Source organism: Oncorhynchus clarkii, chromosome 7 (genome assembly GCF_045791955.1).
Source record: "Oncorhynchus clarkii lewisi isolate Uvic-CL-2024 chromosome 7, UVic_Ocla_1.0, whole genome shotgun sequence".
Lineage (NCBI taxonomy): Eukaryota > Metazoa > Chordata > Actinopteri > Salmoniformes > Salmonidae > Oncorhynchus > Oncorhynchus clarkii.
Window position 1 is genome coordinate 75,084,157 of NC_092153.1, and position 144,179 is coordinate 75,228,335.

Here is a 144,179-nt window from a genome sequence, read left to right on the forward strand (position 1 = left end):
CATTGGGGCAAAAAAGTATTTAGTCAGCCACCAATTGTGCAAGTTTTCCCACTTAAAAAGATGAGAGAGGTCTGTAATTTTCATCATAGGTGCACTTCAACTATGACAGACAAAATCCAGAAAATCACATTGTAGGATTTTTAATGAATTTATTTGCAAATTATGGTGGAAAATAAGTATTTGGTCACCTACAAACAAGCAAGATTTCTGGCTCTCACAGACCTGTAACTTCTTCTTTAAGAGGCTCCTCTGTCCTCCACTCGTTACCTGTATTAATGGCACCTGTTTGAACTTGTTATCAGTATAAAAGACACCTGTCCACAACCTCAAACAGTCACACTCCAAACTCCACTATGGCCAAGACCAAAGAGCTGTCAAAGGACACCAGAAACAAAATTGTAGACCTGCACCAGACTGAATCTGCAATAGGTAAGCAGCTTGGTTTGAAGAAATCAACTGTGGGAGCAATTATTAGGAAATGGAAGACATACAAGACCACTGATAATCTCCCTCGATCTGGGGCTCCACGCAAGATCTCACCCCGTGGGGTCAAAACGATCACAAGAACAGTGAGCAAAAATCCCAGAACCACACGGGGGGACCTAGTGAATGACCTGCAGAGAGCTGGGACCAAAGTAACAAAGCCTACCATCAGCAAGGGCATTGAAGATGAAACGTGGCTGGGTCTTTCAGTTTCGCTCCATTGCCCCTCCTTCTCCCAACAGTAGGGTCTGTGCCCCCCCTTCACCAACAGTAGGGTCTGTGCCCCCCCTTCACCAACAGTAGGGTCTGTGCCCCCCCCTTCACCAACAGTAGGGTCTGTTCCCCCCCTTCACCAACAGTAGGGTCTGTTCCCCCCCCTTCACCAACAGTAGGGTCTGTGCCCCCCCTTTACCAACAGTAGGGTCTGTGCCCCCCCTTCACCAACAGTAGGGTCTGTGCCCCCCCTTCACCAACAGCAGGGTCTGTGCCCCCCCTTCACCAACAGTAGGGTCTGTGCCGCTCCTTCACCAACAGTAGGGTCTGTGCCTTCCCTTCACCAACAGTAGGGTCTGTGCCCCCCCTTCACCAACAGTAGGGTCTGTGCCCCCCCTTCTTCCAGAGCCTTGTGGCACAGGCTCTGAGTAAAGCCTGTGCCACAAAGACGGACTTTCAAAAATGACAATTGGCTCAGAACAGGGCAGCACGGCTGGCCCTTAAATATACACGTATCACTAACATTAATAATATGCATGTCCGTCTCACATGTCTCAAAGTAGAGGAGAGATGAACTTCATCACTAATTGTTTTTTTGTAAGTATTGACATACTGAATGCACAGACTGAGCTGTCTATTTAAACTACTAGCACACAGCTCGGACACCCATGCATACCCCACAACACATGCCAACAGATGTCTCTTCATGTGAAGGGGGCACAAGTGAAGGGGCATATTAAAATGGATCGGTACAATAGACTGGCCCGCCCTGTTCTTCATTCACAATTGGTGATTACAGAATTATGCATTTGCTTCCCCTCGCTCATCAACTCATCCTCATTCTCCTCTTTTCTCCCAATCATCATTTACCTAATTTATTTAATCTGTTGGCATATGTGTGAAATTAATTTTGGTAGAGTTTAGGTTCAGTTTCGAGGCAATTATAAGGGTTATTACCACCTGGGTACTGCACTTTCAACTGTTGGAAGGAGGAGGGGCACAGACCCCACTGTTGGGAGAAGGAGGGGCACAGACCTTACTGTTGGGAGAAGGAGGGGCACAGACCCTACTGTTGGGAGAAGGAGGGGCACAGACCCCACTGTTGGGAAGAGGAGGGGCACAGACCCTACTGTTGGGAGAAGGAGGGGCACAGACCCTACTGTTGGAAGAAGGAGGGGCACAGACCCTACTGTTGGGAGAAGGAGGGGCACAGACCCTACTGTTGGGAGAAGGAGGGGCACAGACCCTACTGTTGGGAGAAGGAGGGGCACAGACCCTACTGTTGGGAGAAGGAGGGGCAATGGAGCGAAACTGTTCAAAAACATGACATGCCCTCCTTAAACTGGTTCCAACTACAGTTCTGTTTGTGATATTAAGATTCTAACAACAACAGTTTGTTATATAGACTTATTTAGGAAAAGTCAAGGACAGAGGGGGGCATGACTTAAAAAATGGCAGAGTATAAAAATAAATAAATAATGTGCAGTCAAAATGACTTCTTTAGCGGTTCTAGTGTTAACTGAATAGCTATCAAAACTTCTGTTAGGCACATCTGTTTGGAATGTACTCCAACAAACACATGGCATGCTTTATTCCTTCAATTTTAGTTTTATAATTGTCCCTACTGTACTTCAAAGGGGAAGGGGAAATCTGTGTTTTATTTATTCCTTCTCTTCACACCCTTTCTGTCTCTTCTTGTTTTCCGATTCCTCCTTCTCTTCACACCCTTTCTGTCTCTTCTTGTTTTCCGATTCCTCCTTCTCTTCACACCCTTTCTGTCTCTTCTTGTTTTCCGATTCCTCCTTCTCTTCTCACCGTCTCCCTCTCTTCTTGTTTTCCGATTCCTCCTTCTCTTCACACCCTTTCTGTCTCTTCTTGTTTTCCGATTCCTCCTTCTCTTCTCACCGTCTCCCTCTCTTCTTGTTTTCCGATTCCTCCTTCTCTTCACACCCTTTCTGTCTCTTCTTGTTTTCCGATTCCTCCTTCTCTTCTCACCGTCTCCCTCTCTTCTTGTTTTCCGATTCCTCCTTCTCTTCACACCCTTTCTGTCTCTTCTTGTTTTCCGATTCCTCCTTCTCTTCTCACCGTCTCCCTCTCTTCTTGTTTTCCGATTCCTCCTTCTCTTCACACCCTTTCTGTCTCTTCTTGTTTTCCGATTCCTCCTTCTCTTCTCACCGTCTCCCTCTCTTCTTGTTTTCCGATTCCTCCTTCTCTTCACACCCTTTCTGTCTCTTCTTGTTTTCCGATTCCTCCTTCTCTTCTCACCGTCTCCCTCTCTTCTTGTTTTCCGATTCCTCCTTCTCTTCACACCCTTTCTGTCTCTTCTTGTTTTCCGATTCCTCCTTCTCTTCTCACCATCCCCCTCTCTTCTTTTTTTCAGTGGCAGCATGATAGCCAGGGACAAGCCACTCTACCTCACTTGAAACTGGAGGTCGCCGTCGACAAGAAAAGACACCAGGGAGTCAGCCCTCAACCTCCTAACATTCCCTACCAACACCAACCCCCCAACACCCCAACCCCCCACCTCCCCAACCCCCCAACCCACTCCTACCACCACCAACCCCCCCACCCACTCCTACCACCACCAACCCCCCAACCCACTCCTACCACCACCTCCCCAACACCCCACCTCCCCAACCCACTCCTACCACCACCAACCCCCGCACCCACTCCTACCACCAACCCCCCAACCCACTCCTACCACCAACCCCCCCAACCCCCCAACCCACTCCTAACACCAACCCCCCAACCCACTCCTACCACCAACCCCCCCAACCCCCCAACCCACTCCTACCACCAAACCCCCAACCCACTCCTACCACCACCTCCTCAACCCCCCAACCCACTCCTACCACCAACCCCCCAATCCACTCCTACCACCAACCCCCCAACCATCCAACCCACTCCTACCACCAACCCCCCAACCCACTCCTACCACCACCAACCACCACCCTTTTTTTGTCAATGTAATCTTTTCGGTTTTTAGAAAGATTTGTGCAAAGTTCCGATGACTACTAGCGATTTTTTTTTCTCAGCGTATTTCTTCTTCTGCCTGATTCTAGAGCTCTCATATTTGTCTCAGAGTAAAGAGAAATTGAAGAACCATGAATATAGTCCCCCTCAGGGACTAAACTGAGCTTAAATTTGAATAAAATTAGCAAAAAGCATTCTTCTTCTTTTCCTTCTTCTTCTTCTTCTTCTTCTCATTTAATCATTTAAAACATGTATTATGTTTTATTTTCTTGTTGTTGTTTTTATTTCTTTCTCGCTTGCTACATTTTCTTTGACTTTTCTGTTTCAGCACACAGGCCTTGATGTTACTGTTGCTTTGCTTTAGGGTCTGTGACTTATAACAATACAAAGTGAATGGGTGGGAAAGGATAATTACATAAATTCAACCTTTTTTTAATGAAAGACCTGTGGAGGTTTACCAAGCTGTCACAGTGTGATTGTAAATATCACTTTGATCAAATTGGGAATTCGAAGTCCAGATAGCTTTTCTTCCTCTCCTTTAGTATTACCTGTAAGTCATTGGTTTGTATTTCAAAGTGTATCTTGTGTGTGTGGTTGCGTGCCTGCATGTGTGTGGGAGTGTATGCGTGTGCTACTGTGCGTATGTGTGCGCGTGTGCATTTGGGTGTGTCTGTGTGCATGTGAGTGTGTGAGCGTTTGTGTATGTGTGTTTTGTGAATTTTAACAGGCTGTGCAGGTGGATTTCAAAGGAGTACTTCACACACTCCATCTTGCATTAAATCTGTGCTCACTGGTATGATTTTTCCAATAAAGTTACATCAAAAACACAATACAGAGTCTGTGTCCTGCAGATCATTAAATGGAAGAGAGAGAGAGAGAGAGAGAGAGAGAGAGAGAGAGAGAGAGAGAGAGAGGTGGGAGAAAGAGAGAGAGAGAGAGAGAGGTGGGAGAAAGAGAGAGAGAGAGAGAGAGAGAGGGAGAGAGAGAGAGAGAGAGAGAGAGAGGGGTGGGAGAAAGAGAGAGAGAGAGAGAGAGAGAGAGAGAGAGGTGGGAGAGAGAGAGGGAGAGAGAGAGAGAGAGAGAGGGAGAGAGAGAGAGAGAGAGAGAGGTGAGAGAGAGAGAGAGAGGGAGAGAGAGAAATGGGAATGAGGAAAAGCGAGACAGACACATACTGAACACTCATGTTGCCTCAAAAATCCTTGTCTACATTCTTTGTTGATTCGATTTTTTAAATTCACCTGGTCATGTAAATTGTCAATATTCACCCACTCAACATGAAGAGGGATCTAAAAAACAAACTATATGTTTTATAGTAACATAGTTGTGGGTTTCAAGGTTTCCACTATCTTCTTGGGTGTTTCTGTTGTGTCTCTCTCATCTTTAAGTTCTGTGATAAAGATTTGATGAGAAAGATGTTCTTATTTTCACTGTAGAATAATTAAAAAAATTTGTTGTAATGGAAATATAATAACATTCAAGTTAATATATAAGCCTGACAATTGTAGTTATTTAATTTGTAAAGCCGTTATTTTTATTTTGTAATTGTTATCAACATATTTTTTTAAGTTGCCCATCAGCTATTTGACAGGTTTGCTATTTATGAAAGAACAAGAATAAATGTTTTGCTTCTTACAATGGACGTGCATTTTTATTAAAATGGTATTGTTTAGCTTTTAGGTTTGATGATGATGAGGATTGCTTTGGTTTCTTCCTCTTTTTTTCTGCTGGTTCTTTCTTTCCTTGCCAGTGACATCATTTTGTGTCACAATACGTATTTTATTTTAAATCTCCATAATAAAAAAAAAGTGAAAAGTGAAATAGGCTGCTACCGACTCTTTTTCTCCGACACAGAACATGTTATTTTCTTCCCTTCCGTCAAGTATCCAAATCTAAAACATCAGCCACTTAACACTTGGAAAATATCCTAAAACATAATATCACTCACTTCCTTTTATTCCAACCCAGAACATGTTTCCTATACTTCAATGTAGTCTCATGGCTGGAATCAAATCAAATACTATGGCTTTACTAATTAGCTGTTATCACTAAAGCTAACACCATCCCAATCTGAACTCTTGTCCTCAATGTATCTCCACAACCATGAACAGATGCAGGAGTGAATTTGCTTTGCTGCTGTGTGAAAGTGGTGGGGTGGTGGGCGGCAGAGATAAAGAGAACAGAGAAATACATGGCTTAAGGAACACAAACTCGGGCATCCATCCTAAATACAGATTTTACCCACAATTGCACACAAGTCTTCCAGATAGACCCATACGGAAAAAATATACATTTCGATATACACTGCTCAAAAAAATAAAGGGAACACTTAAACAACACAATGTAACTCCAAGTCAATCACACTTCTGTGAAATCAAACAACACTGATTGACAATACATTTCACATGCTGTTGTGCAAATGGAATAGACAACAGGTGGAAATTATAGGCAATTAGCAAAACACCCCCAATAAAGGAGTGGTTCTGCAGGTGGTGACTACAGACCACTTCTCAGTTCCTATGCTTCCTGGCTGATGTTTTGGTCACTTTTGAATGCTGGCGGTCCTTTCATTCTAGTGGTAGCATGAGACGGAGTCTACAACCCACACAAGTGGCTCAGGTAGTGCAGCTCATCCAGGATGGCACATCAATGCGAGCTGTGGCAAGAAGGTTTGCTGTGTCTGTCAGCGTAGTGTCCAGAGCATGGAGGCGCTACCAGGAGACAGGCCAGTACATCAGGAGACGTGGAGGAGGCCGTAGGAGGGCAACAACCCAGCAGCAGGACCGCTACCTCCGCCTTTGTGCAAGGAGGAGCAGGAGGAGCACTGCCAGAGCCCTGCAAAATGACCTCCAGCAGGCCACAAATGCGCATGTGTCTGCTCAAACGGTCAGAAACAGACTCCATGAGGGTGGTATGAGGGCCCGACGTCCACAGGTGGGGGTTGTGCTTACAGCCCAACACCGTGCTGGACGTTTGGCATTTGCCAGAGAACACCAAGATTGGCAAATTCGCCACTAGCGCCCTGTGCTCTTCACAGATGAAAGCAGGTTCACACTGAGCACATGTAACCGACGTGACAGAGTCTGGAGACGCCGTGGAGAACGTTCTGCTGCCTGCAACATCCTCCAGCATGACCGGTTTGGCGGTGGGTCAGTCATGGTATGGGGTGGCATTTCTTTGGGGAGCCGCACAGCCCTCCATGTGCTCGCCAGAGGTAGCCTGACTGCCATTAGGTACCGAGATGAGATCCTCAGACCACTTGTGAGACCATATGCTGGTGCGGTTGGCCTTGGGTTCCTCCTAATGCAAGACAATGCTAGACCTCATGTGGCTGGAGTGTGTCAGTGTGTTCACATAAAATGTATTTCAAATACATGTACATACACTTGCAACTTTGCTCAAATGCATGTAATGCCTGACTGAAATGCATGTAATGCCTGACTGAAATGCATGCAATGCCTGACTGAAATGCATGTAATGCCTGACTGAAATGCATGTAATGCCTGACAGAAATGCATGTAATGCCTGACAGAACTGCATGTAATGCCTGACAGAAATGCATGTAATGCCTGACTGAAATGCATGTAATGCCTGACTGAAATGCATGTAATGCCTGACTGAAATGCATGTAATGCCTGACAGAAATGCATGTAATGCCTGACAGAAATGCATGTAATGCCTGACTGAAATGCATGTAATGCCTGACTGAAATGCATGTAATGCCTAACAGAAATGCATGTAATGCCTGACAGAAATGCATGTAATGCCTGACTGAAATGCATGTAATGCCATGAATGAAATGCATATAATGCCTGACAGAAATGCATGTAATGCCTGACAGAAATGCATGTAATGCCTGACTGAAATGCATGTAATGCCTGACTGAAATGCATGTAATGCCTGACTGAAATGCATGTAATGCCTGACAGAAATGCATGTAATGCCTGACAGAAATGCATGTAATGCCTGACTGAAATGCATGTAATGCCTGACAGAAATGCATGTAATGCCTGACAGAAATGCATGTAATGCCTGACAGAAATGCATGTAATGCCTGACAGAAATGCATGTAATGCCTGACAGAAATGCATGTAATGCCTGACAGAAATGCATGGCTATGACGTCTAGTCTACAGGGTGGACAAAGTGGTTCTTAATTCCACATAGTTTTGCACTTCAGAAGATCCTTAGATCTTCTAGGCTGAGAGAGGCTGGTCTGAGGGCTGTAGGCCTGTTGTAAGGCAGGTCCTCACCAGACATCACCGGCAACAACGTCGCCTATGGGCACAAACCCATCGTCGCTGGACCAGACAGGACTGGCAAAAAGTGCAGTTTTGTCTCACCAGGGGTGATGGTCGGATTCGCGTTTATCGTCAAAGGAATGAGCGTTACATCGAGGCCTGTACTCTGAAGCTGGATCAATTTGGAGTTGGAGGGTCCGTCATGGTCCAATATGTCCCATAAACATCACAAATGGTCCTTTTGTTCGATTAATTCCGTCGATATATATATATATATCTCCAAAATGTCAATTTATTTGGCGCGTTTGATCCAGAAAAACACAGGTTCCAACTTGCGCAAAGTGACTACAAAATATCTCAAACGTTACCTGTAAGCATTGTCCAAACATTTCAAACTACTTTTGTAATACAACTTTAGGTATTTTTTAACGTAAATAATCAATAAAATTGAAGACGAGATATATTGTATTCAATACCGGAGGAAAACAAAGTGGAGCGTGCTATCAGGTCACGCGCCTCTAACAGAGAGTACACTAGACTCGAGCCTCATTCTGAACAGTGTTACTTCTTTGTTTATCAAAGGAAAAACCTCAACCAATTTCTAAAGACTGTTGATATCCAGTGGAAGCGATAGGAACTGCAGGAAAGTCGATTAAAAAATCCCAATGAAAAGTAATTGAAAAGGGAGTGACCGCAAAAATAAAATCTGAACGGTTTGTCCTCTGAGTTTCGCCTGCCAAATAAGTTTTGTTATACCCACAGACATGATTCAAACAGTTTTAGAAACTTCAGAGTGTTTTCGATCCAGATAAGCTAATAATATGCATATCTTAGCTTCTGGGTCTGAGTAGCAGGCCGTTTACTTTTGACACGCTTTACATCCGGACGTGAAAATACTGCCCCCTGTCCCAAAGAAGTTAATGCAGCTGGTGGTCACACCAGATACTGACCGTTACTTTTGATTTTGACCCCAACCCTGTTTGTTCAGGGACACATTATTCAATTTCTGTTAGTCACATGTCTGTGGAACTTGATCAGTTTATGTCTCAGTTGTTGAATCTTGTTATGTTCATACAAATATTTACAGATGTTAAGTTTGCTGAAAATTAACACAGTTGACAGTGAGAGGAAGTTTCTTTTTTTGCTGAGTTTATTTTAAAGAGCACATGTTCAACATCATAAAAAAACATGTTTTCCCATCTCAAAAGATTGGATTAATTACTATAGTTAGTGCCTCTCTTCAGCTTAGTTAATAATGAAAAAAATGTAGTTCATTTTGAAATGTTACCTTTATTTGACTAGGCAAGTCAATGAAGAACAAATTGTTCTTGTCATTTTGTTAGTCATTTTTGTAGAAATGTAAATGTATTTAAATGCATTTTTTGTGCTTTTGGTATGTGTCAAGTACAATAAAATAGATTTTGATAAAGTATATTGTGGCTGCATCCGCCCATTAGAGGGTTTGGAGGAGTGGTTTGTTGGAGGCGTGGCCTTGAGTTAGCTCTCTTTGGGCCACCCATTGGAGAAAGTGTAATGCCAGATGTGAACGAATCAAGAATCATGCAATAATCATGCCCAAACCGGCATCTGCGAAATACTGTAGATGCTGAGTACTTTCTCCTTTGAGGCAAGTGTGGGAGAGATAATTACATGTTACGCTCCTGAAAACCCTGAGCAGGTGACGGATAGTGAAATGTAATCTGAAGAAGAAGAACCTGCACCATTAAGTGAGGGGAAGGCTTCCGAGCCTCACCAATCATCAGGAAAATGCCAGAAGCGACTCTGGCCCAGTGGGAGAATGACTTTTGACCGATTCGTTTGTGGTATCAGGCTGGGTGAAGTTCATTGTTATTTTTGTGATATACTGTACATTTGACCTACATTTGAATATACTCTTTAAATACATTCCGTAATATATGTACTGTATAATGTACTGTATTTTAAATGCAAAATATATATTTTGGCCAGTTTTAAAAATTGAAAAAGTATCCTAAAAAATGCATCCCAAAATATGTTTTTAATGTATTTTTCTCTCATATGTAGAGAAAAGAGGGAAATGTCACTTTCACTCCATTTGATGTTTAATTAATTTGAGGCTGGAATCTCCATCTCTCCCTGCCACTCTCTCCCCGCCTCTCTCTCCCCACCTCTCTCTCCCTGCCTCTCTCTCCCGCCTCTCTCTCCCTGCCTCTCTCTCCCTCTCTCTCTCTCCCTGCTTCTCTCTCTCCCTACCTCTCTCGTCCTGCCTCTCTCTCCCTGCCACTCTCTCCCTGCCTCTCTCTCCCCACCTCTCTCTCCCCACCTCTCTCTCCCTGCCTCTCTCTCCCTGCCTCTCTCTCTCTCCCTCTCTCTCTCCCTGCCTCTCTCTCTCTCTCTCTCTCTCTCTCTCTCTCCCTGCCTCTCTCGTCCTGCCTCTCTCTCCCTGTCTCTCTCTCCCTGCCTCTCTCTCTCTCCCTGCCTCTCTCTCTCTCCCTCTCTCTCTCCCTGCCTCTCTCTCCCTCTCTCTCTCCCTGCCTCTCTCTCTCTCCCTCTCTCTCTCCCTGCCTCTCTCTCCCTCTCTCTCTCCCTGCCTCTCTCTCCCTCTCTCTCTCCCTGCCTCTCTCTCTCTCTCTCTCTCTCTCTCTCTCCCTGAATCTCTCTCCCTCTCTCTCTCTCTCCCTGCCTCTCTCTCCCTGCCTCTCTCTCCCTCTCTCTCTCCCTGCCTCTCTCTCTCTCTCTCTCTCTCCCTCTCTCTCTCTCTCTCTCTCTCTCTCGCTCTCTCTCCCTGCCTCTCTCTCCCTCTCTCTCTCTCCCTGCCTCTCTCTCTCTCTCTCTCTCTCTCTCTCTCTCTCTCTCTCTCTCTCTCTCGCGCTCTCTCTCCCTGCCTCTCTCTCCCCGCCTCTCTCTCCCCACCTCTCTCTCCCTGCCTCTCTCTCCCTGCCTCTCTCTCTCTCCCTCTCTCTCTCCCTGCCTCTCTCTCTCTCTCTCTCTCTCTCTCTCTCCCTGCCTCTCTCGTCCTGCCTCTCTCTCCCTGTCTCTCTCTCCCTGCCTCTCTCTCTCTCCCTGCCTCTCTCTCTCTCCCTCTCTCTCTCCCTGCCTCTCTCTCTCTCCCTCTCTCTCTCCCTGCCTCTCTCTCGCTCTCTCTCTCCCTGCCTCTCTCTCCCTCTCTCTCTCCCTGCTCTCTCTCTCTCTCTCTCTCTCTCTCTCCCTGAATCTCTCTCCCTCTCTCTCTCTCTCCCTGCCTCTCTCTCCCTGCCTCTCTCTCCCTCTCTCGCTCCCTGCCTCTCTCTCTCTCTCTCTCTCTCTCTCTCTCTCTCTCTCTCTCTCTCTCTCTCTCTCTCTCGCTCTCTCTCTCTGCCTCTCTCTCCCTCTCTCTCTCTCCCTGCCTCTCTCTCTCTCTCTCTCTCTCTCTCTCTCTCTCTCTCTCTCTTCCTCTCTCTCGCTCTCTCTCTCTCCCTTTCTCTCTCTCTCTCTCCCTGGCTCTCTGTTCCTGTCTCTCTCTCTCCCTCTCTCTCTCTCTCTCTCTCTCTCTCTCTCTCCCTCTCTCTCTCCCTGCCCCTCTCTCTCCCTCTCTCTCTCTCTCTCTCTCTCTCTCTCTCTCTCTCTCTCCCTCTCTCTCTCCCTGCCTCTCTCTCCCTCTCTCTCTCCCTGCCTCTATCTCTCTCTCTCTCTCTCGCTCGCTCTCTCTCTCTTCCTCTCTCTCGCTCTCTTTCTCTCCCTCTCTCTCTCTCTCTCTCCCTGCCTCTCTGTTCCTGTCTCTCTCTCTCTCTCTCTCTCGCTCTCCCTCCCTGCCTCTCCCTCCCTCTCTCTCTCCCTCTCTCTCCCTGCCTCTCTCTCTTTCTCTCTCCCTCTAGATCATTATTGAACAATTGGAAAATGTGAACTGCCACTTCATGATATGACACACATTATATGAAAATCACATGAAAATCAAATGCCAGATTATGGAGTTTTCTTTTGGTGCAGACAGCCACGTTGGACTCTTTCTTTGTGTCTGTGTGAGTGTGAGTCCCACACAAATGTGTGGGAAGGTGGGGGGTGATTGCTCCTCTGTGTTGAATGTTGAAATAGACATTATTGTCCCTTTCTTTGCAGTCACAATGCCCTTCTTTTATGTGACAGTTTTTCAACCTTGATGCTCACTATTCTCCATGGACATTCTGACAGTCATTGTTTAAACCAAACAGCAAATACTGAGCTTCTAGCCTTAATTTGATCATTTTGTCAGGTCCCGTTATCCAATCCTCCTTCACAAAGTCAATCTAGCGAGGGAAAAGTCTAATTAAACCTTCCGCTTCTAGTAAAATAAGTCATTGTAAAGAGTCAAAACACTTGTATTCATACAATTAAAAGAGCTACAGTTTTCATGGACCTGGACCTGGGCCAAGTACACATGGACCTGGGCCTGTATTCACAAACGTACGGTTTCCCGGGGAACCTTCATCTGTGTCTGGGAAACCAGCCCAAAGAGTATCAATAGGAGTGCTCATCTAGGATCACTTTTGCCTTTTAAATCATATTGAATAAGAGGGATATCTGATCCTAGATCAGTACTCCTACTTTGAGCCGCTTTATGAATATTGTTAAACAGCCATCACTAGCACATTAGAGGCTGCTGCCCTATACACATAGACTTGAAATCACTGGCCACTTTAATTATATGAAACACTAGTCACTTTAATAATGTTTACATATTTTGCATTACTCATCTCATATGTATATACTGTATTCTGTCCTATTCTACTGTATCTTAGTCTATGCCGCTCTGACATTGCTCGTCCAAATATTTATATATTCTTAATTCCTTTACTTTAGATTGTGTGTATTGTTAGATATTACTGCATCGTTGGAGCTAGAAACACAAGCATTTCGCTACACCCACATTAACATCTGCTAAACATGTGTATGTGACAAATAAAATTGTATTAGATTTTTTTGATTTGATGCATAGATACAATAGGTGAGTTAGTTTCTCTGTTTGTGTGTTGAGATTGGTAGTGTTGAGCTGTATGGTGTCCATATTAGGACATACATGCATTGTTAAAGCAGGCACAGAGGTGTGACATTTGAGGTGGACACAGTGTGCTGGCCTTTCTGGCCTTGGTTTTGAGATGTCAACATGGAGACAAGAACGGAAACTGTTTGATCTGAACGGAAACTTTTCCCACCACTATGGAGGCCTTTCTCATTGTGATGCAACGGTTTCTCACAAACATGTTTTTAATAATTTTTTTACCTCCTCTGTTGTGGTTGCGTAATGTACCAACTCTGGTATACAAATCAACATTTTTAGCTCAACCGACCACATGAGATGGTGCCTAGCTAGTGAGCCACAGTAGAGAGTTAGAGAGTAGATGGTCAGTGTTAGGTGTGGCCTTCAAAGTCACAAGGTCACCTGACTGAAAAAGTTGCAACTTTGGTTCTGTGGCAGAGCAAGAACAGGAAATGTAGGCAGTTTTGACAAGAACAGGGTTTCACTTTGTGTTCACTTCTGTTATGGGGTTTGGAGATTCAACAGTAGAAAATGTTTCCAAAAAGAGCTACTTGCATTTCTACAGAGTAATCCAGCGAGAGAGAATCATGTAAATGTTCTATGTCAGGATGGAGTTGTCATGAAGCTAATATTTGATGTTATTTTGTATATTATTTTTTATATTTTATTTTAATTTTAATATTTTGGTAGGAATGCAACTATTACAGTAAAAGGACCAGGCTGCGAAAAATATGTGTAGTTATCATAGAGCAGATGTTATATGTATAGTTATCATAGAGCAGATGTTATATATATAGTTATCATAGAGCAGATGTTATATATGTAGTTATCATAGAGCAGATGTTATATATGTAGTTATCATAGAGCAGATGTTATATGTATAGTTATCATAGAGCAGATGTTATATGTGTAGTTATCATAGAGCAGATGTTATATGTATAGTATCATAGAGCAGATGTTATATGTATAGTTATCATAGAGCAGATGTTATATATGAAGTTATCATAGAGCAGATGTTATATGTATAGTTATCATAGAGCAGATGTTATATGTGTAGTTATCATAGAGCAGATGTTATATGTATAGTTATCATAGAGCAGATGTTATATGTATAGTTATCATAGAGCAGATGTTATATGTATAGTTATCATAGAGCAGATGTTATATGTATAGTTTTCATAGAGCAGATGTTATATGTATAGTTATCATAGAGCAGATGTTATATATATAGTTATCATAGAGCAGATGTTATATGTATAGTTATCATAGAGCAGATGTTATATGTGTAGTTATCATAGAGCAGATGTTATATGTGTAGTTATCATAGAGCAGATGTTATATGTGTAGTTATCATAGAGCAGATGTTATATATATATATATATAGTTATCATAGAGCAGATGTTATATATGTATAGTTATCATAGAGCAGATGTTATATATATAGTTATCATAGAGCAGATGTTATATGTATAGTTATCATAGAGCAGATGTTATATATATATATATGTAGTTATCATAGAGCAGATGTTATATGTATAGTAATCATAGAGCAGATGTTATATGTGTAGTTATCATAGAGCAGATGTTATATGTGTAGTTATCATAGAGCAGATGTTATATATATAGTTATCATAGAGCAGATGTTATATGTATATAGTTATCATAGAGCAGATGTTATATGTATAGTTATCATAGAGCAGATGTTATATATATATATATATATATATATATATATATATATAGTTATCATAGAGCAGATGTTATATATATAAAGTTATCATAGAGCAGATGTTATATGTATATAGTTATCATAGAGCAGATGTTATATATATATATATATAGTTATCATAGAGCAGATGTTATATATATATATAGTTATCATAGAGCAGATGTTATATGTATAGTTATCATAGAGCAGATGTTATATGTATAGTTATCATAGAGCAGATGTTATATATATATATATAGTTATCATAGAGCAGATGTTATATATATATAGTTATCATAGAGCAGATCTTATATGTATATAGTTATCATAGAGCAGATGTTATATATATATATAGTTATCATAGAGCAGATGTTATATGTATATAGTTATCATAGAGCAGATGTTGTATATACAGTGCCTTGCGAAAGTATTCGGCCCCCTTGAACTTTGCGACCTTTTGCCACATTTCAGGCTTCAAACATAAAGATATAAAACTGTATTTTTTTGTGAAGAATCAACAACAAGTGGGACACAATCATGAAGTGGAACGACATTTATTGGATATTTCAAACTTTTTTAACAAATCAAAAACTGAAAAATTGGGTGTGCAAAATGATTCAGCCCCTTTACTTTCAGTGCAGCAAACTCTCTCCAGAAGTTCAGTGAGGATCTCTGAATGATCCAATGTTGACCTAAATGACTAATGATGATAAATACAATCCACCCGTGTGTAATCAAGTCTCCGTATAAATGCACCTGCACTGTGATAGTCTCAGAGGTCCGTTAAAAGCGCAGAGAGCATCATGAAGAACAAGGAACACACCAGGCAGGTCCGAGATACTGTTGTGAAGAAGTTTAAAGCCGGATTTGGATACAAAAAGATTTCCCAAGCTTTAAACATCCCAAGGAGCACTGTGCAAGCGATAATATTGAAATGGAAGGAGTATCAGACCACTGCAAATCTACCAAGACCTGGCCGTCCCTCTAAACTTTCAGCTCATACAAGGAGAAGACTGATCAGAGATGCAGCCAAGAGGCCCATGATCACTCTGGATGAACTGCAGAGATCTACAGCTGAGGTGGGAGACTCTGTCCATAGGACAACAATCAGTCGTATATTGCACAAATCTGGCCGTTATGGAAGAGTGGCAAGAAGAAAGCCATTTCTTAAAGATATCCATAAAAAGTGTCGTTTAAAGTTTGCCACAAGCCACCTGGGAGACACACCAAACATGTGGAAGAAGGTGCTCTGGTCAGATGAAACCAAAATTGAACTTTTTGGCAACAATGCAAAACGTTATGTTTGGCGTAAAAGCAACACAGCTCATCACCGTGAACACACCATCCCCACTGTCAAACATGGTGGTGGCAGCATCATGGTTTGGGCCTGCTTTTCTTCAGCAGGGACAGGGAAGATGGTTAAAATTGATGGGAAGATGGATGGAGCCAAATACAGGACCATTCTGGAAGAAAACCTGATGGAGTCTGCAAAAGACCTGAGACTGGGACAGAGATTTGTCTTCCAACAAGACAATGATCCAAAACATAAAGCAAAATCTACAATGGAATGGTTCAAAAATAAACATATCCAGGTGTTAGAATGGCCAAGTCAAAGTCCAGACCTGAATCCAATCGAGAATCTGTGGAAAGAACTGAAAACTGCTGTTCACAAATGCTCTCCATCCAACCTCACTGAGCTCGAGCTGTTTTGCAAGGAGGAATGGGAAAACATTTCAGTCTCTCGATGTGCAAAACTGATAGAGACATACCCCAAGCGACTTACAGCTGTAATCGCAGCAAAAGGTGGCGCTACAAAGTATTAACTTAATAAGGGGGCTGAATAATTTTGCACGCCCAATTTTTCAGTTTTTGATTTGTTAAAAAAGTTTGAAATATCCAATAAATGTCGTTCCACTTCATGATTGTGTCCCACTTGTTGTTGATTCTTCACAAAAAAAATACAGTTTTATATCTTTATGTTTGAAGCCTGAAATGTGGCAAAAGGTCGCAAAGTTCAAGGGGGCCGAATACTTTCGCAAGGCACTGTAGTTATCATAGAGCAGATGTTATATGTATAGTTATCATAGAGCAGATGTGTATTATAACATGCACAATATCAGACATGCCACTTTGATGTGTATTAATTTTTTTCCATCATAACAATAATGGCAAATATCTAATCCGTTTTACCATACAGCTTACTTTTCCAACCAGCTGTCAAGTTCACTGTAAATAAGTGAATATGTACAGTATTGTGACAGAATTCTCTAAGAAGGTGCTATTTTTAAAATGCAAAATCTCCCTAAAAGAGATTCTGAAACTTCAAGTGAGACTTAACTTCTCTCTATGACTGGTCACTCACCAGAGCAGTGTGCTTGAATATTACTGTTGCGTTTGAATGACCGTATCACCTCCCCTTCAGAATCTCTTTAAGATATGCAGTAGATAATGTTACCTCCTACAATGTACATTCGGAGAGAAAGAATTGCCACTTGCTCTCAACCCCCTGTGTTTTACACTTTTACATCTGAGGTGAAAGAGCGCTGTTTGTCAGACCATGAGACATCCCGAAAATCAGTCTTTTCACAAAATTGTATGTATTGTCCGAACGGTTTGGCCTAAAAACGATTATGACCTCTCTATTGAAAGATGTGGCTCTCACAAACACGTTGGTGTTCAGCGGATCTGCCAACTTCTGTCTGTATTGATCGAACAGTTTGAGCTACACTTCCCTCTGTGGAAAGGTGAGACTCTCACGAACACATACAATACCAATCAAAGGTTTGGACACACCTACTCATTCAAGGGTTTTTCACATGGCACCTTCTCAACATGAATTGTTTGGAGGAGACTGTATGAATCAGGCCTTCACAGTCAAATTGATGCAAAGAAACAACTACTAAAGGACACCAATAAGAAGAAGAAACTTGCTTGGGCCAAGAAACACGTGCAATGGACATTAGACCGGTGGAAATCTGTCCGTTGGTCTGATGAGTCCACATTTGAGATTTTTGGTTGCAACCGCTGTGTATTTGTGAGACACAGAGAAGCATGGAGGAGGAGGTGTGATGGTGCTTGCTGGTGACACTGTCAGGGATTTATTTTGAAGGTACGGGCACATTTAACCAGCATGGCTACCACAGCATTCTGCAGCGATACGTCATCCCAACTGGTTTGGGCTTAGTGGGACTATCATTTGTTTTTCAACAGGACAATGACCCAACACACCTCCAGGCTGTGTAAGGGCTATTTGACCAAGAAGGAGAGTGATGGAGTGCTGCATCCGATGGCCTGGCCTCCACAATCACCCGACCTCAACCCAATTGAGATGGTTTAGGATGAGTTGGACCGCAGAGGGAAGGAAAAGCAGCCAACAAGTGCTCAGCCTATGTGGGAACTCCTTCAAGACTGTTGGAAAAGCATTCCTCATAAAGCTGGTTGAGAGAATGCCAAGAGTGTGCAAAGCTGTCATCAAGGCAAAGGGTGGCTACTTTGAAGAATCTAAAATATGAAATATATTTTGATTTGTTTAACACTTTCTTGGTTACCACTTGATTCCATATGTGTTATTTCATAGTTTTGATGTCTTCACTTTTATTTTACAATGTAGAAAATAGTAAAAAATAAAGAAAAATCATTGAATGAGTAGGTGTGTCCAAACTTTTGACTGGTACTGTACATGTCGGTTGTTATGCTCTAGGATGCCCACAGGCCTCACAAGCCTCGTCTGAAGGTTCCCCCTGTACCAGTTGAAAAAATGTATGGAAGTACGCAGTATATGGAAACTGTTTAGTGCCAAAAATAAGGGGTTAAATACATTTTAAAATATATATATATATTTATATATATATAAAATGTTTCCTGATCTTTCTTATATCTTTCAGATATAGGACAGACACTTCAGAACAAACTTCCTTTTGATTACTTTTTGGGGGACGATCTGTTAATCCATGTGTTTGTATGGGCTAATAGCAATAATAATGTTTTTAGATTTCTATACTTGAAGGGGTTTTAAAATTCAAAATCAAATCACAAAATTATAATTGGTATGACCTTCTTAAAACAATTCCATTATAGCTTATTAGAACCCCCCTCCCCCGGCTTAGACAGGTCTTAGACTTTTATGGGTTAAGTGTCTTTTAGCCTCTTGCCTGGTTTATTGCTTTTTCTCCATTCTTGTTTTCCTGACAGCTGAATGCCTTTCTCAGCTTTGCAAATGTACTATACCTATGGCCTTAACAAAATAATACATGAACACACCGTACTGCATATTGAATTCATTCAGGATCAATTACTGTATGAATGAACTACATACAGTCTGTTTCTCATATACGCTATCACTCTTAAAGTTCTTTAGACTCTTCACATTGAGTGGGGATACCAGCCATTTATGTTTTACATAAAAAAATAGCCGCTATTTTTCAACTTCAGGAAATCAACAGCATTGTTCATCAATGATTGTTTATAACACATGGCCAGAGGAAGCTTCTGTATGTTATTCAGCTCGCTGTCAACTTAGTTAGGTTCATGCATTATCTCATATAATGTGTATGTGGAAGTAGTATGGGATGTCAGAAGAAACCTAAAATAAATCTAATCAAAAAAGAGCAATAAGTGATGTGATCAACCTTATTTTGTTAGATTGAAATACTTTTGTAAAGTGTCAATATTTTTGACTGATCTCTATGGGAGAATTTTCGATCTTCGCATAAAAACAGTGTGAAAAGCTGAATTGGCACTTTCATTCTATTTGGAAACGGTTATGGTGGTTGAGAACATTGAACTGTTGATGGCCGGAAAAGGCTTGACTGACAAGAAGTCCTCGTTCGTTTATTAACTCTGTTTCATTTAGCTGCGGGCTGCACAAGCACACATCCAAGCAGAGAAACCACGTGCTTCCTTACTCTGAGGAGAAAAAGAAGACTTTCAGTGTCAGTTGTTGCTAACTCTCCCCTTGAGGATGACTCAAATGGAGAACCGCAGACATAAGTGTTTTCTTGTCACATTGTGTACTGTGAAAGTAAGATTGTTATTTCTCTGAGATCATTTTTTATGTTCACCACAGATATGGCCATAGATAAACACAAATTACAACAAGTCAAGATGGAACAGATGTTTAGTAGTCATTTCAAACACTTAATAAGCATTAAGTTTCACTATTTGAGCAATATCACCCACACATATATTTTAGACTCCGTAGCAGATTGTTTTAAATGTTAAGGATCGATATGTGTTTGATCCATTTACAGTGCCTTCAAAAAGTATTCACACCCTTTGACTTTTTCCACATTTTGTTGTGTTACAGCCTGAATTTTAAATGGATAAAATATAAATTTTGTGTCACTGGTCTACACACAATACCCCATAATGTCAAAGTGGAATTATGTGTTAAGATACTTTTACAAATTAATTAATAATAACAGGCTGAAAAGTCTCCAGTCAATAAGTATTCAACCCCTTTGTTATGACAAGCCTAAATACGTTCAGGAGTAAAGACAAATGTACATAATATGTTTTATGGACTCACTCTGTGTGCAATGATAGTGTTTAACATGATTTTTGAATGACTCCCTCATCTCTGTACCCCACACATACAATTATCTATAAGGTCCCTCAATCGAGCAGTGAATTTCAAACAAAGATTCAACCACAAAGACCAGGGAGGTTTTCCAATGCCTCGCAAAGAAGGGCATCTATTGGTAGATGGGTAAAAATGTTGAAAAGCAGACATTGAATATCCATTTGAGCATTGTGAAGTAATTAATTAACACTTTGGGTAGTGTATCAATACACCCAGTGACTACAAAGATACAGGCTTCCTTCCTAACTTAGTTGCCGGAGAGGAAGGAAACCACTTAGGTATTTCACCATGAGCCAATGGTGACTTTAAAACAGTTACAGAGTTTAATGGCTGTGATAGGAGAAAACTGAGGATGGCTCAACAACATTGTAGTTACTCCACAATACTAACCCTAAATGACAGAGTGAAAAGAAGGAAGCTTGTAAAGAATAAAAATATTCCAAAACGTGCATCTTGTTTGCAATAAGGCAAACAAAGCGAATACAAAGCGTTATGTTTGGGGCAAATCCATCAACACATCACACTCCATATTTTTAGGCATGCTGGTGGCTGTATGATGTTATGAGTATGCTTGTCATTGACAAGGACTATATCGTTTTTTAAATAAAAATAAATGGAATAGAGCTAAGTTAAAGCAAAATCCTACCAAGACAACATGGAAGGTTTCTGAATGGCCTAGTTACAGTTTTGACTTAAATTGGCTTGAAAATCTATGGTTGAGACTTGAAAATAGCTGTCTAGTAATAATCAACAACCAACATGTTTTCACTTTGTCATTATGTGGTATTGTGATTAGATGGGTGAGAATGTATTTTTTTAATACATTTTGAATTCAGGCTATAACACCAATTTTGTATTTATTAAGTCACGGGGTATTGCATTAATACTTCCTGAAGGCACTGTATGTTTGTGAACAGGACTTTGGTTCAAAGTTGTGTTTATTTGGAGTTAAAAACATGACGTGTTATGCCATTTTTTTAAATAATTTGCCCAATTAATCAAATCACTGCACTCACTTATAACACTCAAAAGTTTCTTAATTCACTATTATATCAAAGCAAGCCAGAGGTTGTGTGTTTTAAAAGATAATGTGGTGAAAGAAGGTGGGATTGAGAATCAACCCAAGAAGAGGAAGACAATGTCATTACTGCCAATCAAAGTAAAGCAGAGGTAATACCATGTTTGAAAAGCTACACGTTAATTATACCAGAAGTAATACCATGCTTACAGAGGGTACATGATCTTACCATATCTTCCCATATCTTGGAAATTGCTAGTGATGACAGCCGTTTTTGAGAGGGTTGAAGAGTGAAAATGCCTCTTCTTACAGTTTGCTCAAACTGGCAGTGTACTTTTTACCTTCTACCTTAGTGTGCACTCTCTTTTCTGACATTTGTGGGTATGTTTCCTGTGAACCTTCATGCAAATTCCAAGCACCAAAACATCATAGCAGCACCACAAAGCTGCATACTAAAACATACCACTTCATTATAATCTCATCTACTGTCATTTTATGATTGACGAAGATCTAAAAGATTCCACGTCTATGTTTACCGATGAGATAGGCCTGTAGTTAGTCACTCAGTCTTATAGAGTATCAGGCTGGAATATCACAAAGATGGAAAGTCTCAGTGAACGGTTGATGATGGTGCTGGATGAACTCCAGAGCTAGACACTTTACAGCCCAGGTCTGTACTGCTGAGAATGGACTTGGAGTCTAAAGTGAGGGGCTGTTGCCAGGCTCTTGGGCCAAGTCTGGTGCACTGTACTGTATCTGCAAATAGAGGATGAACAGTTTACGCTGCAGGAGGACTTCACTCAGACAGCTATATCCACATCAGTGGAGGCTGGTGGGAGGAGCTATAGGAGGACGGGCTCATCGTAATGGCTGGAATGAAATGATTGGACCGGAGTCAAACGTGGTTTCCATATGTTTGATTTCCTTCCAACCATTACAATGAGCCTGTCCTCCTTTAGCTCCTCCCACCAGCCTCCTCTGATCCACATAGAGGGCCAATAATCGTCTCTACTCAAAGCTTATACTTTGGCTATATGGGGTTTCCCCTTAGTCACTTAAAAGCTTTTAGGGGAGCTACATTTTAGATTTTCATAGCAGGAATACAATTTTCTAATCACAAAATGGGTGTCCTACCAATAGTATGTAGGCCGATTTAGTCCAATAGAAGCCTTGACATGGTGAACTGAGAGCTCTCATTGTAGAAATTAGAATTGGTGATATGATAATCCCGACCGTCTGGGGGTTTTGAAACTTCAATAATGTTCAAGGATCTTGCGCCTGAATGGGAATGCCAAAACAGGGGCGTAGGGATTTGTAAATATAACTTAATCAGCTAATATTGATGGGGGATAAGGCTTGCTTGACTGACTAAACACATGCACACAAGTGAGAGGAGATGTCGTAACATTGAGGCACCAACTGTTGATCTTAACCCCTCCACATGATAATGTAGACACAGTATATGTTCTACTGGTGGGCTCTCTGTTGAGATTTGCAGTTCTATTGGTTCCTAGTGCCAAACCAACCCATTCACTAATAAGTCCCTTCAACCTTACGGTTGTAACCTGGCTGACCCACGTGACACACTTGTCTGGAGAGGAGGCTGTTTGTCAAATGCAATATTCGCTCAGAAATTATGCGACGGGTTTGATTGGCTCTCTCAAATGTATTTTTTTCCTTGTTTTTTCCCCGGTGTAATAGAAGGGGGCGGTGCTCGGGGGCTGTATGTGGCTGTGGGTGAGGAGAGCCAACCAGTAAAAGCACATCCCCCTTCATTATCGACACAGTGTGCCGACAACATCAAAGAGCCATTCCACTCTGGAGCCAGGAGGACTTTGAGAGTTAGGGGTGTACAGTGTTTCCTCTGACACATTGGTGTGGCTGGCTTCCAAGTTAAGCGGGAATTGTGTCAAGAAGCAGTGTGGCTTGGTTGGGTCGTGTTTCAGAGGATGCATGCCTCTCGACCTTCACCTCTCCTGAGTCCGTACAGGAGTTGCAGCGATGAGACAAGACTGTAACTACCAATAGGGGAGAAAAAGAGGTAATATATATAAATATATATATATATATATATATATATGATAATCTATTGAGCTCACAAGCAACGAATTAATCTATTATGGTGGGAGATAATACGGTTTTAAGTACCTCAATGGATCGTAAAGGAAATCACACTACAGACTATCACCCTCAAGCATTTAAGGAGATCATAAATATCATGGATACGTTGGAACTAGTGGATATTTGGAGGCTGAAAATGTTAAGAGGAGCGACACAGGGGAACCCGAGAGCTGACTCAAGAGCAGACTCAAATGAGGAAACAGGGATGTATGAACCAAAGATATGAAGTGCAGATCCGGGGAAGCTTGGATTAGTTGCAGAAAAAACATATGTGGAGACTGAGGTTGGAGTTAGCTGAGTAGAACAGGGTAAACAGGTCCTGAGGGGAATCCACGGTAGTGAGTAAAATCCAGAGCAAGGTAGTTGGGTGGTGAGATGTGGAACAGGAGACAGGAGCCAGAGATAGAGTGGTAACTGCAATGAGAGGATAAATGGTGTCAGGCAGGTAAACAGGCATAGCAGAGTAACAGGATTTTGCATAATCATGAATGGTTAGAATCATGAACTGACTGAGCAGAGATTACGATCTGGCAGAGTGGAAGTGGCAGGGTTGAGTATTTGTAGAGGTCTTGATTATGGAACGAGTTGCACCTGGTAGGGATCTGCTCTGACTCCACCACACCTGTCTCCAACCACACAATCACACAGAGAGGTAGAGAGAGAGTGTACAGGGAGAGTAACTCTAGGTCAAGAAGACACTGGATGAACACCAGAGGGTGTAGCAGGAGCAAATGTGAAAGAAAAACCTTGACCTAGTAATATGTACATGGAGGAGGCTTAATCAAGCTAGCCGTCTTGATTACTTCCTGGTCTCATTCCTGCTGGCATCAAAAGTTTTAAAAACTATTAATAGGAGATTGAATGCAATTGGAACAACCATCTAATTGACCTCAATATTACTCTTACAGAATTTGCATGTGGACGGGGATATTGGAAATTTTATCAAAGCCTATTGGATGGCAATTTATTTTTAACTAAGACAAAATAAATAATAATACATTTTTTCTGCACACATAGGTACAGCAGATCCCCTAAATGTATTTTTAGGGGCCATTCAATACAATACTCATCATTAAAACAAAAGCGGTTTAGGTAAAAAGAGATTAGACTAATAAAGGAAATAGAGGAAGTAACAGTGTAGGTAGATGGTAAGGAAACTACTATAGAGGCACAACATAGATTAGAGGAAAAACAAAAAGAATTGGAGGTACTTAATCAAGTGTAATGTATTACAAAAATAAAGCGAATTGGATGGAAAATCTCGAAAAATTCACAAAACCTTTCTTGAATCTTCAACATGGAAATGCTACCAAAAATAATTTACAGAAACTCATTACAAATGATGGAGTCATCCATGATTCACCAAATTATATTTTGAAAGAGGAAGCTAAATATTTTAAGCATATGTATTATTTTCTCATCCATTTCAACTGAATGATGTTATGGAATTTTCCAAGTTGTTTAAAGGCACAGTCAACTTAGTGTATGTAAACTTCTGACCCACTGGAATTGTGATAAGTGAAATAATCTGTTTGTAAACAATTGTTTGAAAAATTACTTGTGTCATGCACAAAGTAGATGTCCTAACCGACTTGCCAAAACTATAGTTTGTTAACATGAAACTTGTGGAGTGGTTGAAAAACGAGTTTTAATGACTCCAACCTAAGTGTATGTAAACTTCCAACTTCAACTGTAATTCTTTGTATCACAATTCCAGTGGGTCAGAAGTTAACATACACTAAATTGACTGTGCCTTTAAACAGCTTGGAAATTTCCAGAAAATGATGTTAACTTCTGACTTCAACTCTATGTGACAATTGCTTTAAACAATTTAAGATTATGAAAAATCAAAGATACCAGGCCTGGTATTTTGAAAAGACGTTTGATAAAGTACGACTAGAATTTCTTTGTAAATGCCTGGATTACTTTAGTTTCGGTGAATCTCTTATACAATGGGTTAAAGTTATGTACAGCACCCCCAGATATAAAAATAGTAAATAATGGTTACTTCTCTGAAAGTACCAAGTTTTTAAGTGGAGTAAAACAAGGCTGTCCGTTGTCTCCATATTTATTTATTATGGCCATTGAGATGCTTGCTATTAAAATTAGATCAAACAAGAACATTTAAGGGTTAAAAATCCAGGGGAGTAAAACAAAAGTGTCAATGTATGCCGATGACTCAAGTTTTTTATTAAGTCCGTAATCTGGATCCCTGCACAGTCTCATTGAAAATCTTGATAACTTTTCTAGCCTCTCTAAAACTTAATTATGACAAGCATACCATATTACGTATTGGATTGTTAAAAGACACAGTGTTTACACTACCTTGTAGTTTACCAATAAAATGGGCGAATGCTGAAGTAGACATACATGGTATTCACATCTCAAAAAATATAAATTAACTTACCACAATCAATTTCAATAGAAATATTGGAAACTAGATGCGATTCTGCAATCATGGAGAATAAATACATGTCTATTTTTGGAAAAATCACATTGATTAACTCTTTGGTCCTATCACAGTTTACTTACTTACTAATGGCACTGCCTACTCCAGACGACTTGTTTTTTAAATCCTATGAGCAAAAATATTTCACTTTATTTGGAATGCTACGCCAGGCAAAATTAAACATGCCTATTTATATAATGATTATGAGTTTGGGGGACTAAAATTATTAAATATTAAAGCTTTAAACCCTCACTAAAAGCTTCACTCATACATAAGTTATACTAAAACCCAAATAGTTCTCCAGTAGATTATTAAGAAAGGCTCATCCTTTGTTGAAAAGTTTCCTTTTTGCCTTTAGACAGATTACAACTTCTCATTTCCGACTAATTGAAAATGTTATTTTATTTAAAGTATTGCCCTTTCTTAAACAAGCCATGCAAAGCTGGTTACAATTTCCGTTTTATCCTCCAGAAAATATAGAAAAAAAATGATGGTTGAACTCAAATATACTGATTGATAAAAAAAAAACATTCCTTATGAATAAAAAAAAGGCTACTATATGTATTAATTATATTATGAATAGAAATGGAGGAGTTATGTCACATGTGCAGCTATTGAAAATAAACGGGAATGTCTGCTCAATCCAAATTTACAACCAACTGATTGCAGCGTTACCACAAAAATGGAGGAGGCAAGTGGAAAAGGAAGAAGGTAGAGAACTTGTTTGCCTGTCATATAATAAAGATACAAATTAGCTGAACGTAATTGTCATACATAGAAAAATATACCAGTTTCATTTGAGGACAAAAATGTTGACAGCAGCCCCATACAGGTTGCAAAATAAATGGGAAGGGATTTTCGATGTACCGATTCCATGGCACATGGTTTATGAACTGGTACAAAAAAAACAACAACAAAAAAAACAACAACTCAATTTAAATTATTATACAAAATGAATGCCACCAACAGAGTGCTGTATGGGGCATACAGCTCAGTAGATTTTGCTGCGAATACCGAATCACTAGATCATGTATTCTAGTATTGCCCCTATGTAGCTTGTTTCTGATCACAGGTTCAGGAATGGTTAAAAAATCAAAACATTAACTTAAAATGAGCTTAACAAATAGCAGTGTTGAGCGATTTGGAAAGTCATAGTCAGTCAATAAATAATATAATAATAGTTGTAGGAAAGGTTTTCATCTTTAGCTCACAATCTGTTGATTCTATAGTATAAGAAAGGTTCATGTATGTAAAACATCACAGCACAATTGAAAAATATATGGCACATGGAAACCAAATGAGGGTGTTCTATGGTGATAGGTGGGATGGGCTGAGATTGGCTGAGGGGTGGGATTAAAGAGCTGAGGTCTATGGTGATAGGTGGGATGGGCTGAGAGTGGCTGAGGGGTGGGATTAAAGAGCTGAGGTCTATGGTGATAGGTGGGATGGGCTGAGAGTGGCTGAGTGGCGGGATTAAAGAGCTGAGGTCTATGGTGATAGGTGGGATGGGCTGAGATTGGCTAAGGGGTGGAATTAAAGAGCTTATGTTTGGTAATGTATTAGTGTTATGTGACTGCTTTATATAAAAGTACCATGTATGTAAAATGTATATGTAAAATGTATGTAGCAGAAAAGCTGTAAAAAAACAAAAAATATATTTGTCATCCGAAGAGGGGTGGTGGTGGATGGGTTAATACAATATATATATATATAATAAATAAAAACTCAACTCCCACACAACCAACTCAATTTGCCTCTATGGGAGCCACAGATAATAGAAAACTGGAAAGGCAGAACGTTTTATATTGGATTATCAAATTAATCTAAACGGCTCAAATGATGTGCAGCGGCGTGCAATCCAGGAATCTTCCTAATTGAATTACTGTTTCTTTTTCTCTTTTTTGTTTTTGTCATTTCTGTGTTTGTGTTTATCAGTCACCATCTGTTTGCTTGGACTGTTAATACACCAGATTCTGATCGGGCCTTCGTTTTTTCATGCATTTTTTTCTCCTTCTCATCCACCAGCATTTCTCACCTTCTCTCTCTCCCTCAATTGTCATGGAAATCATTAGAGGCGCCAACAAGAAAATAAATAACAAGCGGTTGTTCGTAGACCTGAGCCAAAACCCCCAGATCTGTAGCCTAATTATGAAGGAACAATTAAAGACTATGAATATGATATTTATTGGGACATTACAAATTACCATATGCTCATGAATTCCAACAAAATAATGATGTTTTAAAATCGTGAATGTCTAAATTATGTTGGTGTTATCAAATACCCCTGATTTTTATATGCCCTCAGACCACCCCCCCCTTCCCCTTTTTTACACTCCATGGTTGACGGTCATATTCTCCTTTTTTAGAGCCTGAGTAACAAGAATTTCCAATCTCGGCATTACTCACAATTCAGATCATAACCCACTCTCCTCCAGTAGTACGGGTCTACTTTAAAATTCATAACTACATTCTGAAGAATAAAAGGACTTTGATGAAATATTTCCAAGAAGCTTACTTGAGCAAAAATGCAATTCGATCTGGCATAATTAATAACCCTAACCTGGCTCTTTAGTACATACTGTAATAATAACAATAATAAAATTGAAGAAAAAAAACTCCCAGCCATGCCTTAGCATGAAATGACTACCCATAATTCCTACCTCTGGGAAAGGGGGGGGTGAGTGAAAGAAGTCTTGTTAAAGTTAGCCGAGTTAGCTCACTCTCTGTGATTCGCTCTGTCCTCCTTTCTCATTTGCCAGGAGCCAGTTTGAATGAGATCAAACAAACATGGTTGATTAAGCTCTGCTGAGTTGTGCTGCACGGACAAGGGGGGCTGTTTTAGTCACTCTTCACTATGTAAATGTTTGACGTTGTTATTGAAAGTGACATTGATTTGATAGTGAGTCCTTTATGTCGGGATAATGTAATGCATTGTGTGGTACTAGAATCCTGTTTTTGAATATTTACCGAACTGCCATCTTCTATTGGTTCTCAAAAGTCCTGTTTGGATTTGACAACACCTCTGAGGAACAACAGCACAATAAAAGAGTGTGAGGGAAAAAAGATAACATGCTTTCCAGTAGGAAACTGGCAGTATTATTCTCACACCCTCGGTCTCTCCTTTCTCCTATTGTGTTAGCTACTCTCTCTCTCATGTACACTACCGTTCAAAAGTTTGGGGTCACTTAGAAATGTCCTTGTTATTTGAAAGAAAAGCACATTTTTGTCCATTAAAATAGCATCAAATTGATCAGAAAGACAGTGTAGACATAGTTAATGTTGTAAATTACTATTGTAGCTGGAAACAGCTTATTTTTAATGGAATATCTACATAGGCCCATTATCAGCAACCGTCACTCCTGTGTTCCAATGTATTAGCTAATCCAAGTTTATCATTTTAAAAGGCTAATTGATCATTAGAAAACCCTTTTGCAATTATGTTAGTACAGCTGAAAATTATTGTCCTAATTAAAGAAGCAATAAAACTGGCTTTTTTAGCCTTCTTTAGTTGAGTATCTGGAGCATCAGCATTTGTGGGTTCAATGACAGGCTCAAAAGGCTGAAACTCATCAGTCTATTCTTCTTTTGAGAAATGAAGGCTATTCCATGTGAGAAATTGCCAAGAAACTGAAGATCTTGTACTCCTCGTAGAACAGCGCAAACTGGCTCTAACCAGAATAGAAAGAGTAGTGGGAGGCCCCAGTGCACAACTGAGCAAGAGGACAAGTACATTGCAGTGTCTAGTTTGAGAAACAGACGCCTCACAAGTCCTCAACTGGAAGCTTCATTAAATAGTACCCGCAGAACACCAGTCTCAATGTCAACAGTGAAGAGGCGACTCTGGGATGCTGGCCTTCTAGGCAGAGTTGCAAAGAAAAAGCCATATCTCAGACTGGCCAATAAAAATAAAAGATTAAGATGGGCAAAATAACACAGACCCTGGACAGAGGAACTCTGCCTAGAAGGCCAACATCCCGGAATCGCCTCTTTACTGTTGATGTTGAGACTGGTGTTTTATGGGTAATTTCCCGCATGGAATAGCCTTCATTTCTCAGAACAAGAATAGACTGATGAGATTCAGAAGAAAGGCCTTTTGTCTGGACATTTTGAGCCTGTAATCGAACACACAAATGCTGATGCTCCAGATACTCAACTAGTCTAAAGAAGGCCCGTTTTATTGCTTCTTTAATCAGAACAAAAGTTTTCAGCTGTGCTAACATAATTGCAAAAGGGTTTTCTAATGATCAATTATCCATGAAAACAAGTCCTATATCGACATAATCTAAAAGGCCACTCAGCAAGGAAGAAGCCACTGCTCCAAAACCGCCATAAAAAAGCCAGACTACGGTTTGCAACTGCACATGGGGACAAAGATTGTACTTTTTGGAGAAATGTCCTCTGGTCTGACGAAACAAAAACATAACTGTTTGGCCATAATGACCATTGAGGAAAAAGGGGGAGGCTTGCAAGCTGAATAATACCATCCCAACTGTGAAGCATGGGGGTGACAGCATCATGTTGTGGGAGTGCTTTGCAGCAGGAGGGACTGGTGCACTTCACAAAATAGATTACATCATGAGGGAGGAAAATGATGTGGATATATTGAAGCAACATCTCAGGACATCTGTCAGGAAGTTAAAGCTTGGTCGCAAATGGGTCTTCCAAATGGACAATGACCCCAAGCATATTTCCAAAGTTGTGGAAAATGTCTTAAGGACAACAAAGTCAAGGTATTGGAGTGGCCAACACAAAGCCCTGACCTCATCCTATAGAAAATGTATGGGCAGAATTGAAAAAGCGTGTGCGAGCAAGGAGTCCTGCAAACCTGACTCAGTTACAACAGCTATGTCAGGAGGAATTGGTCAAAATTCATCCAACTTATTGTGGGAGCTTGTGGAAGGCTACACGAAACGTTTGACCCAAGTTAAACAATTCAAAGGCAATGCTACCAAATACTAATTGAGTGTATGTAAACTTCTGAGCCACTGGGAATGTGGTGAAAGAAATAAAAGCTGAAATAAATAATTCTCGCTACTATTATTCTGACATATCACATTCTTAAAATAAAGTGGTGATCCTGACTGACCTAAGACATGGATTTTTTACCACGATTAAATGTCAGGAATTGTGAAAAACTGAGTTTAAAGGTGTTTGGCTAAGGTGTATGTAAACTACCAACTTCAACTGTATATATACAGTGCCTTGCGAAAGCATTCGGCCCCCTTGAACTTTGAGACCTTTTGCCACATTTCAGGCTTCAAACATAAAGATATAAAACTGTATTTTTTTGTGAAGAATCAACAACAAGTGGGACACAATCATGAAGTGGAACGACATTTATTGGATATTTAAAACTTTTTTAACAAATCAAAAACTGAAAAATTGGGCGCGCAAAATGATTCAGCCCCCTTAAGTTAATACTTTGTAGCGTCACCTTTTGATGCGATTACAGCTGTAAGTCGCTTGGGGTATGTCTCTATCAGTTTTGCACATCGAGAGACTGAAACGTTTTCCCATTCCTCCTTGCAAAACAGCTCAAGCTCAGTGAGGTTGGATGGAGAGCATTTGTGAACAGCAGTTTTCAGTTCTTTCCACAGATTCTCGATTGGATTCAGGTCTGGACTTTGACTTGGAAATTCTAACACCTGGATATGTTTATTTTTGAACCATTCCATTGTAGATTTTGCTTTATGTTTTGGATCATTGTCTTGTTGGAAGACAAATCTCCGTCCCAGTCTCAGGTCTTTTGCAGACTCCATCAGGTTTTCTTCCAGAATGGTCCTGTATTTGGCTCCATCCATCTTCCCATCAATTTTAACCATCTTCCCTGTCCCTGCTGAAGAAAAGCAGGCCCAAACCATGATGCTGCCACAACCATGTTTGACAGTGGAGATGGTGTGTTCAGGGTGATGAGCTGTGTTGCTTTTACGCCAAACATAACGTTTTGCATTGTTGCCAAAAAGTTCAATTTTGGTTTCATCTGACCAGAGCACCTTCTTCCACATGTTTGGTGTGTCTCCCAGGTGGCTTGTGGCAAACTTTAAACGACACTTTTTATGGATATCTTTAAGAAATGGCTTTCTTCTTGCCACTCTTCCATAAAGGCCAGATTTGTCCTATGGACAGAGTCTCCCACCTCAGCTGTAGATCTCTGCAGTTCATCCAGAGTGATCATGGGCCTCTTGGCTGCATCTCTGATCAGTCTTCTCCTTGTATGAGCTGAAAGTTTAGAGGGACGGCCAGGTCTTGGTAGATTTGCAGTGGTCTGATACTCCTTCCATTTCAATATTATCGCTTGCACAGTGCTCCTTGGGATGTTTAAAGCTTGGGAAATCTTTTTGTATCCAAATCCGGCTTTAAACTTCTTCACAACAGTATCTCGGACCTGCCTGGTGTGTTCCTTGTTCTTCATGATGCTCTCTGCGCTTTTAACGGACCTCTGAGACTATCACAGTGCAGGTGCATTTATACGGAGACTTGATTACACACAGGTGGATTGTATTTATCATCATTAGTCATTTAGGTCAACATTGGATCATTCAGAGATCCGCACTGAACTTCTGGAGAGAGTTTGCTGCACTGAAAGTAAAGGGGCTGAATAATTTTGCACGCCCAATTTTTCAGTTTTTGATTTGTTAAAAAAGTTTGAAATATCCAATAAATGTCGTTCCACTTCATGATTGTGTCCCACTTGTTGTTTTTTTTCCTTTTGTGTGTGTATGTGCGTGTGTGTCCGTGTCTGAGAGAGAGAGAGAGAGAGAGAGAGAGAGAGAGAGAGAGAGAGAGAGAGCTGGAGGGAGAGAGAGAGACTCTATAATAAAGAATAAAGAGCAAAAACATATACATGATCAAATACAGATCTTAGAATCAACTATTAAAGACTGCCAGAACCCACTGGATTCTCCAATTACATTGAATGAGTTACAGGACAAAATAAAAACCCTCCAACCCAAAAAGGCCTGTGGTGTTGATGGTATCCTCAATGAAATTATCAAATATACAGACAACAAATTCCAATTGGCTATACTAAAACTCTTTAACATCATCCTCTGGCATCTTCCCCAATATTTGGAACCAAGGACTGATCACCCCAATCCACAAAAGTGGAGACAAATTTAACCCCAATAACTACCGTGGAATATGCGCCAACAGTAACCTTGGGAAAATCCTCTGCATTATCATTAACAGCAGACTCGTACATTTCCTCAATGAAAACAATGTACTGAGCAAATGTCAAATTTGCTTTTTACCAAATTACCGTACAACAGACCATGTATTCACCCTGCACACCCTAATTGACAACCAAACAAACCAAAACAAAGGCAAAGTCTTCTCATGCTTTGTTGATTTCAAAAAAGCCTTCGACTCAATTTGGCATGAGGGTCTGCTATACAAACTGATGGAAATTGGTGTTGGGGGTAAAACATACGACATTATAAAATCAATGTACACAAACAACAAGTGTGTGGTTAAAATTGGCAAAAAACACACACATTTCTTCACACAGGGTCGTGGGGTGAGACAGGGATGCAGCTTAAGCCCCACCCTCTTCAACATATATATTAACGAATTGGCGCAGGCACTAGAAAAGTCTGCAGCACCCGGCCTCACCCTACTAGAATCCGAAGTCAAATGTCTGCTGTTTGCTGATGATCTGCTGCTTCTGTCACCAACCAAGGAGGGCCTACAGCAGCATCTAGATCTTAGGCACAGATTCTGTCAGACCTGGGCCCTGACAGTAAATCTCAGTAAGACCAAAATAATGGTGTTCCAAAAAATTTGTTCCTTTGTCCCTTTTCTTGTGGCAACAGGTCACAAGTCTTGCTGCTGTGATGGCACACTGTGGTATTTCACCCAGTAGACATGGGAGTTTATCTAAATTGGATTTGTTTTTCAAATTCATTATGAGTCTGTGTAATCTGAGGGAAATATGTATCTCTAATATGGTCATACATTGGGCAGGAGGTTAGGAAGTCCAGCTCAGTTTCCACCTCGTTTTGTGGGCAGTGAGCACATAGCCTGTCTTCTCTTGAGAGCCATGTCTGCCTACGGCGGCCTTTCTCAATAGCAAGGCTATGCTCACTGAGTCTGTACATAGTCAAAGCTTTCCTTAAGTTTGGGTCAGTCACAGTGGTCAGGTATTCTGCCGCTGTGTACTCTCTGTTTAAGGCCAAATAGCATTCTAGTTTGCTCTGTTTTTTTTGTTAATTCTTTCCAATGTGTCAAGTAATTATCTTTTTGTTTTCTCATGATTTGATTGGGTCTAATTGTGCTGCTGTCCTGGGGCTATGTGAGGTGTGTTTGTGAACAGAGCCCCAGGACCAGCTTGCTTAGGGGACTCTTCTCCAGGTTCATCTCTCTGTAGGTGATGGCTTTGTTATGGAAGGTTTGGGAATCACTTCCTTTAAGGTGGTTTTTTCATTTAACTGCTCTTTTCTGGATTTCTGATCATTAGCAGGTATCGTCCTAATTCTGTTCAGCATGCATTATTTGGTGTTTTACATTGTACACAGAGGATATTTTTGCACATGGCTTCTTGTGGCCAATTTGCAGTCTACGCAGCTGAATCTAGTTGATACACAGAGACCCATAGTGGTACATTTCATAAACCAAAAGGGGGCATTACTAGCATTGAAGTTCTCTCTCCCTCTCTTTCTATCTCTCATCAAACGCTAATACCCTCTTTGTGAGGCAACATGAATAGAGACAGAGACACCTAGTGGTTCTGATCAGCAGAGACACAGAGACACCTAGTGGTTCTGACCAGTAGAGACACAGAGACCCCTAGTGGTTCTGATCAGTAGAGACACAAAGATGCCCAGTGCAGGGCTCCCCAACTGGTCCGAATTTGACCCGAAGCCCCCCCAAGTTTTTATGAGCAAAAAAAAAAAAAAACATGTATATTTATACATTTCTTCATTGTTGCACATAAACAGCTGTCAAAACACCAGTAAATCAGCTGCAAGCTATTTTTATTGAAGAAATCTGTTCCCAACTATTTCTACACATAGTAGAGAGACACGTGATCGTATACAAATATAAGCAAGGTTTGAGATTATTATGTTTTAGTCAAACAATGTATCTGTTTTGGCTTCTTGCTGGCAATTTGCAGTCTACGCAGCTGAATCTAGTTGATGATTCCTGCCTTAGTGGTTCTGATCAGTAGAGACGCAGCGACCCACAGTGGTACATTTCATAAACCAAAAGGGGGCCTTATTAGCATTGAAGTTTTCTCACTTTATATAGTGTCGTACGTGATCATACTGTATCTATCCAATCATGAACAAATGTGTCCATAGAGGTCATTGTATATCTAATGCACCTGTTGCAGCTGGTCAGCACTACAGTCGTAAAGATTACCAAAATAGATTCCACTGTCGGTATCACTAGTCCCTTGGTAAACATTGCCAATATTCCATCTACTTTCCATTTTCCACTTGAATCCCAAAATGATTAACCTCAGAGCACATTCACCATTGAACCAATGTTACTGAATCATGACACCTTCAGGAGGTCAACAAAGTGGCTAAACGTAAACAAAGAGAGAGCGTGAGAAAACTGTCACTGACTCTGCCTCCTGGGCTTCAGACTGACCCAGTTATGTCTAAGGTCAGCAAGACTCTCTTAGAACGACATACAATAAAATGATCAAAAATATGTGGACACCTACTCGATGAACATCTCTTTCCAAAATCATGGGCATTAATATAGAGTTGGTACCCCTTTGCTGCTACAGTATAAAAGGCGAGTCAAGATCTTCCACCCCTCTCTCAAAAAAACATTTCTGTATGGACCACTCTTTAGACAGGCTATTATAGACCGATAGAGAGGTTAGTATAGACAGGATGAGAGGTTAGTATAGACAGGTAGAGAGGTTAGAATAGACAGGATGAGAGGTTAGTATAGACAGGTAGAAAGGTTAGTATAGGCAGGTAGAGAGGTTAGTATAGACAGGATGAGAGGTTAGTATTGACAGGTAGAGAGGTTAGTATAGATAAATAGAGAGGTTAGTATGGACAGGCAGAGAGGTTATTGTAGACAGTTAGAGAGGCTAGTGTTGACAGGTAGAGATGTCAATATAGAAAAGCAGAAAGGTTAGTATTTAGTATTGACAGGTAGAGAGACTAGTATAGACAGGTAGAGGGGTTAGTATAGGCAGGTAGTTAGGTTAGTATAGACAGGTAGAGAGGTTAGTATAGACAGGTAGAGAGGTTAGTATAGGCAGGTAGAGAGGTTAGTATAGACAGGATGAGAGGTTAGTATTGACAGGTAGAGAGTTAGTATAGGCAGGTAGAGAGGTCAGTATAGAAAGGTAGAGAAGTTTGTATTGACAGGTAGAGAGGTTAGTATTTCTATTGACAGGTAGCGAGGTTAGTATAGACGGGTAGAGAGGTTAGTATTTAGTATTGACAGGTAGAGAGGTTAGTATAGACAGGTAGACAGGTTAGTATTGACAGGTAGAGAGGTTAGTGTTGACAGGTAGAGAGGTTAGTACAGAGAGGTAGAGAGGTTAGTATTGACAGGTAGAGAGGTTAGTATTTAGTATTGACAGGTAGAGAGGTTAGTATAGACAGGTAGAGAGGTTAGTATAGACAGGTAGAGAGGTTAGTATTGACAGGTAGAGAGTTTAGTGTTGACAGGTAGAGAGGTTAGTACAGACAGGTAGAGAGGTTAGTATAGACAGGATGAAAGGTTAGTATTGACAGGTAGAGAGTTTAGTATAGGCAGGTAGAGAGGTTAGTATAGAAAGGTAGAGAAGTTTGTATTGACAGGTAGAGAGGTTACTATAGACAGGTAGAGAGATTAGTATAGACAGGTAGAGAGGTTACTATAGACAGGTAGAGAGGTTATTATAGACAGGTAGAGAGGTTAGTATAGACAGGTAGAGAGGTTAATATAGACAGGTAGAGAGATTAGTATTGACAGGTAGAGAGGTTACTATAGACAGGTAGAGAGGTTACTATAGACAGGTAGAGAGGTTAGTATTGACAGGTAGAGAGGTTACTATAGACAGGTAGAGAGGTTACTATAGACAGGTAGAGAGGTTAGTATAGACAGGTAGAGAGGTTAGTATTGACAGGTAGAGAGGTTAGTATAGATAGGCTGAGAGGTTAGTATAGACAGGTAGAGAGGTTAGTATAGAAAGTTAGAGAGGTTAGTATAGGCAGGTAGAGAGGTTAGTATAGACAGAATGAAAGGTTAGTATTGACAGGTAGAGAGTTTAGTATAGGCAGGTAGAGAGGTTAGTATAGAAAGGTAAAGAAGTTTGTATTGACAGGTAGAGAGGTTAGTATTTAGTATTGACAGGTAGAGAGGTTACTATAGACAGGTAGAGAGGTTAGTATAGGCAGATAGAGAGGTTAGTATAGACAGGTAGAGAGGTTAGTATAGACAGGATGGGAGGTTAGTATAGACAAGTAGAGAGGTTAGTATTGACAGGTAGAGAGGTTAGTATAGGCAAGTAGAGAGGTTAGTATAGACAGGATGAGAGGTTAGTATAGACAGGTAGAGAGGTTAGTATAGAGAGGTAGAAATGTTAGTGTTTGTTTTTTATATCCAGGTAGAGAGCTTCGTATTTAGTATTGACAGGTAAAGAAGCTAGTTTTTGGTATTGACAGGTAAAGAAGTTAGTATTTAGTATTGATAGCTAGAGAGGTTAGTATAGACAGGTGGAGAGATTAGTTTTGACAGGTCGAAAGGTTAGTATTGACAGGTCAAGAGGTTAATATTGACAGGTAGAGAAGTTAGTACAGACAGGTAGAGAGGTTAGTATAGACACGTAGAGCAGTTAGTATTGACAGGTAGAGAGGTTAGTACAGACAGGTAGAGAAGTTAGTATCGACAGGTAGAGAAGTTAGTATAGACAGGTTGATAGGTTAATATTGAAAGGTAGAGAGGTTCTTATTGACAGTTAATGAGGTTAATATAGACAGGTTTAGAGGTTAGTATAGACAGGTGGAGAGGTTAGTATTGACAGGTAGATAGGTTAGTACAGACAAGTAGAGAGGTTAGTATAGAGAGGTAGATAGGTAGAGAGAGAGGTAGAGAGGTTCTTATTGACAGGTTTAGAGGTTAATATAGACAGGTTTAGAGGTTAGTATAGACAGGTAGAGAGGTTAGCATTGACAGGTAGAGAGGTTCGTATAGCTTCTGCCTGGGCCTTTGAAGCCTAGCAGTGTTTGGCTGGTGGTGGACATGGCTGTACAGCTATTAGCCTGACCAGGAGAGTGCATGAGTCTGTCTGTAGCGGCAACAGATTCAACTCTGTACGTTATCTTCCCTTATTCAGTTTAAGGTATTTATTCCAATACATTTCTATATTCATCACATGAAGACTAGCTAATAATATCGGCAAATTAAGTGACAAATACATTGGGAGAATCTCTATAGACATAGAAATATATTAATATCAATATATCAATATCCGAATCCTTTGTCTGACTGTATTTTTTTTCAAGTGCTCCAGACAACGTCTAGCTATAATTGTAAAAAGCCCGATGTGACCTTTGCTGAATACTGATGTGGATTCCACCGCTGCCACCAATTTTCCTCTTCGTCTCACTCTCTTGTAAGTGGCCTCCCATTTTTTAATAAAAATATATTTACACAATCTTCCACGGCCTTCCTTTCAGATGGCGGATCTAACGGGATGATTGGCAATTTTTCCAGCTAACTGATAGAACACTGAGGCCGCTGCCAATCTCCTAGACTCCCAGTTGCCATGGCAACTTCTCAACCACAGCTAGGGGGGGGGGGGGGGGGGGGCTAATATGGATTCTCCATTCTGATTTAGTCTTATATACAGTATTATTATTATTCTCTCTCTTTGTTGTGCCATGGAGCTGGTGAAGCCACTGAGACTAGATTTACTGGCATGCGCAGCCTGTCCTTCACTGACATTGTGCCATTACTGTAAACATCTAAAAGGAGGTGTTATTTGCAATACTGATTTACAATGGCAAGGGTTATTACACTTTATGGATATCCTACTGTTCCCTCAGCAGTAGACTGTAAAGCCATCATGTTCGTCCTAAATGGCAATACATATATTTACAAATTGACTACTTTTGACCACAGGCCTATAGTACACTACACATCCTTACATCGTGGACTATTTTTGGCCTATAGTGCACACTACATATCCTTACATAGTGCACTACATATCCTCACATAGTGCACTACATATCCTTACATAGTGCACTACATAGGGAATAGGGTGCCATTTGGAATGCAATTACCACCTTAGCTGTTGTGGCTGGGGCCAATTTGATTTGAGTTAATAAACTGTCAGACCACCCACTGGTTCTGAGACTGCACATGTCTGTTGTATAAGCAAAGCAATTTTGTGAATGTCTTTGACCGTGAAGCACAGTATTGAATTGGAAGAAGACTAAATTACTGGTGAGGAAAGGAATAAAAGAGCCTTGTCCATCCAATGAGAACTCAGTCGATCGTTACTTTGTTTGACACCACGTCAAATTTTGCCTATGATTTTAAGCGGATTATCCCATACAGTAAAAAGCTCTCAGATTTGGTGATTTTGAATCAGCATTTTCGCTGTTCGTTTTGGTAAACACACTGGTTTGTGGATTTGATCATAAACGTGAGATGCTCTTGCTGCGGGCGATTCCCTGATCCACCACTATGCAGACGACACCATTCTGTATACTTCCGGCCCGTCCTTGGACACTGTGCTATCTAACCTCCAAACGAGCTTCAATGCCATACAACACTCCTTCCGTGGCCTCCAACTGCTCTTTAACGCTAGTAAAACCAAATGCATGCTTTTCAACCGTTCGCTGCCTGCACCCGCACGCCCGACTAGAATCACCACCCTGGATGGTTCCGACCTAGAATATGTGGACATCTATAAGTACCTAGGTATCTGGCTAGACTGCAAACTCTCCTTCCAGACTCATATCAAACATCTCCAATCTAAAATCAAATCTAGAGTCGGCTTTCTATTCCGCAACAAAGCCTCCTTCACTCACGCCGCCAAACTTACCCTAGTAAAACTGACTATCCTACCGATCCTCGACTTCGGCGATGTCATCTACAAAATAGCTTCCAACACTCTACTCAGCAAACTGGATGCAGTTTATCACAGTGCCATCTGTTTTGTTACTAAAGCACCTTATACCACCCACCACTGCGACCTGTATGCTCTAGTCGGCTGGCCCTCGCTACATATTCGTCGCCAGACCCACTGGCTCCAGGTCATCTACAGGTCCATGCTAGGTAAAGCTCCGCCTTATCTCAATTCACTGGTCACGATGGCAACACCCACTCGTAGCACGCGCTCCAGCAGGTGTATCTCACTGATCATCCCTAAAGCCAACACCTCATTTGGCCGCCTTTCATTCCAGTTCTCTGCTGCCTGTGACTGGAACGAATTGCAAAAATCGCTGAAGTTGGAGACTTTTATCTCCCTCACCAACTTCAAACATCTGCTATCTGAGCAGCTAACCGATCGCTGCAGCTGTACATAGTCTATCGGTAAATAGCCCACCCAATTTTACCTACCTCTTCCCCATACTGTTTATATTTATTTACTTTTCTGCTCTTTTGCACACCAATATCTCTACCTGTACATGACCATCTGATCATTTATCACTCCAGTGTTAATCTGCAAAATTGTAATTATTCGCCTACCTCCTCATGCCTTTTGCACACAATGTATATAGACTCTCTTTTTTTTCTACTGTGTTATTGACTTGTTAATTGTTTACTCCATGTGTAACTCTGTGTTGTCTGTTCACACTGCTATGTTTTATCTTGGCCAGGTCGCAGTTGTAAATGAGAACTTGTTCTCAACTGGCCAACCTGGTTAAATAAAGGTGAAATAAAAAATAAAAAATAAAATAAGAGATGGTCACCTCGCTTCTGGTCCTTAGGAAACTATGCAGTTATTTCTTTTTTTTGTTTCTTACATTGTTAGCCTAGAACATCTCAAGTGTTATTACATACAGCCAGGAAGAACTATTAAATATAAAAGCGATGTCAACTTACCAACATTACGACCAGGACTACGTCTTTCCCGAAGCGGATCCTTTGTTCGGTCCTCCAACCTGGACATGGGATCTAATCCCAGAGGCCGACCCAAAACAATGCGGTCGCCGCCGGAGAGGCAGAAGGAGCAGTCTACTGGTCAGACTCTGAAGGCGAGCACACCATCCACCATCAGCGAACGGTTGAAAAGCATGCATTTGGTTTTACTAGCGTTTAAGAGCAGTTGGAGGCCACGGAAGGAGTGTTGTATGTCATTGAAGCTCGTTTGGAGGCATCCATAGTTGCGTCCTCAGGGCATGCGCAAACCAGCTGGCTGGTGTGTTTACGGACACATTCAGTCAATCCTTATCCCAGTCTGCTGTCCCCACATACTTCAAGATGGCCATCATTATTCCAGTTCCCAAGAAAGCTAAGGTAACTGAAGGAAATGACTATCGCCCCGTTGCACTCACTTCTGTGATCATGAAGTGCATTGAGAGACTAGTCAAGGATCATATCACCTCCACCCACATCGACGGGACAGTAGTGGAGAAAGTGTAAAGTTTTAAGTTCCTCAGCATACACATCACGGACAAACTGAAATGGTCCACCACACAGACAGCGTGGTGAAGAAGGTGCAAGAGCGCCTCTTCAACCTCAGGAGGCTGACATTTTTGGGGACTTGACACCTAAAATACTCACAAACTTTTACAGATACACAATCGAGAGCATCCTGTCGGGCTGTATCACCGCCTGGAACGGCAACTACACGCCTGGTAACACAACGTCCTCAACCACAAGGCTCTCCAGAGGGTAGTGCGGTCTGCACAACGCATCCCGGGGGCAGGCTACCTGCCCTCCAGGACACCTACAGCACCTACAGCTTCTACCTCAAGGCTCTCTAGAGGGTAGTGCGGTCTGCACAACGCATCCCGGGGGCAGGCTACCTGCCCTCCAGGACACCTACAGCACCTACAGCTTCTACCTCAAGGCTCTCTAGAGGGTAGTGCGGTCTGCACAACGCATCCCGGGGGTAGGCTACCTGCCCTCCAGGACACCTACAGCACCTACAGCTTCTACCTCAAGGCTCTCTAAAGGATAGCGCGGTCTGCACAACGCATCCCGGGGGCAGGCTACCTGCCCTCCAGGACACCTACAGCACCTACAGCTTCTACCTCAAGGCTCTCCAGAGGGTAGTGCGGTCTGCACAACGCATCCCGGGGGCAGGCTACCTGCCCTCCAGGACACCTACAGCACCTACAGCTTCTACCTCAAGGCCATCAGACTGTTAAACAGCCATCACTAACATAGAGAGGCTGCTGTAAACATACAAACTCAAATCTCTGGCCACTTTAATAAATGGACTTAATATAGGTATCACTAGTCACTTTAAATATCGCCACTTTATATAATGTTAACAAATCCTACATTTCTCATCTCATATGTACGTATATACTGTATTCTATACCATTTACTGCATCTTGCCTATGCCGCACGGCTATCGCTCATACATATATTTATATTCTATTCTTATTCAACGCTTTAGATTTACATTTATGTGTATTAGGTAGTTGTTGTGAATTTGTTAGATTACTTGTTAGATATTACTGCATTGTCAGAAATGAAAGCCCAAGCATTTCGCTACACTTGCATTAACATCTGCTAACCATGTGTATGTGACCAATAAACTTAGATTTGATATAGTGTTGATGTGGACAGCGGTTCGCATCCCTGATTGGCCGCACGTCTCTTAGGAAAAAAAGATTGCAGTTACAGTGCAGTGTAACTTGTACTGCAGTTACTGCGTCCAAAAAAACAGTACACTGCTATTACTGCACTTTTGGGGGCGGGACCTTCATTACATATGTAGCTTGTCAATCATACTCATATGATTTCAAGGCCACGTTAATTAAGATATTGACTCAGAGACAGACCAAGCCCCGCTCAGGTAATCCTTCCCATCCAAGCGTTATCGTCTTAATGTTGTCTATATTGCCACTGGTGTTGTCAGTTGTAATCTTGTTCCCATTCTTTTGAACTCCGCTTTAAGATCTGCTGTTGTAAAGCTCAAAAGAAAAGCCCACTGTGGGCTGCTCACCCAGTGCTTTTAGTTCAAATGTGAATTCCATAAACTTGAATACCCCCTAGGTTTTCAAATCACATAGAAGGTTTGGGCTGTTGCACGATAGCAACCAAAGCCCATGCACAGTATGTAAGTCAGTTTATAACATTCCATCATTGGTTACTCTGATAGTTCCTATTGATGCCCTATGATGCTAACGGTGGAAAAGTAATTCACATTTCTACTCCTTCTATTACTAATAGGGATAGACCAAATGGTGCAGTGCTATGCAATCAATATCAACCATCAGGTAGGGCCTGCAACCACCTATTGAACGTAGCTTGTTTGAGTTGGAGACTCCATATTAGAGGTCGACCGATTAATCGGAATGGCCGATAAATTAGGGCCGATTTCAGAACAATGAAATCGGCCAGTCGATTAATTTTTTTCTTTTTTTACCTTTATTTAACTAGGCAAGTCAGTTAATTAAGAACACATTCTTATTTTCAATGACGGCCTAGGAACAGTGGGTTAACTGTCTTGTTCAGGGGCAGAACAAAAGATTTTTACCTTGTCAGCTGGGGGATTCGATCTTGTAACCTTTCGGTTACTAGTCCAACCTAACCTCCTGCCTTACATTGCCCTCCACGAGGAGCCTGAGTGGCAGGCTGACTACCTGTTACGCGAGGGCAGCAAGAAGCCAAGGTAAATTGCTAGTAGCATTAAACTTGTCTTGTAAAAACCAATCAATCTTAACATAATCACTAGCTAACTACTTCACCAAACGGGTGATGATTTAACAAGCGCATTCGCGAAAAAAGCAGTGTCGTTGCACCAATGCACCAATGTGTACCTAACCATAAACATCAATGCCTTTGTTTAAAATCAATACACAAGTATATATTTTGAATGCAAATCAATCAGGGTTTAGTCCTGGGCATAGTACAGTACTATTACAGTGCCCACTTTAGTTGTTAATGATCTTGTCAAAGGTTTAGACACTACAATGAAATGTTCTGCTTTGTTTGTGGACCTGTCAAAAGCTTTTGATACTGTTGATCATGTTGTTTTATTGAATAAGTTGTCCTCGATAGGCCTGAGCTCTGACTCCTACTTGGTTTCACGATTATCTTAGTGACAGAACTCGGGCCATCATGATTGATGGGGTTAAGTGTACATTTCTTGAAGTACATAAAGGTGTACCAGAGGGGTTGATTTTGGGACCTGTTCTGTTCACTATTTACAAAAACACCATTGGTCAATCTGTTAAGAATTGTAAACTTGATCTATATTCGGATGATAGTAATCCCTTGCTGATTTAAAACACGTTGTTTTTAAACTCTTGTAAAAAGGTTTCAGATGAGCTACATGTTCACTCATTAGATGGTTCTCCAATCGAACATGTTCCCTGCTGTCATGTGTACTACCGCTCCCCTGCTCAACGTCGCCAGTCTACTAACCACCAGTCCGGGCAATCATCATTACCTTGATTACTCTCCCTTTATGTAGCCCTCAGTTATCAGGCAGTTTTGTTCATGTTCAGTAAGCTTCTCCTGTTTTGTTTATCTGCCTTTTCTTATCATTAACCTCTATCGGTATCCCTAAACCGGAACGGTTGTTGCTAACGTGCGCTAATGTGACTAGAATGTAAAGACATGTCTTATATGGGCAGAAAACTTAAATTATTGTTAATCAAACTGCTCTGTCCAATTTACAGTAGCTATTACAGTGTGAAAATACCATGCAACTGTTTGAGGAGACTGCACAACAACAAAATGCTTTTATCACAGAAACTGGTTAATTACCTTCAGAGGTGGATGTATCAATGTAAACTCAGCAAAAAAAGAAACATCCTCACACTGTCAACTGCGTTTATTTTCAGCAAACTTAACATGTGTAAATATTTGTATGAACATAACAGGATTCAACAACTGAGACAAACTGAACAAGTTCCACAGACATATGACTAACAGAAATGGAATAATGTGTCCCTGAACAAAGGGGGGGAGGGGTCAAAATTCTAAATCAAAAGTAACAGTATCTGGTGTGGCCACCAGCTACATTAAGTACTGCAGTGCATCTCCTCATGGACTGCACCAGATTTGCCAGTTCTTGCTATGAGATGTTACCCCACTCTTCCACCAAGGCACCTGCAAGTTCCCATACATTTCTGGGGGGAATGGCCTTAGCCCTCACCCTCCGATCCAACAGGTCCCAGACGTTCTCAATAGGATTGAGATCCGGGCTCTTCGCTGGCCATGGCAGAACACTGACATTCCTGTCTTGCAGGAAATCACGCACAGAACGAGCAGTATGGCTGGTGGCATTGTCATGCTGGAGGGTCATGTCAGGATGAGCCTGCAGGAAGGGTTCCACATGAGGGAGGGGGATGTCTTCCCTGTAACACAGAGCATTGAGATTGCCTGCAATGATAACAAGCTCAGTCCGATGATGCTGTGACACACCGCCCCAGTCCATGACGGATGCTCCACCTCGATCCCGATCCCGCTGTAACGCTCATTCCTTCGATGATAAACGTGAATCCGACCATCACCCCTGGTGAGACAAAACCCTGACTCGTCAGCGAAGAGCCCAGTCCTGTCTGGTCCAGCGATGGTGGGTTTGTACCCATAGGCGACGTTGTTGCTGGTGATGTCTGGTAAGGACCTGCCTTACAACAGGCCTACAAACCCTCAGTTCAGCCTTTCTCAGCCTATTGAGGACAGTCTGAGCACTGATGGAGGGATTGTGCGTTCCTGGTGTAACTTAGGCAGTTATTGCCATCCTGTACCTGTCCCGCAGGTGTGATGTTCGGATGTACCGGTCCTGTGCAGGTGTTGTGACACGTAGTTTGCCACTGTGAGGACGATCAGCTGTCCATCCTGTCTCCCTGTAGCGCGTAGGCGTCTCACAGTACAGACAGTGCAATTTATTGTCCTGGCCACATCTGCAGTCCTCATGCCTTCTTGCAGCATTACTAAAGCACGTTCATGCATATGAGCAGGGACCCTGGGCATCTTTCCTTTGGTGTTTTTCAGAGTCAGTAGAAAGGACTCTTTAGTGTCCTTAGTTTTCATAACTCTGACCTTAATTGCCCACCGTCTGTAAGCTGTTAGTGTCTTATCGACCGTTCCACAAGTACATGTTCATTAATTGTTTATGGCTCATTGAACAAGCATGGGAAACAGTGTTTAAACCCTTTACAATGAAGATCTGTGAAGTTATTTGGATTTTTAAATCTTTGAAAGACAGAATCCTGAAAAAGGGACGTTTCTTTTTTGCTGTTTACTTACATTCAAAAATCTTGCTCTGATTTGTCATCCTGAGGCTCCCAGAGATAAAATGTAGCATAGTTTGATAAAATACATTTTTATATTCAAATGTAGGAACTTGGTTCTACAGTTTGAAACCCTGCTGTCTCGTTGTCCTGTTGGGTTGGAAGGTAAACCTTCATCCCAGTCTGAGGTCCTAAGTGCTTTGGAGCAGGTTTCCGTCAAGGAACTCTCTGTACTTTGCTCCGTTCATCTTTCCCCTCAATCCTAACTAATCTCCCAGTCCCTGCCGCTGAAAAACATCCCCATGATGCTGCCACCACCATGCTTCACCATAGGCATTGTGCCAGGATTCCTCCAGACGTGACAGTTGGCATTCAGGCCAAAGTGTTCAATTTCGGTTTCATCAGACTAGAGAATCTTGTTTCTCATGGTCTGAGAGTCCTTTATGTGCCTTTTGCTGAGGAGTGGCTTCCTGTCTGGCCACTCTACCATAAAGGCCTGTTTGGTGGAGTGCTGCAGAGATGGTTCTCCTTCTGGAAGGTTCTCCCATCTCCACAGAGGAACTCTGGAGCTCTGCCAGAGTGACCATCGGTTTCTTGGTCACCTCCTTGAACAAGGCCCTTCTCCCTCAGTTGCTCAGTTTGGCCAGGCGACCAGCTTTAGGAAGAGTCTTAGTGGTTCCAAACTTCTTCCATTTAAGAAAGATGGAGGCCACTGTGTTCTTGGGGACCTTGAATCCTGTCTCGGAGCTCCACGGACAATTCCTTTGGCCTTATGGTTTGGTTTTTGCTCTGACATGCACTGTCAACTGTGGGACCTTATATAGACAGTGTGTGCCTTTCCAAATCATGTCCCATCAATTGAATTTACCACAGGCAGGCCCCAATAAAGTTGTAGAAACATGATCAATGATGATCAATGAAACAGGATGCGCCTGAAGTCAATTTCCAGTCTCACATCAAAAGGTCTGAATACTTCTGTTAAAGTATTTCATTTTTTTGTGTTTTTTGCAAAAATGTTAGAACCGGTTTTCACATTGTCATTATGGGGTATTGAGTATAGATTGATGAGGAAATGGTTTTATTTAATGCATTTTAGAATAAGGCTGTGACGTAACAAGATGTGGATGAAGTGAAGGGGTTTGAATATGTTCCGGATGCAATGTATGTATATATATGTGTGTGTGTATGTATATTTAGGTTTTATTAAACAGTGCGCATTTGAAGAGACCTATTTGTCTTCACTGTTAAAATAAAGGTTAAATAAAATAATAAAATCTAAAGATCTACCAATAAAGAACAGTAAAAGTTAACAAAGTTTATTACACTTTTATATACAAACAACCCTGCAAGGCACACCTTTTGTTTAAATAAGAATATACAATACATTTGTATTCGTGAAAGCAAAAAAGTTTTAGTTTTGAAATATATTAATATAAGTTTGTTTAGCATTGTAGAGAGAAGGCCACGAATTGTGGATATCCCATTGACACAAAAGAAATGGGGGCACATTGTCATGTAAAATATAGATGCCTTTTTAGTTCATTTTCAGTTGGTTTGCGATGGTTTCTGTAAATGCCCACACTAACAAAAATACTAAAGCTGTATGAAAACCGCACCATTAAGCCACAACAAGCTGATATCTCTCAAATGCATCTGTGATTTTGGCTGTAGTTGTTAAGACAAATTCAACTAGCATTGTAAGGACGGTTTCAATATATCATCTCAGTACCTGCTGCATGTATTCTGAGAACTCATTGCTGTTTCAATATGAAACACTATCAATGTATTAAATTGATAATGTTATACCCAGACCTAAATATATACATACAGTTCCTTCAGAAAGTATTCACACCCCTTGACTTTTTCCACATTTTGTTGTGTTACAGCCTGAATTTAAAATGGATTAAATTGAGAATTTGTGTCACTGACCTACATTCAATACCCCATAATGTCAAAGTGGAATTGTTTTTAGAAATGTTCACAAATTTGTTGAAAATGAAAAGCTGAAATGTCTTGAGTCAATAAGTATTCAACCCCTTTGTTATGACAACCCTAAATAAGTTCAGGAGTACAAATGAGTTGCATGTACTCACTCTGTGTGCAATAATAATGTTTAACATGATTTTTGAATGACGACCTCGTCTCTGTACCCCACACATACAATGTATTATCTGTAAGGTCCCTCAGTCGAGCAGTGCATTTCAAAAACATATTCAACCACAAAGACCAGTGAGGTTTTCCAATGCTTCGCAAAGAAGGGCACCTATTGGTAGATGGGTAAAAATAAAAAAGCTGAAATTTTACATCCCTTTGAGCATAGTGAAGTTATTAATTACACTTTGGATGGTGTATCAATACACCCAGTCATACAAAGATACAGGAGTCCTTCCTAACTCAGTTGCCGAAGAAGAAGGAAACCGCTCAGGGATTTCACCATGAGGTCAATGGTGACTTTAAAACAGTTACAGAGTTTAATGGCTGTCATAGGAGAAAACTGAGGATGGATCAACAACATTGTAGTTACTCCACAATACTAAACTAAATGACAGAGTGAAAAGAAGAAAGCCTGTACAGAATAAAGATATTCCAAAACATGCATCCTGTTCGCAATAAGGCACTAAAGTAATACGGCAAAACACTTGGAAAATAAATGAATGTTATGTTCTATATACAAAGCGTTATGTTTGGGGCAAATACAACACCTCACTGAGTACCACTTTTCACATCTTCAAGCATGGTGGTGGCTGAATCATATTATGGGTATGCTTGTCATCTGCAATGGAGCTACTAAGCACAGGCAAAATCCTAAAGGAAATCCTGGTTCAGTCTGCTTTCCAACAGACACTGGGAGACAAATTCATCTTTCAGCAGGACAACAACCTAAAAGGCCAAATATAAGTTGCTTAACAAGACAACATGGAATGATCCTGAGTGGCCTGGTTAAAGTTAGGTCAAGACTTGAAAATGGCTGTCTAACAATGATCAACAACCAACTTGACAGAGCTTGTAGAATTTTAAAAATAATTATGTGCAAATATTGTACAATCCAGGTGTGCACAGCTCTTAGAGACTTTACCCAGAAAGACTCTGTAATCACTGACAAAGGTGATTCTAACAATTCTCATGGGTGTGAATACTTATGTAAATTAGATATTTCTGCATTTCAATACATTTGCAAACATTTCTAAAAACACGTTTTCACTTTGTCATTATGGGGTATTGTGTGTAGATGGATGAGAAAAAAAAATATTGAATCAATTTTTAATGTAGGCTGTAACACAACACAATGTGGAACAAGTAAAAAAAGGTTATACTTTATGAAGGCACTGTAGGTTTCTAGGTCCAAACACCTACAGCTATAAGGCTCTGGTAATACCAACGTTAGAACTATTCCATCCGTCTTTCATCAAAATTAAAATGATCTAGAGGGTGAACTTCGTGTCAGAAGTTATAGTGTCAAATTATGTATATATTGTATCGATACAAAGGCATAGTACTCTTATGCATAAGGTCATTCAAGTTAGTTGGAGAGTAGGGTTTTTGTTTTTGTAATTTCACTTAACAGTGGCAATAATCCATTTAGGGGTTAAGTTTAAATCAGCTTTAGGACATATAGTTCATCTTCATGTTGATATTGGCTATGGGAAACATTTATGAATCTACTAAAGAAATGCAGGGAGACTCAAAAGGCGTTTTGCTGCACTCAAAATGTCACTGAATCAGCACTTGGAAAACATCCTTAATAGCAGACATAAAATAATGTTTCTCAAAATGGCAGCCAAAACATAAAAGTAACATACATTTAGGATGATAAAACACGAACCTCTCTGAATGATTCAATCAGTAAACAGTGCAGGTAACATTTGAAAATGCTCTAACAAATTTAGAAGCCGTCATGATTTTTGTAATATCAATGCTGTCTGTTGTTGGAGGTTTAAAACAGAGCGGTGACATGTCCTCTGTAGTGAAATCACATCCTCCTAATGTTAGAGTCATGGCTTCGTGTAAATACGCTTCGGTGGTTTAGTGGTTTTTCAGGGTGGGCAGAGGGGTTGCAGGTCAATCTGTTATCATGCTAACAGGCCTAGCCGCTTGACCTTAGCAGAGAGGAAGGAGTGGATGATGAACACCATGGTCTTGGGGCAGGAGTGGAGGTCCAGTTGCTGCAAGGGAGGTAGAGGAAAGGAGGAAGAGAGAGGGAGAGAGGAAGGGGGAGGCAGAGGGAAGAGAGAGATGTTAATTACCTTTGACGTTGTTATAGTTGAGTATGTTAGCATAACAAACAATGACTACTCAGTTAAAACACAGAAAGAGAGAGAGAGAGAGAGTGAGAAAGAGAGTAGAAGCAATAGAAAAAGAGAGAGAGTAGAAGCAAGAGAGAGAGAGAAGGAGAGTAGAAGCAAGATAAAGAAAGAGTAAACAAAAGAGAAAGGAGAAAGAGAGAGAAACAAACCAACCAACCAACACCAAGCAAAACACTCAGTCAACAATCCAACTCACAATCTCCGCCTCTGGCCCTCCAAAGTCGAGGAAGATCATGTGTACACCGTCATCGGAGGACATGCGCAGACGCTCAAAGGGTTGCTGGAGGAGCACCGTTTTTCTGATGCCCATCTCCTCAGTGAAAAGGCTAAAGCCCTCGTCGATGTGCACTCCCAGGTTGCACTCCTTCCCGTTCCAGCTGCAGGCTGCCAGGGACCACAGATATAGGCATTAGGAAGGTTGGTCACTAAGGGCCGGTTTTTCCAGACATAGACTAGGCCTAGTGCTCGACCAAAAAGCATTCTCAATGGAGATTCTCTTGCTTTTTAGTCCAGGATCAGGAGAACCAGGAAACTGCCCCTAAAGGTTCTGATTATAGGTTGCTCAGTGTTTCTGTAACACTCCATTTACAAAACTGAATACTGAAGGTACAGTAGTTGATTGACTGATCTGTTCTATCACAGTGAATATATGAATGCAGTCAGTTGGATTTAATTGATTTAGTAGGTTCAGGCAGTTTAGATGTGGCTGCTTCCCATGAATGCAATGAGTGGCTTTTTATTGTTTTTATGTTGCAACACACCCCAACGCCAGCAGAGGGCAGTACTACCCTATATAAAACAGCCAGACCTGCATACTTGCTGAAGGTCTTTGCTAGACCATCTGCGGCTGTCTTGCAGCCATTCATGATGATTTATTGCAGTTGGAGCCGTAAAATGTAACTTTTCAACAATTTATTTATTTATTTATTTTTATTTATTTAACTAGGCAAGTCAGTTAAGAACAAATTCTTATTTACAATGACGGCCTCCCGGGGAACAGTGGGTTAACTGCCTTGTTCAAGGGCAATTTTACCTGGTCAGCTCAGGGATTCGATCCAGCAACCGTTTGGTTACACTCTAACCACTAGGCTACCTGCCGCCCCAAAAAGTACCTGTGCTGCAGCAACGATTCATTGCTAAAGTGACACACTCTTGTAGGTGACACCATGCACTAACTTGATTATCAATCAATTCACAATGTTTTTGAAAGTACAGGTTGACTTTTGAATGCCCTGTAACTCCCCCAGTAGGCTAACTTAATCTGCTACTCCTGTATCTATACCTGTGGTGACCTCCTGGATGAGCTCGGCGGCGTTGTGGCAGCCGTCCACCAGCATGTGGGTCCAGGCCGAAAGCTCCTTGGCCGAGTCCACCCGGAACAAGTGGGTCTCCACGCCCTGCTTGGTGCCGGTGCGCAGCCCAAAGGAGAGCTCCGAGTCCAGCAGGGGAGAGCTTTTCCCCGGTCCTGAGTGGACCAGTCTGGAGGAGACAGGAAGGAATAGAGGGGAAAGGTGGTAAGAGGTTGGAAGAGAGAAGAGTGTGCAAAGAAGAATCTCAAATATAAAATATATTTTGTTTTAACACTATTGGTTAAAACATGATTCCATATATGTTATTTCATAGTTTTGATGTCTTCACTTCACTTCACTTTTTCTATATTTTTACTAGAAAATAGTAAAAATATAGAAAAACCCTGGAATGAGTAGGTGTGTCCAAAGCTTTGACTGTACTGTATATTTCCTGAGCTTTCTTATATAAAGGACAAACACTGCAAAACTTTGTTTTTTATTATTTATTTTTTGACTGTCTTTTTTTCATGTTATTCAATGCGTTTCTCTGGGCTAGTAAGTAAAGGCCAAATTCAATATTTTATACCTAAAGGGGTCCTAAAATTCTAAATCAAATAGCTATATGATCCATAGTAAGACCATCTTAAAACAATTCCATATGCCAGCTAAGAACCCCACCTGCCCAACGGCTTAGACTTAAAGTTATGAAACCTTATAGGGTTAAACCTTTCTACGTGTCTTTTCGTTAATATTTGTATGATGTATCTGCAAGTTCTGACTGCATTATTTGCACTGGCAAATCAATGGGGCGACAGGGTAGCCTAGTGGTTAGTGCATTGGGCTAGTAACCGGAAGGTTGCAAGTTCAAATCCCTGAGCTGACAAGGTCGTTCTGCCCCTGAACAGGCCGTTAACCCATTGTTCCGAGGCCGTCATTTAAATAAGAATTTCTTCTTAACTGACTTGCCTAGTTAAATAAAGGTCAAATAAAAATAAAAAAATATAGCCACCATTTCCATTGCTCACCCCTTTAAGAGAGCATTAAAGCAGTGTTCACATTGGAAGTTTGAAGTGATTCAAATCTGTTCTTTTTCCTGCAGTCTGAACAGCCAAATCTATGGAATCTGATATCTGAAGCCACATTTCAAACCATCTTTGTAGGTGGTTTGAAGTTAGAAACATCTGATTCCTGGCCGTGTGACTTGTGTCTGAACAGTCATATCTGATTTATTTGCCCTCAAGTGGTTTTTAGACTGATATTTGACATACAGTATCTTCTTGCTTGCTAGCTACTCTGCTGACAGTTTTACAGGAACATGATTAGCTTGTTAATTGTTAACAAACAAATGAGTGAATGTGCTAGAAATCTGAACATCTACCTAGCTAGCTAGTTGCCTGCCTTGGCCAAAAGGACTTGTTTTGAAAGTTGGATCATCTTATCCTTTGAGGCTTTAAAAGTTTTCCTACACTATGATTTTGAACATTCAAAGAAACTGGGAGACATCCATGACAGGCGTTGTTAGCATGCTACATAACTTCTGAGTGATAGGAAGCAGGAGCACTACCACCAATCAGCCTACACCATCCATGACAGGCGTTGTTAGCATGCTACGTAACTACTGAGTGATAGAAAGCAGGAGCACTACCACCAATCAGCCTACACCACTGCACACACCCGGTGTTACTATGACAACTAGCATAGCCATGTTAGCAAATGACTTGCTGTTTGGACAGTCAGTATTCCAAAACGGATTGGAAAAACAAAAGTGATTTGAGCATTAAGGCCTGCAGTGTGAACAAGGCTTAAGAGCTTTACGAAAAGGCTGCTTTTGGGGGACTGGGGGTGAGGTTGTATAGGCTAAAAAGCATTTAGCAGCCTAGAAATAGATAATATTAGATATACTGCTCATTTTCATGGACTAAACTCAGCCACAATGGAGACAGTTTTGCGAAAATGGCTATTTGACTAAATGCTTTTGAAAGATATTCATCCGCCTGGTCTAAGTGCAGTGCATCGTTTTTATTGTGTCGATCCTACCTAGTTGTGATGAGCGGGTGGCTCTTGGCTGGGCTGTTGATGCCGTCTTTACTGTCAGGAAGGGTGGGGTACAGCAGCAGGTCTCTCTCAGTCAGCAGAGCCAGCACCGGTCTCTCTGGACCCTGGGTCGCCTTGAGGGAGAGGAGGACAAACAGACAACACACACACACACTTTTCATGACTCATTTCACAACATATGTACACATCCCTATGAATGTAATGCACACACAGTCACATATTTAAATACCTCCTCGACAAAAGGTTAACATCAAATATTAACATCAAATATTAATTTCAATTCCATACTGAAGTACAAGCGGGGAAAATGTGTAACATAATTTCTCCTGAAGCATACCAATGGATGTCTTGTTAGTGACTATTTGATCAGTAGGTTCACATTTCATTTCATCATCCAAAGAATGTCTATTTGTCAGAATTCACAGTGGTTAAGGACAATTAAAAACATGAACATAAATATTTTCTTGGAAAGTTCAATGTCTTGTAGGTCTATAATGATCCTGTTCCATCCATCAAAGGGTTTTAGACATTGTTGTCTTTGTTGTTGGGTTTTCAACAATATGCGTTGTACAGTTGAAGTCGGAAGTTTACATACACTTAGGTTGGAGTCATTAAAACTAATTTTTTCAACCACTCCATACATTTCTTGTTAACAAACTATAGTTTTGGCAAGTCGTTTAGGACATCTACTCTGTGCATGACACAAGTTATTTTTCCAACAATTGTTTACAGACAGATTATTTCACTTATAATTCACTGTATCACAATTCCAGTTTTGTCAGAAGTGTACATACACTAAGTTGACTGTGCCTTTAAGCAGCTTGGAAAATTCCAGAAAATTATGTCATGGCTTTAGAAGCTTCTGATAGGCTAATTGACATCATTTGAGTCAATTTGAGGTGTACCTGTGGATGTATTTCAAGGCCTACCTTCAAACTCAGTGCCTCTTTGCTTGACATCATGGGAAAATCAAAAGAAATCAGCCAAGACCTCAGAAAGAAAATTGTAGACCTCCACAAGTCTGGTTCATCCTTGGGAGCAATATCCAAATGCCTGAAGGTACTACGCTCATCTGTACAAACAATAGTATGCAAGTATAAACACCATGGGACCACGCAGCCGTCATACCGCTCAGGAAGCAGACGCGTTCTGTCTCCGAGAGATGAACATACTTTGGTGCCCAAAAAGTGCAAATCAATCCCAGAACAACAACAAAGGACCTTGTGAAGATGCTGGAGGAAACAGGTACAAAAGTATCTATATCCACAGTAAAACAAGTCCTATATCAACTTAACCTAAAAGGCCGCTCAGCAAGGAAGAGGCCACTGCTCCAAAACCACCATAAAAAAGCCAAACTACGGTTTGCAACTGCACATGGGGACAAAGATCATACTTTTTGGAGAAATGTCTTCTGGTCTGATGAAACAAAAATATAACTGTTTGGCCATAATGACCATCGTTATGTTTGGAAGAAAACAGGAGAGGCTTGCAAGCTGAAGAACACCATCCCAACCGTGAAGCACGAGGGTGGCAGCATCATGTTGTGGGGGTGCTTTGCTGCAGGAGGGACTGGTGCACTTCACAAAATAGATGGAATCATGAGGGAGGAAAATGATGTGGATATATTGAAGCAACATCTCAAGAATGTTGCTCAAGAAAGTTGAAGCTTGGTCGCAAATGGGTCTTCCAAATGGACAATGGCCCCAAGCATACTTCCAAAGTGGTGGAAAAATGGTATTGGAGTGGCCATCACAAAGCCCTAACCTCAATCCCATAGAAAATGTGTAGGCAGAACTGAAAAAGTGTATGCGAGCAAGGAGGCCTACAAACCTGACTCAGTTATACCAGCTGTGTCAGAAGGAATGGGCCAAAATTCACCCAACATATTGTGGGAAGCTTGTGGAAGGCTAACAGAAATGTTTGACACAAGTTAAACAATTCAAAGGCAATGCTACCAAATACTGATTGAGTGTATGTAAACGTCTGACCCACTTCAACTGTATATGTTTCATTCTTTCCCCTTTTCAAGGCACATACGACTTTCTAATTGGCAGCTCCTCAGCACAAGGCTAGCGCAAACAATCTTCTCAGAAAGTCACTTAACAGACTAAACAGACACTAGACTAGTCGATAATGCACTTAAACAGAGCACAGTGTTTGAGTCAGACATTCTTTTGAGTCAGACATTGCTAATCTGGCCTTCGCATCACTAAAATGCCAAGATATAAACCCGATTACATTTTCAGTCACAACAGCTGATGTTACAGACAATGTTTATTGGAACGCACTCAGGAGACACATTAGCTGACTAGCCAATAGAGAGGCCTGTCTTAGTTCGGTTTTTACCATTTGTCAAAACTAACAAGTAAAGAAATAATTGCGCCAAGACCTGGGATCAAATATTATTTAAAATAATTTCAAATACTTTATCAGTGCTTGATTGAGCTTGTCTGTTGCGAAAAGTCCCGAAAATACAAAGACCCGCCCACCTGGGACTCCAGGAAGTCTAAAGCAAATGTTCAAAGTTATTATTTGAACCCAGGGCAGGCTGCCATAAATAGAAATACATAAAGCCTATCAAAAACTCAAATTTGACCTTTGACTCTTTGTACCTGCTCAGTGATCCATCCCATGTGTTTGACGTCCAGGCCCGCCTGCATGGCCCTCAGCTCATCCCTGACTCGGGGCACCAGGGCCGAAACCCCGGCTTGGATGGCGTTATACCAGGACTGGGCCATGGCAGGGTCCTTGGCCCTCAGGAACACCGAGCTCTTTCTGCTGGACGAGATCACCTCAAAGTACCTGTGTGGAGGGGAGAGAGGGAGTGGGAAAGGGGGAGAGAGAGGGGACAGAAAGAGAGAGAGGGAGGGGGTGAAGTGAGAGACATGGAGAAAGAAAAGAGGTAAGGAGAGAAAGGGGAGAGACGCACACAAGAAAACAGTGTTAGCTGTGGTCAGGTCCCTGGAGAATGCACTAAAATCCATTTTGATGACCCTTGAAGTTGAGGAGGGTCAATTAGCTTAAATTTACATCATATTAAAACTCTCCTCTCCTTTACCTCTGGACAAAGCTGGTTTTAGCAGTAACCCAGTTGGTTATGACATGGATTTTGACAATGTAAGCGCAGCCTATCCAGCTGCGATGCTTCTGTTGTTATTGAGGATGTATGTAAAAACCCTGCATGTCGGCTATATGCCCATCATGCAACGAGAGATGAGATAATCCAGTGACTCTCATATTTACAAACATTTAAGTTATTTTCCTGTAACAATTTTTCTTCTCCGTTTTATTTGATTAATAAACTACCCTTACCCTACTATAATGAAGGCTGGTTCAACAGCAATGTGTTGGGTGTCTTCTTTATCCAGGCCATGCATTAACCAAGAAGCCTGTCCATAGAAGGTTTCTAAATGATCTACTCGTGAAGCTTTTTCCGTCATGCTTTTGCATTATTCACAATTCACATAGGCCTACCTACAGTGCATTACTACATTATTCACAACTCACATAGGCCTACCTACAGTGCATTACTACATTATTCACAACTCACATAGGCCTACCTGCAGTGTATTTCTACATTATTCACAATTCCCATAGGCCTACATGCAGTGCATTACTACATTATTCACAATTCACATAGGCCTACCTACAGTGCATTACTACATTATTCACAATTCACATAGGTCTACCTACAGTGCATTACTACATTATTCACAATTCCCATAGGCCTACCTGCAGTGTATTTCTACATTATTCACAATTCCCATAGGCCTACCAGCAGTGTATTTCTACATTATTCACAATTCCCATAGGCCTACCTGCAGTGCATTACTACATTATTCACAATTCCCATAGGCCTACCTGCAGTGCATTACTACATTATTCACAATTCACATAGGCCTACCTACAGTGCATTACTACATTATTCACAATTCCCATAGGCCTACCTGCAGTGCATTACTACATTTGGCTTCTATCCCTCTCCATTTCCAAAAGAGCGCCAAAGACACACTCCTCCAAACATAGGCTTTTCAAAATTTTCAGTCCTATAACGCCATATTATAGGCCTAGGCTATATCTTGCTTGTTGAGAACGTGCACACATATGATACAATTTACAGGAGCGTAGTATTTTTTATTTGAGGAGAACTGTGATTACTTAAAGACCTATACTTACATAAGGCAATTACAGAAAACTGGATTTAAAAACAAATGTTGCTATCACTTACTACTCTTACCTATGCTATTTAATAAACTGTTGTATGAATCCACAATGGACTGTCGTATGAGTCCACAATGGACTGTCGTATGAGTCCACAATGGACTGTCGTATGAGTCCACAATGGACTGTCGTATGAATCCACAATGGACTGTCGTATGAATCCACAATGGACTGTCGTATGAATCCACAATGGACTGTCGTATGAATCCACAATGGACTGTCGTATGAATCCACAATGGACTGTCGTATGAATCCACAATGGACTGTCGTATGAATCCACAATGGACTGTCGTATGAATCCACAATGGACTAGGACGAGGATATTCCGTGCTCCCAGACAAAATGGAATAGATGACAACGCAAAGACGGTCAATTATAGGGCTGGGAATTGCCAGGGACCTCGCGATATGATATCACAATACTTTGGTGCCGATACGATATGTATTAAATTGCCATTTTAATCATTTTATCAGACGTTCTTATCCAGAGGGACATACAGAAGCAATGAGGGTTAAGTGCCTTGCTCAAGGGGGAAATCAACAGATTTTTGGGGGGGGAGCTAGGAACACAAGCATTTCACTACACCGGCAATAACATCTGCTATATATGGGGACGCAACCAATAAAATTAGATTTTGATTCGAACCAGCGACATTTCGGTTACTGGCCCAACGCTCTTAACCGATACAATATGTATTGCAAGTACAGCCAACTAGCGCAAAAATAATATTGTTATATTGTCAAACCGATACGATATATTAGTCCAAAATAATATCCCGATATGTAACTATCAATTTTTGCCCCCATCACTAGTCAATAACCTACAGAACTTGAGACGAACGCATGCAGTATCACTCCTACAACTTCATCAAAACCCAGTCATTTCGCGCCAGCGATTACGCTCATAATAACAGCTGTGAAAATAGCAAAAATATTTCTGACACACCCCCAAGACCTATAGCACTACAGCCAGTGCTTAGGTTTACCATGGCGTTGGGTCTGTTCACATAGAGCGCTATTAAAGCTCATTGTGGAGCGTACAAGGTAACCCAATACCAGTGTGCTGTAGATTCTCGTTGAAATATTTCAACGTTTTCGCCTGGAACAAGCCATAAGGGGTGAGATATGAAGAGAAATGAAGCAGGACCCATACACACTATTGCTCCTGTTGTGTCTTTGGCTATGCCGGATTAAGTGATATGACATGCTATGCATTAAGTGATATGATATAAAATAATGTCTCCGTAATTAATATTACCTGATTGAGCTAATCATGTAAATGTAATTAACTAGAGATTCGGGGCACCACGAAATAATATTTATAGAGCTGTTATCTTCCGAATAAACTATTAAAGACCTAGTCATATTTTACATCAATAGCAGTCAATATTAATCGTCATCTTAATTCAGTCTCATCTGAAAGTTGTAAATTCTTGGTTATCTGCACGAACCCTGGCTAACAAGTTGAATCAGCAATACAAAAATTGGGTTTAATTATTTATTTACTAAATACCTAACTAATCACACAGAATTACACATAATTAAATCATAACTTAATTACGTCATAAAGGAAAACTTCCCTAGCGGGCGGAACAGATATGACAGCTGCTTACACAAAAGAAAAGGGCTGGGTTTGAGTGAAAGAACGGGAAGACTGAGGAACAAAGGGCGAAACTGTGCTATCGTAAATACAGAATCTTATGCATTCTAAATTACCGCCCATGTCGAAAAGGAAAATGCAATAAATATTTACTCTGAGCTGCGCTTCGGTAGGTTGCTGGTAGATGGAAGGCCGTGTTGCCCAACCGAGTCCTTTGAAGAATGTCTCTGCTGGTAAATTGGATACGTTGTAGTAATTTTGTTGTCTGATAGATGGAATACTCTGTCTGTTCCTTCCTAATCTGCGTTTGCAGCTGCTGTTGCTAACTCCAACGGCTAGGAGGTATCACTTCTGTAGTGAATAAGAGTTCAAAGTTCATACCATTCGCAACCAAAGCTCACGCTGATGTTGGCTTCGTTCTGTAGTTATTATCTGAACCATTCTGACATCGGACCGTCGTCCTCACGTCCTCGGAACAGGAGGTTATATTGTCGTCAAGGCTTTATATAGGAAGGGAGAGGAGGGCGTGTTTGAAAAGTTTTATAGCCCATGTCCCTTCACAGGGGCGGGCCACTGATTGAGCAGTGAAAACCCAAATCTCACATTTTAGAAGCTAAAATCACATTTCATCCCATCACAAATCATTTCATATTCAAACATTTAAATTGAACAACAATTCCATGTGAATACGATAACTCTGATGTGTAGACTTTCCACTGTAGAGCTTATGTCATTGATGAGAATGTCTCAGATGACAACCGAACTGACATCATATTCATTAAGTACCACCACATATGTTCAATTGGTCGGATTACCAGAATATAGTTCATTTCCCCCCACCTTCTGATGTTCCCGGAATCTCTATGTTAACCAAGGGTTTTGCAAATGTAACATCAGTAGGTTAGAGAGAGGAAAAAGGGGGGGAAGAGGTATTTATGACTGTCATGAACCTACCCCCAGGCCAACGTCATGACACTCCACTACATGGCCTTATTTAGGATTAGCATAACAACGTTTGGATCCAAGAGAGGACTTTGTCTGGCCATAGGCTACGAAAAGTCTAACCAGAGGGGACAGCTGGAGCTCAAAGAGCCTCAGAGTAGGAGTGCTGATTCAGGATCAGTTTTGTACTTTAGATCATGTTGATTAAGATTACATGGACAGACCATAGATCAGTTCTCCTACCTTTGTGGGTACAGGTCCAGACCTTTTGTGGGTACAGGCCCAGACCTTTTGTGGGTACAGACCCAGACCTTTTGTAGGTACAGGCTCAAACCTTTTGTGGGTACAGGCCCAAACCTTTTGTGGGTACAGGCCCAAACCTTTTGTGGGTACAGGCCCAAACCTTTTGTGGGTACAGGCCCAAACCTTTTGTGGGTACAGGCCCAGACCTTTTGTGGGTGCAGGCTCAAACCTTTTGTGGGTACAGGCTCAAACCTTTTGTGGGTACAGGCTCAAACCTTTTGTGGGTACAGGCCCAAACCTTTTGTGGGTACAGGCTCAAACCTTTTGTGGGTACAGGCTCAAACCTTTTGTGGGTACAGGCCCAAACCTTTTGTGGGTACAGGCCCAAACCTTTTGTCAGTACAGGCCCAGACCTTGGTGAGAAAAAGGAGTGTTACTTTGCATCAGGTAAATATTCAAATGTAGAGTGCTCGTTATATTCAAGGAGCCTTGATTTAGATTCCAAAAGGAGTGCCTTGTGAGTCATCTGACTTCATGAACATCTTACTGAATTCAAGATACAAGCTATCGTACCCAGTTTCTCCCTCTCTCCGTCCGTCTCCCTCTCTCTGTCTCTCCGTCCGCCTCTCCGTCGGTCTCCCGCTCTCTCATTTTTTCTCTTTGATCATGTAACTCAGTTCCCCATTGAACTGGGTTACACCCACAGTACCTGTTCTCTGTGTCCGGGGGGCACTGCTTCCTGGTCACCTGGCACATTTTCAGGGGGATGGTCCTGGCCTCCTTCAGCTCGGTAGGGGGGGCGTCTGCGCCCTTCTGTGGCGTGGCATGGGGGGAGTCCCAGGGTAGGGGTGCACCGGGCAAGGTGTTCTTAAAGAAGGCTGACATCTCCTTGATGTATTTCACTGTGATAGGAAACAAGAGATGGGGAGAGTTGTATTAAGGAGGATTCAAATTGAGAGGGAGAAGGAAGGTATGTAAGGTATCATATCAGGTGAATTGGAAGCAGTGAGAGTAAGAACAACTATTCCGACTTTGATACTATAAGGGTCGGTTTCCTAGACACAGATTAAGCCTGTAAACCAAGACTAAAAATCTCAATTGAGAATCATTTTTAATTCAGAACTACGCCTGATTCGTGTCCGGCAAACCACCCCTCAATGTTTAGCTAATGGAGTGTGCTTTAGAAGGTTAATTAGTCAAATGAACTTGGAGTTTGGAGTATAGCCTGGGATCTTATCAATGTTGTGAACTTCATAAGTATTCTCTTTCACTGCTGTGACTTATGAAGTCACTGAGTCAAATCCGGATCCTCTGCTCACCCTGCACACCACGCATCCCTTCTCTCTTACATGGCCTCCTATTCCTACACATGGCCTCCTATTCCTACACATGGCCTCCTATTCCTACACATGGCCTCCTATTCCTACACATGGCCTCCTATTCCTACACATGGCCTCCTATTCCTACACATGGCCTCCTATTCCTACACATGGCCTCCTATTCCTACACATGGCCCCCTATTCCTACACATGGCCCCCTATTCCTACACATGGCCCCCTATTCCTACACATGGCCCCCTATTCCTACACATGGCCCCCTATTCCTACACATGGCCCCCTATTCCTACACATGGCCTCCTATTCCTACACATGGCCTCCTATTCCTACACATGGATTTTATAACACATTTCATGCAATTCCACACATTCTGCCATAGAGCGCAGAGAAATGTTTTTAATATGATATCTGAGTGAAACTAACAACAATCAGTGGACCATGATTACTAAGTTTAGATAGCTGGCCGCTAGACTAACACCAATCTAAAAAAGGTTTGCTGACATGGGCTAATTGACTGACTTTCAGTGACTGACATGATGCACAACCAAATGTAGAAATTGGACCTTGTGTATTCTTCTATTCAATAGTAATTTGAGACCCCGACTGAGTTGAAAAAAATATATACAAATTGATCTGATGGCTTTCAAAAGGGAGGCTGCGGGCCGTCAGTTGCCCATCCCTGCCCCGGTCGGTCAGTCAGCAAGTCAGTCAGCGTCAGTGAGTCAGTCAGTGTCAGTGAGTCAGTCAGTGAGTCAGTCAGTGAGTCAGTGAAAGTGAGTCAGTGAGTCAGTGAAAGTGAGTCAGTCAGTGTCAGTGAGTCAGTCAGTGTCAGTGAGTCAGTCAGCGTCAGTGAGTCAGTCAGCGTCAGTGAGTCAGTCAGCGTCAGTGAGTCAGTCAGTCTGTCAGTGAGTCAGTCAGCCAGTGTTGATGAGTCAGTGAGTCAGTCAGTCAGTGATTCAGTCAGTCAGTGATTCAATCAGTCAGTGATTCAATCAGTCAGTGACTCAGCGTCAGCCAGTGAGTCAGTCAGTCAGTCAGTGTGTCAGTCAGTGAGTCAGTCATTCAATCAGTGAGTGAGTCTCTCACCCAGACCCCAGTCAGCATTATTCTCACTCACTCACTCACTCACTCACTCACTCACTCACTCACTCACTCACTCACTCATGTTTGTCCATTAAGATTTGGTATAGGGTTAAAACACGTGACTCTCGGAGCCGGAGACTCCAAGGAAAACCAAGCCTACTGGATGGTAATAGCGCTCACCGTTGCCCCTAGTGGCTGTTTGTCAAGTCATCTCCCGATGTCCTACTTCGCAGTGGATCTTGCACGACCCGGCTGCTGTCTCTGTGGTCTCAAACACGCTGGTTTAACACCCCTCACACTTGCAAAAGCCCACAAACATGGTTGACTGGGCAACACTTTCACACAACAAACTCTGACCTACACATACGCACATACACACACACACACACAAGCAACTGATAGCCCTCCACTGTTTCAAACCTCAGTGACTCCTGGATACTTTGCTTCTACAGTTGAAGTCGGAAGTTTACATACACTTAGGTTGGAGTCATTAAAACTTGTTTTTCAATCAATTTTTCCAACAACTGTTTAATTAAAGACAGATTATTTAACTTATAATTCACTGTATCACAATTGCAGTGGGTCAGAAGTTTACATAAACTAAGTTGACTGTGCCTTTAAACAGCTTGGAAAATTCCAGAAAATTATGTCATGGCTTTAGAAGCTTCTGATAAGCTAATTGACATCATTTGAGTCAATTGGAGGTGTACCTGTGGATGTAGTTCAGGGCCTACCTTCAAACTTAATTTGCTTGACATCATGGGGAAATCAAAAGAAATCCGCCAAGACCTCACAAAAATAATTGGAGACCTCCACAAGTCTGGTTCATCCTTGGGAGCAATTTCCAAATGCCTGAAGGTACCACGTTCATCTGTACAAACAATAGTACACAGGTATGAACACCATGGGACCACGCAGCCGTCATCCCACTCAGGAAGGAGACGCGTTCTGTCTCCTAGAGATGAATGTACTTTGGTGCGAAAAGTATGCAAATCAATCCCAGAACATTAAAGCATTAAACTTAATCAATCATAATCACTAGTTATAACTACACATGGTTGATGATATTACTAGTTTATCTAGAGTGTCCTGCATTGCATATAATCGATGCAGTGCCCATTCGCAAAAAAGGACTGTCGTTGCTCCAACGTGTAACTAACCATAAACACCAATGCCTTTCTTGAAATCAATACACAGAAGTATATATTTTTAAACCTGCATATTTAGCTAAAAGAAATCCAGGTTAGCAGGCAATATTAACCAGGTGAAATTGTGTCACTTCTCTTGCGTTCATTGCACGCAGAGTCAGGGTATATGCAACAGTTTGAGCTGCCTGGCTCATTGCGAACTAATTTGCCAGAATTTTACGTAATTATGACATAACATTGAAGGTTGTGCAATGTAACAGGAATATTTAGACTGATGGATGCCACCCATTAGATAAAATATGGAACGGTTCCGTATTTCACTGAACGAATGAACATCTTGTTTCCGGATTCGACCATATTAATGACCTAAGGCTCGCATTTCTGTGTGTTATTATGTTATAATTAAGTCTATGATTTGATAGAGCAGTCTGACTGAGCGATGGTAGGCACCAGCAGGCTCATTAGCATTCATTCAAACAGCACTTTGGTGCGTTTTGCCAGCAGCTCTGCTATTTATGACTTCAAGCCTAGATTAGGCTGGTGTAACGATGTGATGTGAAATGGCTAGCTAGTTAGCGGGGTGCGCGCTAATAGCGTTTCAAATGTCACTCGCTCTGAGACTTGGAGAAGTTGTTCCCCTTGCTCTGCATAGTTTTTCCCCTTGCTCTGCTGCTTTGAGGGTGGCTGTTGTTGTTGTGTTCCTGGTTCGAGCCCAGGTAGGAGCGAGGAGAGGGACGGAAGCTTTACTGTTACACTGGCAATACTAAAGTGCCTATAAGAACATCCAATAGTCAAAGGTACATGAAATACAAATGGTATAGAGAGAAATAGTCCTATAATTCCTATAATAACTACAACCTAAAACTTCTCACCTGGGAATATTGAAGAGTCATGTTAAAAGGAACCACCAACTTTCATATGTTCCGAGCAAAGAACTTAAACGTTAGCTTTCTTACATGGCACATATTGCACTTTTACTTTCTTCTCCAAAACTTTGTTTTTGCATTATTTAAACCAAATTGAACATGTTTCATTATTTATTTGAGGCTAAATTGATTTTATTGATGTATTATATTAAGTTAAAATAAGTGTTCGTTCAGTATTGTGGTAGTTGTCATTATTACAAATACATTTTAAAAATCGGCCGATTAATCGGTAGCAGACTTTTTTTTGTCCTCCAATAATCGGTATCGGCGTTGAAAAATCATAAAATCGGTTGACCTCTACTTCTGTGACCATCGTTATGTTTGGAGGAAAAAGGGGGAGGCTTGCAAGCGAAAGAACAGATAGATAATAAACAGCGAGTAGTAACAGTGTAAAAACAAAATCAAAGGTGGGGGGCATTTAATGAATTGTTCAGCATGGCTTGGTGGTAGAAGCTGTTAAGGAGCCTTTTGGATTCTGGTTTAGACCAGAGGATGTTACGGAGGAACCAGAGGAGCTCCATTCTGGTTTAGACCAGAGGACGCTACGGAAAGACCAGAGGAGCTCCATTCTGGTTTAGACCAGAGGACGCTACGGAAAGACCAGAGTAGCACCACCCGGGTATCACTGTGGGGGGAGGGGGGGGGGGGGGTGAAGTTGTACTCTCATGGGACAACAGGGGCTTCCTCTGTCCCCCAAAATAGACCCCCTAGTCCAGGGATGGGTAACTTGGATGGGGGTGGGGGCCACAGAAAAGATCTGACCTCATCATGAGGGGTCTGCGTACTCCCCACTCCCCAACACATTGGGAGCAAAAATAAATTGCAACCCCCTTCTTGACAGCCAAGACACATTTTAGCTGACATGGCTAATTGAGTGACTATCAGTGACTGACAGGACCAGAGAAAACTGCTGATGCACTACCACATTTTGAGATTGCACATTTTTTATTCTACTATTCTAGCTTGCAGCAATAAATTGAGACCCGAACTGAGTTGAAAATTGATCCGAGGGCCTTCAAATGGGAAAACATGAAGCAGACTTAAAAACCTACTGTACGTAAATATTGTGTGCTATAGCCTGGAGAATTAATACATGTGTCTCGATGACAACATATTGACGCTCGTTTCCAACATTAGAGCTGTTTTCTTAAAGAGTTAAATCCGCTTTGTGTTTTGTTTCCTTGCCACGATACTAATAAGTATTGCGATACTGGTATTGTCAAGGCCCTATTATATACAGTATAACCACTAGGTGCATTGTGGGTACTGAGTGAATGGACTTGGATGATAAATGAAACAGTACGTAGAGTTACATAAGTTTAGATGATATCCCAAAAAACTAGGAGCATTTTCTAGATTAATAATATGAGGTATTTTCAATTTCCATACATCACTAATGGCAAATATATAATTTAAACCGAGCAGAACAAATGGAAAGGGAAGGGAGGAGGCCATTGCTGAATAGCTTGGCGCTGTAGAGAGTGAAAGCATCCTGGGGTGGAACATATGACTAAGCTCGATTCAACCAGAGGCAAAAGATGTTTAACAGAATCCAAAAGTTTCCATGAATACCAGTTGCGGGCACATAAATAGCAGGGTTAAAATTAGCTGAGACTGTACTGTTATTACTTTAGTTTATCTGGCAGGCCAAACAAGTAGTTTTGTGTGTGTGTGTGTGTGTGTGTGTGTGTGTGTGTGTGTGTGTGTGTGTGTAGTTTTTGCTCCAATTGCAGAATCCCCCGCTAAGCTTTTCTTCGGGACTCTTCACATTCTACCCCTAAATCTAGACCATGTATTTCCTCCCCAATTCAGTTCAACTCGGTTCACTTAACAGGAGGCGTTTTTTAAAAGGCACGCTAAATCACCTAATGGGCCAAAAAACACAGCCCAGCAGTCGCCACTTAAATTTCAGAAAAACTGAAAAAGATGGGGTAAACGAAAACACATCTTCCAAATCCCCCTTTGGCATTATTAATGGGGAAGATGCTATTCTCAAAGGGGGAGAAACTATAGGGGTAAACCATGGCACGATGTGTGTCCACTGGCGACTGGGGGGTGAAGACTGGTATCGTCAGTCAGCACAGTGGTGGTCATTAGTTTCACGTCCTAACTTGGCAAACACAACTCTCCGTTGCCAAGTCAAAGACAAAAATCCTCTGTGGTCGAGCCCCCCTGCTTCCTTGTTGCCGTGGGAGCGACTGGAATTCCATTTCATTAGCTACATTGGGACATTTGAAGCATGCTGTATGCCCCAGTAGCCACTGGAATGTCCCTTTACCTCCCTCGCAAAATGTTCCTGGCAGACAAAACATAATACAGTCCCTACTCCCTAATACAGCCCAGGAATATACCAGACACACAGTACTATACCAGACACACAGTACTATACCAGACACACAGTACTATACCAGACACACAGCACTATACCAGACACACAGCACTATACCAGACACACGGCTCTATACCAGACACACGGCACAATACCAGACACACGGCACAATACCAGACACACGGCACAATACCAGACACACAGCGCTACACCAGACACACAGCGCTACACCAGACACACAGCGCTACACCAGACACACAGCGCTACACCAGACACACAGTACTACACCAGACACCAGACACACAGCACTACACCAGACACACAGCGCTACACCAGACACACAGCTCTACACCAGACACACAGCTCTACACCAGACACACAGCTCTACACCAGACACACAGCTCTACACCAGACACACAGCTCTACACCAGACACACATCGCTACACCAGACACGCAGCTCTACACCAGACACGCAGCTCTACACCAGACACACAGCTCTACACCAGACACACAGCTCTACACCAGACACACATCTCTACACCAGACACACAGCGCTACACCAGACACACAGCGCTACACCAGACACACAGCGCTACACCAGACACACAGCACTATACCAGACACACAGTACTATACCAGACACACAGCGCTACTAGCATTTGTTCTATTTTCTATGTGGTTATGTGTGTGTAAACAATGTGTTATAGTTGAAGTCAAGACACAATGTTGGGTTATTATCACACAGACTTCCGTTGTTCCAGCAATAGAGTATTTATTCTCCTTTTTAACATGTGCAATGAAGTCAAAGCCACATGTGATGTGGAGTGAGTGTGTATTCCTGAACTTAATGGGGTAGGACTGATAAGAGGCAGGCCTGTAATGTGGGTCAGACTATGTGGACTGACTCACTTGGCTAGAATGGGAAAGGAAGTTAGGTATTCCCACCGCCGGACACGATTTAGATCGAAGAGGGATAGGCCAATCATCCACACAGTCCATCTCATTACAATCATCCACACAGTCCATCACACTACAATCATCCACACAGTCCATCTCACTACAATCATCTACACAGTCCATCTCATTACAATCATCCACACAGTCCATCTCATTACAATCATCCACACAGTCCATCTCATTACAATCATCCACACAGTCCATCTCATTACAATCATCCACACAGTCCATCTCACTACAATCATCTACACAGTCCATCTCATTACAATCATCCACACAGTCCATCTCATTACAATCATCCACACAGTCCATCTCACTACAATCATCCACACAGTCCATCTCATTACAATCATCCACACAGTCCATCTCACTACAATCATCCACACAGTCCATCTCACTACAATTATCCACACAGTCCATCTCACTACAATCATCCACACAGTCCATCTCACTACAATCATCCACACAGTCCATCTCACTACAATCATCCACACAGTCCATCTCATTACAATCATCCACACAGTCCATCTCATTACAATCATCCACACAGTCCATCTCACTACAATCATCCACACAGTCCATCTCACTACAATCATCCACACAGTCCATCTCATTACAATCATCCACACAGTCCATCTCATTACAATCATGGGCAAGAGGCATTGTCCTAAATGGCATCCGATTCCTTATGTAGTGCACTACTTTTGACCAGGACTCATAGGGGTAGATAGTAGGGAATAGGGTGCCATTTGGGATGCGAACAGGGAGTAAATCATTCTTCATAACTAATTCAGATATACGACATAACTTAAAAACTTGATTGCTTTGCATAAAATGTCAAGTGGTAATTATATACATTTTCACCAAAGTAGAGAAAGTGAATTCAGCAGCAGAGGAGAAAATGAAGAACTCGACCAGGTTCCACTTAATCTTCCACTTTTCAGGCCCAGCTCCACTTGATCCCTGAATCCACTTGTTTAACAAGCAACGCCTCATTTTCACCTAATTCTCTCATTCTGAAAATGAACCACATACTGTAGAAGGAAAATATTTGTTAACAGATAGTGGTTAGTTCATTAGCTAGATAACATTACACAGAGATTGCCAGGGTCCAGTAAGCAACTAACGCGTTATAACTTGAGTAACATGCTGACCAGACCGGACACATCGCGTGTTGCCAAGGTCTAAAATAGAAGTCATTCCTATTTCTGACGCAGATCACGCTGCAAGTCCTGGATCTCCTATCTCCTCATTGGTTTATAGAAGCAGGTACCCATGTGCCATCTCCTCATTGATTATACCCACATGGGTGATTGAAAGACGAAATGTTTTGCCGGTTGTCGTGGTAATACTATGAAAGTGTAGATGCCAATCACCATATAAGTTGAAAGATGAAAAGGCATGGAAGGAGGAGAGATGACGAGAAACGATTCAGTTGGTCGTTTAATATGTGGATTAATTGTCGGAGTAGAGGACCTTGTGCATTTCAGGTAAAATAACAACTCAATGTTTAAATCCCAGGACAAATTAGCTACCAACAGAAAGCTAGCTAAATAGGAGAAATTAGCTAGCAAGTGCAAGCTAACTAGCTAAATTGCCATACATGTTTAATGCTTTTCGACCTGTCCCCAAATTAATGCCATTGGTTCAGAGTTTGTTTTGATATTTTAACCTGCGTGTCGGGATCGCGTTTGGTGTAGGGGGACAAAATAAATGTATGCACGATGGTGCATGATGGCGCACGCACGCAGCCGGTTTGGGTTCCGTGTAACGGCAAGGAGTTGTATACCAGTTAATACTATAGCGAATTGGTTAGGTTACTAACTTTAGCTCATCTGATGCTGTAACGTTAGCTAGCTCATGTTAGCTGTCTGACTTTATTAGCAAGCAAATTTTCACACCATGAACTCAATTATTTGATCAGATAAATTGGATAATGTTGCTCAACATTTCTCTGGCTAGCTAACAGAGAACTCGATACAGCTAGCAAGATACTTAACGCTAATACTTGTTCCACCACACTTTCTCCCTCACCTCAAACTTTCCAAAGCCAGTAGTTTTTCAGTTCCAGCTCATGAAGTATGCTTCATCACCTTCTCAGCCCAGTCTCTGTGGTCAGGCTCCTCACCTAACGTTACATCTTATCGTTCAGGCAAGCTGCCTTTCCAGAGCGCGCGCTGATGCTGTAACTAGTAAGTTGGTTGTCTCTTCTTTCCTCAGTTGCGTTCTGCGCTGAATTCTGTTGTTATGTAAATGATTGACTGCGCCTTGGATACAGCCAGTATTGCTCCAAACGGCGCATTACTCGTTCGCTTACAGCCAGTAGTGATCCGGGGGTAGTGTGGGAGACATCTATTTTGCCCTGTTAATCAAAAAATATGTCTATAGTATTCTCTCTGGTATGCAATCTGGTTTCTGCTCAGATTATGGATGTGTCACTGCAACCTTAAAGGTCCTCAGTGATGTCACCAATGCCCTTGTTTCTAAGCAATGTTTTACTGCTATTTTTATTGACTTGCCCAAAGCTTTTGATACGGTAGACCATTCCATTCTTGTGGGCCGGCTATGGAGTGTTGGTGTCTCTGAGGGGTCTTTGGCCTGGTTTGCTAAAGACACAACAAAAACAATATCTTGTCTCTCAAAGAGTGCAGTGTATAAAGTCAGAAAGTCTGCTGTCTCAGCCACTGCCTGTCACCAAGGGAGTACCCCAAGGCTCAATCCTAGGCCCCACACTCTTCTCAATTTACAAAAACAACATAGCTCAGGCAGTAGGAAGCTCTTTCCATTTACATGCAGATGATACAGTCTTATACTCAGCTGGCCCCTCCCCAGATTTTGTGATAAACGCTCTACAACAAAGCTTTCTTAGTGTCCAACAAGCTTTCTCTACCCTTAACTTTGTTCTGAACACCTCCAAAACAAAGGTCATGTGGTTTGGTAAGAAGAATGCCCATCTCCCCACAGGTGTGATTACTACCTCTGAGGGTTTAGAGCATGACGTAGTCACTTCATACAAGTACTTGGGAGTATGGCTAGACGGTACACTGTCCTCTCAGCACATATCAAAGCTGCAGGCTAAAGTTAAATCTAGACTTGGTTTCCTCTATCGTAATCGCTGCTCTTTCATCCCAGCTGCCAAACTAACCCTGATTCAGATGACCATTCTACCCATGCTAGATTACGGAGAGAAAGCTTGTTGGACACTAAGAATCTAGCATCTAGCATTGGGGTGGCAGGTAGCCTAGTGGTTAGAGCATTGGGACAGAAACCGAAAGGTTGCTAGACCAAATCCCTGAGCTGCCAAGGTAGAAGTCTGTCGTTCTGCCCCTGAACACGGCAGTTAACCCACTGTTCCTAGGCCTTCATTGTAAATAAGAATGTGTTCTTAATTGACTTGCCTAGTTAAATAAAAGTGTAAAGACCATGGCTGAAATAATTGTCCCTGCAATAATTACCTCAAAGGAATACTGCACGATTTTGAGATGCATTACGTTTTTCTACTTACCAGATGAACTCATTGATGCCATTTGATTCCACAGGTGTCCTATACCATTTTTATGTCTCTGTGTGCAGTTTGGAGATAATTGAAGTTAGCATATCATTAGCTTATCGTAATTTCTGGTAGTCTCCAGGTACAGTAGACAGCTCCTCTCAAACGCAGGGAAATAGACCTTCTAAGTTCTCCAAAGCTGGGTGGTTAGCACTTTGTACTCTATTGTTTACAAGTACAGTACCAGTCAAAAGTTTTAGAACGCATACTCATTCAAGGGTTTTTCTTTACTTTTACTATTTACTACATTGTTGAATTCTAGTGAAGACATCAAAACTATGAAACACATATGGAATCATGTAGTAACCAAAATATATTTTAATTTGATTTAGATTCTTCAAAGTAGCCATGTTTTGCCTTTGCACACTCTTGGCATTCTCTCAACCAGCTTCATGATATAGTCTCCTGGAATGCATTTAAATTAACAGGTGTGCCTTGTTAAATGTTAATTTGCGGAATTTCTTTCCTTCTTAATGCATTTGAGCCAATCAGTTTTGATTTGAACACTTTTTTGGTCACTACATGATTCCATATGTGTTATTTCATAGTTTTGATGTCTTCACTATTATTCTACAATGTAGAAAACAGTCAAAATAAAGAAAAACCATGGAATGAGAAGTTGTCCAAACTTTTGACTGGTACTGTATATGTAACTGCAATATTTAGATTATATTTGTTTGGTTTTAAATGCAGTCATTTTGTTTTTTGCAATTTTCTCAGATGTACATTAATCCGCTGTGCACAACCTCTCAAGTCAACACAGTGGCCAGCTGCGACAATGTGACAGCATAAGGAAGCTGATATGTCGTTTTTATTAATGATTACCAGTCAAATTAATACATTTATCAAATGTTGGTTTCTAAGTATAACTTTGTAAGACTATAAATGACCAACCACCCAGCTTTGAAGTAGTTAAAGGGCATATTTCCCTGTGTTTGAGAGGAGCTGGCTACTGTATATGGAGACTTCTAGCAATTGCTCTAAGCTAACAATATGCTAACTTAAATTATCTCCAAACTGCACGCAGAGACATAAAAATGGTATCCATGAGTTCATCTGACTCTGGGTAAATTAAAAAACAACCTAAATCTCAAAATCTCCCAGTATCCCTTTAATTACCTTAATACCAGTAGATAGCATTAAAGATTTAAAGGCTTTTAAAATATCCACACATTTGTGAATCATTGCATTAATCAAGTGTGCAACACTATGTGCAATATGTTTAAGATGAGAAGCACCTGTAAAGTTTCAACTACTAACCTTTCTGTCTATAAACCTGTTTGTCTATAAACTATAGGTATTTACAGTATGCTAATAGCTGAAGCAGGAATTAGGCTTTGGCCACACCACATCCAAGGCTACTGTAAACAGAAAAGTTGCAAATCTGATGTTGAAGAGAGATAGATCTCACTAGACATATTTTACTAATGTAAATCCAGCCACAGTCTCTATATATAAATACAGGCTGACCTGTGGTCCATTTCACCCACTAATGGTAAAGGTTAGCATTGGTGGGCGGGAAGCTGATCCTAGATCTGTATCTATGGGGAACTTTCAAAGCTTGAACAAAGCACAAATCAAAAGCGTTTCATGGATAATGTGAAGGAATTCCAAAAGGAACAGGGTCAATACAGAGTCATGTACAGCTCCTTCAGAAAGTATTCACACCCTTGACTTTTTCCAAATGTTGTTGTCTTAGCCTGAATTTAAAATTGTTAGTAGCTACTATCTTGTCTCATCGCTACAACTCCCGTACGGGCTCGGGAGAGATGAAGGTTGAAAGTCATGCGTCCTCCGATACACAACCCAACCAAGCCGCACTGCTTCTTAACACAGCGCACATTCCAACCCGGAAGTCAGCCGCACCAATGTGTCGGAGAAAACACTGTGCACCTGGCAACCTTGGTTAGCGTGCACTGCGCCCGGCCCGCCACAGGAGTCGCTGGTGTGCGATGAGACAAGGACATCCCTACCGGCCAAGCCCTTCCTAACCCGGACGACGCTAGGCCAATTGTGGGTCGCCCCACGGACCTCCCTGTCGCGGCCGGTTACGACAGAGCCTGGGCGCGAACCCAGAGTCTCTGGAGGCACAGCTGGCGCTGCAGTACAGCGCCCTTAACCACTGCGCCACCCGGGAGGCCGGAATTATGTTTTTCAATTAAAACATTTTTTTCAGCTGTAACTGCCAAAGATGCATCTACAAAGTATTGAATACTTACGTATATTACATAGAATACTTATGTATTTCATTCTCAATAAATTAGCAAAAAATGTAGATGTGCGAGAAAAATGGGTGAGATGTTTTTTTTATTTAATCCATTTTGAATTCATGCCGTAACAACAGAATGTTGAATAAGCCAAGGGGTATGAATACTTTCTGAAGGCACTGTACATGGTATATTTATAAATAACTATTTCACAAAAATGTTACATTCTGTCAAAGAGCACATGTTCAACTTTATAACAAACTTCATGTTTTCCCGTCTCAAGAGTTCAGGAGTTATTGTGGGGAACTAGGCCTCTGTTAAGATGTCCGCATGCTTCCCATCTGAAACAGTTTGTGCATATATTATGACAACATTTTGTGATGTTTTTGCTCGTTTTGGTCTTCGGCAAAGGGTTTTTTCCGTCTGTTTGCGAACATTCTTTTCTACAGCAAGCTGATGTTCGGAAGCCGAAATCTATGCCTCTGTCGTTGTCGTTCAACTAGAGTTAAATTGCTTCCGTGCAAATGTTTTCTTAGTTAGATGCAAAATTGCACGACTAAGATCTCCTCAGCAAAAACATCAAAATTAATGACAGATTTCTTTAATTCTGACTATTTTGTGAAAGCGTATACTGGCTACGGCATCTCAAAATGGATAAACAGTACTATTGCCAATTTTTTCTAGTTTTTCAAGCGAAAGTATAGAGCCGAACCGAAGCATGCGGCAGGCTTTAGGGGGTAGGTTAGGGGCACTGATCTTGAGGGGGCTTTGCCTAGTTGGAGGTGGGTGTGGGGGTTCCCTGGAAGAGAAAGGGTCAGGGAGGAGTTGTGATTTAATTGAAACATTCTCTTTTGTGGTACTAATCCACCCATGAGCCTGACCAGAATGTGCACACAGGCCAGAATGTCTCTGGGAATAGGACACATATTTTCCTCCGGGCCGATGGTTCAGTCAATGGAAAACACTAACTGTAGTTGAAAGCCCAAGCCATCCCAACCACAATAAGGTTTTGGAGATAGTTATTTTTGTCAGTGGTACAACATTAGTAGAATTATGCAATGTATTTCTACAAATTATTTTTCATAAGAATTACTTTAACTCTCTGAAGCAGGTTAAGGTTATGAGAAAGAATACAGTTTCATGTTTTAGCTTGTTTTATTCCGGGGGAAAAGGTGGTGCAAAGTGCAAACGCTGAGTAAATCTGTGTGTATCTCATTCAGCATTGACTTCTAAGTTTCAACTTTAGCCAACTCCTGGTCGTGTTGTAACAATACAAAAGTGTGGCTATAGCCAAAACAGACTCCAAACTAAGCCTCTGCTACATGTGGCCTATATGAATAGATGCTCATTACAAAATTACATTCTGGTGTATACTCTAAGTGGACCAAAGCCCTGTTGCCCAAGAGAGCTTATACTTTGTGTAAGAGTCTCAGCGAAAATAGACAAATTCCAATTTCATTTATGGACTGAGTTGAAATGGCATTGACCCTCACCTTGCAAATAGCAAGCAACCAACCAAACGTCAGACTAAAAGGTGGCTAAGAGAAAACTTTACAGCAAAGTAAGCCACGTGGGGCAAATACATTATCAAGAGACGAGTCGAGACTTGAGACCCTGGAAGTTGGCGCTAAATGGAATGTGGTGCTAATAAAGAGCCAGCTATAAGGTAGAGGTTTGTTTATATTGAAAGTGATAATTATATTGTCATGGATGTTTTAATAAGGCGATAGATATGCGCTTTGGCACTTTGTTCTTTGTTGTAGCCATGATATTTTTCTATGCTGAGGATTGTGTTGAGTAACTTAATATTAATTTGAAACACGGTGGTGTAGAAAAATATATAGACAGTGAATGGTTCCCGAGAAGGTTATTATTGATCATAACATATGTCTAGTCATAGTTGTGAAAAGTGTTATGAAATGTAATGTCACGTAATATGTTTTATTTGATAGAACTGCCTTAATGTTGCTGGACCCCAGGAAGAGGAGCTGGAATGGGGATCCTTATTAAATACCACAAATACAATACAGTGGAAGCGTAACGTTTGGCAGTGAGAGAGCGCGAGCCACATTATCAAGTGTCAAAATCTTGAAAATAGAACCAGAGCAGTGTAAGAAATTAATAGGAGCATCTCACGGTCAGCAAAAATTACACGTCTATTGTAGCAGACCTGTTAGGCGAACTGACATTGTTCACAGGCCTTTTAAATTCACCAAGTTTGAATCAAAAGAGCCTTTGTAGCTAGGTTTCCATCCAATTTGTGATAGATTTCCACGTGAATATTCTAAAAATCTGCATAAAACAATATGCACACTTTCCCACAGAGATGTTTTTCCATCAAACTGACTGTTTGCAGATGAAAGACCATGTGTGATGAAGTAGTGCACATAAAATAACTTAAGTTAAATTCCCATGTACTGAATGAAAAAAACAAGTTAAATGGGTTTCTGTTGCATTTTCAACTCTACTGATGGTTTTGTCTCAAAAAAATGTTATGTTATATAGTGAATAGGTAGGCTACCAACATTGAGATTATTAGGGTAGGCTACCTACATTGAGATTATTAGGGTAGGCTACCTACATTGAGATTATTAGGGTAGGCTACCTACATTGAGATTATTAGGGTAGGCTACCTACATTGAGATTATTAGGGTAGGCTACCTACATTGAGATTATTAGGGTAGGCTACCTACATTGAGATTATTAGGGTAGGCTTCCTACATTGAGATTATTAGGGTAGGCTACCTACATTGAGATTATTATGGATAAGAGTGATATTATTTGTCAAATGGCAGGCAAGCATCGATCATGTCACCAGAATAAGACCTTCAATATTTATTTGAAAGGAGCATCAAGCTCATCACCTTGCACATTCACCACCCTATGAAGTTCATCGTAATTTATTTCATCTCTAGCCTTAATTAACTCCATGCTTTCCGTAGTGAGGAGGACCACACAACATACCATCACGTGACTCAGAGTTTAGGCTACATCGATATGAAGGTTATTATATCAATATTTGCACATAGAGGCGTTTCCATCGCCATTTCTCGCATAATACATTTTACAGACACAAAAGGATCCCACCCATGTCGAACAAACAATTTATCTGTTGGCATTGCACCGGCATTTCATGTTTCCATCAGCCCGGTCGTGACATTTTTCATGCGTCAGGTAATTAATTCATCCTCATGAAATAGTTGGATGGAAACGTGGTTTGTGTTGTCATAGGTTTTTTTATGTGTACGCTGTTGAAAGACAGTTGGACATTCAAGTATTCAAGTATTAACAGCTTGGGTGCTACTAGGCATAGGTGGTCTGGCCCGTCGGATCTATAGGGCACCATCATAGGGCTAGTTCAGCGAAAAAAGCATGATGGTGCCTCAAAGGTTAGCTCCAATGAATTCCTGTGGGGTAATACTGTAACGGGATCATCCGCTATTTTGTTGGCACAATGTTTTGTTACTTTGATGTGGACCATTGGGATAGTGTCATTGAGTTTCACAAGCCAATTTATTTTGATTGACAGGCCAACCATAACAACCTCCATTTCCTTTCAGTCGGACACTCTTTATAACGTACTATGGGAAGTCAACGACCAATCCTATTCACCTTAAGCAAACTGAAATTATGCACAACAAGCCAACGGATGCCGAGCCCGCCCTCGGGAAGCCCCGCCTTCCTGGCTAAAATACCCTTGCATCCATTTCCTAAATTCTTCACTTTTCAGCTCACCTGAAAGAACGTATCATGCAATTTCCAAACTTTGCTAGCACGTGAAGGCTGCGAGATTCGGCTCCAATTTAGATATCTCTTACTGGGGAGAGAGTACTCATATCCACCTACTGTAGCTGTTGTGAGTTTGGGCTTGGTATCGGTTTTTGTGTTTGCTAAAAGCTACTTTCTACTCTACTTGTGTAGCCAGCCCTTCCTTGCTTGAGTAAGCTGGCCAGTGGTAAGAGTACGTTAGAAAAAGGCTAACCAGCCGAGTTTGAACTTCTGTCCGTGCCCTAGGGCATGTGGTTTCACAATGAAAATTAAAGATACTCACGATTGCTGTCCTGTTGCCTTGGGGTGGAAACACACTCAGGAGGCCTTGGCTCAGACCAGTTAGTGTGACCATTGTATGACTTTGTGAGGATGATTGGTGGTGGGAGTTGATAGGGGTATCATCCCAGACAAGTGAGACTCATTCCAGTTTCTCTGGCAGTGTTCAAAGTCCGGATTCCGGGGATGATATACAATCCCCTCTTAAGAGATTTCAGAGTGTGAATCGGATGACATCAGCCAGGGGCAGCCTGAAGCTCCGGCTTTGGATTCGGTAGGGGAGACTGAACCATTGCTGGTGAATGTAACTTTGAATTTGTTTTCTTCCCCCACAGCAGAGTTCCTCCAGGTTTGGGGGAAGATATTTACCTCCTGTCCCTGCAGCGGTGAAGCGTCACTTACCCCTGTTTAAAAATGTTACCGATGTAGCGAGTTACTTAACTACTGTTCCTTGCCCCAGTAGCTATGTCATAGCTACGTTTCCTTTCAGTCGGTCACTCGGGTATAACATACTAGTGCTCCCAAGTGGCTCGGTCAATGGTGCTAAGTTACTGGTTGCCAAGGTCCCCGAACCCGGTGTGGGCCGGGTATCAGAACGCACAGTTCCTTCCCCACGTTCAGACACACGGTTGTCAATATTGGTGGATATGAAAACAAGTAGGACAACAAAAATGTTGGTGCTCTACCCCTTTGTAGTGTATGGGAGACTGGCAGCGTACTCTGTCCAGTGACGGGCATGCGCAGTTGACAAAGACGGAGATGAGGGGATACGGTCTGCAGTTCGCTGTGCGTCCTCTTCCTTGCTACCCGGGATCCTAGCGCCTGTCTTAAAACAGGCTGGTCATTCAGAGTCAAGACAAGTAGAGCTCCACACTGCCACGCCATTTTCCCAGATTCAAATCTCTGGGGTTCGTAATAAATTACAAGAAAAGTTACAGTATTTGACTCCAGCTCAGTGCATTCAGTTTCTGGGTCTCGTTCTAACTCAGTTCTGAATCATGTGCTTTGTCCCAACAGAGGGTCGCAATCTAGCTCTGTCTGGCACAGTTTCAGCAAGGGCACTCTGTGCCTTTTCGCTTGTGCCTGCGGTTATTGGGTCTGATGGCTTCTATGAGCTGTGGTGCTTCTGGGACTTCTGTTGATGCGTCTGTTTCAGCTCTGGCTGATTGCTACGTGGTGAAAAAGTACCCAACTCTCATACTTGAGTAAAAGTAAAGATACCTTAATAGAAAATTACTAAAAGTCTAAAAGTATTTGGTTTGAAATATACTTAAGTATAAAAAGTAAAAGTGTAAACCATTTCAAATTCCTTATATTAAGCAAACCAGACGGCATCATTTTGTTTATTTTAATTTACAGATAGCCAGGGGCATGCTCCAACAATATACAATTGGCACGTGCGCCCTCTACGAGAGGGTTGTATACATATAAGTGGCATGCGTTTGAGTTTTGGTGGCAGGTTGGAGTTTCTCCTTTTCAGAGCTCTTTGGTGGACATTTTGATGTTCTATGCAAGAGGTTTTGGAGTACGGGTTTTCTTTTTCCACATTTCGGCGTGTTCTGTAGGGGTCACAGCTCTACCCCAGGGTCTCATCCTCTGGTGGTGCAGTTCCTGAAAGGCGTGCGTCAGCTCCGAACAGTGTCTAAGCCTATGGCATCAACCTGGGACCTGGAGTTGGTCCTGGACGATTTGTTGAAGCCTCCATTTGGACCATTGGAGTCTGTGGACCTGAGGGTCCTTTCCTATAAGACTGCCCTGCTCATGGCCTTGGTGACCACCAAGCGTGTTGGGGTGTTCCACACGCTATCAGTGCACCCTTCCTGTGTGGAGTTAGTGCCTGTCGACTCCAAACTAAAGTTACGTTCTAATGCAGTTTGCTCCCAAGGTTATGCCTATGTTTTACAGGTCCCTGGCTTTCAAAGTGTTCCCTTTCTCATGGCCTGTGTCCGGTGCGCGCTTTACGCGCTTATATGGATAATAACAAGAATGTCCGTGTTTATGACCAGCTTTTTGTCTGTTTCGCTAATCCAGCTTGGGGTAGTCTTTCATATTTGGATTGTGGAGGCTATTTCCCGGGCATATGACAGCAAATGACAACGGTTGTCTTATCCGGGTTACCACAGTTTCCCCCCCCCCGTCGGATTGAGCCTTGGGCTGCTTTGGTATCCGGCTGTGCACAGATTGCGCATTTATCCAGGTTACCACAGTTTCACTGTGGGTTTGAGCCTAGGGCTGCCGTGGTTCGTCGCTGATTTGGTGCGCGAGTGCACATTATCAAGTCACAGTAGGTGCCCTGTTGTTTTGGACTTGCAGTTCCTTGTGTGATTCCTGGCATTCCCGAAGCATTAGGTCTCTGTGAGCCTTTTTGGAATCGGTAGGGTCTATGTACATAGGGCTCCGTGGTTGATGATAGGCAGCATTTCTCTGGGTTACCACAGTTACCTGTGTGTTAGAGCCTTGGGTTGCCATGGTTCATCGACTCTGGTTGATGCTATGCAGTGCACGTGTGCAATTTACCAAGTCAAGGCAGGTGATCTGTTGTTTTGGACCGGCGATTCCTTGTACGAATTCTGGTATTTCAGGCTCGCAAGGTAAGCATTGTTCATGGAACCGTATGTTCTATGGATTTGGGCTGCAGTTACATTGTGCACAGCAAAGTTGCAACAGGTTCTGGTTCCCTATATGGGGCTCTAACAGTTCAGTCCTCATGAGGCTCTGACAGTTCAGCCTTCTCGGGTAAGTATTGGGGAAAGGGTGGCTTCTGTAACCCCTTTTTGGAATCGGTAGAACCTGTGTGTGCTTGTGCTGCCATGGGCCTCCTAGTTTGGTACGCTCTGTGCTGGATGGGGCGTGATTGTCTGTCCCATAGTATGTTATACCGAGTTACCTACTGAAACGGAACATATGGTTCTGATATAACTACTGTTCCCTGAAGGAGGGAACCAGGTATAATATATTTTGGCCCGGCGCCGTCAGGGGGTTTCGGTTCGCTCAAGAGCGGTACTGAAATTGAGGAAATGGATACAAGCACCGGTATTATAGCCAGGAAGGCGGGGCGTACGAGGGCGGACTTGGCATCCATTGGGCCGTTGGGCGTAATTTTAGTTTGCTTTAGGTGAATAGGATTGGTCGTTGACTCCCGATAGTATGTTATACCTCAGTCCCTTCTTCAGGGAACTTCTTCAGTAATCAGTGTGGTGTTGCCAGAGAGGAAGAGGTGAAACTAGAGGGTTTATGTCCACAAAAATAAGACCACGAAGTCAGGAATTTTTAAATCTAGGTCAACGAGTGCTGAATTTGGTAAACAATTTTTTTTTTTTATTGCTAATTTGCTATGTGAGGCTTATTTGATTGAACATGCGTTTCGTAATGTTTAGATTGTTATGAATGCACTGATAAAAGTGGACACACATGGCATTTCACACACGTATCTGCCCCTCTCATGACTAGAATGGTCCCACCTGACCTCACCTCCTCCTGCCTGCCTTCCATCTTTGAGGACATTTGTTTCCATTGTTAGAGCGGTCACTCAACTGTCTTGCCAATATAATATAATATAATATCTTTGGCATTGCTTACCAGGGAGGTTGATGATTCCCTGGTTAAAATTTCATTTGATATTTATTTTTAACCCTTTTAGAAACAGCTCTGAAGATGGTTTTAGCAACTCTCAACCGAATTCATGTCTATGTATTCTTTCTGTTGGACCAGCCAGTTACTAAGCTTACAGTAAAGCTACAAGCCTTGCTAAGTTGCTAGGCTAACATGTTACCAAGTCTAGCCCTGCCGCACGAGAGCTTTAGGGTCAGGTTAGCTCCGGCTGCTACCTCACACATTGCTGACTGGGAAAAGGCTGCGTGGGCACAAAACTGGCACCCAACTGCCAATTAATCAAAATGCACTGCCTCACTGGCAACCTAAAAAGGGAGAAAAAGAAGTAGGACAGCTGCTTGTGCCAAGACAAGGAGGCTCAATTACTTTAGGAAAAAAATAAATATCGTCTGTAGCTCATGTCATAAGTCCTGGGGAGTTACGCCTTTTCTTACTTCGGCCATGGGAAAGAACAGGAATTGTGGGATGAGAGGAATTTACCACGGATCCAACAGTACTTCCCGGTTTCCTAGCCTTTCCCAATTCCAAGGCCTTGTACTCTTTTGTTTGGCCGATCTCCAGATCAGCAGGGAAGGCTGGTATTGGGATGTGCAGGGAAGGGGAAGTGAGATGTGGACATAGTTGCTCGCCATCACCTGTTGTTTCAGTGACGGAAGTCTGGCTGTGGCTCCAGCTGGAGAACTCTGGGAAGCATGGCCTGCGGCTGCAGAACTCTGGGAAGAACATGGAGAACCAGGGGGGATTCTATTGGCACATTATTCGTTGGACCAAACACACTCGGCCAGGACATATTAGCATCATTGTCATGTACATGCACAGACACACACAAATAAACAGGGATTTTAAAGGGATTTTAAAGTACCTGATTAGTTTGAGGAAAGCAGAGTTGTGGTTGTAATAGCTCCAGAGCTACTTGTCATTGCCTTGTCAGTGTAATGCTGAAATGGTCTACATTTCACTGCCTGCCCTACACTGTCCTCAGAGCCCTATTAGCTAAGGGGTGTTAGTTCTTACTTGAAATGCTGACAAGAAACCCTGGAGCCAATACTTATTACAGGCAGAAATGAATGCCTTTAATATCCTATTTAATATCCAATATCCAACAGGCAGTTAACCCACTGTTCCTAGGCCGTCATTGGAAATAAGAATTTGTTCTTAACTGACCTAGTTAAATAAAGGTAAAAAAAAATAAAAATAAAATAAAATTCCGGCTCAGACATTCCTGAGTACTGACACATTTTCATGACATTCAGAAAGGATTCCCACCCCTTGACTTAGTCCACATTTTATTGTTACAGCCTGAATTTAAAATAGATTCCATTTGGATTTGTTTGTCACTGGCCTACACACAATAATACCCCATAATGTCAAAGTGGAATTATGGTTTTAGATTTTTGTTTATAAATGAAGAGCTGAAATGTTTTAAGTCAATAAGTATTCAACCCCTTTGTTATGACAAGCCAAAATACGTTTAGGAGTAAAAATGTGCTTAACAAGTTCACATAGTAAGTTTTATGGACTCACTCTGTGTGCAATAATAGTGTTTAACATGATTTCTGAATGACTACCTCATCTCAGAACCCCACACATACAATTATGTATAAGGTCCCTCAGTTGAGCAGTGAATTTGAAATACATATTCAACCACAAAGACCAGGGAGATTTTCCAATGCCTTGCAAAGAGGGGCACCTATTGGTAGATGGGGAAAAAATAAAACGAATCCGCTCAGGGTTTTCACCATGAGGCCAATGGTGACTTTAAAACAGTTTAATGGCCGTGATGGGAGAAAACTGAGGATGGACCAAGAACACTGTAATTACTCCATAATAGTAGCCTAATTGACAGAGTGAAAAGAAGGAAGCCTGTACAGAATACAAATATTACAAAACATGTATCCTGTTTGCAACACGGCACTAAAGTAATACTGCAAATAAATGTGGCAAATAAATTAACTGTATGTCCAGAGTACAAAGTGTTATGTTTGTGGAAAATCCAATACAACACATTACTGAGTACCACTCTCAATTTTTTCAATCATAGTAGTGGCTGCATCATGTTATGGGTATGCTTGTAATCGTTCAGGTCTGGGGAGTTTTTCAGGATTAAAAATAAACAGAATGGAGCTAAGCACAGGCAAAATCCTAGAGGAAAACCTGGTTTAGTCTGCTTTCCACCAGACACTGGGAGATGAATTCACTGTGCATTAGACCTGGTTTAGTCTGCTTTCCATCAGACACTGGGAGATGATTTCACCTTTCAGCTGGACAATAACCTAAAACACAAGGCCAAATCTACACTGGAGATGCTTACCAAGAAGAAAGTGAATGTTCCCGAGTGGCCGAGTTACAATTTTGACTAACACTTCCGGTCATACGTTTTAGAAACACCTAGTCATTCAAGGCTTTTCTTTATTTTTACTATTTTCTACATTGTAGAATAATAGTGAAGACATCAAAACAATGAAATAACACATATGGAATCATGTAGTAACCAAAAAAGTGTTCAACAAATCAAAATAAATTTTAGATTCTTCAAAATAGCCACCCATTGCCTTGATCACAGCTTTGCACACTCTTGGCATTCTCTCAACCAGCTTCACCTGGAATGCTTTTCCAACTGTCTTGAAGGAGTTCCCACATATGCTGAGCACTTGTTGGCTGCTTTTCCTTCTCTACGGTCCGACTCATCCCAAACTATCTAAATTTAGTTGAGGTCAGGGGTTTGTGGATGCCACGTAATCTGATGCAGCACTCCATCACTTTCCTTCTTGGTAAAATAGCCCTTACACAACCTGGAGGTGTGTTGGGTCATTATCCTGTTGAAAAACAAATGAGAGTACCACTAAGCCCAAACCAGATGGGATGGCATATCGCTGCAGAATGCTGTGGTAGCCATGCTGGTTAAGTGTTACTTGAATTCTAAATAAATCACACAGACAGTGTCACTAGCAAAGCAACCCCACACCATAGCACCTCCTCCTCCATGCTTTACGGTGGAACATACACATGCGGAAATCATCCGTTCACCCACACCGGCGGTTGGAACCAAAAATCTCCAATTTGGACTCCAGACCAAAGGACAAATTTACACCGGTGTAATGTCCATTGCTCGTGTTTCTTGGCCCAAGCAAGTCTCTTCTTGCTATTGGTGTCCTTTAGTAGTGGTTTCTTTACAGCAATTCGACCACGAAGGCCTGATTCACACAGTCTCCTCTGAATAGTTGATGCTGAGATGTGTCTGTTATTTGAACTCCGTGAAGCATTTATTTGGGCCCCAATTTCTGAGGCTGGTAACTCTAATGAACTTATTCTCTGCTTCAGAGAAAACTCTGGGTCTTCCTTTTCTGTGGCGGTCCTCATGAGAGCCAGTTTAATCATAGCGCTTGATGGTTTTTGCCACTGCACTTGAAGAAACTTTCAAAGTTCTTGACATTTTCCGTATTGACTGAACTTCATGCCTTAAAGTAATGATAAGACTGTCGTTTCTCTTTGCTTATTTGAGCTGTTCTTGCCATAATTGAAAATCTATGGCAAGACTTGAAAATGGTTGTCTAGCAATGATCAATAACCCATTTGACAGAGCTTGAAGAATTTTACAAGAATGATCGGCAAAAGTTGCACAATCCAGGTGTGGAAAGGTGCTTCTACAAAGTATTGACTCAGGGGTGTGAATAACTATGTAAATAAGATATTTCTGTATTACATTTTTTATATATTTGCAAACATTTCTAAAAACATGTTTTCACTTATGGGCTATTGTGTGTAGATGGGTGAGATAAAAAATCTATTGAATCCATTTTGAATTCAGGCTGTAAGACAACAAAATGTGGAATAAGTCAAGGGTATGAATACGTTCTGAAGGCACTTTGTGTATATGTTCAATTGTATAGACTTTTCATGGCACTGAAACAGTTCCAAGTCAGGAACTGATCCCCTGTAGAAAAACCCTATAACTAAAGAGGTTGCTTAGCTCACAAAGAAGAGAAATGCCGTTGTAAGTTTGATCTTGGAATGATGCACTTCAATTTGATGTTCATCAATAGTCGTAATACATCTACTGTAACATTAAGAAGCAACAAGAGATTGACATGCTTTTACATGCACCACAACCAGAAAATGCTTTAAAACATGGAGGAACCGGTAAAAGGCTAGTCCAATCAGTAATGCTTATTTTCGTTGTCCGTTTCAAAACGATTGGCTACAGTGTTCGCTACTGAACATTGACCTGATTGTCTCAGTAGTGTGTATTCAACAACGATCCATCATAAGACCACAAAAAGTTGTCTCTGGCAATAAGAGTCTGGCAACCAGGCTACAATGTAACTACTCTAAACCCTGCTGCATCAGTGCACTATAGGGCCCTTAGCTCTGTGTGCAGGCAGGCAGGCTGGGCCGCTCTGTCAGTCGTGACCAGTGCTCCTCGTTAAATGTCTTGGCAATGGGCACCAGCACATTTCAGCCACGGATTTACTGCCATTGGCCAGAGACCGGTCCAGTAAAATTTAACCAAAAGTTAGCCTGACATTAAGAAAATACCCTTTGCTTATAGTTGAGGAACGGTGCTCCGATAGCAGCACTTTCTCACACTTTCTCTCGCTACAATGTAACCTTCCCCATCTGTTGGTCTCTACTGAATACATGTAAGACTGTGTCCCACATGGCATTCTATTGCCTACATAAGACACTACTTTTGACCAGAATAGGGTACAATTAAGGAGGAAGCCCTATTCTCTCATTAGCACATACAGTAGAGTGTCCTTTTCAGACGGTAGACCATGTAGATACATATATTGGAGCAAAAGATTCCTGGTCTGGTGGGGTTTAGGAAGAGCTACTTCCTGCTCATCACCTTTCCCTAGAGACCTTCCATTCTGCCCCACACCACAGCACATGGTACACTGCCGGTACTCTTACCCCCCCCCCCCCCCCCAAGACACATCAAACACTGCAAATACCGTATGTACACAGTGTGCATGTAAGCTGCATGTATGCTGCAAGCAGAATGTATGCATGGACACAAAAACATGCTTGCACACACACTCACACAGGCGCACACACACACAGTTTCTCTCTCCTGTCCATGTCATGGTGTCACCTCTACTCCAACCAGCCACCCTCTGTGACACCCTGTTAGGCTTGGTTGCCCTGGGGAGCATGCTGCCATCCTCCCCCCCTGGTTCCCTCTCACTGTTTGGGAATGCTGCATGGTTGGCCAGGGGCAGTGATGAGTGCAGTCTCAGGGCAGAATCCAAATTGAGGTCCAGGCTGAGATGTGTCAGCGGCAGTGTTGCCTTAACCAGGTCGAAGTTGGTCCAGTGCTTTTTGTTAGAGTACCTCTCCTCCAAGCCAGAGGTTAGAGGAATGAACAGGACAAACTGCAATTATACAGTTTTAAAGTAAAGTATATATAATAGTATGAATTATTCTCTATATTGTATTATGTTATATATACATCCAATATACAGTACCAGTCAAAAGTTTGCACAAACCTACTCATTCAATTGTTTTTCTTTATTTTTTACTGTTTTCTACATTGTAGAATAATAGTGAAGACATCAAAACTATGAAATAACACACATGGAATCATTTAGTAACCAAAAAAGAGATTCTTCAAAGTAGTAACACTTTGCTTTGATGACAGCTTTGCACACTCTTGGTATTCTCTCAACCACCTTCATGAGGTAGTCACCTGGAATGCATTTCAATTAACAAGTGTGCCTTGTTAAAAGTTAATTTGTGGAATTCTTAATGTGTTTGTGCCAATCAGTTGTGTTGTGACAAGGTAGGGGTGGTATACAGAAGAAGAAGTCCATATTACGTCAAGAACAGCTCAAATAAGCAAAGAGAAACAACACGCCATCATTACTTTAAGACATGAAGGTCAGTCAATATGGAACATTTAAAGAACTTTGAAAGTTTCCTCAAGTGAAATCGCAAAGAAAAGACACTTCTAAAGGACAAGAATGAGAAGAAGAGCCAAGAAGCATGAGCAATGGACATTAGACTGGTGGAAATTTGTCCTTTGGTCTGATGAGTCCAAATGTGAGATTTTTGGTTCCAACCGCTGTGTCTTTGTGAGACGCAGAGTAGATGATCTCCGCTTGTGTGGTTCCCACCGTGAAGCATGGAAGAAGAAGTGTGATGGTGCTTTGCTGGTGACACGGACAGTGAATTTTTTACAATTCAAGGCACACTTAACCAGCATGGCTCCCACAGTATTCTGCAGCTATACGCCATCCCATCTGGTTTGCGCTTAGTGGGACTATCATTTGTTTTTCAACAGGACAATGACCCTAAACACACCTCCAGGCTGTGTAAGGGCTATTTTACCAAGAAGGAGAGTGATGGATTGTTGCATCAGATGACCTGGCCTCCACAATCACCCGACCTCAACCCAATTAAAATGGTTTTGGATGAGTTGAACTGCAGAGTGAAGGAAAAGCAGCCAACAAGTGCTCAGCGTATGTGGGAACTCCTTCAAGACAGTTGGAAAAGCTGGTTGAGAGAAAGCTTTGCACACACTTGGCAGTCATCAAGGCAAAGGGTGGCTACTTTGAAGAATCTAAAATATATTTTGAATTCCTTAACACTTTTTTGGTTACTACATGATTCCATGTGTTATTTATTTCAAATTATGTTTACACCATTATTCTACAATGTAGAAAATAGTAAAAAAAATAAAGAAAAAGCCTTGAATGAGTAGGTGTGTCCAAACTTTTGACTGGTACAGACACATTATGTAAAGTATGACCATATCAGGTGCAGCCCACCTTCTCTATCTTGTTCACTCTCTCTCTTTGTCACACACGCACGCACACACAGTAAGCTCAGATAAGAAATGAAAGCCTGCTGCAGTTTTACGATTTAAGCAGTGATGTTTTTCTGTTATATGTATCTGACCTTCTCAGGTGTGTGTGTCACCCAGTTGGAGATTGATTATTCCATTGGAGGGATGTCAGGAATACTGAAAAGCCTTTCCCTCTACACTCCTTAAATATGTTCATGTCCATTATGCCCTGCACTATCATTCAATATTATTATGAACATAAAGTGACATACCACAGGCTCGAGGGATATCTGTTGTAACTTAAAGGGATAGTTCCCCCAAATTACAAAATTACTTATTGGTTTCATTACCCTGAAAGCAGTCAATGGACAAGGTATGACATGCTTTGCTTTAGTTCCCTGGCACTGTTTCCTAATGCTAAGATTTTTGCATTTGTGGCAAAAATCCCATTCAAGTCATTTTGGGTGAATTAGGCCTGGCTCGCAGTTGGCGTTACAATTCATCCCAAAGGTTTTCAATGGGGTTGAGGTCAGGGCTTTGTGCAGGCCAGTCAAGTTCTTCCACACAAATCTCAACAAACCTTTTCTGTACGGACCTGCTGAAACAGGAATTGTCTAGAATGTCTATGTATGCGTTAACATTTCCCTTCACTAGAACTAAGGAGCCAAGACTGAACCATGAAATACAGCCCCAAACCATTATTCCTCCTCCACCAAACTTTACAGTTGGCACTATGCATTCGGACAGGTAGCATTCTCCTGGCATCCACCAAACGCAGATTCGTCCTTCAGACTGCCAGATGGTGAAGCGTAATTCATCACTCCAGAGAACGCGTTTCCACTGCTCCAGAGTCCAATGGCGGCAAGCTTTACTCCACTCCAGACGAAGTTTGGTATTGCACATGGTGATCTTAGGCTTGTGTTCGGCTGCACAGCCATGGAAACCCATTTCATGAAGCTCCTGATGAACAGTTATTGTGCTGATGTTGCTTTCAGAGGCAGTTTGGAACTCGGTAGTGAGTGTTGTAACCGAGGACAGAAATTTAGACACACTACACACTTCAGCACTCAACGGTCCCGTTCTGTGAACTTGCGTGGCCTATCACTTCAAGGCTGAGCCTTTGTTGCTCCTAGCTGATCACATACTTTTGGCCATGGCCATGTAGTGTGTCTTGAATTGGTTACCTAGTTATTTGTCTAATCTCATATTTTATAGGCCTACCTGCTGCTGCAATGTCCGAATGTCTCTCTCTTTAAGCCGTCAGCATGCTTCAGTTCAGCTGGCCCCTAGCTAGAAGCTAGAACTCGGCCAGGCAAACCAAATGAGTGCTCTCGCACACTCCCTTAAAAGACTATGACTAATTTGAAGGGGTGTCCACATACTACTGTATATACAATGTACATTTGATGACTGACAGGGGGCGCTGTTTTGAAACCACACGCCTCCATCTTGCCACTCCCCCACCATTGTAACAAATACTTTGTAAGCTATAGAGAAGCATTTATAAACGTCTACATTTGATTTTCCCACATGTATTCTATTAGAGAAACATTAATGCATAATTGTAAATTGTATTAAACACACACACACACACACACACACACACAGCATTCGGAAAGTATTCAGAACCCTTGACTTTTTCCACATTTTGTTACGTTACAGCCCAATTCTAAAATTGAATTTAAAAAATAGAACTCAATCTACACACAATACCTCACAATGAAAAAAAAAAGTGTTTTGTTTGTTTGTTTACATTTTTTTAAATAAAAAACAGAAATACCTTATTTACATAAGTATTCAGTCCCTTTGCATTGAGACTAGAAAATTGAGCTCAGGTATATCTTATTTCCATTGATCATCCTTGAGATGTTTCTACAACTTGATTGGAGTCCACCTGTGGTAAATTCAATTGATTGGACATGATTTGGAAAGGCACACACCTGTCTATATAAGGTCACACAATTGACAGTGCAAAAACCAAGCCATGAGGTCGAAGGAATTGTCCGTAGAGCTCAGAGACCGGATTGTGTCGAGGCACAGGTCTGAGGAAGGGTACCAAAACATTTCTGCAGAATTGAAGGTCCCTAAGAACACAGTGGCCTCCATCATTCTTAAATGAAAGAAGTTTGGAACCACCAAGACTCTTCCAAGAGCTGGTCTCCCGGACAAACTGAGCAATCGTGGGAGAAGGTCCTTTGTCAGGGAGGTGACCAAGAGCCCAATGGTTACTCTGACAGAGCTCCAGAGTTACTCTGTGGAGATGGGAGAACCTTCCAAAAGGACAACCATCTCTGCAGCCCTCCACCAATCAGGCCTTTATGGTAGAGTGGCCAGACGGAAGACACTCCTCAGTAAAAGACACGTCACAGCCCGCTTGGAGTTTGCCAAAAAGCACCTAAAGACTATCCGACCATCTTTGGCCTGAATGCCAAGCGCCACGTCTGGAGGACTGTGAAGCATGATGGTGGCAACATGATGTTGTGGGGATGTTTTTCAGCGGAATGGACTGGGAGACTAGTCAGGACCGAGGGAAAGATGAATAGAGCAAAACATATATTTTTTCAATTATAGAATAAGGCAAAACATAACAAAATGTGGAAAAGGTCAAGGCGTCTGAGTAATTTCCCGAATGCACTGTGCGTGTGTATGTGTGTATACAGTTGAAGTCGGAAGCTTACATACACTTATGTTGGAGTCATTAAAACTCGTTTTTCAACCACTCCATAAATATCTTGTCAACAAACTAAAGTTTTGGCAAGACGGTTAGGACATCTACTTTGTGCATGACAAGTAATTTTTCCAAAAATTGTTTACAGACAGATTATTTCACTGTATCACAATTCCAGTGGGTCAGAAGTTTACATACACTAAGTTGACTGTGCCTTTAAACAGCTTGGAAAATTCCAGAAAACACTACTTCTCTTTTCCAAGTTCTGGAAGTCATAAGGTTATCACAGGTGTCACTATGGACAAAGAAGTGAATACAATGCCATGTTGCCTTGAGATCAGACAACCAAACTACCTCAGGCTTAGCGCGGTTGTTTATAAACTGTTGGAGCAACTCCTAGACACAACAGAAGCCTCTCAATAACCTCCCCCTCAGCAAAGTCCCAAAGCCTCTCGACTTGTTTCCTGCCAAATCCGCTCCTCAGGATGAGTAACCCATGAAATGATTTCTGACATTATGGATCACAGGTCTGTTGGATGAGCTGCCTGATCCTTTTCTGCTCCGGTGTTGACAGGGCAGAGGGATTTAGAGGGATTTCCCTTGCCTAGCTGGCTGTGGAGCGCTGTGGAGTTGTGTGCCAGCAAGCTAACCCGCCTCACATTAATAAACTTGTGTATCCGTCTACTGTATGCATGTCTCAGAGGGCCATCTGGACAGTACTGGAGAAGTTGGTGGTCAACAGCCTAACTTAATGCTACATAAATTCACTGTGGATATTGTGCTTCCTTCTAGAGCACAGCAGAAGTCCATTTTGTAGAGGGTAGAATAACAGACCTGTCCAATGATGTGCACATTCATTACGCATATAAAATATTGGGAGTCACAGAACACCTGTGATGCAATCGATGGACAACATGCAAGCCTTCTATTGATCTCAGTTAAAGACCTCGTCTCCAATTCAACACTGTCTGTTTCCCTTCGCCTGCTGCTGGAGCTGCCTGGCCTGGCTGACAGAGAGCAGTGAACCCACATGACCACCTCCAGGACTTTCTCCACATTGATCCCCTGCAGTGCCGACCGCCAGCCCAGAAGTTCTCATTTTAGCTATTTTCAATGGGGCGTTTGATGGGTTCTGATGGGATTTGCTGCAGCCATTATTTTTGGTTAAATAGGATCGACTCTGATACAGATGTAGGATTTTAATTTGAGCCATTTTGCTGCTGCAGGAAATGAATCCTGCAGCAACAGAAAATGTGAATTATTATGTGGATTATAATTAATTGACATTTTTCTAGGGGTTGATAAATATGACATTTACAAACTTCAGAAGCCTTTTAAAACCTCAAATACACTACAAAATGTAACACTACAAGTCATCCTGCAACAAACAGGGTGATCAAATGAAGATCCTACATCTGTAACCCCCCCTCTACATCCCCGGCTCTATCTCAGTGTGCTAAGAGGCTTTTCCTCGAGGTGAGACATTTCTATTTCTTGGCAGTTGTTCGCTCCTTCTATCCAAAGTTACTTACTGTTCACTTACTCACAGTTCATCTTGCTTCTAATCCACTGAAGGAGAAGCAATCTACCTCATGGCATGCAATGCTGGGTTTGAACCTCTACACCAGCGACCTTTTGGTCGATAATCGACTTGGTCATGCTAGAACATTTCTTGGAAGCCCGGCCTGGCAGAAATGTCCTGGTGGTGCTTACCCTCTAGGATGACCTCCTTGCCCGTCTTCTTTAGAGCCTGCACGGCATCATCGTGTGTGGCCTCCCGGAGGTCAGAGCCGTTGACCGAAAGGATGGCGTCACCCACGTACAGGGCCTCCGTCTGGTCAGCAGCCAACCCTTTGAAGATCTTCGAGATGAGAATAGGCATTTTATTCTCTTTCCCACCTGCAAAGTAAAGCATATGGCATCGGTTCAGTTCATCTTAAAGGAACCCGGTACGCTTCTCATACAAAGTATAAACCAGATGGTTACCAGTCTAAGTGTGTGCCCCTCTCTTAATGGAGAAGGGATGTGAATATGAAATATGGTGGTCTACAGGAATACCGTACATATGCTTTTTCCTAGGGCTTAAAGGTGACATGAAAAGTTTTTTTTCTGTTTTTCCAAACCTTTCATTATACAACAGCTAAATACATCATCAAATGATCTGCAATAATATGTTGGTAAGGTTAGATTTTGTATCCTTGATATAACACTAAAAGGAGGGAACCAGTCAACATGCTTCTTTGGAATGCTTAGAAATGATGTCATTTGAGGGCATTGTGAAAATTCCATAATTTGATTTTAGTGCACAATTTCACATCTCTGAGCTCACATGCTCGATATTGTACAGTGGAGAACACAATCAGAACTCTATTTCCCGTTTCACATTTGATCCAGCTATTCCAGTCAGGAAAAAAACCCGGTGCCGGATTTCAAAGTAGTTTTCATGTTTCACTTGTGCTCCACTGTGACAGTAGGTGGTCAGTCAGATTTATGCTGCAGAACAGGAAGATAAGACGCTGTTCTCCTTCTAGCTACCTATAATAAATCGCTTGAAACGACACTACTGTTTACAGGGATCTTTATTTATGGACAGTTCAAAGTGGTATGAATATTTGTGATTGAGAAAATGCTTTTCATTTGTACTGAACCATCCAATGATGGGATTTATAAATAAATTATCTGGGCTCCCAAAAAGGACTGATATATATATATATATATAACAAGCTAGTCATTAAAAAAAGGATGGTCCACAGATCTAAGTGATGGAACAGAATATGGAAAAATATGACCTTGGCATCCTGTAATTCGAACCATCAACGTATGCATTTGAAGTTTGTTCACAGACTGTATTTAACAGCAAGAAAACATTTTAAGATTAAATTGGCCCCTACTCCCAACTGTTGACTGTGTCTGCTAAATTAGGTAGGCACATTCCTTCATATGATGTGGGATGCCCTGCAGTTAAATGTTTCTAGCACAAAGTGTTCAAAATGAATTTCAATGTGCATGAATGTAAATATTCAAATGCTTTGCATCTACTATGTTATTTAATGACGATTACTACTGGCAGCACCACTGCAGAAAAGATGTTGGACACCTGACTCTCCCAATACTCCAGTGGATACACTTCCTGTTCAAAGTTATACCATTAGAATTATCCACAGTGAGAATGAAGGGGGGTCGTCTAGGAAGAGAGACGGAATCTAAAACAAAAATCCAGAAAATCACATTGTATGATTTTTAAGTAATTAATTTGCATTTTATTGCATGACATAAGTATTTGATCACCTACCAACCAGTAAGAATTCCAGATCTCACAGACCTGTTCGTTTTTCTTTAAGAATCCCTCCTGTTCTCCACTCATTACCTGTATTAACTGCATCTGTTTGAACTCGTTACCTGTATAAAAGACACCTGTCCACCCACTCAATCAAACAGACTCCAACCTCTCCACAATGGCCAAGATCAGAGAGCTGTGTAAGGACATCAGTGATAAAATTGTAGACCTGCACAAGGCTGGGATGGGCTACAGGACCATAGGCAAGCAGCTTGGTGAGTAGGCAACAACTGTTATTAGAAAATGGAAGAAGTTCAAGATGACGGTCAATCACCCTCGGTCTGGAGCTCCATGCAAGATCTCACCTCGTGGGGCATCAATGATCATGAGGAAGGTGAGGGATCAGCCCAGAACTGCACAGTCTCAAAGAAAACCATTAGTAACACACCACACCGTCATGGATTAAAATCCTGCAGTGCACGCAAGGTCCCCCTGCTCAAGCCAGCGCATGTCCAGGCCCGTCTGAAGTTTGCCAATGACCATCTGGATGATCCAGAGGAGGAATGGGAGAAGGTCATGTGGTCTGATGAGACAAAAATAGAGCTTTTTGGTCTAAACTCCAAAAAGGAGGAGTGGCTCCGTAAGAAGCGTCTCAAGGTACTGGAGTGGCCTAGCCAGTCTCCAGACTTGAACCCAATAGAAAATCTTTGGAGGGAGCTGAAAGTCCGTATTGCCTAGCGACAGCCCCGAAACCTGAAGGATCTGGAGAAGGTCTGTATGGAGGAGAAGGCCAAAATCCCTGCTGCAGTGTGTGCAAACCTGGTCAAGAACTACAGGAAAAGTATTATCTCTGTAATTGCAAACAAAGATTTCTGTAACAAATATTAAGTTCTGCTTTTCTGATGTATCAAATACTTATGTTGTGCAATAAAATGCAAATTAATTACTTAAAAATCATACAATGTGATTTTCTGGATTTTTGTTTTAGATTCCGTCTCTCACAGTTGAAGTGCACCTATGATAAATTACAGACCTCTACATGCTTTGTAAGTAGGAAAACCTGCAAAATCGGCAGTGTATCAAATACTTGTTCTCCCCACTGTACCTACTAACAATATATACTGTGCCCTCCTGAAATATTGGCACCATAGGTAAATACAGTATGAACAAAAAAGGCTGTGAAAAAATTTAATCTTTCAAATTGTTGAAATAAATGATTGGCAACCTAGAAATTCTTATAAACAAAATCTAATTGATGCTGATTAATATTTTACTATTTAAAGTTCATCTGAGTATTAGGAAATCTTAAGTGGTAATCCATGACTTCCTGTTTCACTGGGGTATAAATATGAGGTGACACACTAAACTCCCTTAGTCATCCATCAACATGGGAAAGGCCTGAGAACACACAAGTGAAAGGAGACAAAATGTTGTTGACCTTCACAAATCAGGCAATGGCTATATAGAGATAGCAATACACCACTGAAAATACCCATCTCCACTATGAGGGCAATAATGAAGACATTTAAAACAACTGGAGCTGTGATGAAGCAATAGTATTTTGCCTCCACGCACAATGAGAAGGATGGTTCAAGTGGCAAAAAAATCTCCAAAGATCACAGTTGGAGAATTGTATAAATTGATTACATCTTGGGGTCACCAAGTCTCCAAAACTACTGACCCTATAATCTAGCTTTTGCAATGGCCATCCCAGTCCCCTGACCTAAACCCCATTGAAAATGTGCGGGGTAAGCTTAAGAGGAGTCCACAAGTGAGTATATGTTTTATTTATTTCCCCTTTATTTAACCAGGTAGGCCAGTTGAGAACAAGTTCTCATTTACAACTGCGACCTGGCCAAGATAAAGCAAAGCAGTGTGTCACAAACAAAACAGAGTTACACATGGAATAAACAAACATACAGTCCATAATACAATAGAAAAAGTCTATATACAGTGTGTGGGAATGAGGTAGGATAAGGGAGGGAAGGCAATAAATAGGCCATAGTGGCGGAATAATTAAAATATAGCAATTAAATAATATGAGTGATAGATGTGCATAAGATGATTGTGCAAGTAAAGATACTGAAGTGCAAAGGAGCAATATAAATAACAGTATGGGGATGAGGTAGTTGGATGGGCTATTTACAGATGGGCTATGAACAGGTGCAGTGATCTGTGAGCTGCTCTGACGCCTGGTGCTTAAAGTTAGAGGGGGAGGGAGATATGAGTCTCCAGCTTCAGTGATTTTTGCAGTTCGTTCCAGTCATTGGCAGCAGAGAACTGGAAGGAAAGGCGGCCAAAATAGTAATTGGCTTTGGGGGTGACCTGTGAAATATACCTGCTGGAGCGCATGCTACGGGTGGGTGCTGGTATGGTGACCAGTGAGCTGAGATAAGGTGGGGCTTTACCAAGCAAAGACTTATAGTTGACCTGGAGCCAGTGGGTTTGGCGATGAATATGAAGTGAGGGCCAGCCAACAAGAGCATTCAAGTCGCAGTGGTGGGTACTATATGGGGCTTTGGTGAAAAAACAGATGGCACTGTAATAGACTACATTCAGTTTGCTGAGAAGAGTGTTGGAGGCTATTTTGTAAATCGCCGAAGTCAAGGATCGGTAGGAGAGTCAGTTTTACGAAGGTGTTTGGCAGCATGAGTGAAGGATGCTTTGTTGCGAAATAGGAAGCCGATTCTAGATTTAATTTTGGATTGGAGATACTTAATGTGACTCTGGAAGGAGAGTTTACAGTCTAACCAGACACCTAGGTATTTGTAGTCGTCCACATATTCTAAGTCAGAACTGTCCAGAGTGGTGATGCTGGACGGCCGGGCAGGTGTGGGCAGCGATCGGTTGAAGAGCATGCATTTAGTTTTACTTGCATTTAAGAGCAGTTGGAGGCCACGGAAGGAGAGTTGTATGGCATTGAAGCTCGTCTGGAGGTTAGTTAGCACAGTGTCCAAAGGAGGGCCAGAAGTATACAGAATGGTGTCATCTGCATAGAGGTGGATCAGAGAATCACCAGCAGCAAGAGCGACATCATCGATGTAAACAGAGAAGAGAGTCGGCCCGAGAATTGAACCCTGTGACACCCCCATAGAGACTGCCAGAGGTCCGGACAACAGGCCCTCCGATTTGACACACTGAACTCTATCAAAGAAGTAGTTGGTGAACCAGGCGAGGCAGTCATTTGAGAAAGCAAGGCTGTTGAGTCTGCCGATAAGAATGTGGTGATTGACAAAGTCGAAAGCCTTGGCCAGGTCGGTGAATACAGCTGCACAGTATTGTCTCTTATTGATGGCAGTTATGAGACCGTTTACGACCTTGAGCGTGGCTGAGGTGCACCCATGACCAGCTCAGAAACCAGATTGCATAGCGGAGAAGGTACGGTGGGATTCGAAATGGTCGGTGATCTGTTTGTTAACTTGGCTTTCGAAGACCTTATAAAGGCAGGGTAGGATAGATATACAGTTGAAGTCGTAAGTTTACATACACTTAGGTAAAATCAAATCAAATTAAGTTGACTGTGCCTTTAAGCAGCTTGGAAAATTCCAGAAAATGATGTCATGGCTTTAGAAGCTTCTGATAGGCAAATTGACATCATTTGAGTAAATTTGAGGTGTACCTGTGGATGTATTTCAAGGCCTACCTTCAGACTCAGTGCCTCTTTGCTTGACGACATGGGAAAATCAAAAGAAATCAGCTAAGACCTCAGAAAAAAATGGTAGACCTCCACAAGACTGGTTCATCCTTGGGAGCAATATCCAAATGCCTGAAGGTATCACGCTCATCTGTCCAAACAATAGTACGCAAGTATAAACACCATGGGTCCACGCAGCATTTCATACCGCTCAGGAAGGAGACGCGTTCTGTCTCCTAGAGATTAACGTACTTTGGTGCGAAAACTGCAAATCAATCCCAGAACTTCTGCAAGGGTCCTTGTGAAGTTGCTGGAGGAAGCAGGTACAAAAGTATCTATATCCACAGTAAAATGAGTCCTATATCGACATAACCTGAAAGGCCGCTCAGCAAGGAAGAAGCCACTGCTCCAAACCCGACATAAAAATGCCAGACTATGGTTTGCAACTGCACATGGGGACAAAGATTGTACTTTTTGGAGAAATGTCCTCTGGTCTGATGAAACAAAAATAGAACTGTTTGGCCATAATGACCATCATCATGTTTGGAGGAAAAAGGGGAACGCTTGCAAGCCGAAGAACACCATCCCAACCGTGAAGCACGGGGGTGGCAGCATCATGTTGTGGGGATGCTTTGCTGCAGGAGAGACTGGTGCACTTCACAAAATAGATGACATCATGAGGAGTAGTATTATGTGGATATATTGAAGCAACATCTCAAGATATCAGTCAGGAAGTTAAAGCTTGGTCACAAATGGGTCTTCCAAATGGACAATGACCCCAAGCATACTTCCAACGTTGTGGCAAAATGGCTTAAGGACAACAAAGTCAAGGTATTGGAGTGGCCATCACAAAGCCCTGACCTCAATCCTATAGAAAATGTGTGGGCAGAACTTAAGAGTGTGCGAGCAAGGAGGTCTACAAACCTGACTCAGTTACACCAGCTCTGTCAGGAGGAATGGGCCAAAATTCACCCAACTTATTATGGGAAGCTTGTGGAAGGCTACCCGAAACGTTTGACCCAAGTTAAACAATTTAAAGGCAATGCTACCAAATACTGATTCAGTGTATGTAAACCTCTGACCCACTGGGAATGTGATGAAATAAATAAAAGTTGAAATAAACAATTCTCTCTCCTATTATTCTGACATTTCACATTCTTAAAATGAAGTGGTGATCCTAACTGACCGAAGACAGGGAATTTTTACTAGGATTAAATGTCAGGAATGGTGAAAAACTGAGTTTAAATGTATTTGGCTAAGGTGTATGTAAACTTCTGACTTCAACTGTTGGTCTTTAGCAGTTTGGGTCTAGAGTGTCTCCCCCTTTGAAGAGGGGGATGACCGTGGCAGCTTTCCAATCTTTGGGGATCTCAGATGATATGAAAGAGAGGTTGAACAGGCTAGTAATAGGGGTTGCAACAATTTCAGCAGTACCAAGGACTCTGAAGGATCTAGAGGTTCTCTATGGAGGATGGTCTCAAATCTCTTTAAATGTGTTCTCCCACCTCATCAAACATTATAGGAGACGACTCAGAGCTGTTATCTTGGCAGAGGGAGGGGGGCACAAAGTACAAAACGCAGGAGTGCCAATAATTGTGACATGCATGTTTTTGAACTAAATAATTATTTAGTAATGACAATTGTATTTTATTTGAACAATTGTAACTTAAAATGTTAAGGTCATGTGATATTTGGAGTGTCAGATCAAGCTGACAAACAACAATGACATTTTTCACAGCCTTTTTTGTTAATATTTACCAAGGGTGCCAATAATTCAGGTGGGCACTTCAGAAACTATTCACACCCCTTGACTAATTCCACATTTTGTTGTGTTACAGCCTGAATTTAAAATGGTTTAAATATATATTTGTTGGTCACTGGCCTGTACCCAATACCCCATAATGTCAAAGGGGAATTATGTTTTTCTAAATATTTACAAATTAATTAAAAATGAAACGCTGAAATGTCGAGTCAAGTATTCAACCCCTTTCTTATGGCAAGGCTAAATAAGTTTAGGAGAAAAACATGTGCTTAACAAGTCACATAAGTTGCATTGACTCACTCTGTGTGCAATAATAGTGTCTAACATGATTTTTGAATGACTACCTCATCTCAATTATCTGTCAGGTCCCTCAGTCAAGCAGTGAATTTCAAACACAGATTCAACCACAAAGACCAGTGAGGTTTTCCAATGCCTCGCAAAGAAGGGCACCTATTGGTAGATGGGTAAAAATAAAATTAACAGACATTGAATATCCCTTTAAGCATGGTGAAGTTATTAATTACACTTTGGATGGTGTGCCAATACACCCAGTCACTAAAAAAGATACAGGCGTTCTTCCTAACTCAGTTGCCAGAGAGAAACAAACATATTGAGTTGACATTTATTCAATTTTGAGTTTGCATCCCAATATTACACTTTGTATACATCACGTAAGACAGAAATACCACAATTTCATCAGGTTTTCTAAATAATCTTTATTAATTATTACATTCAGAAAAATATAAATAACATTCCACCCACAAGGCCAAAGAGGGCGCTTTTGCTCATTGACTGCTTGAAAATCTATGGCAAGATCTGAAAATGATTGTCTAGCGATGATCAACAACCAATTTAACAGAGATTGAAGAGTTTTGAAAATAATAAATGGGCAAATGTTGCACAATCCAGGTGTGGAAAGCTCTTAGGGACCTATCCAGAAAGACTCACAGCTGTAATCTCTGCTGAAGGTGCTTCTACAAAGCATCAACTCAGTGGTGGGAATACTTGTAAATTAGATATAATACATTTGCAAACATTTCTAAAAACAGGTTTTCACTTTGTCATTATGGGGTATTGTGTGTAGATGGGTGGGCAAAAAAATATATTTCATCCATTTTGAATTCAGTCTGTAACATAAAATGTGGATTTAGTCAAGGGGTTTGAATACTTTCTGAAGGCAAAGCCGTGCTCAAGCAGCTCGAAAAGCTGAGCAAGGGATAAGTTTCCCATTAAGACTGCAGTTTTAGAACATACGAGGACACCAGTCATCCACTTTGCCCCACTGCAGTCTCTTCTCTCTAACAGGATAATGAAGCTCAGTTCATAGACTGATGAATCTGCTACTTCCACGGGGCCCTTTCTTGGTAAATATTGTCAATAATGTCAAGGCCAGTTGGGTCTCGGCCTTAAAGAGGCTGAGAAATGTACAGAAAGAGGATTAAATCAAATTAATTCAGAATATATCTTTCACAGGTTGGCTCATACGGGCGCTTCCACAGATTTACATCGTGCATCGTCTTTCTGAGACTAGAACCAGGTGCCTTCAATAAAAAATGCTGGGGTTGATACACCTCGCCCATGCATCTCAATCCCAGTGGCATCAGCGCAGACGGCGACTCCCTCCGCTGTCAACATGATCTATGCCTTTTATGTCTGTCTAGGTCTAGCGGTGCATGCTAGAGTGACATTTGATGTTTGTTTGTTCTGTGATTGAGGTGCAGAAATAATGCCCACCAAGTTGAGATTCTGCCCTCTGATGAATTGTGTGAGAGGCATTTGAGGCGAGAGACAGCGGGAAAAAATATCCTCAGTGATTCAACTGATAAAAACAGAAATTGCAGAAAAATGTATCCAGACTGTAATATCACCAGGTGATCAAATAGAAATCACCAAGGAACAAACTCCAAATAGACTTTTAGATTAGATCATGAACCAATCATAAGCTTCTGGGGCAATATTTCATTGACTACATTCTTGGCAATCAAGTTGAATGTGAAATTCTAAACAAAGAAATCACACTGAATATTTCGCAATACTTAAATAGCAAGCATTCCTACCCCAAGGAGTTTATTGAATGTGATTTTCACCAAAGAAATATAATCAGATGTTATTGTTCTGATTTTAACATTATAATTTCCACGCTATTTATTTGACCATGCGTCATATTAGTTATAAGGGGAAAGAATCACACTTAAAAGGACATCTTACATGTTTTTTGAATTACAACTCACATTTAGACTATTGATTCTTGTTTCAAACACCTGGAGCAGGACCTGATGTGTTTGCTGTTTGGAATTCAGCCTTTGTTAGGAATTCGGCTCCTGAGGCCTACATTAACTCAGATCTTTGTAATGCTGAGGCCCACATTAACATAGATCTTTTGTAATGCTGAGGCCTACATTAACTCAGATCTTTTGTAATGCTGAGGCCTACATTAACATAGATCTTTTGTAATGCTGAGGCCTACATTAACATATATATTTTGTAATGCTGAGGCCTACATTAACATAGATCTTTTGTAATGCTGAGGCCTACATTAACATAGATATTTTGTAATGCTGAGGCCTACATTAACATAGATCTTTGTAATGCTGAGGCCTACATTAACATAGATCTTTTGTAATGCTGAGGCCTACATTAACATAGATCTTTTGTAATGCTGAGGCCTACATTAACATAGATCTTTCGTAATGCTGAGGTCTACATTAACATAGATCTTTCGTAAAGCTTGCATGTGAGAGTCTAGAGGACAATAAGTGTCTCTGAATATTTTATGCACAGACTTGAGCCACCTCTTAACCATATAAGTCTCAAAGGTCCAAGGGCCCACACCGTGAATCTTAAAATAATATCTTAAGCTTTTTCATTGAGCATTTGTACCAGAGAAACTATAGCCAATTATCACGTAAGCTTCTTTCACTGCATTACACAAAACACTCTGGACCTCTTACCCTGCCCCCAGGACAGTGCAAATACAAGCCATTGGATGCCAATAATCACCCCAGGACCTGGTCAGTACACTTTCAACCATATAATGCTTAACTGGCTGGGACGGCTGCCAAGGGGTCTGAGGATCTCATCTCGGTTCCTAATGGCAGTCAGGCTACCTCTGGCGAGCACATGGAGGGCTGTGCGGCTCCCCAAAGAAATGCCACCCTACACCATGACTGACCCACCGCCAAACCGGTTATGCTGGAGGATGTTGCAGGCAGCAGAACGTTCTCCACGGCGTCTCCAGACTCTGTCACGTCTGTCACATGTGCTCAGTGTGAACCTGCTTGCATCTGTGAAGAGCACAGGGCGCCAGTGGTGAATTTGCCAATCTTGGTGTTCTCTGGCAAATGCCAAACGTCCTGCACGGTAAGCACAACACCCACCTGTGGACGTCGGGCCCTCATACCACCCTCATGGAGTCTGTTTCTGACCGTTTGAGCAAACACATGCACATGCACTGCCAGGGCTCTGGCAGTGCTCCTCCTGCTCCTCCTTGCACAAAGGAGGAGGTAGCGGTCCTGCTGCTGGGTTGTTGCCCTCCTACGGCCTCCTCCACGTCTCCTGGTGTACTGGCCTGTCTCCTGGTAGCGCCTCCATGCTCTGGACACTACGCTGACAGAAACAGCAAACCTTCTTGCCACAGCTCGCATTGATGTGCCATCCTGGATGAGCTGCACTACCTGCGCCACTTGTGTGGGTTGTAGACTCCGTCTCATGCTACCACTAGAATGAAAGCAACGCCAGCATTCAAAAGTGACCAAAACATCAGCCAGGAAGCATAGGAACTGAGAAGTGGTCTGCGGTCACCACCTGCAGAACCACTCCTTTATTGGGGGTGTCTTGCTAATTGCCTATAATTTCCACCTGTTGTCTATTCCATTTGCACAACAGCATGTGCAATGTATTGTCTATCAGTGTTGCTTCCTAAGTGGACAGTTTGATTTCACAGAAGTGTGATTGACTTGGAGTTACATTGTGTTGTTTAAGTGTTCCCTTTATTTTTTGAGCAGTGTATTTAACCAGGAAAGTCAGTTATGAACAAATTCTTAGTTACAATGACGGCCTAGGAACAGTGGGTTAACTGCCTTGTTCGGGGACAGAACGAGAGATTTTTACCTTGTCAGTTTGGGGATTCGATCTAGCAACCTTTCGGGTACTGGCCCAATACTCGAACTAACCACCTGGCTACCTGCCGCCCCTTATTAAAGCTTATTGACTGTTTAACATATGAATTGTTGCATGAGCTGAAGATCTGAGTTGTGCACAAATTTCTACACACTGGTCTACTGCTACCCACAGCATATGGTGTCAAGTCAAACTTTAGGGCTCAAGCCTAGCCGGCCTGAAATTTAGTTTTGCGAGAGCCGCCGAGAGCACTCTTTGTATCACGCCTGCTTCCACTCTCCCTCTCTGGTGCCCTCTGCCTATCTTTACGCACACCACCAAGACTCTTCCTAGAGCTGGCCACCAGGCCAAACTGAGCAATTGGGGGAGAAGGGTCTTGGTCAGGGAGGTGACCAAGAACCCAATGGTCACTGTGACAGAGCTCCAAAGTTCCTCTGTGGAGATGGGAGAACCTTCAGAAGTATCACCATCTCTGCAGCATTCCACCAATCAGGCCTTTATGGTAGAGTGGCCAGACGGGAAGCCACTCCTCAGCAAAAGGCATATGACAGCTCGCTTGGTGTTTGCCAAGAGATTCTCTGGTCTGATGAAACCAAGATTGAACTACTTGGCCTGAATGCCAAACGTCGCATCTGGAGGAAACCTGGCACCATTCCTAAGGTGAAGCATGGTTGTGGCAGCATCATGCTGTGGGAATGTTTTTCAGCGTCAGGGACTGGGAGACTAGTCAGAATCCAGGGAAAGATTAACGGAGCAAAGTATAGAGAGAGCCTTGATGAAAACTTGCTCCAGAGCGCTCAGGACCTCAGACTGGGGGTGAAGGTTCACCTTTCAACAGGACAATGACCCTAAGCACACAGCCAAGACAACGTAGAAGAGGTTTCGGGACAAGTCTCAATGTCCTTGAGTGGCCCAGCCAGAGCCCGACTTAACATCTTTGGAGAGACCTGAAAATAGCTGTGCAGTGACGCTCCCCATCCAACCTGACAGAGCTTGAGATGATCTGCAGAGAAGAATGGGAGAAACTCACCAAATACAGGTGTGCCAATCTTGTAGTGCCATACCCAAGAAGATTTGAGGCTGTAATCGCTGCCAAAGGTACTTCAACAAAGTACTGAGTAAAGGGTCTCAAACCCCATGGAAATGTGACATTTCAGTTGTTTTTTTAACACATTTGAAGACTTTTCTAAAGACCAGGTTTTGCTTTGTCATTATTGGGTATTGTATGTCGATTGATGGGGGGGGGAATGATTTAATCCAGTTTAGAATAAGGCAGTAACATAACAAATGTGGAAAGGTCAAGGGGTCTGAATACTTTGCGAATGCACTGTACAGGGAGTACTAGTACCAGATAAATGTGCAGAAGTACGAAGTATTTGAGGTATATACAGTTGAAGTCGGAAGTTTACATAACTCGTTTTTCAACCACTCCACAAATTTCTCGTTAACAAACTATAGTTTTGGCAAGTCAGTTAGGACATCTACTTTGTGCATGGCACAAGTAAGTTTTCCAACAATTGTTTACAGACAGATTATTTCACTGGATCACAATTCCAGTGGGTCAGAGGTTTACATACACTAAGTTGACTGTGCCTTTAAAACAGCTTGGAAAATTCCAGAAAATGATGTTGTGGCTTTAGAAGCTCCTGATAGACTAATTGACATAATTTGAGTCAATTGGAGGTGTACCTGTGGATGTATTTCAAGGCCTACCTTCAAACTCAGTGCCTCTTTGCTTGGCATCATGAGAAAATCAAAAGAAATCAGCCAAGACCTCAGAAAAAGAATTTTAGACCTCCACAAGTCTGGTTCATCCTTGGGAGCAATTTCTAAACGCCTGAAGGTACCACGTTCATCTGTACAAACGATAGTACGCAAGTATAAACACCATGGGACCACGCAGCTGTCATACCGCTCAGGAAGGAGACGCGCTCTGTATCTTAGAGATGAACGTGCTTTGGTGCGAAAAGTGCAAATCAATCCCAGAACTACAGCAAAGGACCTTGTGAAGATGCTGGAGGAAACAGGTACAACAGTATCTATATCCACAGTAAAATGAGTCATATTTATGTATTTAACCTTTATTTAACCAGGAAGGGCTCATTGAGATTTAAAATCTCCTTTTTAAGAGCGTCCTGGCCAAGATAGGCAGCACCAAGTCATTACAAAAATTACAGACAAACAACATGAAAAACTACAAGTAATCTAGTCAACACCATAGAATTCACAAGAGTATAACAAAGTCAAAAACAGCAAATTAAAAACATTGACAGGTCAGGGAATCAGTCTCAAGATCATTCATCAGTGATTTAAAAATACCAATCGGGACAAGTTCTTCCAGTTTAAAAGTATCTTGTAAGGTGTTCCAAGACGATGGCGCAGAGTACATAAAAGCCCTTTTACCAAATTCAGTTCGGACATTTGGAACAGTTAGCAGGATAAAGTCCAGAAAACGAAGAGAGTACCCACCACATCTCTGAACAATAAAAATGGCCAAATAAAAAGGTAGTAAACCCAAAATGGCTTTCTAAAGAAAAGTATACCAGTGCCTGAGCCTACGAGTGACTAGAGAAGACCAGCCAACCCTGGTATACAAAGTGCAGTGGTGCGTAAAGGTTTTGCAGTTTAAAATGAATCTCAAAGTGCCATGGTAAAGGGTGTCAATTGATCTCAAACACTGAGCGGAAGCATTTATATATAAAATATCCCCATAGTCTAGTAAAGGCATAAATGTAGCTGATACTGGCCTCCTTCTGGCTTCAAAAGAATAACAGGCCTTATTGCTAAAATGAAATCCCAATTTCAGCTTCAATTTTTTTGTAAGTTGTTGAATATGCAATTTAAAAAGAGAGGCAGTCATCAATTAAAATTACAAGATATTTATATGAGGTTACAACCTCAATCTCCTTGCCCTGACAGGTAGTTATAGGTGAAAGGTTCAGGGGTATATTTCTTGATTTAGAAAACACCATTAGTTTAGTTGTCAGTATTGAGGATAAGCTTCAATTGACACAAGGTATGTTGAACAGTATAAAAAGCAGTTTGCAAGTTCTGGAAAGCTTTTGTAAGAGACGAGGCACAACAGTAAATAACAGTATCATCAGCATAAAAATGAAGTTGCGCATTTTGGAAATTTTTGTCTAAATAATTTATATACATTGTAAATAAGTACAGTGCCTTGGGGCACACCATTAAATACAGCCAATTTAACAGACATAAGCCCATCAAATTGAGTGCACTGAGTTCTATCAGACAGATAGTTAGCGAACCATGCAACTGCATGCTCTGAAAGACCTACACTCTCTGCCTTAGTATAGCATGATCAACTGTATCAAAAGCCTTAGCGAGATCAATAAAAAGTGAGACACAGTGCTGTTTTTTGTCAAGGGCTTCAGTGGTATCATTTAAAACCTTCATGGCTGCTGTAATTGTGCTATGCTTCTTCCTGAAGCCCGATTGGTACATTGATAAAATAGAGTTAGTAAATAAAAACTATTTTAGCTGTTCACTCACAAGGGTTTCAAGTATTTTCACCAGGGGTGACAGCTTTGAGATTGGCCTATAATTATTTCAAAGAGTTTGATCTCCTCCTTTTAAAAATTGGTAGGACAAATGCTGATTTCCCGATGTTCAGAAATTCCTTACATTCCAGGGTTAGATTGAACAGATATGTAAGTGGTCCTATATTGACATAACCTGAAAGGCCACTCAGCAAGGAAGAAGCCACTGCTCCAAAACTGCCATAAAAAAATTGTACTTTTTGGAGAAATGTCCTCTCACCCAAATTATTGTGGGAAGCTTGTGGAAGGCTACCCGAAACATTTGACCCAAGTTAAACAATTTAAAGGCAATGCTACCAAATACTAATTGAGTGTATGTAAACTTCTGAAACAATGGGAATGTGATTATTCTGACATTTCACATTCTTAAAATAAAGTGGTGATCCTAACTGACCTAAGACAGGGAATTTCTACTAGGATTAAAATGTCAGGAATTGTGAAAAATTGAATTTAAATGTATTTGGCTAAGGTGTATGTAAACTTCAACTGTATGTACTGTGCCTTCAGAAAGTATTCACACACCTTGACTTTTTCCACATTTTGTTGTGTTACTAAGTGGGATTAAAATTGATTTAATTGTAATTTTTTTGTGAATTATCTATACAAAATTCTAACATCTTTTTTTTTATTAATGAAAAATAAACCACTAATATACAGTATCTTGATTAGAGAAGTATTCAACCCCCTGAATCAATACATGTTAGAATCACCTTCGGCAGTGATTACAGCTGTGAGTCTTTCTGGGTAAGTCTCTAAGAGCTTTCCACACCTGGATTGTACAATATTTTCCCATTATTCTTTAAACAGATTCTTCAAGCTCTGTCAAGATGGTTGTTGATTATTGTTAGAAAGACATTTAAGTCTTTTGGGCAGTGTCAATTTAGTGTCTATATATAGTCTAGTGAGTGTGTGTAGGTAGGGTCAGTGCAGATCATTCCGGTACCATTAATTGACTACTTAGCAGTCTTATGGCTTAGGGGTAGAAGCTGTCTCTGAGCCTGTTGGTCTAAGAGCCAATGCTCTGGTACCGTTTGTGAGACGGTAGCAGAGCGAACAGTCTATGGATTGGATGGCTGGAGTCTTTGGTCATTTTTTGTCTCTTCCTCTGACACCACCTGATAGAGGTCCTGGATGACAGTAGTAGTTTAAAGAATAATAATAATAAAAATATATATATAAAATAAACTGTGGTGCAAATGAATGTTATAAACTTTTCATTCTATTTACAGTTATCGCATCAATTCAGGTAATTTATCGCAATATGGATTTCTGCACATATCGCCCATCTCCCTGCCATAGCGTCTCTCCATGATAAGCATTATTCACAACAGATGTTTGATGACGGTGCCTTATTTTATATGATAGAAGTTTATACAATTTTAAAAACATTACAATACATTCGCAGATTTCACAACACACTGTGTGCCCTCAGGCCCCTACCACATATCTACAGTACTAAATCCATGTGTATGTGTGTGTATAGTGCATATGTTATTGCGTGTGCCATTGACTAGACTGAGATGTATTTTACTAACCAACTCTGCTGCTGTTTTAAACATCAAAAGGAATGCGAGGCTATAGGCCACCACACCATGTTGGGAGATCTGAGTGACAGCTGAGGCTATAGGCCACCACACCATGTTGGGAGATCTGAGTGACAGCTGAGGCTATAGGCCACCACACCATGTTGGGAGATCTGAGTGACAGCTGAGGCTATAGGCCACCACACCATGTTGGGAGATCTGAGTGACAGCTGAGGCTATAGGCCACCACACCATGTTGGGAGATCTGAGTGACAGCTGAGGCTATAGGCCACCACAACATGTTGGGAGATCTGAGTGACAGCTGAGGCTATAGCCCACCACACCATGTTGGGAGATCTGAGTGACAGCTGAGGCTATAGCCCACCACACCATGTTGGGAGATCTGAGTGACAGCTGAGGCTATAGGCCACCACACCATGTTTGGAGATCTGAGACACCATGTTGGGAGATCTGAGTGGCAGCTGCCTGTTCTTACAGGTGGGCAGAAGCTTGTGGAGGAAAATAGTTTATCAGCCTGGGCGCTACTAAACATAACTGAGCACAGGAATGTTATTCTCTAGATCAAGTGATTTTGAAGGGGTTGAACTCCCCTCACCCCCTTCACACACACACACACACACCCTCAAGCTCAAACAAGAGTAGAGTAGTATTCTTAGAAATACTGTATTTTCTGCTTGAGACCTCAAAAGTCTTGCTCTTCCTACAAGCATGTTTCATCAATGTATCTGATTGCATGTGTACGGTACAGTTTAAAAATATATATATATATACACAAATATTTTATTAACTTTTATTGAATCAGGGGAGCCCAATTGAGAGCAGGATCTCATTTCCAATGGTGCCCTGGGTGGTGTACAATAGATGATCCAGTAGCCTACATGAAAAGAGTGTGTCTCAAAGGCTTTTATTTATTTGCTTTTCGATGATGCAGTAAGCAGGAAGATCATTGCCTCCCAATCACAAGTTTGAGCCATAACTTTGATTGAGGAATACTCCAAAAAGACAATGGACTATTCGGAGACATTTTGATGTTGGGAATAATAAGTTGTAAACACAGTATTTGAAAGAAAAATCATGTAATACATAGATTTTATAATTCAATACGACATATGGACCTTAGCCTACTTGTTTGATGTAGTAGACTGCCATATCATCTTAAATGTCAGCTTTTGGTATGGATTTCAGACTCCCGGCTCCAAATTCCCACAGGACTACATTAGACATTTCACTCCCATGACATCATGGAACTGTTTCACAGTGGTGCTTGCATAACATCAGCTTTTATTTCTATATGAAGAGTTTACTATATGCCATTATATCTGCATGGCAGATAGACTAGCTTTCACTAAAAGTTACCATGCATCCTTACCAACTTCGAACGTTCCTGGTAGACGAGCTTTACCCTGTCATATAACGTGTTTAGAGAGAGAATCAGGTCATCAAAATAAAATGTCTAAATAAATACAGTTGCTTGCAACGTTGCACGGGTTATTGGGATACTTTCATGATGAACTGATATGGCTGGTCTTGGTGAGAATAGTTTGTGATGTGTTCTTTCAATAGGTTTCCGCTGTTAGAACTTTGATAAATAGGCGTAGTCTATCTAGTGCAATACACACAGCACGAAAACCTTCAACCCAATGACTGACCTTTGAAGAGTTGAAGTCTTCGGTGAGGGATAATTTTAGTAGACTACTTTCAGCATTTACTTTTAGGTCATTCTAATCCAAGTGTCGGGTAGTTTACATAGTTACATTTAGGAAAGGGACCAAATACACGTTTTAGAGTGTTGTTTATTAGCGCTATGTTGGACTTACCTTTAATACTAATTCCAAGTCCTCCCACATCTTGCTTTGTAACTCTCACCGTGCGCTTAACGTTGGTGATCGTTTCTGGGACGGGAAAGGAGCTGAGGTTGGCTGGGTCTCCATTAATGTCACCGGCAGGAGTTGGGTTGGGTTTCACTGGTTCTTCGGCGACCTCTCCGGGGCTCACGGTTAAAGTCTCCTCCGTAAGTGTGGCTAATACACGGATCCAACGGTCCACGGTAACTCGAAGTTCCAACAGTCCAGTTTTCTGTACCTTCATCGCGGCAGCCATGTTCAACACATTCCTGGAATAACTCTATAGACGGGTTGGCAGTCGTGTAAAGAGATAGGGGTAAGGCAGGAGACCCAGCCCCCTCCTCCAACTCCCTCTCCTATTCCAAGATGTTTTGCAATATCATACTCGAAAGTTAATTGAGCACAATTATTTTCATTAATGAACAAAGTTGGTGCAGTGGAGCCAACATTTTTTTTTGACGATGAAAATAGTTAATTGGTCCTGGACTTTCATATTTCTTCATAAAAACCACAATAAAGTGTTAGAAATCATTCTATTGACAGACATCCCGATTTAACATGAATCAAAGGCTGGAGTAGCCTACCAAATCAAACTACTCCTAACGATGTTTTTGATGGGTCAAATATTTTAATCTTATATTTTAATATTATTGACCATGGTTTAGGTTTGATGTTTTCTCTGATAAAAAAAATATTGATATTGTAGCGAATTCGGGGTAGCCACAACCGGGACTCGGACACCAGTCCAGGAACTGTGGCTCCCGAGTGGCGCAGGTCTCGGTAAGGCACTGCATCGCAGTGCTAGAGGCATCACTATAAACCCTGGTTCGATTCCATGCTGTATCACAGCCGGCCGTGATTGGGATACCCATAGTCGTTAGGGTTTGGCCGGGATAGGCCGTCATTGTAAATAAAAATGTGTTCTTAACTGACTTGACTAGTGAAATAAAAATTGTCAGCCAACACCTTAACCATTATGCCCAAACCATTTGATGAGGTTGCTAGGTTATATAATATCCCCTTCCTTCAGGAGAGTGTGTCCTCACGCTTCTCTTTACCTAGTCGCTCACCATGCCCCTCCGATGGCATCAGGTGCCATCCCACTTCTGACACCAGTGTAGGGAATTCAGGGGGGGTAGTCCCAAACGGAACTCAAACCCAGGTCCAGCAACTGTCAAACCAACACCTTAACCAGCCACTAGGTCACCACAATATATTTTTTTATATAACTAGGCAAGTCAGTTAAGAACAAATTCTTATTTACAATAACGGCCTACACCGGCCAAACCCTGTTGACACTGGGCCAATTGTGCACCACCCTATGGGACTCCGAATCACGGCCGGTTGTGATACAGTCTGGATTCAAACCAGGGTGTCTGTAGTGACGCCTCAAGCACTGAAATGCAGTGACTTAGACCGCTGTGCCACTCGGGAGCCACAATATCATGTTGTAACTTGTTCTTTACACTTGTATGAAACATACACGATTTGTATGATGTTGCATTGTATCTAATGGTGGTAGATCTAAATCTCCCATTATCTTTAGCCAAAATGTATTACAATACAATCCCTCTTTAGTGATGATATTGAATTCTACCAGAGGGAAACTCTATATGATTCATTTACATTATAGCCTAATAGTCCACGACAGTTTTGCACCTCAAAAGGTTAAAGGAAAGACATGATATGTATCCATTTTGTTTTAGTATATAAAAAACACATTCAATGAAGAAGGTGAAACATAGGCCTACTTTATGAAAGTGCTGAGAAAAAGCAACTCAGTCCACTTTGAGATTAAAATGGCCAGTGTAATAGGATCATCAATAACCTATAAACTGTTTTATAGGAGACAACCATCCCAACCATCTCACTAGGCCAGAAACAGTACTCTTTTCACTATTAGACCACTATGGGCCCTGATCAACAGTAGTGCACTATATAGGGAATAGGGTGCCATTTGGGATACAGCCTATGATGTACACACCTCTTCTTGGGCTCTTAGCAGATGGCCCTTCCTCTAAAGAAGTTAACACCATGCTGTAGGCGAGGATGTAGTATGGGGCTCTGAAACTTAATCAATAACAACCCTATCTGCCAATTACTCCGAAGAGCCTGAGGCAGACAAAATGTGAATTCCTGAGGGGTAAGGGGAGTGTGCTCTTAGTACAGAGAACAGAGTGTCCATACCAAATGGCACCCTATTCCCTGCACCTTTGGCCAGGGCCCTATAGGTTTCTGGTTGCTGTGGTCAAAAGTAGTGCATTATACATGCAGGTTGACGTTTATTGTCATGAGTCTTGTGCTGGAGGCAGAACTGAGCGATTTCCCCTTAGGTAGGCCAGCTGCAAAGTCAAAATGTACAATATTGTTCAAATTCATGAAAACAAAAATGTGCTTTTTAGTCTTAATTTAAGGTTTGGGTTATAGGCATTAGTGTTAGCAGTGTGGTTACGTTTATGGTTCTGATTGTATGTATTACTTAGTGGCTGTGCCAGCTAGTGACTACTCTGCAGAGCTTCCTCCAGAACAAGATTCATGACGAAAAACGCTAACCTGCGCACCACATACGGAATAGGGTTGCAATTTGGAACACAACAAGACAGTCGCGAGAAAAGAGTTTGTCTGTCAAGCTATAGTCTAGCTGTAAATGCGCTGCATCTGTTACTAGGCAGCAGGTGAAACAGCACAGCAGTTACCCCGATTTAGAACGTGGAGCTTCAACCCGCATGTCTTTTCCTCTCTCTCTAGTTAATGTAGTTTTTTGTACTGCTTACACCTCTTACAAGGATACAGGAAGGAACTACACTAATGGAGTCCCTTCAAGTTGATTGCAGTCTACCTTTAAGCCACGATACACATCGTGAGGAAAGTTTGCCGTAAAATAACTCCAATAGAACATCTGTCAGTGCAAAACACTTAGAAGCGTATTCTGTATATGGTTTCACGTATACATTTTTGGAAGGCTAATAATTTATAGTTTGTGCTCACTGGCCCATAGCTCGTGATCTGTGACAAATAGACACTGGGAAATACTTCGATGGAGTTCAATAGCTTTTTAGATCCTATTTCTTGGGTTTTTCAAGCCTTTGCCACCCTCTGGTGGTTGAACCTACCTATCGCGTGTGTCTCCACGTAAGTCTATGGTATCTTTACATAGGAGACTTGTATTTGCTCATCCTGGGATGTCACTAATGCGACACATAGTGAATGCATATACAGAACGAGTGTTCCCAATCTAAAATGTAAAGGTGAATGGGGAGGTTCCACCATGGTATTTTTAAATCAGTAAAGGGAATTGAACAAGTGCACATTTTGGGAGAAAGAAGAGAAAATTCAGAAGTAGCCAGGAAAAGCTAAATGTAGCCATGTGGGCTGACCTCTGACCTCAGCTACAACTACAATACTTTACATTTAAATAGATGTTGATGTTTTTTTTATGCAATACTGAAATGGGGAAACAGATTAAAGAATATGTGGATAAGGGTGGCCCCACCGCTAGGTGGTTTATGTAGTCTGGAGTCGACAAAACTTGGGCCCATATTCATAAAAGATAGTTGATTATGAACGCCGATCTAGGAGCAGTTTTGCCTTTTACACACACACACACACACACACACACACACACACACACACACACACACACATGAAATCAAAGCACAGATATATACAGTTGAAGTCTGAAATTTACATACACTTAGGTTGGAGTCATTAAAACTCGTTTTTCAACCACTCCACACATTTCTTGTTAACAAACTATAGTTTGGGCAAGTCAGTTAGGGCATCTACTTTGTGCATGACACAAGTAAGTTTTTCAACAATTGTTTACAGACAGAATATTTCACTTATAATTCACTGTATAACAATTCCAGTGGGTCAGAAGTTTACATACACTACGTTGACTGTGCCTTTAAACAGCTTGGAAAATTCCAGAAAATGATGTTGTGGCTTTAGAAGCTTCTTATAGGCTAATTGACATAAGTTGAGTCAATTGGAGGGTTACCTGTAGATGTATTTCAAGGCCTACCTTCAAACTCAGTGTCTCTTTGCTTGACATCATGGGAAAATCAAATGAAAGCCAAGACCTCAGAAAAAAAATGTAGACCTCCACAAGTCTGGTTCATCCTTCGAAGCAATTTCCAAATGCCTAAAGGTACCACGTACATCTGTACAAACAATAGTGTGCAAGTATAAACACCATGGGACCACGCAGCCGTCATACCGCTCAGGAAGGAGACGTGTTCTGTCTCCTAGAGATTAACGTACTTTGGTGCGAAAAGTGCAAATCAATCACAGAACAACAACAGAGGACCTTGTGAAGATGCTGGAAGAAACAGGTACAAAATTATCTATATCCACAGTAAAACGAGTCCTATATCGACATAACCTGAAAGGCCGCTCAGCAAGGAAGAAGCCACTGCTCCAAAACTGCCATAAAAAAGTCAGACTACGGTTTGCAACTGCACATGGGGACAAATATTGTACTTTTTGGAGAAATGTCCTCTGGTCTGCTGAAACAAAAATAGAACTGTTTGGCCATAATGACCATTGTTATGTTTGGAGGAAAAAGGGGGATGCTTCCAAGCCGAAGAACACCATTCCAACAGTGAAGCACGAGGGAGACAGCATCATGTTGTGGGGGTGCTTTTCTGCAGGACTGGTGCACTTCAAAATAGATGGCATCATGAGGCATGAAAATTATGTGGATATATTGAAAGAATATCTTGAGACATCAGTCAGGAAGTTAAAGCTTGGTCGCAAATGGCTCTTCCAAATGGACAATGGCCTTCTTCCAAAGTTGTGGCAAAATGGCTAAAGGACAACAAAGTCAAGGTATTGGAGTGGCCATCACAAAGCCCTGACCTCAATCCTGTAGAAAATATGTGGGCAGAATTGAAAAAGCGTGGGTGAGCAAAGAGGCCTACAAACCTGACTCAGTTACACCAGCTCTGTCAGGAGGAATGGGACAAAATTCACCCAACTTATTGTGGGAAGCTTGTGGAAGGTTACCTGAAATGTTTGACCCAAGTTAAACAATTTAAAGGCAACGCTACCAAATACTATTTGAGTGTATGTAAACTTCTGACCCAATGGGAATGTGATGAAAGAAATAAAAGCTGAAATCAATCATTATTTATATTATTATTCTGACATTTCACTTAAAATAAAGTGGTGATCCTAATTGACCTAAAACAGGGAATTTTTACTCGGATTAAATGTCAGGAATTGTGAAAAAAAACTAGTTTAAATGTATTTGGCTCAGGTGTATGTAAACCTCTGACTTCAACTGTACACTTAATCTCCAAAGGTAATTTAAATGAATCTGTTAGACGTGTAGATAGATCGATCTTAAAACAGACAGACAGACAGACTTACAGACTGACTGACCAACCGACCTACTGACCGGGACTGAGGAACCGAACCGAACCCATAACCCTCCAAAGTGGCGCAGCACTGCTTCTCAGTACTAGGGGCATCACTATAGACACCCTGGTTGGAATCCAGGCTGTATCCCCTCCGGCTGTGATTGGGAGTTCCATAGGGCGGTGCACAATTGGCCCAGTGTCGTCCAGGTTTGGCCAGTGTAGGCCGTCATTGTAAATAAGAATTTGTTCTCAACTGACTTGCCTAGTTAAGTAAATGTATGAAGCCTTTTTGAGTTGTAGTTTTTTATAAAGTGACCCCACAATAATCTTCCCAGTTCTGACAATACAATTTACTGCTGCAGATCTGATATGTGTTAAAACACTGTGAAAATGATGTGTTATTTGAAAGACCTTGTGCGATGTCATCTCTCGTGGAAAGACTACAAGTCTGACCAAATTACGCACGATTTTAGTTCTGGGTTAACCAGCATTATGTGCAGGTGAAAATAGATTGACTAATAGTTACAGACAAGTACAGTAGAACATAAATTCAGCAAAGAAAGAAATGTCCTCTCACCGTCAACTGCGTTTATGTTCAGCAAACTTAACATCTGTAAATATTTCTATGAACATAACAGGATTCAACAACTGAGACATAAACTGAACAAGTTCCACAGACATGTGACTGACAGAAATGGAATAATGTGTTCCTGAACAAAGAGGGAGTTGAAATCAAAAGTAACAGTCAGTATCTGGTGTGGCCACCAGCTGCATTAAGTACTTCAGTGCATTTCCTCCTCATGGACTGCACCAGATTTGCCGGATCTTGCTGTGAGATGTTACCTCACTCTTCCGCCAAGGTACCTGCAAGTTCCCAGACATTTCTGGGGGGAATGGCTCCAATCCAACAGGTCCCAGACTTGCTCAATGGGATTGAGATCCGGGCTCTTCACTGGCCATGGTAGAACACTGACATTCCTGTCTTGCAGGAAATCACACACAGAATGAGCTGTATGGCTGGTGGCATTGTCAGGCTGGAGGGTCATGTCAGGATGAGCCTGCAGGAAGGGTTCCACATGAGGGAGGAGGATGTCTTCCCTGTAATGTACAGCGTTGGGATTGCCTGCAATGAAAACAAGCTCAGTCCGATGATGCTGTGACACACCGCCCCAGACCATGATGGACCCTCCACCTCCAAATCGATCCCGCTCCAGATTACAGGCCTCGGTGTAACGCTCATTCTTTCGACGATAAATGTGAATCCAACAACCAACAACCATGTTTTTTTTTTGAGTCAGCATAAGGAGCTCGTCGATTCAGGCATGGCTAGTAATTTTATCGATAGAGCGTTCGCCCTTAGTTTAGGGATCACCATTATTCCTGTAGTTAGACTTTCCCGGCACACGCTCTGGATAGTTGACCATTAGGGTCCGGGCTAATCAGGGAAGCCACCATCTCCTTGACCATGGTGACGCAGGGGGGTCACAAGGATCAGTCTCTTTCTCATTGACTGTCCTGTGTTTCCCGTGGTACTAGGCCTTCCCTGGTTAGCTCTTCATAACCCCACTATTTCCTTGCAACAGAGGGCTCTCACGGGGTGGTCGCGAGAGTGCTCAGGGAGGTGTGTAGGGGTTTCCGTTGGTGCTATCACGGTGGAAAGTCCAGACCAGGTCTCCACCGTGCACATTCCCCCAGAATATGCTGATTTGGCTCTCGCCTTCTCCAAAAAGAAGGCGACTCAATTACCACCCCATCGACGGGGGGATTGTGCGATAAATCTCCTGGTAGACGCTACTCTTCCCAGGAGTGGAGACATATGTCTCTGAATCCCTGTGTCAGGGGTACATTCGGTCCTCCACTTCACCCGCCTCCTCGAGTTTCTTTTTCGTGAAGAAGAAGGAGGGAGGTCTGCGCATTGACTATCGAGGTCTAAATCAAATCACGGTGAGGTACAGTTACCCGCTACCTCTCATCGCCACGGCGATTGAGTCAATGCACGGAGCGCACTTCTTCACTAAACTGGATCTCAGGAGTTCTTACAACCTGGTACGTATCCGGGAGGGAGACAAGTGGAAGACGGCGTTTAGTACCACCTCAGGGCATTATGAGTACCTCGTCATGCTGTACAGGTTGATGCATGCTCCATCAGTCTTCCAATCCTTTGTAGACAAGATTTTCAGGGACCTGCACGAGCAGGGTGTAGTGGTGTATATCGATGACATTCTGATATACTCCTCTACACGTGCCGAGCATGTGTCCTTGGTGCGCAGGGTACTTGGACGACTGTTGGAGCATGACCTGTACGTCAAGGCTGAGAAATGCCTGTTCTTTCAGCAGGCCGTCTCCTTCCTAGGGTATCGCATTTCCACATCAGGGGTGGAGATGGAAAGTGACCGCATTTCAGCCGTGCGTAATTGGCCGACTCCCACCACGGTAAAGGAGGTGCAGCGGTTTTTAGGGTTTGCCAATTACTACCTGAGATTTATCTGGGGTTTTGGGCAGGTGGCTGCTCCTATTACCTCTCTGCTGAAGGGGGTAGACTGTACGTTTGCAGTGGTAGACTGTGGCGGACAGGGCTTTTGGGCACCTAAGGGCTCTGTTTACCTCGGCTCCCGTGCTGGCCCATCCAGATCCCTCTTTGGCGTTCATAGTGGAGCTGGACGCATCCGAGACTGGGATAGGAGCCGTGCTCTCTCAGCGCTCAGGTAAGCCACCGAAGCTCCGCCCCTGTGCTTTCTTCTCGAAGAAACTCAGCCCGACGGAGCGGAACTATGTTTTGGGGGACCTGGCGCTGTTGGCTGTGGGTAAAGCTTTGAAGGCGTGGAGACATTGGCTTGAGGGGGCTAAACACCCTTTCCTCATCTGGACTGACCACCGCAACCTGGAGTACATCTGGGCAGCGAGGAGACTGAATCCTCATCAGGCAAGGTGGGCCATGTTCTTTACCCGTTTTGTGTTTACCCTGTCCTACAGACCAGGTTCCCAGAATACGAAGGCAGACGCACTATCCCGGCTGTATGACACAGAGGAGCGGCCCATGGATCAGACTTCCCTACCCCCGGCCTCCTGCCTGGTAGCGCCGGTCGTGTGGGAGCTGGACCCAGACATTGAGCAGGCTATATACGTATAGAGCCCGCTCCACTTCAGTGTCCCGTCGGGCATCTGTAGGGCCGTAGGGAGACCGGGCTGACCGTCTGCTGTCCGTGACCAGTTGATCTATTGGGCCCACACGTCACCCTCCTCTGGTCATCCGGGGATCGGTCGGACGGTGTGCTGTCTGAGTGGGAAAAACTGGTGGCCTACCTTGGCAAAGGACGTGAGGGTTTACGTTTCCTCCTGCTCGGTGTGCGCCCAGTGTAAGGCTCCTAGACACCTGCCCAGAGGTACCCGGCCTTGGTCACACCTGTCGGTGGATTTTCTGACCGATCTTCCTCCCTCACAGGGAAACACCACGATCCTGGTCGTTGTGGATTGTTTCTCGAAGTCCTATTGTCTCCTCCCTTTGCCCGGTCTCCCTACGGCCCTACAGACTGCGGAGGCCTTATTTACGCACGTCTTCCGGCACTACGGGGTGCCTGAGGATATAGTGTCTGATCGAGGTCCCCAGTTCACTTTGAGAGTCTGGAGGGCGTTCATGGAACGTCTGGGGGTCTCGATCAGCCTCACCTCAGGTTTTCACCCCGAGAGTAGTGGGCAGGTGGAGAGAGTGAACCAGGGTGTGGGCAGGTTTCTGCGGTCTTATTGCCAGGACCGGACGGGGGAGTGGGCGGCGTTCATGACCTGGGCCGAGATGGCGCAGAACTCACTCCGCCACTCCTCCACTAACCTCTCCCCCTTTCCATGCGTATTGGGGTACCAGCCGGTTCTGGCACCGTGGCATCAGAGTCAAACCGAGGCTCCTGCGGTGGACGACTGGTTCAGGCGCGCGGAGGAGACATGGGAAGCCGCCCATGTCCACCTCCAGCGGGCCGCGCCGCGACAAAAAACCAGTGCGGACCGTCACCGCAGTGAGGCCCGGTGCGAACCGGGTCTGGCTCTTGACCCGAAACTTGCCCCTCCGCCTGCCCTACCGGAAGCTTGGCCCGCGGTTTGCAGGGCCATTCAAAGTCCTGAGGAGAGTGAACATGTTACAGGTTACAGCTTCCCCCCGATTACCGTATTAACCCCTCGTTCCATGTGTCTCTCCTCAGGCCAGTGGTGGTTGGTCCGCTCCAGGAGTCTGAGGTAAGGAAGGTTCCTCCGCCCCCTCTGGACATCGAGAGGGTGTCCTGGCGTACTCCGTTCGTTCCATCCTGGATTCGAGGCGTCGGGCGTCGGGATTCGAGGCGTCGGGCCTTCTGTACCTCGTGGAGTGGGAGGGGTACAGTCCGGAGGAGAGGTGGTGGGTTCCGGTGGCGGACGTGTTGGACCCTGAAATGCTACGGGAGTTCCACCGCTTCCGGCCGGATCGCCCTACGCCTCACCCTCCGGGTCTTCCCCGAGGCCGGTGTCATCGCGTGGCTCCAAGGAGGGTACTGTCACGACTTCCGCCAAAGTTGGACCCTCTCCTTGTTCAGACGGCATTCGGCGGTCGACGTCACTGGTCTTCTAGCCATCGCTGCTCCATTTTTCATTGTTCTATTTGTTTTGTCTTGTTCCCCGCACACCTGATTTACATTCCCTAATCACACTGTCTTTGTTTTGGGTTTATTGTATCGCACCAGTCTGTTTTTTTCACCCTGGACATTGCCTGTACCCTATTGGGGAAATTTTGGTGAAACTTATGGTTGTATTCTTGATGGTATTTTGCGTTTGTCACTTTTGCCGGTTGGCTTGAGTTTTAGCTGTTTGCTCTTGGCAAATAAAGTCGCCTGATCACCTATCTCTGCTCTCCTGCACTTGACTCGAATGACCAGCAGCGAAAACCCTGACAGTATCAAATGATCTATCTAAGTGGACAATGCTGTTTGATTTGAGTAGCACATACAACAATGGAATTATGACATTCTTTGACCATATAACCTGCTCTTCATGCATCTGTCATACTGCTGCTTCTTCGTAATGTGTATGGCTGGTGGCCACCCCAAGCCATTCTAAAGGATACAATCTAATATTCCTAAAAGCTGCAATGAATGGAATACCTGCAGGGTTCATAAGACTCGTAGACACAACAAAGTGTGTAGATACAAACACACACTTGAGTGTTAACTGTATTGATCCATACAAACACACACACACATCAGTTGACTGTGATTTTGTGTGTGTTGCATTGGTGGTGGTAGTAGTAGTGAGGTGGTGGTGGTAGAGGACAGTTGGGGATGGTCTGCTGATTCATTTCAAATCCCCCTCCACCCTCTCCAGATATGCCATATGGGCCAGTGTGTCCATTTGAGCGGACGGCTGGCAGCCTGGCCTTCTACCTCCATCCCAAGCAGCCTTGTCAGGGAGGGTGGTGGATGGAGGGGGCTTCTGCCTGCCTGATTCATACAGGGTTACACAGACCCAATCTTAGATTAATACCGTCCCTATGCTGTATATAGTGCTTACATTACATTACTTTTTTAGTCTTTTTTTTTGTCTTTTTTAAATTGAACCTTAAGAACACATTTTTTTTAAAGGACAGCCTACCCTATGGGATTCCCAATCACAGACAGATGTGATACAGCCTGGATTCGAACCAGGGACTGTAGTGATACCTCTTGCACTGAGATGCAGTACCTTAGACCTGCGCCATTCAGGAGCCCTTTACAGTACATTGCAGTACCTTATGTTACTTTACATTATTTTACATTGCTTTACAATGCTTTACAGTACTGTAAATTACTTTACATTTCAATTAGTTGTAACAAATTGGGGTGGGCAGGTTAGGGCAACTCACCCCATCCACTTACCAATATGTACTTACCCACCCGGTTGACTCGAGTCGTGAGTGAGACTTTCGGTGAGAACGAGGGTGTCAAGTGACAGCGCGAGGTCAGGGCGGCTGCACCTTCTGCTGTATAACTCTGTCCTCTATTGTCCCCGCGGTGTTCGGTTGATCTCATTATTTCCTCTGTCTTTTTCTTCCTGAATAATGTAAAGGTATATATATGCATGAGGACAGAGGGAGGAGCTACGTAATGGGCTATCTCTCTCTCTGTCTGGACCATGGATTTTGTAATCCCTACTGTCTGTCTGTCTGGGGGTCCCTCTCCCCCCTACTAATGATATGGATGCCCTCTGCACTTTCTCATACTGATGGGGTACTTGCGGGATTTGGTGTGTGTGTCCACATGCATGTTTAAGGGTAGGGATGTTTGTGTGTGTGTCAAGACTGATGGTGTGTGTGTGTGAGCGTGCGCATGTTGAGGGTGATGTCAGTGCTGGTGTATGTGTGTGTGTGTGTTGAAGGTCGTGGGGGGCTTTACTATAGAGAATGAACACAGCGTCTGCCGCGTGACCTCTCTTACACCGACTGTTTCCTGAGCTCAGCTGATAAGCGTGCCGCCGTGTGGCCCCAACAAGCAAAGGGAAAAGAAAGAGTTGGAGGAAGACCAGTAAAAGACAAGTGGACAGCAGGCTCAGGGTCACTGAATGACGACCACATTAACTATTACAATGGCCTCCCAAATCCCCTAAACCATGGCCTTGGCCCTAACCCCACCTGGCCCAGAATCGGCCCTGGGTCGGCCCGGGTTAAGAGTCACCAGGCCAGGGCCGGCCAGTCAGTCAGCTGTCAGTAGGAGCAGGAAGTGTGGCAGGGTGAACAGTTATTTTTCAGGGTGTGTGATCTGCCAGGTCACCCACAGCTCAGTGGCAGGCTGCAGCAGACCTGCTGGTGTGTGATTAAGGGAACGGTGACAAAGATGCAGAGGCCAGCTGTCACACACAGGGCAATAATGACGGGCAAATCCCGGCCGTCTGACTCTGCTCTCTTAGCTTCACTCTTGGACTCTAACCAGCTTTTGTTAACGTGTCACAAACGTGTTTTACTAGGGGTTTTAGGTACTGTTTAGTTACTCTACTGAAACTTGTTTTACTAGGGGTTTTAGGTGCTGTTTAGTTACACTACTGAAACTTGTTTTACTAGGGGTTTTAGGTACTGTTTAGTTACTCTACTGAAACTTGTTTTACTAGGGGTTTTAGGTGCTGTTTAGTTACACTACTGAAACTTGTTTTACTAGGGGTTTTAGGTACTGTTTAGTTACTCTACTGAAACTTGTTTTACTAGGGGTTTTAGGTGCTGTTTAGTTAGACTACTGAAACTTGTTTTACTAGGGGTTTTACGTACTGTTTGGGAGAATATGATTTGGGAGAATATAATTAAACTCTTTAAACTGCTTGTTTATATTCAGAGTGGCTAGACAGTGTCTACAACAAGCAGTGTGCTCTTGTGCTCGGAAGTTGAACTTGTAAACAATATATCATCCCTTCATTCAACCAATTGATTACTATTTTCAGTGGTGTAAAGTACTTAGGTAAATATATTTTAAAGTACTACTTAAATACTTTTTTGGGGGTATCTGTATTTTACTTTTAGTAAAATACTAAAAGTATTTGGTTTTAAATATACTTAAGTAAAAGTTAAATAAAGTTAAATATACAAAAGTAAAAGTTTAAATCATTTCCTTATAATAGGCCAACAGGATGGCATGATTTTTTTGTTTTTTAAATTGACGGATAGCCAGGGGCACACTACAACACTCAGACAATTTAAAAACGAAGCATTTGTGTTTAGAATTTTACTGGGTGATTTTCACTTTTATTGAGTCATTTTCTATTAAGGTATCTTTACATTTACTCAAGTATGACAATTGGGTATTTTTTCCAAAACTGAATATTTTTGTGTTATGATACTCTGCTTTCACATGGTTTGGTGACATGTAATTCCGACATGGTGTGATAGTTTGAACTATCAAACCCAATTTTGAACTTCATCCATCATAGTTTTTCTTAATCTGTTCCCTAGTCATCTCTTCATCTGTTTCCTAGTCATCTCTTCATCTGTTTCCTAGTCATCTCTTCATCTGTTTCCTAGTCATCTCTTAATCTGTTTCCTAGTCATCTCTTCATCTGTTTCCTAGTCATCTCTTCATCTGTTTCCTAGTCATCTCTTCATCTGTTTCCTAGTCATCTCTTCCTCTGTTTCCTCTCCCTCTCTATAGGCTATGTGCTGTTGATGGAGATAATGAAGATAGATCTGGAGATTGAGGGGATGCTTGTTCCCTTCTAGAAGATTTAAAGATAAGCATATACATGCAGTTGTGACAACCTCTCTTTCTCTCTTCCTCTCTCTCCCTCTCTTTCTCCATCTCTTTCTCAAAACAATTCAATAAACTTTATTGACATGGAAAGTTAAATCACTTACATTGTCCAAGTAAACATTCTGTATAATAAATATGGTTGAATAAGACCATAATATCTCCCGCCCCCTCTTTCTCTCCTGCTCCAAACACACTCTCTAAGAGATCAGTTATATGTAGTAGAAAGAACAGATCCAAAGATGACATCCTCTCTCTCCCTCTCTCCCCCTCTCTCCTTATTATCTCTCCCTCTCTCCCCCTCTCTCCTTATACAAGCCATACTCTGATAGGTGAAGGATCCTGTGGGGTTGATGGACTGCAGCCTGCAGTAGGTTCCCGGTTAGGGTTGATGGACTGCAGCCTGCAGTAGGTCCCCGGTTAGGGTTGATGGACTGCAGCCTGCAGTAGGTTCCCGGTTAGGGTTGATGGACTGCAGCCTGCAGTAGGTTCCCGGTTAGGGTTGATGGACTGCAGCCTGCAGTAGGTCCCCAGTTAGGGTTGATGGACTGCAGCCTGCAGGAGGTTACCGGTTAGGGTTGATGGACTGCAGCCTGCAGTAGGTTCCCGGTTAGGGTTGATGGACTGCAGCCTGCAGTAGGTCCCCGGTTAGGGTTGATGGACTGCAGCCTGCAGGAGGTTAACGGTTAGGGTTGATGGACTGCAGCCTACAGTAGTAGGTCCCCGGTTAGGGTTGATGGACTGCAGCCTGCAGTAGGTCCCCGGTTGGGGTTGATGGGCTACAGCCTGCAGTTGTCACACCCTGATCTGTTTCACCTGTCCTTGTGATTGTCTCCACCCCCTCCAGGTGTCGTTTGTTTTCCCCAGTGTATTTATCCCTGTGTTTCCTGTCTCTCTGTGTCAGTTCGTCTTGTATGTCCAAGTCAACCAGCGCTTTTTACTGTTCTCTTGCTTTTGCTATTTCTCCTTTTTCTAGTCGTCCTGCTTTTGACCCTTGCCTGTTTCTGCACTCTGTACCCGCCTGCCTGACCTTTCTGCCTGCCTTGACCTTGAGCCTGCCTGCCATCTCCTGGACTCTGATCTGGTTTTGACCTTTTGCCTGTCCATGACCATTATCTTGCCTATTCCTTTTTGGATTATTAAACATCTAAGACTCCAACCATCTGCCTCCTGTGTCTGCATCTGGGTCTCGCCTTGGGTTATGATAGCAGTCGGGCCCTGGGTGGGGTTGATGGGCTACAGCCTGCAGTCGGGCCCTGGGTGGGGTTGATGGGCTACAGCCTGCAGTAGGTCCCTGGTTAGGGTTGATGGGCTACAGCCTGCAGTCGGGCCCTGGGTGGGGTTGATGGGCTACAGCCTGCAGTAGGTCCCTGGTTGGGGTTGATGGGCTACAGCCTGCAGTAGGTCCCTGGTTGGGATAGATGGACTGCAGCCTGCAGTAGGTCCCTGGTTGGGATTGATGGGGTACAGCCTGCAGTAGGTCCCCGGTGGGGACCACAAACAGTAGGTAATGGCCCGGCCACGGTGGGTGTTAATTTGTTATTGTAACTCAGCAGCTGTGCGGCATGCTCCGAGAGCAGGTGGCAGCCTCCGCAGGGGTGGTGGATGGGGGAGGAGAAGAGGGGGAGGGAGACAGGAGCATGTGGCATGTGTGTGTGTGTGTGTGTGTGTGGGGGGGGGGGGGGGGTAGCTCTCAGCAAGCAAATTATATATCCTGTTTCCATGAGAAACAACATATGAGGGCCTGGATGGGTTCCAATACTAATCATTCCTTGCCTTCAATAGGTTGTTGTGTTGCAGAGGCAAGAAAGCAACAACACTGTATAGATGGCACAAGGATGAATCAAATACATAGGTGTGGATGTGCTCTAGACCTACCTCTCTCTCTCTCAAATATAAATTATTATTATATTATCAAATAGAACATTCTTGATTAGCATCTATACCAAAAAATTAGAACATTGAATCAATCTAAACATTACCTGAATATTCTCAACTAAGACAAAATGTTCAGAAGAAATTACTGTCTGCTCCTTCTTGTGACTTCCGTAGGATATGGCCAAATGCATTGCAGACTAGTGGTAGCCCAAAACATAATATGTATCTTGATTTAAAATAAATTTTGTCAACACACCGTTGACATGCAAACAAGTAGTGGTCTGTTGGGCGGAAGGCAGCGTAGAGGTTAGGAGAGTTGTAACCGAAAGGTCGCTGGTTAAAACCCAGAGCAGACTAATAATTATTATTGTCGTATTTCCCATAATCTAATTTAGCGTCCGTAAAATATATTTCCCTGCTGTTAACGACGGTGTAACAACGCAGCAGAGTTTTGGCTTTTTCTCGAAAGGATTACAATTTGGCCCGCCCACTCAAATATTCAGAGCAATGTTGCTACAGTAGCAGCCTATGCCCCTGATACCTGATGCTGCAGTGTTACGGATCACTGTGTCTATTATCTTGATAGAAAAACAAGTCAGTGGCTGATATCAGTTGACTCTATAAGCGTAATATTTTGGTTATAGTAGGCTGTATCTTGAAACGTGCACCCTGCCATTCAAAGTGCGAAGAGCATGGTCGGGATCACGGGCGCTTTGCAATGTAAGTAACTAACCTATCTATGTTTTAGTGTTGTAAAATACATGTTAAACGTTTTTTGTGACCATTTCGAGAATTATTATTATTTTGACATTATCCTATGGCTATTTGTTTGGATGAGATGCGCTGCTATAAATAAAAGGGACAGCGTCAAATAGCTACTGGTCGCGCGCGCTCAGGAAAGGACTTAAAAATGCGGAAACTGTTTGCATGGAAGGCTAGTCGATTTTCCCCATAATATATCCACAACAGTAGACGTGTCTTTTGTCCTGGGTATTTCGTTGCCTAGTGTAATGTTATGACGTTTAGTAGGCAGACATTTTTTATTTGACCTCAATAATTTGACAGAGTGCAAACATTCAATGGGACATTCACACATAGCCCAAGCAGGCCTACATCAAGAAAATATAATTATGTTCACAGTCAATTAAAATGTGTCTCATTATAAATACTATTTTTTTTGCATTACCTTTGTTAACGTTAGATTATTATATGAGTAACCTAACTGTAGGCTATAATAACATGCATGTAATGATGTTGTGAGCTTTGCCCTAGTATAGCTAGTAATATCCTGATATTATGCTGCGAAGGCCGTCACTCTAAATGTGCCTTTTCAGTGGATGATTTGGAATTAGTCCACCAGGCAAAGTTTTGCACCATCTGGAGCTTTACAGCTTTTCAAGACAATAACACCAGGCGGTCTAAAGACTGCCAATAGAGAACTCCCACTTGTCTACTTAGCCTGTGGGACAAAGGCACAGTCATGCAATGCAAGTGGGGTCGCCAGACCTAGCCACAGCCTCAAGGCACAACTGTATTTGTGTGTTTGACCCGGGAGAAATAATTCGTCTCCCTTTTGTCCCAATGTCGGAATAACAAACGATGGCTCGACATAGACAGTAGTCCTAATGAGGAAACATAGTTTGTTACAGTAACCAGCAGAGAGCAGCAGAGCTCCTCTGGCATCCATGATGGAACTGTAATCGTGATTGATCTTCCGTTTTATGGTTCTTAATGTTTTTGGATTTTGGTCCAAAATGTTGACCTGAACGAATACATGTTGAAATACAGCTAGTTTGAATGTTGTTGTTTTTTCAATGGTATAACTTGAATAGTTTTACAGTATGGAGAAGGGAGTGTGGCGCATCGGTTGTCTTGCTAGGAGATAGTGTGCAAGGAGATAGTTGTGCGATGACAGACGTGCCAAAGAGAACACAACATCGCTCACGCTCACTGTTTTGTCCCTTGATTCAATTAAATCCACTTGAAAACATGTAGTTGGACACAACTACAAATTTCCCCATTTCCATATTTGTTTCTCTATTTTTTTTGGTGATTCCATTCCCCTGACTTTTTAAAGGGAAATAAATAAATTACAAAAGGGTCCTGCAGGTTTGCATTAGGCTCCTAATTGGTTTTGGCTTGAGTGGCTCCTCCGGGTTGCCAGATCTGGCGCCTTTATGTTGTGTTGTCATGTGGGAGAATTTCCCTGGCACTGTGGAGAGAGAGGTGCCTGTAGCTGGGAGTGAGTCAGCCCAGCATCCTCATCCCCTCTCATCGCCTCTCATGTACGGCTCTCTCTGGTCTCTGAGTGGGTCTTTTCCACCAGTAACACCTGTTAATGCTTTACTGGGCCCCATGGCGCTGCTCTCATCCAGCTCCGTAGTCAGGCCCATCAGATTGGAGGTTTGCTCTAAGCCTGGCCCCCATTAATAACTATCAGAGGATGAATCTGAGTTGGATTCAGAAACGCAGATGATTTGAGTGAAGTGGAGCAGTGTGGAATTGAATTGTTTTTTTTTTTTGAGGTGAACTAAGTTTGACTCATCACTGATTGGTGATTACATTTTGTGTGCACAGGCAGATCATACATAGTCATTTATAAAGTGTGGTTATGAATGGAAACAACTTGAGCAGACTTTCATGCTTGGTGTGGAGTTAGATCGGGGTGCCTCGCTTTTCCGTGACCTCATCAATTAGAGCCACAATAAAAACAATCGCAAAAATATTCTGTTCCCAAGTCTTCTATTCATTAATGAGGGTCATAAACGACTAAAATACCAACTCCAAAAGTCTAAATGAAAACCGACCTTTTACTCTAATAAATCAGTCTATTCCCTTTGGTGAGAGGAAATCACAAACATCCATCTCTCCTATCCATTTAGAAGTCTACCCTAAATCTCCTCCACAAGGGTTAACACAAGTCAGAACCCAGCAACCCAGAGTTTGTGTGTTAGAATCTCTTCATGGATAACTTTAGCATTTTCGCTACTTTGCAACTACTTAGCATGTTATTTAACCCTTCCCCTAATCTTAACCCTTTAACCTAACTCCTAAACCTTTTAACTACTTAGCTAGCATGTTAACTAGTCCTAACCTTAACCCGTAACCTAACACTAACCATAACTCCTAGCCTCGCTAAAGTTAGCCACCTAGCTAGCCTATCTAACGTTAACCACAACAAATTGGAGTTTGTGTAATGTACACGAATGCATTATGAAGGAAGAAAATGGTGTAATGAAAATGGTGTAATACAAACAAAAAGTGAACTTTTTCGTGTGCCTGTCACAAATTTTGAATAAGCAATTTGTGTCTATTTCACAATAAGCTGTGATAGTGTGTTGTGAGCCACTGACTCAATAAATCTCCCTTGACAGGCCCTGTCATGTAGGAGTGTTTTTGTGAGCTAGTCGCGGTCCGTCCTTATTTCACATACCCCTATTATTTCAGCCTGTGAGGCAACCTGAAACGAAGGAGAGAGAGGGAGAGAGACAGATAAGTGACAGAGAGAGACGGAGGGAGGAAGAAAAAAGGGAGAGGAACTGATTAACTGTCAGGAGAATGTGAGGCTAATTGACGCCAGGTTCGCACAGCTGTTTCTTGTTGCTGCGCACTGCACGGACCGGGTGGGAGGATTGGATCCAGATGTGGGCCCTGCTCTTCGGATCGCCCGCCAATAACAATCCTCTGGAATGCCAGTCTACAGGAGACAAAACCTATTAGTGGGCCTGGGGCGTGCTCCGCTCCGTTCCTCTCTCCATCTCAACCCCTTTTTTTGTGGACGGTCAAGACTATCACTTCTTAGAGGCTCTTTGTTATGCTGTTGAGTTGACTACAGGGCTCAGTATGCAGAGCTGTCATTTTGTTTGACTAACTAGCCTCATAATGTTGGTACTGTGTCATTGTATCTGCATTACACGTTGATATCATATGACACATTTAAGGCTTGAAACCAGCTATGGGGTTCAAAATGTGTTTAGCATATTTCAGAGGGCTTTTGAAAGTCCCCCAAAATGGATTAATACCTTTGTGTCCTGCTGTGAAAAGTGTTTCTTTCAAAACCGTCATTGAAAATGCATGTATCCTTTCTACCCCTCTGTGTTGGCGGGCATTCGACTGGTGGGACGTGGGGGCCTTATTGTCTGCGGGAATTTATTAAGTCTCCTACTTTAAGCAGAGGACATTGACAGAGAACAAAAGTACTAATCACCCAGTAGTAAATTAGAGCGGTCACAGTGGAAAAGACAAGTGAAAGGACCGTATCACCACATTATGCTTTTTTAATACCCGTTCTTCCCTCCTCCAGTCCAGACAAAGCCTCGTTAGGATTGGTTCCCCCTATTCTCCACAGCTTTCGGGATATTCTACCCCTCTCACCCTCTTTCTTTCGCACTCTCTCTCCTGGTCAATGGGGATGGGAGTCCAGCTGCAGTGGGCTTGTCAGCACCCAGAGGAGAGTTCAAATCTATGCCTGTATGAGTTTCCCATTGAAGACTGATAGCACAATATGGACTGGCTTTCAAATTTTGGGAGCCCCCCCAAAAAAAGACTTCTCAGAATTTCCCTCCAAACCTTTCAAGAGTTAGGACATCTTTCAAATGCAAACCTTCTCTCGCAAGGCATTCTTTACATTGTCATAACTGTTTACATTCTTTACACTGTCATAACTGTTTACATTCTTTACACTGTCATAACTGTTTACATTCTTTACATTGTCATAACTGTTTACATTCTTTACACTGTCATAACTGTTTACATTCTTTACACTGTCATAACTGTTTACATTCTTTACACTGTCATAACTGTTTACATTCTTTACACTGTCATAACTGTTTACATTCTTTACACTGTCATAACTGTTTACATTCTTTACACTGTCATAACTGTTTACATTCTTTACATTGTCATAACTGTTTACATTCTTTACATTGTCATAACTGTTTACATTCTTTACACTGTCATAACTGTTTACATTCTTTACACTGTCATAACTGTTTACATTCTTTACACTGTCATAACTGTTTACATTCTTTACACTGTCATAACTGTTTACATTCTTTACATTGTCATAACTGTTTACATTCTTTACATTGTCATAACTGTTTACATTCTTTACATTGTCATAACTGTTAACATTCTTTACACTGTCATAACTGTTTACATCCTTTACACTGTCATAACTGTTTACATTCTTTACATTGTCATAACTGTTTACATTATTTACACTGTCATAACTGTTTACATTCTTTACACTGTCATAACTGTTTACATTCTTTACACTGTCATAACTGTTTACATTCTTTACATTGTCATAACTGTTTACATTCTTTACATTGTCATAACTGTTTACATTCTTTACATTGTCATAACTGTTTACATTCTTTACATTGTCATAACTGTTTACATTCTTTACACTGTCATAACTGTTTACATTCTTTACACTGTCATAACTGTTTACATTCTTTACACTGACATGACATAACCGTGACGTGACACATCATCGGCTGTTTAAAATAATGTGTAAAACTGTCCCAAGTCTGTCTCGTATGCTTTAGCGCACGTGTCAAACTCAACCCATTGAGGGGCGGGTGTCTGCTGGTTTTCGCTCGTCCCTTGTACTTAATTTATTAATTAAGGTCTCTAATTAGTAAGGAGCTCCCCTCACCTGATTGTCTAGGTCTTAATTGATAGGAAAAACCAACAGACACTAGGTCCTCCATGGAAGGAGTTTGACACTCCTGCTTTAGCGATAACATTTTTTCTGGCTAACCAGCGGACCTAAATCACAGATGATGGACGGTTCAGACAAAGTCTTCCCATGTGTCTGTTGTACGAGCGCTTTATGCCTCCTGATGCTACCTCATCAAACTGCACCCCATTTATCACAGCTATGTTTCCAGTCCTGCTGAGCTTCAGCGTCACCCATGGAAGGGGGTCTGTTCAGGATCTGTAGTCATAAAGTGCTGATCTTGGATCAGTTTTGCCTTTTAAAATCATCGGCTGAGTACACTTATTAGCGTCAGGGGGAACCTGATCCTAGATCAGCACTTCCACTCTGAGATGCTTTATGAAAAGGGGCCCAGTTGTAGTGAAATTAAATCCTGTTGTCATTCCGTTATTCCCCTATCTCCAACTTTCCAGACACTATTCAACGATGCTTGCTCTTTTTTGTTGGAATGTGATCTTATCAGCAGACCTGTACCATGATGTTCATGTGTCTTTCCTTTGGTGGTATCTTTTGCTTGTTGGCTTTGTGTCTTGTGACATCAGAGGATCAGTGGTGTTATTATGCCCTTAGTTTGAAATAACCATCAAGGAGAGGGCCAACCCTAACGCCATTATGCCCTTAGTTTGAAATAACCATCAAGGAGAGGGCCAACCCTAACACTATTATGCCCTCAGTTTGCCTCTTGTGCCCACAAAGCCGAGGCAGGTGGTCTCATCATCCTTAGTGTGTGGGGATGTTTTGTGAAGAGACATCTTTGTTTTGTTTAATTCGCTTTGTTGGTTTTTGTCATTGTTGTTTTGTTTAGAGAGAGAGAGAGAGAGAGAGAGAGAGACTTGTATCAGTTTTAGACAACAACAACAAAGAGAAACACACAACTTGTCTGTTTGTTTGGTTAGTGTGAGAGTCTCTCACACACACACACACACACACACACACACACACACACACACACACACAGAAACACACCTTCCGGGGGAGCGCACTTCTGACAAGTCTAAACATCCCTGCGGCTGAACCCTGAGTAAGGCAAAGGCATGCCCATGTGTGTCTGCCTGGATTCCTCAGAGTTCTTCTCTAGCTGAGCTTGTAAAACCTTCTTCGCACTGGCAAGTGATTCAAATCACATTTTTTGCATATCCGATTCGAATTTGATCTTTTTCCTGCAGTCTGAACAGCCAAAAAGCACATGGAATCGGATATATTATGCCACATCACGCCACATGATTCCTCAAATCAAATTCTATTTGTCACAAGCATTGAATACAGGTGTATACTTTACCGTGAAACTCTTACTTACGAGTCCTTTGTGGGAGGTTTTAAATCAGATAATAATCTGATTCCTCGCCATGTGTCTGAACGGTCAAATCGTATTTATTTAGTTTGTAGACTGTTATTTGGCATATCTTGTTACTTGTCAAACTGTCAACAGAGTAGTAAGAACATGTTTAGCTAATTAGCTTGATAATTGTTAACAAACAAATGAGTGAATGTGCTAGAAATCTGAACAGCTACCTAGCTAGCTAGTTGCCTGCCTTGGCCAAAATGACTTGTTTTGAAAGTTGAATCATTTTATCCTTTGAGGCTTTAAAAGTTTTCCTACACTATGATTTTGAACAGAAACTGGGAGACATCCATGACAGGCGTTGTTAGCATGCTACGTAACTTCTGAGTGATAGGAAGCAGGAGCACTACCACCAATCAGCCTACACCACTGCACACACCCGTTGTTACTATGACAACTAGCATAGCCATGTCAGCAAATTACTGCTGTCTGAACACACACATCCGATTCGGTCACTTGTAACTTGCTGTTTGGACAGTCAGTATTCCAAAACGGATTTGAAAAACAAAAGGGATTTGAGCATTACGGCCTGCAGTGTGAACAAGGCTTAATTGAGTGCTTCACAAATCCCCCAGCAGGCTCTGTCTCTGCCTGGTCAGGTGTTCCCAACACTGCTCTCCAGATGAGCCACCTGCAAAACACAGGTGTGGCCGTCGCTAGACAATAGCACAACACAGCTGCTCTTGCCCGGAGGATAACGAGAAGGTTATAATAGGATCAACTGCAGGTAGAGGAAGGAACACACACGCACGGTCACAGTAACCGTACACCCTGATGAGATGAGGTCTCTGGCTGGCCATGTCAAAGTGCGTCTTTGAGTTGAAACGACGAGGGCCACCGTGTTGATGTATGTTGCACGCTTCCTCAACTTGAGACACATGTGGCTTTGTGTTATGTGACAAAACACCACGTTTTAGAGTGGCCTTTTAGTGTCCCCAGCACAAGGTGTGTCTGTGTAATGATCCTGCTTTTTAATCAGCTTCTTGATATGCAAGTCCTGTCAGGTGGATAGATATTCTTGACAAAGGATACATTGCTTACTTACAGAGATGTAAACAAATAAACGTGTGCACAAAATGTAAAAGAAATAGGTTTTTGTGCATATGGAAAATTTCAAGGATCTTTTATTCCAGCCCATGAAACACTGGACCAACACTTTACATGTTCTGTTTATATTTTTGTTCAATGTACATTAATGCGCTATGCTTATGTTAATCATGGACTTCAAATGGATTACAGTATATATTGCATGTTTCGGCTATAAGAAGATAAGAATGCCGTATGCATATTGCATATGGTATATGTTACTATGCTATACTATATTTGAAAAAAGGCTTCAGGCCTGCGTACTGTAGGTATGAAAACAACAGTAGGGCCATAGAAAGACGACTGTCGGTCTGGCATGTTTGTGCTTCTAATCAGTAGTTTAGAACTCATGTTTGCTGAACATTTTCTACGGTTGGCAGAGGAGGACAAACTTCAGTCAAGCTCTTACTGCATGGTGCATTTAGAGATTATAATACTGTAAGTGGCAGCATGTAAGGCTTTAACTATATATGTCATGGATAGCTCAGTAGGTTTATCTGGTGCTCGGCTTAAATGGAGAGAGAAGGAGAAGGTGGTTATTGAATATCATTTAACAGAGTTATTGGAGAAAAGGTTTGGAGTCGGTCTGTGCACTTGGCCTTCCTCTGTGGAAACTTCAGGAAGATGCAGCCAAGTGAGCGTGTGACCCACCTCTCGTAAATTCTATGCGCGTGCACACGCACACATATACACACACACACATGCGCTCTCTTTCATACACATACACACACATACACATCAACACACACATACACAAATGCACTCTCTCTCTCTTTCTCTTTCACCATCACACACACATCAACATACACACACATCAACACATACATACACAATGCACACACAGTCCTCCCCTTCTCCAACCCAAAGTGTAACAAGAGATCTGACGTTTTTCCATGGGTGAGTAGGCGGGTCAGGCCTTACTTAAACTAATCGCTCCCAGCAGTGTTGAACAGCCAGACACTCTGGAGCCGTGGGCTGAGGTTTTGGAATGCCACTGCCGGCTCAATGCATGCCTTTCATCGAGAGTGAGGGAGAGAGAGAGGGAATGAGAAGGGGGGAGAGAGAGCGAGAGAGGGAATGAGAAGGGGGGGAGAGAGAGAGGAAATGAGAAGGGGGGAAGAGAGAGGGAATGAGAAGGGGGGAGAGAGAGAGAGAGCGAATGAGAAGGGGGGAGAGAGAGAGAGGGAATGAGAAGGGGGGGAGAGAGAGAGCGAATGAGAAGGGGGGGAGAGGGAATGAGAAGGGGGGAGAGGGAATGAGAAGGGGGGAGGGAGAAAGAGGGAATGAGAAGGGGGAGAGAGAGAGAAAGGGAATGAGATGGGGGAGAGAGAGAGAGAGGGAATGAGAAGGGGAGGTGAGAGAGGGAGTGAGAAGGGGGGAGAGAGAGAGAGAAGGAATGAGAAGGGGGGAGGGAGAGGGAATGAGAAGGGGGGAGAGAGAGAGAGAGGGAATGAGAAGGGGGGAGAGAGAGAGGGGGAATGAGAAGGGGGAGAGAGAGAGAAAGAGAGAGAGAGAGAGGGAATGAGAAGGGGGGGAGAGGGAATGAGAAGGGGGTGAGGGAGAGAGAGAGGGAATAAGAAGGGGGTGAGGAAGAGAGAGAGGGAATGAGAAGGGGGGATGAGGGAGAGAGAGAGGGAATGAGAAGGGGGGAGAGAGAGAGAGGGAATGAGAAGGGGGGAGAGAGAGAGAGGGAATGAGAAGGGGGGGAGGGAGAGAGAAGGAATGAAATAGGGGGAGAGAGAGAGAGAGCGAATGAGAAGGGGGAGAGAGGGAATGAGAAGGGGGGAGAGAGAGAGAGGGAATGAGAAGGGGGGAGAGAGAGAGGGAATGAGAAGGGGGGAGAGAGAGAGAGGGAATGAGAAGGGGGAGAGAGAGAGAGGGAATGAGAAGGGAGGAGAGAGAGGGAATGAGAAGGGGGGAGAGAGAGAGAGGGAATGAGAAGGGGGGGGAGAAAGAGAGAGAGGGAACGAGAAGGGGGGAGAGAGAGAGGGAGTGAGAAGGGGGGAGAGGGAATGAGAAGGTGGGGTGAGGGAGAGAGAGAGGGAATGAGAAGGGGGGGTGAGAAGGGGGGAGAGAGAGAAGGAATGAGAAGGGGGAATGGAGAGAGAATGAGAAGGGGGGAGAGAGAGAGAATGAGAAGGGGGGAGAGGGAATGAGAAGGGGGGGTGAGGGAGAGAGAGAGGGAATAAGAAGGGGGGTGGGGGAGAGAGAGAGGGAATGAGAAGGGGGGATGAGGGAGAGAGAGAGGGAATGAGAAGGGGGGGAGAGAGAGAGGGGGAATGAGAAGGGGGAGAGAGAAAGAGGGAATGAGAAGGGGGGAGGGAGAGAGAGAGGGAATAAGAAGGGGGATGAGGGAGAGAGAGAGGGAATGAGAAGGGGGGATGAGGGAGAGAGAGAGGGAATAAGAAGGGGGGTGAGGGAGAGAGGGGGAATGAGAAGGGGGGGAGAGAGGGAATGAGAAGGGGGAGAGGGAATGAGAAGGTGGGGTGAGGGAGAGAGAGAGGGAATGAGAAGGGGGGGTGAGAAGGGGGGAGAGAGAGAGAGAATGAGAAGGGGGGAGAGGGAATGAGAAGGGGGGGTGAGGGAGAGAGAGAGGGAATAAGAAGGGGGTGGGGGAGAGAGAGAGGGAATGAGAAGGGGGAGAGAGAGAGAGGGAATGAGAAGGGGGGAGGGAGAGAGAGAGGGAATAAGAAGGGGGATGAGGGAGAGAGAGAGGGAATGAGAAGGGGGGATGAGGGAGAGAGAGAGGGAATAAGAAGGGGGGGTGAGGGAGAGAGGGGAATGAGGGAGAGAGAGAGAGGGAATAAGAAGGGGGGATGAGGGAGAGAGAGGGAATGAGAAGGGGGGCGAGGGAGAGAGAGGGAATGAGAAGAGGGGGGGAGAGAGGAAATGAGAAGGGGGGTGAGGGAGAGAGAGAGGGATTGAGAAGGGGGGATGTGGGAGAGAGAGGGAATAAGAAGGGGGATGAGGGAGAGAGAGGGAATGAGAAGGGGGGATGAGGGAGAGAGAGGGAATGAGGGAGAGAGAGGGAATGAGAAGGGGGGATGAGGGAGAGAGAGGGAATAAGAAGGGGGGATGAGGGAGAGAGAGAAGGAATGAGACCGGGGGGATGAGGGAGAGAGAGGGAATAAGAAGGGGGGCGAGGGAGAGAGAGAGAGGGAATGAGAAGGGGGGGAGAGGGAGAGAGAGAGGGAATGAGAATGGGGGATGAGGGAAAGAGAAGGGGGGGATGAGGGAGAGAGAGGGGATGAGGGAGAGAGAAAAAAATAGGGGACCCATTTCGGTGATATAGGAAAAGTAGGAAGTAGGGTAGAGGAGTAGCTTGTCGGGGGGGGGGGGGGGGGGGGGGGGGGGGGGGGGGGCGTTTTCGCTCGAAATGTCTCCCTCCACTGCAACATTTGTTTTTATTATCCCCGTGATGAGCTACAAACAAGCCTTTGAGTGAATGAGTTGAATTGCTTTGAATTGAGTCTTCTTGGGGACGAGGCCTAGAGAGAACACCCCCACCCCAACCGCCCTCCCCATCCATAGGACTTCACATGGCCTGTTCTGATTTGATATCATTATTGTGCCAAGCATACAGTGAAGGAAATAGTCCCTCACTTTAGCGTGTGACCAGACCACTGCCAAGCATCATATTTATTTTACATTTTTTTCCTTCACCCTAAATGATCCTAGCAGACATGGAGAAAATCATTATGTCTCCTGTCAGGTTGTCCCCACACCAGATGTAATGGAAAAGAGGGCATTAAAAGATCAGACGGGACTCCTGCGGTTTCCTCCTCCGATAAACTAAAGCAGAAGTCGGCAAAGAAAAGCGAAAGAGAAGGGGAGAGTTAAAAAGAGACAATGGTTAAGGTGTGAAGTCATCTCTTCGTCTGTCTCTCTACCTCTGTCTATTATTAGCACAGGACAATGGACAGAAAAATAAGCACATTTCCCCCCCCCAAAAAGGCCAGTTCCTCCAGAATGCACACAGAGTCCATTGAGTTCTTTGCAGTAGTGTGGAGGTAGAGAGGAGCTGGAGCAGAGGAGAGCAAAGATGTGTTCCCTTCATAGTGCACTATTTTTGAGAGAAAGAGGGAGACACACACACACACACAACGATTAAGGTGCATTGTGCCTTCATTGATTCCAAGGGAACCCCTGTGGCCTGAGATATGGTGGGTGGGAGGCAAGCCAAGGAGTGATCTGTTTTGGCTGGTTCTCAAGCCTGTGAATGTTCAAAGACATGCTTGGCCTTCAAGAGACAATAAAACACACACACACACACACACTCTCTTGCGTCTACTTGAACCAAGGTGGGGGGGATCGGTGCTTTACGGCTGGAGAAAAAATTCACTTACCAGCATCTGTGTTTTTTGTTTACTTCCTGCATGGAGCCCTATTCTCATGTTGTTAGCAAAATAGCATGTTGGCTAGCGTCAGCATATTTGCGCAGCATTAGCAGTCATTATTGCAAATGAAGGTAATGAATGTTTTCAGTTATTTTAAATGTATTTACTAACGTAAGACTCAAGCTGCCTCAAAGGCTTTTTCTCATTTGGTAAAAATGTTGTCCTCCTCCTTGACCCGGAAACCAATAAGTAGTAGAGTGGTCGAGGAGGATTTAAATTTGTTAGTAGGCAAATAGAAGACGGTCCTCCCCTCCCCAATAGCCTCCTTTTGGTGAGGAAGTACAAGTGTATGCTACTTGAGTACTTCAAGGAAGAGTTTTGAAATCGGTAGGGCTGACCCCATTTAGTCGACTGGTCGATAGGCTGTTGGTCGACTGAGATGTTTATAGTCGAGCAATGCCAAATATATATTAAAAAATGTATGGCACACAAGACACCTGTCTGATTCACGCCTGTCTCAGTGGACTAATCCATTGTGGAGGCTGCGGGGGTGGCACACCAGTATCACCAGTAGTACATTTACAGTTCATTCCCATGATTTCTCATCTACAAATGTTTGTTTGGTTACGGTATTTTCTGTTAATGTATTCAATATATTATTACAGTCTTACCATTGTCATTGTAGGAGTGGGCACGATGTTTGCAGAGCGCACAACCTAGGCTAAAATACATATTTACGAATAGACAACTCTCGGTCGACAAATCTTTTTTTTAGTCAGGGACGGCTCTGCCACACACAAAGCATGCAAACATTTAAAAAACGACATGCTTTTTACTATATAATGCCTTGCATAACTAGCTAAATTAGTTTCTATCACTTTGTACACTTATTTTGGGAGTCCACCCTGTAAACGTAATTTGCATAATTGGAGGAGAGTCTCATTTCATACGAGCACATTTTCAGCCACTTTCCCTCTCCTTGCCGGCTCTCCTCGATTACCAGAGAGGGCACTGGAGTTGAGCAAATCCAATTGACCAAAGGCTGTAGTTTTCTGTCTGTTTCTTTACTTCCTGAGTAGGCTTCCATGTTTGTCTGTCATTAGCTTGTTTGCTAAGTATGATCAGTCATTTTGCCATTATCACCAGTGAAATTCGCAGTAAATGCTGCTCCATGCTTGCTTCGCAAACATTCGTCACCTAAAACTTTCTCAAATGGCTTCGTATGCTAATGTGGCCCAACATTTGACCTAAGCCGTCAGAGATGTAAGCCAAACGTAGCGCTAAGGCTAATACATTAGCCGTTGCATTCAGATCATGCGTGCGTTGCCGTAGCAATAATGGGGCTCCTGTTGCGTTGTGGTGGTTGGTGGCTTTCTCTGCACAGAGAAGAGGGGGCCCACAGCACCGCCGGGCTCGACCCAGCTGTGTTGCCCTCTGGGGCTTGTTAAAAAAGCCTGTAGATAATTCCCATTTCAGAAACGAAGATCTTTTACCCCAGCCCCCTTTGAGATGGAGCCTCCCATCAGCAGCCACCACAGCCATTCATGGGGCATTGGAGCCACCACAAGGCTGCATGGCCACCTTTTGTGATGATAATGTCACCTTTCAGTAGTCAACTCAGCTGACCGGGGGCCTCTGTGTTTTCCTAGCACAAGCTGGTGTGTGTAAAGGCTTTTGGGTTCGCTCCAAGAGGGGAGCAGTTTGTGCCTGGGTCTTTTGCTGAAGAAGAATGTTTTTTGAGACCACATGACATGCCCTATCCCTGTCAGAGTAGGCTACCGTTGGCACTATTCAATGTCAATGTACTGTAGAGGGTAATGATTGAATCTGAGAGTTGGTTACCCAAAATACGTTATCACTTACCGAGGTTTGACCACACTTTGGTTGAGGCTGTGTGTGAACACACACACTCTTTGGCCCAGCACAGCTGTATCCATTGGATCCGTAACTATATCATTTGAGCTCATTGTGGACTCAAGGCCACCACCATCCCCCTATTGTGTTATTGACTTTACATTTGTTTATGTGTAACTCTGTGTTGTTGTTTTTGTCGCACTGCTTTGCTTTATCTTGGCCAGGTCGCAGTTGTAAATGAGAACTTGTTCTCAACTGGCCTACCTGGTTAAATAAAGGTTAAATAAAAAATATATATTTTAAAAGAATTGCCTTCGCTCGCACAACAAACCATCCAATACAAGGCAAATTGAGTAATTGAGTGAGGTAATGATGTTATGTTTCTCTCTCCTTCAGATCCTCCAACGTCCATACTCCTAGTTCCTCCAAGCTGTGGACTGGAGGAGAGTGCTGGTGCTGTCGTTTAAGCTCTGTTTATGTTTCTAAAAGTAGATGTTCGGAGAGCGTGTGAACACAACCAGATGCTCAAGGTTCACTGGGATATCTCATTTTGTAGGCAGCTAGCAACGGACCCTTTTCTTTTTCAATCTCGGGCCACACAGCCCAGCACAATGGTTAACAGCTGTGGGAGACTGCATGAAGAAGGAGCTAAAGCAATTCCATACCACATTCAGTGTTGACTTTCCTCATTAAAAAATGATGACATAAGTGTATGCTGTCCTTCCCCCCCTCTATTATGGGCCAACCATAGATGGTTCACCCAGTGTGGCAGAGAAAACGAAAGGGTAAGAGTGGTTGGTTGGTGTGGGTTATCTGATATGAGGTGCTAGTTAGCGTGGACACACTAACCTGAAGGGCTAGCGAGCGTATCGTCTGGGTTAGCATCTGCAGAGCACCCGCTGTCAGTGCTGCGCCTCCTGTTCCCCCTACCAAGGCGCTCTGGCCCTCTCTCCCATGGCCAGATGCACTCTTTATCAGTCCAAGGATATCAGCGAAAGCTGTGCTGTGTGTGTGTGTGTGTGTGTGTGTGTGTGTGTGTGTGTGTGTGTGTGTGTGTGTGTGTGTGTGTGTGTGTGTGTGTGTGTGTGTGTGTGTGTGTGTGTGTGTGTGCAACCCGCAGTATCAGCTGAACCTTGGGAAGCCATTAGGATGTGTGTGTGTGTGTCTGTGTGTGTGCTATATCACCTTCTTAATGAACTGCTTGTGTTTTGCTACTGTTTGTTTGTTGTTGTTTTGAGCATGTGTGTGTGTGTTACTTTAGAGTATCCCTGTCTAGAACTTTGAAAAGCCTTGATTATGTGTACCGTCGTGTGATTATGTGTACCGTGGTTTGATGATGTGTACCGTGGTTTGATTATGTGTACCGTGGTGTGATGATGTGTACCGTGGTTTGATGATGTGTACCGTGGTTTGATTATGTGTACCGTGGTGTGATGATGTGTACCGTGGTTTGATTATGTGTACCGTGGTTTGATGATGTGTACCGTGGTTTGATGATGTGTACCGTGGTTTGATGATGTGTACCGTGGTTTGATTATGTGTACCGTGGTTTGATTATGTGTACCGTGGTTTGATGATGTGTACCGTGGTTTGATTATGTGTACCGTGGTTTGATGATGTGTACCGTGGTTTGATGATGTGTACCGTGGTTTGATTATGTGTACCGTGGTTTGATTATGTGTACCGTGGTTTGATGATGTGTACCGTGGTTTGATGATGTGTACCGTGGTTTGATGATGTGTACCGTGGTTTGATGATGTGAACCGTGGTTTGATTATGTGTACATTGGTTTGATGATGTGAACCGTGGTTTGATTATGTGTACCGTGGTTTGCAAGTTGTCAATTATAAAGCCTAATAATTGACTCACCACTGAATAAAATGGAAATCGGTCATGACAATCTAAAGTCAGCACAAAACAAATATTTTTAGAGGCTTCCATGCCCCAAACATTTAGGTGGAAAGCAAAACCATCTGTCTTTCTCTCTTACTTTTAATTCAGTGAAGCTTGAGGACACGAGGTTGCATTCAACTCCCCTCACATGTCCACACACTGCATTCAATGGTCTACCAGACTGCATTAAGTTGGTAAAACAAAAACAAAAAGGACCACGGAGGGGGTATAAGACATGTTTGAACCCCACTCTTGAAGGGGTTTAAAAGGAAAGTAATGCCCCCCCTCCCAAAAGGAAAGTAATAACCCCCTGACCCCCACCCAAAGGAAAGTAATAACCCCCTGACCCCCCCACCCCAAAAGGAAAGTAATAACCCCCTGACCCCCCCCCCCCCCCCCTAAGGAAAGTAATAACCCCCTGACCCCCCCACCCCAAAAGGAAAGTAATAACCCCCTGACCCCCCCCCCCCCCTAAGGAAAGTAATAACCCCCTGACCCCCCCACCCCAAAAGGAAAGTAATAACCCCCTGACCCCCCCCACCCCAAAAGGAAAGTATTAACCCCCTGACCCCCCCACCCCAAAAGGAAAGTAATAACCCCCTTACCCCCCCACCCCAAAAGGAAAGTAATAACCCCCTGACCCCCCCCCCACCCCAAAAGGAAAGTAATGACCCCCTGACCCCCCCACCCCAAAAGGAAAGTAATAACCCCCTGACCCCCCCCACCCCAAAAGGAAAGTAATGACCCCCCACCCCAAAAGGAAAGTAATAACCCCCTGACCCCCCCCCCACCCCAAAAGGAAAGTAATGACCCACCCCACCTTCTTGGCTCTGTTTAGTCTGTAGGTGCCAGGACAATTAGTTCTGTTTATTACGAGGCCTGTCGGTAAATACACTAAATAGATTAGTGCCGCATTGACTGAGCTCCACCGAGGGGGGGGGCGTGGCCTCATCAGTGACATCAGCACAGCAACCTGCCCCTGGAAACAGAGAAGAGAGTGTGTGGGAAAAGGGGGGAGGAGTCAGAGAGAAAGAAAGAGAGGGAGAGAGGTAGAGAGTGAACACACTGTGTGTGTGACAGAGAGAGCAGTGTGTGTGTGTGTGACAGAGAAAGCAGTGTGTGTGTGTGAGAGAGAGAGAGAGAGAGAGAGAGCGAGAGAGAGAGAGAGAGAGAGAGAGAGAGAGAGAACAGCAGAGGGAGTACTGGACTGGACTGCCTGGATATCCTCTTCCATCTGGGAGCCATCTGTGTTCCTCTGGCTCTGGGCTCCTCCACACTGGGGCTCACATATGTGGGAACACAAACACATGCCTGACATATGAAGGAGTGGAGAGAGAGACAAAAAACAGAGAAAA

At 42.6% G+C, this 144,179-nt stretch overlaps 3 protein-coding genes across 7 annotated transcripts in view; 2 read left to right on the top strand and 1 right to left on the bottom strand.

The window, feature by feature from the left end:
- The window catches only part of LOC139413844 (TOX high mobility group box family member 2-like), a 186,172-nt gene extending 181,673 nt beyond the window's left edge, over positions 1–4,499 (top strand). For all 4 annotated transcript variants that reach the window (XM_071161638.1, XM_071161639.1, XM_071161640.1 and 1 more), the window contains one exon: positions 3,077–4,499. In XM_071161638.1, coding sequence (XP_071017739.1) covers positions 3,077–3,119 — 43 coding nt within the window. In that variant the 3' untranslated portion in view covers positions 3,120–4,499. The remainder of the gene's footprint in view (positions 1–3,076) is intronic.
- A 40,164-nt stretch (positions 4,500–44,663) lies between these two features.
- Positions 44,664–111,500, bottom strand: LOC139413846 (alpha-1-syntrophin-like). Its single transcript, XM_071161642.1, has 8 exons — positions 111,101–111,500; positions 93,101–93,286; positions 61,445–61,637; positions 56,343–56,532; positions 53,713–53,843; positions 51,669–51,865; positions 50,583–50,770; positions 44,664–50,245 (listed from the first exon to the last, which is right to left on the bottom strand). Exons 1-8 carry the CDS (start codon positions 111,381–111,383, stop codon positions 50,153–50,155), a joined length of 1,461 nt encoding a protein of 486 aa, XP_071017743.1. The 5' UTR covers positions 111,384–111,500; the 3' UTR covers positions 44,664–50,152.
- Positions 111,501–127,147: 15,647 nt separating this feature from the next.
- The window catches only part of LOC139413848 (protein CBFA2T2-like), a 65,816-nt gene continuing 48,784 nt past the window's right edge, over positions 127,148–144,179 (top strand). The window contains exon 1 of one of the 2 annotated variants that reach the window (XM_071161658.1): positions 127,148–127,307. In XM_071161658.1, the coding sequence (XP_071017759.1) occupies positions 127,280–127,307 (28 nt within the window). In that variant the 5' untranslated portion in view covers positions 127,148–127,279. Of the gene's footprint in view, positions 127,308–144,032 lie in introns of those variants that run through there. The other variant, XM_071161659.1, reaches the window with a different exon arrangement.

Coding starts and splice junctions, on each gene's coding strand:
- LOC139413846 (XM_071161642.1), bottom strand. CDS start 111,383: ATGGCTGCCGCGATGAAGGTACAGAAAACTGGACTGTTGGAACTTCGA. Junction 50,771..51,668: donor CATCCAGGAGGTCACCACAG/GTATAGATACAG, acceptor GGTCCCTGGCAG/CCTGCAGCTGGAACGGGAAG. Junction 50,246..50,582: donor GAGGGCCAGAGGCGGAGATT/GTGAGTTGGATT, acceptor CCTCCCTTGCAG/CAACTGGACCTCCACTCCTG.